Raw genomic sequence first — 119094 nt, 5'->3', positions numbered from 1 at the left:
TTGTGTGGAAATTGAGATCAGCATCGGGCTGTTGCGTAGTTTCTTCTTTTCCCTTTTTTTTTTTATGGTTTGGGTTCCGGGGTAGAGAGGGTAATAGTGTAATAATTATGAGTAGAGAATTGATATGCAATCATTGAAATTTTCTCTCTAAAAAAAATGACTTTTAATGACGTTTGATTTACCACAATTTGTGTTAGGCAGCAGCTTTACAGATTCAACTTGCAGCAGAAAAATAGGAGGGCAAGGCATGAAGCCAACACGAAGCGAGGAGAAGTGCTACTTAGCACGAAATGAAACATATGATACCCGAAATGCCTGTATCTATGAACTGCAACAGCCAGCAACACAAAAGGAGTGAAAAATTGTTAACTTCTCACAAGAGTTATAACTGATTTGCAATAAAACATGAAGCATTTTGGTCTGAACTGTTCATAGTTTTGTGGACGCAATATATTTCGGACAAAGTAGCTTTTTTTTTTTTTTTTTTTTTTTTTTTTTGGGTCTCTGAAACTAGAGGGTGTCACAGTCTGAGAGTTGGTAAGTGACCCCAGGACAAAACAAGCACTGTTGACAGACACGGAGTGGAGTTGATGGTTGCCTTTATGGATTCTTGACACGTAGGAGGAGTTTTTTAATTTTAATTTGCCTAGCTGAGACCTAAGGAGACTAGCATTTGACTGCTTTTGGAACATTCCTTGTGGTTAATTTGCTTTATTTAGCGTGCACTTGATTATGAAAGCACTTCCATAGAAAATGCTATTGGTTGGAGAAAGAAAAGGAGAAAAGCAAATTAGCTTGCTACTACTCTTCTCTCCCAGAAGCCAGCAAGGGAAAAGAGATTCACTTCACCAAGCCAAAATTAAGAGACCACCACTGCTCATTTGAATTTACTTCTTCAAGTCCTGAAAAAGGCAAAGCAGAGTAGACTAGAGAGAGAGAGAGAGAGAAAAAGCAAACTAAAATACTCGGCAGTAGCTTGAAAATGACATCTCTCTTGATTAATCCCCACAAGTGGTGGAGACAAAGCACACTAAACTATTACCAGTAGGCAGCAGCAAATAAAGACTCAGTGTGCCAATCATAACAAATTCTTACTCTTACATTACCCAAATTTCCTAATTACAATTGTAAAATTCTTTTAATTTTATACGTGCCATGGACATACATTTCAGCTTGCTTTCTATTGTTATTCTGACATTGACATATACTATTAGTGGAGATGGTTTTACGGTAAAAACTTGCTTGAGATATATATTCCATTCTATTAAAAGTGCTGGCTGCAGCAATTGGATCATTTGGACGCTGCTACCTGTTAATTGAGTACTGTAGAACTTGATTCTCTTCTCTAAAGAAACGAAACCCTTCAAAGTTTTCATCTTCCTTCTTTTTCTTTTTCTTTTTCCTTTTCCAATTTCCTTTTCTTATGATTCCTTTTGCCTTAACCAAAAGCTTCATCATGAGTGACATAGGGATCTTTCTTGTCTGCTTCAATGGAAATTATTTTTAAACATAAAGCTAGTCCACTTAACAATCATAAAAACCATTCGTGCGCATGCTTTTATTATCATATCTCGTTCAATAATTGAATGACAAAGCACCAAATATTTATAACTTGGAATTTTGACGTACCAACTTGAATATTTTACACGAAAGACAGTTGAGAGTCGACAAATTTTCTCATCATTCATTTTCCTTTCAACATCTTAGCAATTAATCCCGAGATTCTTATTATTTTTTCTTCTTTTTTTTTTCTGGGGTACCTATTCAATAAGCCTACGGATTAATTGTCTCATAATCTATAGCGGTACAATGATAGGATATATTGAAGCTGTTACTAATATTAATTCTTTTCTTTCGATATTGATGTGGTCAAAAGTGAGTCTTTGGAATCATTGTTGTTTGGGTGCTTATGATCAAATACTACTAGGATTATTATAAACATTCTTTTGCATACTGCTCTCCCCATTAACTTTACTTGCCGCAGTGCTTCCATTTTATTCACATTTCTTTCAAAACAGCGCAAGATGTCTTCTGCTAAGTGATAAAGAGATCTGCTCACAAAATGATAAATTTTGTGACCAAGAAAAATCAAATGGGAAACTGTGGATTGAAAAGATTCGGTCTTTGTTTTCCTTTTGCGACAGCTCTCAATAGATGCTAAATTGTTTCTTTATGGGGTTCACTCTGTATTTCTGATTGAATAGGTGACCTAATAATATAGGCTCTAAATCTAAACATGGCAAAGGCGGTCAATTATTGGTAATTATAAAGATTGAAGATGCCAAAGCTTGATCAAAGTTATGACTTTGTACATAGTACTACTACGCGGACTTGATAATGAAAGCATCACTTTATATATCAGAATAAGATACATCCATTGCACAAGCTGTCTCCTGCGATGATCTTTTGCGACCGGGTGCTTAATCTTGAAGAAGATTATCACGTCAATTTTTCAATTTGAAGGGATCGAATCCTGAAGATTTGGGTTCGTACCAGACTGGAACTTAAATATTTGTGTCCCTATGGAGAAAATGCTTATTGATGTAACATCCTGACAGTTGGGAACATCGTTATATTTTCGGTCAATTGATAATTGATGTACTTTCTAATTTATGTACAATACAAACAGTATCGGTAGAAGATAATGGTTTAGGCTTTACTTATTCAAATAAATAAATAAATATATATATACATATATATATAGAGAGAGAGAGAAATGTTTAAACCTGGATTTTTAAAGTGTAGGAACGTCTAAAAAAATACATAAACCGTACAGTTTAAACGCTTCAAATTGTAAATCTTTAAAATCCCATAGTTTTAAAACTTTCACAAATTTTTTCCGCACTTTAAGTTTAAGATTTCAGACCAAAAAACTACTATATATATATATTTACTTTAACTGCTGAAATGAAATTTTTTCTTTACAGCAATTGTGAATTAGAAAAACTACGGTATCACACTCGCAAACATAATCTAAGTACCTAAAAAAATTGCATAATTTTTTGCTCTTTCTGAAGATATAACAAAATCCTCTATTATAAAAGTATCCTCCTGGAGAGAAACTTGTTTTGAACATAAGAAAAGATTCTCTCCGCTAAAGCTGAAAATCGAGACTTCAAAATTCCTTGGGCCTTGTCATGATTAAGGCGACGGATTTGACAACACTAAAGAGTTGAAACATAAACTATATATTGGCTATCCACTGACGCTAGAAAATTCTTTTGACTGCTCTTTGATTGGAAAATTAAACAAAATTCTACTTCAACAGTCCGCATTATTAGAGAAATGTATCTCACTCGCATTTTTTTTAGTCAATTTAATATTTTTTTTCCCAAATTAGGGCATACCAAGGATGTCTTATGGGGAAAGCCAAAATCAAATGTTCTAGGCCGAGTAAGACAGACAAATAGACAATGATTTCTATGAAGAAAAGTTAAACAACACGATCATTCTCAAAGTCTCAACTAACCACCAATCATTTTCCCGGAAAATTGAACAAACTAGAAGCCAATTAGGCATTTGCGACATCATGGTAACTTCTTTTAGTCAATCAAAGCGTGGTCGGCTCTCCAATTAGCCTTGTAAATTTCTTCTATAATTCAATTAGCTTGCCATTAATTGCTGTCTGCAGAGTAAAATAACAAATATTTTATGGCTATATTGCCTTTTTCACCTTTAAACCAGTATACTACGGAGAAAAATAGCACAGTATTCTGAATATACTGAATTAAATTATTCCCAACAGAGATTTCAAATTTCTAGCCGCCAAATGCCAATAACATGGAAAAAAGAAAAATGCATTTCTTTTGGAAGTCAGAGCAACTTTCAATTGCAAGTTGCCCTGCTGCAAATACCATTGAGTTTGAATAAAAATGGTAAAATTGTCCAAGTTGTAAGATAGATGATTTTCATAAAGGACCGATACATTGGCCTGAAGAGCATAGATTATTTATTTTAATGGTAAATACCCAGCCAGCTCTAACACCAAATGGAATCTACAAGCTGATATTTAAAAACCATCTTACTGTGTTACTAAGAATCTGTGACAGGAGTTTTTGATTCTCCAGGACGCTAAAAAGAGAACTAACATTGAATGACCTCTCTTTTCCTTCCTTGGAAAAGAGCTTGGTTCATTTTCCATATAAATGTTTTTATATTGTAAATGTTTGCAGCTAAGAATGAAATACCAATCAAATTATAAATTGCAATAGTTTAACTAAAGTTGTTATTGAAAAATTTATCTATGTAACCAGTTTCGAAAATTCATTTACGATATATTTTTAATCATTTACATTTGGAGCTAATCACTCAACAATATCTTTTACATTTTTAATCATTTACACCCATTTGGGGGCCAAAATACCCTTAAAACAATACTAATCAACACCTAAGTCCTTATTCGCGCAAGTTTCTTTACCCATCACAGCATCTTCTTCGATCATCAGTCCCAGCCCCTTCTCTTAGAAACCCATTCGCCCAACCATCCCATTGCCAATTCCGACATCATAGACGGCAGCGTTTGACAACTTCTTCATTTCCTTATGCTATCTTTGATGTTTGACGGTTGGTTCGACTCTTGGCGGCATCGATTCTGCTATCTCAAGTTCGAATGCTCAATGTCTTATTGGTGAAGAAAGCATTAGATTTTCTTCATTCTCCATCACTTTTTTTTCCCCATTTTCTTTAGATTAAATTTAATGGCTTGTTGGAGAATTTTTCATAATAGATGAGCCATAGATTTGTATTGGACATGAGAATTGAGAGTTATTTTACGAAAAATGTTTGTTAAGTATTGTATAGCAAGTGTTGTTAAAATGACTTTAATATTATTTTTTGTTTTTTTTTGTTTTTGGTTCAATTTATGCCATTCTCTATGATATCCAACATAAAAGTGTTTACAAAATAAGTTGGCAGACATTGTTTTTGTTGAATTTGCTACCATGCTTGTTGCCATTGTCAGGGATTGGGCGATGGTGCCGTTGCCCAAGCGATGGTAGTGGTTGTACGTTAATGTGGCATTGTGGAGCCATCCTTTTCTCTTAAGGGCATGTTGGGCCAACATGAGTATAAATTAATGCTAAAAAAAACGTAAGAAATTTTTATTGAATGATTAGTTTTAATCAATTGTTTAAATTTTCAGTTATTCATGTTTAGAGTTGAGACCTCTATAACCAAATTAACAAAGCGAGTGTGGCTAATGGGCCTTTGGCCCAGTAGTTAATCTCTATTCTCATAGTTAAGAAGGATTGTGAGGGTAGAAGTTCGAGTCCTTATGAACTTAAAACTCTCTCAATTAAACATTATGCATAATTGTGTGGAGTTTATTTGTAAGTCTTTTTCTCTTGTGAAATGCGAGTGAGCAGAGACATCCCATTGCAAGTGTCATCTTATGTCATATATGTATATCTAATTGTAAATATTAGTATAATATATATTGTAATAGCAGTTATAAATATTTGTGTAATACGGATGTGTAATTAGTATTAAAAAAAAAAAAACAAAGCCAGTGTCACCTTATGTCATGTTGTAAAGTCATTTCTTTGTTGTAAAGTCATTATTACCATTCATTATCGTATATACAAATACAACTGAGAAAATATGAAAAAAAAAAAAAGGCTGCTATACCTAGTCTACAACTACCCACCTTGAAAAATAAATTCAGCAACACGCACTAACTTATTCGAAGTCCTTTTGAGTTTCTTAGCTCAAAAGGGCATTATAGGTGCATGCTGCAATTGCATGAACCTAAAATATTAGAGATGCTTCGGCTAGTTAATTATCTCAATAGTAGCCATAATACTGGCCAAAACTGCTGACAAAAGGCCCTCCTCCTCCTCCTCTGTTTGCCCCATCCTCTTCTTCTTCTTGCTGCAACCCATCAAGCTGCAAGGAGCCAAATTAATAACACATTTAATAAAGATTATCATTGCAATGATAACATTAAAGAAATTAAGAAAGTACCGGAATGGTTTACTAAAATAAATTTTTATTATTTTATTATAATTTAAAAAAAATAGTAAGAAGAATAAAAAGAAGAGAAAGAATATATGCATATAGAGAAAGAGAGAGAGAGAGAGTACCCAGAGCTCATCTTCGTCTTCATCTCTGGCAGAATATGCAGCTTTGGGAACATCACCAGCTTCGTCGTTGCGTGCGAATCTGCCACGTATGCGAGGTCGGTTGTCGGCTAGCGTTTTGCGGCAGGCATACTTTGTCCCAAAATAAAAACAATAATTAAATCAAAACACAAAATAAAACCATACTCTCAAGTGGTTGGTTATTCTATTTCTAATTTTCTATGAAGAAGATACAGTCATTGATTAATTAAACAAAATTAACATTAATTAAATACCTTAATTGTCTTGTTGAAATTCCTTTGATTTCTCTTGGCTCTGTACTTCAAGATCCTTTCTTTCCTCTCTTCGGCACTGTATCGACCAACTTTAAAGTTTGCTTCCTCCATAAACGAGCTCTCCGTTGCTAAAGGACTTGAAAAAGACCTTTGGCTTTTATGTGGAATTTTTGTATTCTTCAAGTCCCAAGTAGAAAAAGGTAAAAGTCAATTAAACATTAAGGTGGCCAAAAAATAAAAATAAAACGGACGAAGCAGAAACAGAACAGGGGATTGAATTCGAATTTGAACGTGAACTAACTTGTAAATCTCCGGTGCTGCAAACCCTCCTCATTTGTCCAGCGAAAAAACTGTTTTCCGGTGAGCTTAAGGCTTGATTATGGAAATTTGGAGACTCCAGGACAGAATCAAAGCGAGGCTGAAAGGAGAAACCAGGCTTGCCATCGAAACAATTGCTGCTGTAGCTTCTTTGCATGTACTTAGCTACATTTTCAACACCGCTATAGCTGTGAGGAAGCACCAGAGGTTCTTGTTGAATTTGGTTATAAGAAGAAGAAGAATCAAAGCCTACAAGAGAATCCTCGCTTTTGACCTCCATTGAGTCCAAACAAGAGAAATCTTGATACCCATTTGGTGCAAGAGTCTGCAAATGGTTGCTGTTGGTTTGGCAAATGCTTAGGTTTCCAAGAAGGTTGCTTGGTGGTGAACTAGAGAGTAGACTATGAGCAAATTGGTCAATTGAAGCGGATTCATCAACTGGGTTGTAGTTGTTTGCTTCAAGAATATCAACGGAGGGGTCACAAAATGGAGAGAAAGAATCAGTAAAGAAGTTGTCAAACGTGTAAAGATCAGAAGACATTTGAGCAATTTCCTTAATTGAAAACCAATAAAAAGAAAAAACAAACTCGAGAATTGAGAGAATCTGCTGTTTTTGCTTCTGGACAAATGACTAATATTTTTTCATGCTATTTTGTCAGTGTATTCTATTTGGTTCTGAAACGGGCCACAAAGCACAAGTGACACTTGGTTTCTGATTTATTTAGTCAGGGCTCACACATCTACCAGGACCAGGACCAAGAAGACAAAGACAAAGCTGTTTCTCTGCTTTCTCCCAACAAAAAAATACAATTTCAAACAAAAAGAATGGAGAGAGGCTACTCCAGTTGTGCTATTTATATAAAATGGAAAGCACTTCGCTCTTGTGCCCCTTGTCTTTACATTAACTCTTTTTTAATTCAAAGAGAATAATTCCTTACGTACGGGTCCTCTGCTTTACCACCTTACAAATTGCAACGAAAATACTCCCAAGTTTTAGTAGTTATTGTGATAATTGTAACTTGAAATTACGGATTATATGTTGTTTATAAGTTTTTTAAAATTGATGTCATAATATAATCGTGGCAGGCTCCCTTAAAATTTGAGGCCCTTTCTTTTGTTGTTGTTTTTTTTATATATATTTTAACTCTTTCTTTCCAATTTCTTAGTAATTTTTTCATATTTTTCATACTTTAAGATCAACAATCATATTCATTATTCGCCGCTTCATAAAATTTGAGGTCATATTCTTTTATTTTTCACAAAAAGTTGACGGTATGCTCGTCATCTACAAGCTATGCATGCATATAAGAAAATCGGTAATGTTTAATATATATATATATAAACTCCAATGATGCAGTGTCACAAGTTTTTTGTTGTAAGACAAAAACTTTTTTTCTTCTCAAACTTTTTTTTTTTTGGTCTAAAATCTTTCCGCATAAAACTTATAACGAAAATGTTAGAGCCAGAATAAATATACTTATGAAATATAATGAAAATTAATATTCATAAAAAGTGAATAAGTATTAATAATATCATAATGTGCCCATTATGTGGTCATCCCTTTGCTATAATTATAAAAACTCTCTAGTTTTTATTTCCCTTAATTTCCATCTATACTGTTTTTATAAGTTTTTCAAAATTTAAACATTGTATTTGTTACTCTCGTAAAATTTGAGACCCTCTCCACAATTTTTTTTTAATATTATCTTTTGGTTAGATTCCCATCAATTTATGAGCAATGAGGCATGTACATGCTCTTTTGTAAAAATAGTTTAATACAAATGAAAATTTCACTTGCACACATAATTTATTTATATCATTTTTTTATTTTTAATTATATTAATTATGACATGCCACATAAAATGTGCTAATTGTGATTTTTCTCTCTCGTCATTCATTTATTTTTTGTCGTTTTAAGATTCTTAATTTTATTTTATCATTATTGTCTCATACTATAATCTTATCTTAATCTTATATTTTTCTGCACTTAAAATATCATGCCCAGAAAATTTAGAAATCTATTAATGTCATGATTATTTAGTTAGTTAGTATACTTTGTTTATATCATAACTAATGTGAGAAATAATGTGTCACTATTTGATTGGTTTAAATGAGAGATAATTATTAAACCTTATAAGTATTAATTCAGATAATGAATTCATTTGAATGATTGGTTCAAGTGATAAATAATTATTAAATCTTATTATTTTTAATTCAAATAGTAGATTTCTATGAATGATGCATCAATTGGAATACATATTAAATAGGAAAATGATGTCCTTACAAGACTTTGCACAAAACGAACACTTTTTGCTGTAAAGTTTAACACCACATCCACACATGAGAGGGGAGCAACAAAACTCACATGCAGCAAGCCTCCTTTCTTTATGCTTTCTACCTTATGGGACAGCTCAAGTCTCTCTCTCCATTCTCTTTTTTTCCTCACAAGACAGCTCGGGTCTTTCTCTCCGGCCTCCTTTCTCCCTCACAAGATAGCTCGGGTCTCTCTCTTTTGTCTCCATGCCGCTAATAGTCTCAGCTCCATTCTCTCTCGCCGTGCAGTAACCATAAGATCTCTCTCTCACGTATCTCAATTTGTTGCTCTAAATGAAATCTTTAATTTATTTAGAAAATTGTGTTGAATTACTTGTGGATGGTGGTGGTCTTCTGCTTGAGTGTTGTGAATCAGAATTAAATCGTCACTTGAGTGTTGTAAATTGGAATCAAATTATGCAAACCTTGATGCCCTTTGGGAATCATGTTTATTTCAAGCTTTTCATGTTGTGATTTGATTGTTTGATGAAGTACTTGGAAAATGTAGTTTGCTCCCTCAAATTATTTTACTCTGTTGAATAAATTATATTGCCCATTATTTGAAAAGAATTTAAAAAAATTTACAGCCCCTAAACATTGAGCTTATGCCTTATGCTATAATTTACGCGTCTCCCTCCTTTATAGCACATTTTTTTTCATAATTTACACACAAAGGAGAACAGAGTTGTGACTGTTAGCAGCATGGGGACGAGAGAGAGAGAGACCTAAGCTGTCTCGTGAGGGAGAAAAGAGATGGGAGAGAGAGATGCTGAGTTTTATTACAAAGTATTGTGAGAATATCGGCACCGTATTAAAAATTTCAAGTAAGTGTAACATCACTCTTTACAAATTTAACACCATATCCTTTCTTTATTAAAAGAAAACAAAAAGAGGGGAATTTCGTTACAAATATCCGTTGGGCATTCTTCTAACCAAATTACAATAGCATTTAACTTCGAAGCCAACGGTGCCACATCGTGGACCGCAGCATTTCCAGACTTGGGAACGAAACTCATTTTAAACCTGACACTGCCAAAGCCAACTTTGCACCACTGCGGGCTGCAACATTTCCAAATCCGGGAAACAAAACTCATGTTAAACCTGCTGCTGTCACTAATTCTTCGTAGAATTTGTGAAAATTTCCAGTACATTTCCTTCTTTTTTATTATTATTAATTACAAAGATTATGGTAATTCTAATACTTGCTTCTTCTGCATCTTAAAATGAATGTAGTCATGTATTTCTCTATTACTGTGGTGACCTAAGACCATGAGTTGATAATTAATGATAAGTCCAAATACAAAATGAGACTTCATCGCTATTAATAAACTGCACTAGAGCATTAAAGTTTTACTATACACGGATCTTAAGACTCAACTTAGTGAGGTTTTTACATCTTTTACCAGTTACAGAGAAATCCAATTCACGGTCTCCGACAGTCTTATCTTCGTTATTTAATTTTATCTAATTCTTTATTTTTTTATTTTAAAAAAGGTAATAAACATAAAGATAAAATCTAATGATTATAAAATCCCAAAAGCTGACTCAAATAAAATTTTACTGCATGAAAAAAAAAAACTAAAATTTGAGATAGAGCAAATACACTAATAAATACTTTAAAAAAAGGCTTTCTACATATGTATAGTGCAAAAACGATTTTACCAAAAGCGGTAAATAAAAAATTAATCAAATTGCACTGTAATGCCTCAGAAATTGAAATAGAAAAGAAAAAAACAAAAAGGAGGTTTGTGATGATTTTTTAATCTGATCATTGAATCATTGTTTTCAAAAAATGTAATTGACGCGATATTAGCGGAGGATGTATGGCATAATCGGCACGGCGGTAGCACACAAGTAATTTCTGCGAAGAAAAGTAGCAAATACAGAAGTTTCCTGCGTGCAAAGGCAACCGTATACTAAAATATAAATCGTTGACTCAGTCATTGCCAGATCAGCAAAGTCATTAACACAGCCAATAAAACGCGGCTGTGTAAGACAAGTTAATTCGAGGATCTGATTAAGTTATATCAGCATCAGCTCTACAATAGAACACTGATTATGACCGTGTGATTACATAATTATATATTAAATCTAAATTTATCACTGATAACGATCATATAGATAAATATTAAATCTAAATTGTTATAAATTCACTGTACTCCATCATAAAACATATAACTGATCCAACTTATCCAACTTAGCAATTGCCTTAATTCGAAATTTAAAATCCCATTGGTTATTGCGTTTTGTCCAAGTCTTCTTGGAAGTCTTTGGATGGACTTGTAAATTGGAAGTCTCGCCAAAACGGGACGTCGTTTTGAGTTCTTCTATCCGTCGATCTGTCTATCCATCTGTTCCTTTAAATCCATTCAATTTTAAAATCAAAACCACTCCGGGAGCTTAATCGATCAACTAATCCCGGATCCTGTAACGATGGCGACATCGAACGATAAATTGCAGAAGATGGAGCTCCGTCAAAATTACCAGAATCTCTGGCACACCGATCTCATGCATACCGTGACTCAAGATCCTCCCTGTATGTAAACGCGGTCGCATTTAATATGTTTGTATTTTGTTATTTCTGTTGCTGATTCTTTGTTTTCTTCGTTGACTCTGCAGATTGCTGCTTTTCTTGTATCTGGTGAGTCTCTAGAACTATTTGATTTCTTTGTAATTAATTTAATCTATGGATCTGTTGATTTATCAATTAGATTTTATGATTTTTAGGTTTCCGTTTAGTTTGTCAGTTTAGGGTTAGAGCGAATGATGAGTTGACTTGCTGACAGGAAGCTAAAAGTTATGCCAATCAGCTCTGTTCAATTTTAAGTGCATTTAGAATGATTATTGCAATTTTTACTGATTCCGTATGCCATTTATTGTTGTAACTTCTCGCTTGAAATTTGGTGCTTTCCTTTTCTTTTCGTTTTTTCCTTTTCTCCTATTATATCAGAATTCGCAATGTATCCACTCTTGAGTTTTTCTCTCCTTTGTGTCGCTAAATAAACTTATTCACATTTGTTTCATTTACAGTGGACCATGTGTATCCTACTTGCTTCGGAAACGGGCGCTCTACAATGACATGTCCAGGTTAGTGATACTTCTGATTCCGTTTCAACTGTGATCTAAACTGGTATAATATGAAATCATTTGGTCTAAATGTGGTTCTTTCTTAATTGTTACAGGTATGTTTGTTGTGCTGGTTATATGCCCTGTAGCGGCAAGTGTGGAGAAAGTAAATGCCCTGAAATCTGCCTCGCCACTGAGGTATGGAATTTATTTTGGATATGTTAGTGTGTTACAGCTTCATTTTGTCTTTACTTGATCTGGAGGTTCTTAGTTTAACCGATACCCTAGAATTTTTATGAGGTGAAGAAAAGCAATAGCAAGAAATAAGGAGCAAGAACTACCATTGAAGACAAATTGGAATTTGGAAATTCTGATATTAGTTAAAGTGAATGTATTTGTGCTATGAATTATATTTGCTTTACTGCGAGAGTGTTTGCGCATGCCTCTGTGTGTTTGTCTGGCCCTAACTTGTGAGCGTTATATTTGATGACCTTGTATCGACATCTTATAATTGGAAGAGATTGGAAATTTTTGATAGATTCTCACTCTTTCTCCACATATGAGAGAATCAAATGACCTTTACTTGTATGGATTATCGCATTGTCAACAAAACAAACATAGCTCATACATCTTTTACCTTTATATAGCCAGTTAATCTTCAAGCTCTAAATCTTGTCTTCAAACTCTCAGTAAAACCTGCATGTAAATGTTTAATGCCAATTCCTCAATATATGCAGTTTCAAAATCCCAATTCATATATGTTGTACATGCTTTAATGTACAACTCTCTGCCTTTTCATGTGCAAGCTAGCCCTGTCAGTCTTTTGTCTCTGGACTATAGCAGCAAGTCTACCCACATTTTTATGTCACAAAGGAATGCGCTTGGGTATGTTAGAGACAGTTATCTACAGGAAGCAGAAATGGAAATGAATTCATTTGTCATGATCCTTTTGATATTAGTCTACACAGTTGATCTTTCTAGTTAATTTTTACCAAAAATCACATGTGATTTAGCTCTGCTGATGTCTAGGTTTATGGCCACTAGATATGCATTACCCCTTATTTTGGCTTCTAAGGATAAAGGTGTTTTTATTGGTTCCTTTGTTGCTTAACCCTCTCATCTTGTACCTCTTGGATAACTTATGAAGTATACAGCATGCTTTCTTGTGAGAAAATATTATAATCCCCATTTACTGGGTTTTCAGTTTATAAACCAATGTAGCAGTTGTAAATAGCTTCTGTTTTGTTAATTATTGAAACCATTTCTTTTTTAACATCCAGGTTTTTTGCTGCTTTGCCAATTCGGTGGCCTCTACGCGCTTTCTTTTGCAAGATGAATTTAACATCCAGACAACTGCCTGTGATAATTGCATCATTGTACGGTCACTTACATTATCTATTAACACTATTGCTATAGTTACACATCTTTGTTTATTTGTTATATGTGTTTCTTATTTGTATGCAGGGGTTTATGTTTTGCCTCAGCCAACTTGCATGCATATTTTCCTTAGTTGCATGCATCGTGGGAAGTGATGAACTTCAGGAGGCTTCACAGATACTGAATCTATTGGCTGATTTAGTTTATTGCACGTAAGTGTTTTCCTTCTTTCCACACTGAAAGCTCCTAGGCAAAATGGCTGCAAAATATCCTACTGATTCTGCTTTATGTTTTGGTTTGCAGGGTCTGTGCCTGCATGCAGGTATGCAATTGATTCAACCACATGCAAATGAAATTACATTATAACGAAATATTTCTTCACAGTTTATTTGAATTGTCTGCAGACACAGCACAAGGTTGAAATGGACAAAAGGGATGGTAAATTTGGTCCACAACCAATGGCGGTACCCCCTCATCAACAGATGTCTCGCATTGATCAGCCATATCCTGCGACGGTTGGATATCCACCTCAACAACAAGCATATGGTTATCCTCCTCAAGGCTATCCACCACCTCAGGGTCAGGGCTACCCACCACCCCAAGGTCAAGGCTATCCAGCTGGAGGTTATCCCCCGCCTGCATACAATCAAGGCCATTACCCACCTCCTACCCATTAAGGCCTAGTTCCGCTGTGGTGCATGTTTGATATTGGTTTGTGAAAATGAACTTCTGAGACATTTTTGAGGTATGGACTGGGGTTTTAATCGATCTCCAAACTTCCATATGACCTTTCACTTGCAAATAGACGACTGGTACAGCAGTATACTTGTGTGTTTTGAATCTTTTGATTCATAATTATTGAGTAAAAAAACATATTTACTTTCTTATATATTTTGTTTGCTTAGTTGTCTACTTTTTATCTGCAAATCTTGGTATTTCTAGTCACCTGCTGTGACTGAAACTATATAGGCTTAGATAAGTATTGAGATTGGATAGTTGTAGTTTAGAAGTTGTATCACAAATATGTTTGGTAAACACTAGCTGTCATGACTTGAAAGTTAAAAGTTGATTTGATTTTACACTTTATGATAAAAATTTGTATAATCTCTATTATTTTTCACAAAATTATTATTTAAAAATTATATTTATTACACACTATTACATTTTAATTCATAGTTTTTTTTTTCCACAACAATTGTGGCTTAGAAGTTATAGCATTTTGATACCAAGTAGGGTCATAGTTCAAGGGTGCTTTAGGTTTGGAATAATTATTGGCAGTAATCTCTTAATTGATAAATGTGCTATTTGGTGTAGCATAAAAGTCATATTTGTTGTGGGGAAAAAATATAGTTATGAAATGAAAGTAGATAGTGTGTTATATGGCTATTAAATAATTTATTTTAAAAAAATAATAAAGATAATGTAGTTTTTTCATCACTGAAGATGAAAAAAATAATTAACTTGATTTGTAGAAAGGGTTAATCAAACACTCTTTAAGGTGACCGAGCCTTTTTTATTACGGTTCACTATCACCAGTGGACGATGGAACTTGCATCACGCTGATAGCAAACAGCGACACCGCTGCTTGTCTACATGACGTAAGTTATCGTGGCCCGATTAAAAAGTAAAATTATATTCATTAAGCAATATGGTACTTTTATTAAAAAAGAATAATAATTGTTTATGTAATCTTACATAGCAATGAGCTTTGAACCGTTTTAAAGAGAAATCAGGAAGCAAGTTTGTTCCGGCAGTATTTGGAGATGAAAAGCTGTTTCATTTGAAGAAACTAAGGCCATGTTTGCTTTAAAGAAAAGGGAGGAGAAAAAAGAGTGGAATGGAGGGGAAGGGAAAAGAAAAGAGTAGAGAAGGATATTTGTTTGGTTTGACATAAAATTTGATAGGCAAATGAATTATAATTTTTTTTCTTTAGACAAATTAATTCTTTGCCTTAAATACTAAATTACCTATATTAATAATGAAATATAATTTAATATCAATACCAAACTTTTTTAATGTCAAAAAGTCCTAAAAAATCGTGATTTATATTGAATATGAAATATAAAATAATTTAATGTATTAAACTATTTAATATAATTTAATATAAATAAAAAGCGGCCAACGGTGGCAGTCAACGCTAGCCAGTGACTTTCCGACAAAATTTCGGCAGCTTCCAACGATGGTATGAGGGTCCAGCGCAATTAATTTATATTCTATATTTTCATATTAAATAAATAAGTTTATTTATTTAATTAAGTTTCTTAAATCATTCATTAAATTTAATTATTATAATTTTTTTATAATATTAAATTGATAAAATAAAATATTAAATTATTATTATTATTAATGGCATTAAATTAGTTAAAATGTTGAAGGATAATTTTAAAAGCTTTGGTTTCCAACATAAGAGGAATTTGAATTCTTCACCCCTTGGCGTAAAATTCAAATTCTATATTATAATGGTTATTAAATTCTAATAAGAATTAAATTCTTAAATATTTTATGCAACCAAACAATAAAAATAAAAATAAAATTTAAATTATTTTCTTCTCCTTCATCCTCCCCCCTCAACCAAACTGAAAAATGAAGGTGGGCTTCTCACAATTTAGGTGAGGCATGGACTTGGTTTATTTGCAAACAGATCCACAAATTTTTGAATTAGATAGAATGAAATGTCCAAACATTTCATATTTGGGTCGGTGGTCGTTTTTTATTATTCGCAGATTGGACTTTTAGACAACACCAACTGTGGTCACGGTGTGCGTGTGGGCTCATTTATCATAAGCTTGCCACCTGGCAGCACATAAATGTTCCACTGACACTCTTCCCGTTCATTAGCCGCTGCACCAAACCATCTCGCTTCTCTCATCTCATTGCGAATTATTCTTCAAAGGTTTTGGATGGGAATAAGACGCTTTACCTACAAAATACTAACTGTTACCGACTTACGGTCAAACTGAATCACGCTCAGGAGGCAAAGTCTTGCTCAGACGTTATATATATATATATATATATATATGATTTTACATTATTAAACGTTTTTTTTTATTAAATCTTAATTATTATCATTTGTTATTTGTGAATTCAACCTTAGGATTTGCACCCAACACACCTAATTTTGGATCATCATTCAACCTTAGAAGCACTTTCGGAATCCATCCATCCCACATAGATTATTTGTGTTAACAGTTGATCTCCCAAATTATTTATATTTATTTTTTTAACAGATCTCTTACCTCGTCGTTTAAGATTTGATTGAATTCAGTTGGTCAGCAAACAAAAAGGATTGTGTAATCAATCCTCCTTTGAAGGCAGGCACCCTGCAAGCCATACGAAAATATTAATTAATTAATCAACTAATTAATAGCATGCTTTAAATTAAGTATACCGAATAACATTGTTGCAACTTGCAAGTGATAAAATAAAAATCTTGAAGCGTCTAGTTCCATATTAGTTACCATTCAGATGGATGGGAATTGGGATTGATCCAACATATCTTAAGCTTTCAACAAGTGTTTCCAAATCTTGAAGTAAAATTTGTAGAGGCCGCAGATTATTTGACCGACGGGGGGAGGGACATGCAATCCAATTCCGTACATTTTCATTTTATAAGATGCAGAGTAATCAACTTTAATTTATATTGCAACAATGAAGATATTTTGCAAAATGAATCATTAAAAATATAGGGATTTTGATTACATTTATATATTCTTCATTCATATAAATGATAAATGAAGGAGAATGAGCCACGATTAACTATGGCTAATGCGCCGTGCCTACATTTTTTTCAGTTGAGCCCGGCACAGCCCACGGCACGAGCCCTCTCATGCCGTGCCATGGGCCGTGCCTAAAAAAAGCCCACCAACTTTTTTTTTTTTTAGCGTGCCTAAAAAAACTCACGTGCCTAGCTTGTTTTATTCAAGCCCACGTGCCTAGCGTGCTTTATTTAAGCCCACGTGTCTGACGTGCTTTTTTAAGCCCACCAACATAATAATAATATTCACAATCATAATCATATTAATTTTTATTAAGAGAGTAATTAATATTTTATTATTAGTTTATCACAATTTCACAACTATATATTTTATTTCACAATAATCAATCATAATTCATAACACAACAATACATAAATTTAATTAAATTTAATTCCATAGATCATAATAATAATTAATTAAAATTAAAAATACAATCCTCGAATAATCATTATAATAATTAATTTCTAGATGAACATCGGTCAAGATTGTCATCAGAGATATTAGACTCTTTGTTGTGTTTGAAAGATTGGGAAGATGCTGAACGCCGAGTGCAACAAGATTGACAAAATGCTTTAATTAAACAAATTGAGAGTTTGAATGTTGATCAAGATGAAGTGGATCCAGATTATGCAGAGTACTGAACATTGAAGCCACTTCCAAAGACTAGAGATTTTTTTTTCTTGTAACTTTTTGAAACAATTTTTATTAGTGAGAAAGTTGTAAATTTGCAAATGATAGATGGTTCAGTAGGTGCCAGCTTAGTTGGGATGTACTGTTAACTGTAGTGATGCAAATTACACCTAATTTTATTTGAATTACTAATATTATAATTGTACTTTAATTTCATTTAATGAAAATGTAATTTTTAATTTATCATAATTTTTCTTGTGTATTAAATGGAAAATATTTCATTCACAAATGAAACGTATCTCTATTAAATATTAACTAAGTTATGATTTAATATTAATATGAAAAATATTTCATATGAAAAATATTTTATTATTAATTTTGTAAAAAAATTATTTTTTATTTACAATTTATAAATTTATGATATTTATAACCTTATTTATTAAAATCATGATATTTAATTATTTACTTATTCATTTAATAAATTATAAACATAAATAAATAATTAAATAAATATCATAAATAAAATTAAATATCATAAATAACATTATTCATTTAATAAATATCATAAATAAAATTATGATATTTATAATTTTATTTATTAAAATCATGATATTTACTTATTCATTTAATAAATTATAAACATAAAAGATTAGAATATTTATTTAAACTAAGATTTAATGATTTAAATTAATTTTTAAAAGTGTATGCTAAAAAATATATTAAAACATTTAATTTCAAGATATTGTACTTTAATTTCATAACATTTTATATTTACTTTTTGTTAAAAAAATTTACTTAGATATATTTTGGCCCACGTGCTATTAATGGCTCACGGACCGCGTGCTAGCCCACTAATGAACCGTGCTTATTACGTGCTTTTTCGCGTGCCGTGCTTTGGCCCATCTCTAATCGTGACGTTCTTTAAAGCCCGCGTGCCGTGCCTCATGTCTCACCGAAACGTGCTCGTACCGTGCCGTACCGTACGAACACGTGTCGTGCCATGTGCCACCCGGCCCATTGGCCATCTTTAGCCACGATGAATGAATGAATGAAAATTTCATCATCTTTCTTTCGTGTGGAATAGTTGATGATGCGAACGTATGACATAACATAAGAGAGACAGAGGCCGAGAGAATAAAGGAATCTGCAATACCAAAAGTTGTAAAAGCTGAAAAGAGATGCCCGGAAATCCTGGATGGCGTCACATTATTTATTAATTTTGCTTTCACCAATTTCGTCGCCTTAGTCCTCAGTTTTATTTTTGTTACTCTACTTACTATTGACTCCACTCAAATTATGAGTTTTGTTTATGCAGCTTCTTAAAATTTAAATTTCGTAACTAAGAAATTAATGTGTGTGTGTGTGTATTAATATATAAAACAAAAACAAAAAAAAATTGGTGCGACATTTAGCATTGAGGATTTGTGAATCATTAGTGACAAAAATAAAAATAAAGGTCTTGGCAGCAGAGTTCTTAAAATTGTGAATTTATTTGGACAACCAACCAACCATCTGAAATTATATCTATATATGTAAAATCAAGTAGATCGAATATTATATTACCCCACAACAGAATTAATGGAAAGTTTTAAAACAAAATTGGGCGACCGGAGTTTTGTCAAGTACCGGCCAGCAGTCAAATTACGCCAACACTCGAATTACGTAATAAGAATAATAACAATATGTTGTGTTTGACAAACCATCCAATCCCATTCACTCATATTCAGGGTAGTAGTAGTACCCTGAACCTCACCAAAAAAACCAAAACTCCATAATTCACAAAGTGAAGTGTGAAACAAAAAAAAAAATATATATATATATATATAAAAAAAATCAAAACACGATTACAGAGAATTATTATTGAGATCCATTCCACAGATTTATTATCTCCTCTAAATTGACTCAAAATGTTAAACAGAAAATAAAAACAAAAATTAAAAAAAAAAAAACTGTACAAAAACATATAATTAATTCCTCAATTTTCTTTTTCTTTTTCTTTTTTTCCTTTCTCCCCGAATGATTAAAATTTTCATCTATGTACATATAGAGAGATACCACCGCCCTAAAAGAAAAAGAAAAGAAAAAAATTTATAAATCTGCAGTGACCTGAGAAAAATGGGGAGGATCGTCGTCGTAAAACTCAGGGATCCCAGAAGCAGCCCACAGCCTCTCATTGAAGGAATCCTGCATATCGTCGGGAATGAACGGCGTCCTACACAGAGGGCACGTCTTCTGGTCATAAGCCATCCAACGGTCAAGACAGCCCCGGTGGAAGATATGCCGACAGTTTGTGAGCCGTCTGATCTCGTCCTGTTCTTCAAATTCATAAAGACAAACGGCACAGCTGTCGGGCGGGTCAACGAGCTCCGAGAACTTGACGACCGGCAGGATTTCCCGTATTAGAAGCGCAGAGACCGACAGAGGACGAAGTGGAGCAGCAGCGCGTGCACTGTCCGGCGCGTCAATGTCCGGTTCCAGAAAATCTTGAAGACCCAGACACGTAAACAAGATTGTGATTAGTTTTCGGATGAAACCCAGAACGGAAAGCGTGTGGAGGAGAAGTTTCGGGATGATGAGCTCTGAGTAAACTACTGGAAAGCCCATGCTTAATATATATATATTTTTTTTGGTTGTTATTATTTTTCAAAATATTTGAGAGAACAGAGAGGATTTAGTTTTATAGAGAGGCCTTGATTGTTCAGACTTTGCGAGTGAAATGAAGCAGTAAAGAGTTTCGATTTTTATGGAGGATGACAGCAGAAACGACACGATGGCTTTAAAGTAATTACTATTTTTATTATTATTTTGCTTTGAAGGCATGCACCACAATTTCTTGTCATTTTGAATTATGTGCTTACTGCAATCACATCCTGCCATAAATTGAATGTACAATACTTATTAATTACTTCTATCATTTGAAAAAAAAAAAAAAGTGTTACTGCTACATTTAACTGCAAAAGCTTTCTATGCAATTTTGGCAATGGCAACATCACTTGACTATCCATTTTTAAAAGTCGTATTTTCAGATTAAAAATTGTAATTTTATGTATAATAATGATATGGGATCAGTATCGTGTATAATATAACGACGCTGTTATTTAAAAAAAAAAAAGTTAATCATATAATTCTTAGTACTATGAATAAAGCTTACGGTTTACTTTATGATGATTGTCTTTGCAATTTAGTTGCGGTCTCAAATTTATGTCATTAGTGTATGTGTGTGCGTGTGCGCGTATTCAACATATTTAGGACCCACGGAACCAAAAACTTTTTTTCTTTTTTCTTTTTAAATTAGCAGCCAAGAACTTTTTATTTCAAAACAGATTTGCTTTAGTAATTTCTTATTTGTAACATTGTTTCAACTCGGTAACAGTCCAAATATCTTTTTAACTATAATAAATGTGAAGTTTGTGAAAGGTTTTTATTGAGAAAGCAAAGTGCATCCGAATCATTAAGTGATGGACCAAAAGGGCAAAAAAAGAAAGAAAAAAGAAAAAGAAAAAGATGGATGGAGGCATTGTGTTGAGTGTTGTTTTGTGGGCTTCCTATTTCTTTTTAATGCTTCATGTCCTATGCACATTAGGAAGCCCACAAAACAAGTTCTTGATGGAGAATCAGTACCATAAGTCATTGCCCTAGTGGGGTTGAAATTTGATGAATTCGACACATCATGGCGTCGTTGTCCCATCTCAAATGGGGTTACCACCAAACATATCAGTTCAAATGCCCTTATTGCTTGACTTGGGACAGTTTAGGCCTCCATCACTCTCTTCTTTTGTCTTCTTTAGCTTGTGAGAAGATAATGTTGGTACAGTCTTCGTCGGTAGATTATTAATTCCCCACCAGTAAATAAATGCTAATAATAATAATCAACGTAGTCAATAGAGAGACCTGAGACTTTTTAGATAAGGTGATAGAAATCTATAGTTATGAAATTAAAGACACACAACAACATTAACTTGTGATAATATAATGACCTATTCTTTGAAAGTTATAACTTGTACATTTAAACTAATTAATTTGAGAAAATTTCTCCTTTGAAGAGATCAACTAACTAATATTGAAGCGTTGTTAGGTTAAGAAATCTCAAATGCTATACTAAGAATATTTTGTAACTAATATCATATGGTTAGATATATTTTTGCGGTGACTTAGCCGACCGTGAATGTACATTACATCGACAGTGACTTGAATTCAAGCAATAATATGAAAAAAAAATGTTAATATTTAGTAAGTGAGAAACTTTTATTTCAATCTAAACGAACTAAAAAAAAACACAAAAAGAATTGAAATTTCATATCTCTTGTAGTACTATAAGCAAATTTTACAAATCAAGCTAAGAACCCTAACAATATAACATTAACTTGCATCAAACTCCATTTAACTAACCATTAAAAGAATAGGGGGATGGCCAGTGACATATACTGTGAGTGATTATGGACAAGAATCAAGTGGCATAGTATAAATGGGGTTATGAAAGGGAACAAAGATTGTGATGAGCTCTATGGAACCAGCAAAGACAGATGGGTTTAAACGAATGAAATTAGGGGAAAAAGAAAGAAAGAAAGAAAAAAAAAAAGGAAAATACAGCCGACGGCGTTATGTGGGTGGGGAAGCTCATGTTCATATTATGCCTTCATGCTAATTGCTCAGCACAGCTCTACAATGTGGTGTTAGTGTAAGCCCACCAACTCTGACTGACATTTTGTTCAAATACTGCTCCGACAAATTTTGGCCCACCCAAATACACACCCTGGTTTCACTTGTCTCGTTCTCTGTCTCTGTTTCCTCAGCCCTCGAATCACTGTCAATTTTCTTCTCTGCTCTTTCTCCATAACTAATTTTATATGTCTCTTTGCTGTAAAATAACCCTTTTCAAATGAGTCTATGAGTACCCATTTAAGCAAAGCTCGCTGGCATTTTGGCCTTATTAGGAACATTTTAACAGGTAGGCCAGCTAAATCCAACCGAAGATCCATTTCCCCTTTTCCTTTTTTTTTTAAACCAAGTTAACAATATTTTACACATCTTCAAGCTAACGCTTTATTTTATTTGTGCTTGTGCAATCCTAAGTCTAGGGCAATAGCCATCCAAAAAGCAAGATTTGTACGCGATTAATTCCAACTCTTAAAACAATTGTTAATACATTTGCCTACCAGAACTTGCCTGCCATAAGGATGAAACTAAGAATCAAATTCTGTCCATTTTGGGAAGGTAAAAATTAAAAGTATATAGTCCAACTTAGCTACGTCAGAAACTGTCTAAGCTTCAAAAGAATAGCCAATAATTTAATAATTAAGCTGATGTTTTTAACTGAGACAATTAAGTAACTTAACAGCAATTTGCATTATCAATTTATCATTTATTAAGCTAATGCAATGCCAAGAGCCAAGAGGGTTTGATCAAATATCATTTATGGGCCACGCTTGAATCGACATGTGAGAGCATGTTTGTCATTGGCCATATGGACTGACAACGACCACGTGGCCGCCTCTCTCTGTGTGTCCTTTTTTTTTTCTTTTTTCCTTTTTCCTTATATTGGGAGTCCAATGAGTAATCATTGCTCTTATGCCCAGTTTTTATTAATTTTAGTTCTTACAAATTCAATGACTAAAATGTTTTTATTATCTAGAAGCTCACCTCTCCCTTTGTTGAAAATTTTCAAAATTTTGAAGTTATATATATTTTTGCCAATCGGTTCTCTAAAGTTATAATTTCCTATATATATACCATTGATTCTCTAAACATTTTTTTTTTTAATCCCTAACTGATAATAATCATTCTGAACGATAAGAAAGGAAAACGACTGTCGTTTTGTTCATCTCTCTTTCTCATTTGAAACATCAAAGCATGATTTTTGCATTTTCATTATTGCCTGTACTGTATTAGACTAACGTACTTAGGGGTGGGCATAAACCCACAACCCATGGGTTTATCCAAACTCAAACCAAATTAAATGGTTTGGGTTGGGTAAATCATTAAAATGGGTTAGATGTGGGTTTTATGTAGAAAACCATTTAATTATGGTTTGGGTATGGTTTACCCATGGGTTATGGATAAAACCCCAACACTTAAATTTTCAAATGAAATAAATGAAAACAAAATAAATTAACACAAATAAGTGAAAGACCACCATTAAATTTTTTACGGCGTGATCAATTGTCAACAGTTTGAAAATGAAAATAACAGTAAAAATAAATTAAAATTAAATAAATATTGTTGTAAATAACATAATTTTTTTTTCTTATTTACAAAAATAATTCCTCCCACATGGAAAGATCATCATAGAAAGAGCAGGAGACTCTATTAATGATCAATAATAACTCGGCTTGGACTGGGTCCGATATGCTAGATGTCGAGTAATTTTTGGTTAATAATTGAATGTAATGCCCATATTAAGTATTAAAACAAGAAATATATATTTTGATATGAGTAGAAAAATTAATAATAAAATTTTTTCTTGTAATTATTTATTTTGTGAACATTTTCTTATAATAAATATTTTGTAATATTTTAAAATTAAATGTAAAAAGTATAGGTAAAATATTTTATTATTTATCTTATAATAAATTTTTATTTGTCAATCAAGTTTTCTTATAATAATTTTTTTTATCATTTGACTAATAATTTTCTTATATATTTATTATAAGAAAATTTTCAAAAAATAAATAAGTATAAAAAAATTTTATTATTAATTTTTTTGTTCATATCAAAACAAATATTTCTTATTTTTAATGCTTTATTTTTTATTTAGTTTCTATTCATGTGATTTATTTAATTTAGAATAAATATAAATAAAAGAATAGTTGAAAATAAGGGTAATATTGTAAACTTATATTATTAGAGGAGTTTTTGGCCATTATAAAAGCAGAAGGGGGAAAAATAATATATGTTGATTACTGTAGGGGGGAAACTGGCAATCTCCCTAAAATTAAACATATAAGTAGACAACATAACGCAAAACTACCAAAACGATAAATAAAAACAAATATTGCATAATTAAATAAATAACAAAGTGGCAAAATTTATTATTAGATTGTTAATGTCATGTTTGTGAAAGTTTATTATTAAAGTGTACGTTCTTATTTATTGAGAAATAATAATTTTTGTGATTAAACTTTATTTTGATTTTCTAGTATTCTTTAATTTAAGGATTAAGTTATTGTAAAATTTATAATTTTTATCCACTATATTTTTTATATTTTAATATCAATTTAATAATTAATAACAATTAATAATTATTATAATTTTGATATAATTAAATTTTATTAAAATAAAAATTATTTTGATAATAAAATTCAAACCAAACCCAAACCAAACTCAAATGGTTTGATTTGGTTTGGGTTAAAAATATTTGGGTTGGTTTGGGTTGGATCCAAATTTTTATGGTTTGATTTGGATTGACTTAAAATCCAACCCAAACCAACCCATGCCCACCCCTAAACGTACTTGTGAAAAATGTCGTGGGTAAATTTTCTTTCAATAAGAAGAAAGAAATTAAATTTGACAATTCTATGATTGTGGAGCTGAAGGAAAAGCCGAATGACATGAACGAGAGAGAAAACGACCGAAATTTTAGGCACGAGTCAGAATGGTGGGCCATCGACGGCATGTGAGGGTGTCCGTGTTTCATGTATTTCTACCTAACCCCCGTGACCCATTTAGCAAAGTCTCAGGCCATTTTGAAGAAAATCAATCGGTGCTCGTAATTTCAAGCTTAAATCCATCAAGCCACATCGCGCGAGTCTTCGCTTTCCCATCAAAAAAATTTTCCTTGTGAATATTATTGTTGTTATTATTATAGCATTTAGTAATTTATCATTTTAAACAGTGACCATAGGGGGCGGTTCTTTGGCTTTTCTGTTGGGTTTCGTTTATTTGTAAATTCTCAAATCGAGAAAATTGATCAAATTTAAAACGTTCATAATTGAATTATCGAATCGTTTGTTTGGTTTGAATAAAAATGATTAATTGACTGTCTAATCCTAATCTCAAACAAATTAACCGTATTAAGTGTGTAAAAACAAAAAGGATGTTCCAAAGCAACACCTAACTACCCATGTAAGGAAAAAAAAAATGGTGGATTCAAACAAATTAAATATGTATTAATTAATTAATTAATTAATTAATTATGAAAGTCCGCTAATACTTAAAAGAGAATGTGCACACTCTGCATTGAATTATAAAATGTAGCATAACATTGCGCCGTCTTGATATAGAGTGTTTTTTCGGATACTTTTTTTTTTATGAGAATTAATATTGATAAATAATTAGTATTCGTTATCTTACGCAACTTTGATTAGTTTAACATGTCTGGAGAGAATTAGAATTCAGGTCCAAATTAAATTAATGCAAATGGTTTGTTGCAGCGGGTTTGTGGCCGCGACAGCGTCAAATCTTCCGTTTTTTCAACAATGATAAACGTATAACTTAAGATATCAAATCAATGGTCCACTAATCTATTATTTTATGTATACTTTGGGGTTGCTTAGCATGCTAAGCACGAAATTAAAGAAAGATGAGAAAGTGTGCAGGAAAAGTGTATGCCTGATTATTATTAAAAGCATACTATTTCTTTTTACTGCATATAATTAAATAAGGAGAGAGTTTTCTTTTCGTTTCTTCAGGCATGGGTCCCAAGTCTGCCGATCATTCATTGTGCAAATTCTTTGGCCATATCTACTCGCGCTGAATGTTTTTAACTTCGGCCTATGACCGATGTTTCCTAATAATAACAGGTGCCCCTTTTGAATTTTATTTCCTAAACTAACTGTGATTTAATTTATAAAATATTAATTAATCATTATTCTATAAAATTTTCACCTCAAAAGATATTTCTTTTAAGTTTTTTTTATTTATACAATACATGTGAATCTTAAAATCTTAAATTAATTTTTCTTTTACTATGTGTTGTTATCTCCATAATTCTAAGCTCTCCTAAGTTTCTCAAAAAAATTATTTGTTCAATTAAAATTTACAATATAAATCAAAATTATGACGATGTAAATTTTTTTTAAAATAACAATTTATTTTAAGTGTATGATTGAATTCTCATTCAAAATAAGAAATAAATTAATTTATCTTTAATTATTTAAGTAATTTCAATTAAAAAAAATGAGGAAGAAGTTTCAGTTGTGTCAAAAGCCTACTCCTAACAGCAATTAAAAGGTGATTCTGTCAGCTTTTGGACACTCTTAGGGTGTGTTTGGTATTATTTTTTATATAGTGTTTTTGATTTTATTTTATAGAACAAGAATGATAAGTTTTTGATAAAAATAAAAACATGTTTGGCAGCTTATTTTTAAACTAATGTCTGAAAATGAAAACTGTAAAAATGCGTTTGGTTGTTTATTTGGAAAAATTAAAATAATAAGGTCTTATTTGGTATATATTTTTTAAAAAATTATATTTCAATAATTACATTATAATATATATATATTTTTAATATGTTTTCAAAATAAAAATTTAGTCAAAATTTAAGAAGAATATCATCTGTTGATTTTGTAAATTTCTAAGATTTGAAAGAAATTAATTTTGTATTTAAATGATTTATGAGAATTTTAAAAATTATTTGTTGATTGTTACGTTTATTTATTTTAATTATGCTAAATTTATTTTTCATTAATGTATGCATAGTATTTTTTTTTATCACAGATATGTTATATTAAAATAAATTATTTATCTAATAAATATGTGGAACCCACAAGATTTTAGTAATAATTATTACATTGAAACTGTGGGGCCCATGATGGCAGAAAACAAAAAGCTAGAGAACGCCAATTTGGCGTTCTCCACACCTACAAAGAAAAAGCGGAAACCAAAAAGTTTTTTATTTTTATATTTTTTGTTTATGTTTTAAAAACGCATCCACCAAACAAGTTTTATATTTTTATGTTTTCATAAAACAAAAAATGACTAGACAAAAACGATACCAAACACACCCTTAATATACCCGATCGGAGATCCAGAAAATGGCCTTACGAAATCTGGGCCATAGGCCCAGTTAAGAGGCTTTCTGTATTAGCCCATTGAACACCATTTTGTGGGCCACCAGGCCCATTACATGTATTTCGATTTGCTACTCGGCAATTCATATTCAATTCCATCTTTCCATGAACAATAACGAAACGACAACCTTAAATTTTGTTAAAAAGGCCCAATTTTCGAATTTCGAAGCGGGATTAAGATAAGGGCAAGAGCTATTTGACTCTAATTTGTACTTCCAATCTTCCACACGGTAATTTGATAAAATTTTATATGCACTAAAATAATTTTAATTAAATTTACTATCAAGATCGTTAATATAATTAAAGAAATACTATTACTAGGGGACGAACAAATGTGTACAGAAAAAATTTCACACTCACCATTCACAGAGAACATCAAAGGAAATAGAAAGAATAAATAAAAATGAAATATGGAAAAAAAAACTCATTGAAAAAGTAAGGAAAATAAATTGAAACAGAGATGCATATTGGATATATGGGTATATGTGTTGCACATTCTCAAACCTGTTAATTTTTTAGGGAATATATACATCTATGATGCTGTGTAGCTAAGGCCTAGGATCAAATCTCAATTAAACAGTTTCAAGTCAAATCTTGAATCTCGATAATATGCTTAGGAACCATTAGAAATGAAATATGTTTATTACTTGCGTATTATGAATATTTTATGAGTGTAGAGAGAAAATGAGGACTTAATTAAAAATATTCAAAGTGAAAATTAATTTTTGAAATTTATTGAATGATTGCGTAGAGTAAATGAATGTCCGTAGTAAATTTTAAAGTACAAATAGTCTCACCCTTAAAATAGCTAGGCTGAATGGTTAAAGCTATTGAAGGCAGCAGTCTGAACCCCCACAAAAGTATTATGGGGTAATTCTTTTCTCAATTATACTGTATATTTAAGTGGAGGCAATCTTTTCCTTTATGAAACGTGAGTAAAGTAGACATCCTTTGAATATTAGTGAGGGTAAAAATCTGAACATACATCTTTCGAATATTAGAAATGGTAAAAATCTGAACAGCACTTCATAAAAAGTATGATTTTAAATATTAGTAGTAGTTTTATGTAATATGAGTTGCAATCTAAGTAATAGTCTCATGTAAAATAAAGTTGTAAATAAAATTTCAAAGTAGTTTAAAGAATAAAAAATTGAAAGATTTTTATGGAAATGTTATATAGACACCCTATTTATAATAGAGCAACGAGCAAACATACTAGAGGTCTATTTGGAATTGTAATGGCTGATTAATTAAGTTGTTTGTGTAGTACGGGTGAAATAAGCTACTAATTAAAAGTAGTCTAGTATTTGATAAACTATATTGTTGTAGTAGTTATGAGTTTGAAAGCTAGAATACATGCATTTGATAAGTTTTATTACGAAAGTATTATTTTAATATATAATGACTAAAATATACATAAGTTTTAAAAGATGTTGCCTTTTATTTATATTATTAGGATTTATAGAAAAATAATACATAATTGTCTTTTATTATCTAACTATTAAGTTTATAATAGATATTTTAAAAATGTGTAGTGGTTTTCTTATAAGCTGCTTATAAAAAGTACAATTTACCTTATTTTCTAAAAAAATTATCAAATATCAGCCCAATAAAAAAATCTTTAAAAATCAAGTTTTCTTTAAATTTTTTTTTTTCATGTCTTTACAAAATATATTTTTCTTTATTTTAGTTAACAAAATTAAAAGACTTCCTATAATAATAAACATGGTTATTTATGCCCTACCCCTAAATATATCGATAATTTCCATCGTCCACCAAATTGTTTCAATAATTTTCATTGTGCCCCCATTTCCATTAATTTGACAATTATTTTTAATAGAAGTGTTTGAAATTTGATTAAATGTAAAAAATGCCCCTTATTTTGAATTGAAAAAGAATTAAATGACACAAAAACCTATTCCAGCAATTGTTATCTATGTTAAAAATAGTTAATCAAAGGTAATTACACAATAATTCCATCAATTAGCTTATTAAATAAGTTTAATTTATCACATCAAATATTTTTTAGGGCGTGAATGATCCAATTAATGGACTTGGGGTTGTGGTGCAACGAGTCAAAACATTTGAAATACGTGTGAAAATTATCGGAACAATCTGGGGACAGGACGGAAATAACCCAATAATAAACCATTCAAATATCGTCCAACACCACATTTCCCCCTTCCCCGATTTCTAAGGAAGGTTTGTATGGTAAGGCATCAGTTTACCATCATCATTCAAGGATTTAAGATACCTTGGCGTTATCAGCAAGTCGATCTGTTGTGTGCTGATGGCATTTTCCTCCACGGGATCGCAAAAAGCATTAAATCAACTGATTCCACGAACGAGACTTGATGATCAAAGCTCATGATTTTCAGGTTAAATCATTACCACGTGAATTGTGGAGTATCATATTTCCTTCAGAACTATGCAAATGCTTTCACATGGTCGGACTCAAATTTATCAATTTTCTGCTAATGTAGGCCAGCGCCTATTTATGTGTTGGTCCACCATTATAATTCTAATTCTATGCTTAATTTGCACTACTTTTAGTTATAAGTATCATACTTTATTTATTTATTTATTTATTTTTTATTTGATAAGATCATACTTTACTTGCTTGAAGCAACAAAGACAAATGGTTTTTAATTGGTTTCGTCTCCTTCTTTTAGCCGCATGCCTACCATGAGATAGGCTTGATTTTATTTCACATGATGGTGCTCAAAAGGGCCAATGGCATTCTATTATTTTCTTTCAGAGAATGCCAAAGGTGCAATGATAAAATTTTATATAGTGAAGTGCCAAGTAAGACATGACTCACAAGCTATGATGAAAGAGTTGTAATTATAAAATCAAACATTGCTCTTGTCTTCCTTCGTTTATGTTCTAGTAAAGATCAAGACACTAAAGTATTGTGAAAAATATTTGTTCATATGTTTTAAAAATTAAATTGATTTTATCTCCACTCTTTTTATTAAAATTATTATTTAAAAATGATAATTGCCACACACTGTCAATTTTCATTTGACAGTTATAAAATAAATATATATGCACACTTCACAACACCTCAAATATTAAAACACTTTAATGTTAAACAAGACCTAACTATACATCACTTCCAGTCACTGCTTGTACTTTGTCCTCCACCTTTAATTAAGCCTTGAACAAATTTTCTCGAATGATTATTTATTCAAAGCAAATAACGATGATAACTTTACAATTTATAATATTACTACTATACTATATTGGCCCTTATTAATATAGAGTGCCCAACTTTTTATTTTTATTTTTATTTTTATTATAATAAAAAAAGCAATAAAAAGAAGTTGAGATTGAAAAACAAGAACAAATCTCCTGGCACAAAGCCACAAATACAATCCTGCCGAATGCCAATGGAAGCAAGCAATGAGCAAAAAATGACATAATGCTCCCATGCCACGCACCCGGACACCCCACGCACACGCACACGCACACGCTCACGCTCGATCTGTAATAATAATAGTTATTATTATTATTATTTTTTTGAAAAGATAATAATAGTTAATTAAGAAAACAATAAAACCCCCCAAAATTTTTTCTGTGGGGCTAACCTGCACCTTGCCTGCCGTGCTGTTTCTCGTCTCTCAGTCTCACATATCACACGACAACAACAAGAAGTCGCAACTTTGCATTGGTCTTTCTTTCTTTCTTTTCTTGTCTTTTATTTTTGAAAAATCAGTAGGCAAGGCGAGCATCCGAAGGCCAGACAAAGCTCATCATCATCAGCTGAGTAACCAAAAAAAGGCTCGCCTGCTGACTCACTAAACCACATATCATCGTCTTTCATTCATCGACAATACACATTAAATGCTCAGTTTCTGAGTCTCAGCAGCCGAGAGTCGCTATTTTTTCGCTCTTTCCTCTGTCTCGTAAGCACCGCCATTTATAACTCCCTGTACTCAAATCCAAGTAACAACAAAAACTACAAAATAAAATCACTTGTTAATCCCACCCGAACTAAAAGACAACACGCACGCAAACACAACAACAACAACATTTCATGGCAACAACCGCAACGACAACAACAAAAGCAACTCATTTCAAAGTCCAAACTCAGCCCATCTTAAAGCCCAAACGCCGCAGGTGTCGTGAAACCACCATTTTGTCCTCAGCTTCAGACACCACCACTGCCTCAGCGGCTTCAAACACCGACTCTTTCTCCCATTACCCGACCCGACATCTCGACCCACCAACTGTTGTCTCACCCGAAAACTCCTGGTGCTGCCCCGCTTCCAAACCCTTACAAGTCCCCTCCCCACCACCACCTACTCCTCCTCCACAGCCGCCACAGAGACACGTCCGCAGCCCCGTTAAAGATCCCGACCCGACTCTCACACCTGACTCGCCTTCATCGTTCAGGATTCGGTTCTCTCCTGGCAGTCTATCGCCGGTCATGGACTTCACGCACACCGCGACACCACCGCCAGCCAACCACGGCCACTCATCTGACTCGGCATTTCCGTCGAGTTTCACCAAATTCAACTCCGCTCTGACGGCGGGTCTTTTGAACCCGATGTCTCCTCCGCCGGACAAAACCCGATCCAGTCCGACCCTTTTCGAAATGATGGCTAGCGAACCCGACGTTCATCCCAAAACCCAGATCCCAGTTGCCCACAACACCAAAACAACCCAACAGCAACCTCAGCAGCAACAACCATTTGATACCCAGCAGCTTAAAATGCAGAGAATAACGGATCTCTTGTTCACCAGAAGCCCTGGTAACCAGTTCAATGAGTTAACATCGAGTGATATAAAGCTGACTTTGAGTTCTAAAGATGGGATTAGTTTGTCGTTGAACGTGCACAGGCAAATTCTTGTGGCGCACAGTAGGTTTTTCGCTGTTAAGTTGTCGGATCGCTGGACAAAACAGCAGCAGAAAACGACTCTTCCCTACATTGTGGAGATTGCTGATTGTGATGACGTGGAGGTCTATATTGAGACTTTGAGGTTGATGTATTGCAAGGATCTTAAGAAGAAGTTGATGAGGGAGGACGTTTCTAAAGTTCTTGATATTTTGAAGGTATGTGGAATGTCATTTTTCCAATTATATTACATAAAGTTATATCTTTAATTTATATTTTTGGTTGCTTACTGCTTAGAAACTGTTTTTAGGATTAGGAAGGAAATTAGGGATATTAAATTAACTTAAAAGAAAACTTTATTGAGAATTTAAAGGTAATCCCCATGTAATAGTTAATGCTTTGAGAAAGTTATAAACATGTTATGCAATTTAAATTGGTTGGTTTTCTGAGGGTGTTTCCTTTTCCTTTTAGGTTTCGGCTGCGATCGGGTTTGATGCGGGGGTTTTGTCTTGTTTGGAGTACCTAGAGGCTGCTCCGTGGGCTGAGGATGAAGAAGAGAAGGTGGCTTCATTGTTATCTGAGCTTCGACTTGAGGGCGTGGGAGCTGGTGAAGTTTTGAAGAGGGTTTCAGTTGAAGTTGCTAATGGAACAGAAGAGGGTAATGATAATGAGGAAGTACTTCTCAAGCTCTTACATGTAGTTCTCGAAGGCAAAGACGAGAAGGCAAGGCGTGAGATGAAAGGGTTGGTATCGAAAATGCTTCACGAAAATTCTTCTCAAAATGATCTTCGAAAGGAGTCATTGTATTCTGCTTGTGATGGGTGTTTGCAATTGCTTCGCCAGTATTTTCTCCAGGCAGCTTCAGGGGAGATGCAGGAAGTGGGTCAGATTGCACGTCAGGCGGATAATTTGCATTGGATTTTGGACATCTTGATTGATAGGCAAATTGCTGAGGACTTTCTAAAAATATGGGCTTCTCAATCTGAAATATCTGAGGCGCATCCCAAAGTTCCTGCAGTTCATAGGTATGAGGTTAGTAGAGTTACTGCTAGACTGTTTGTTGGCATTGGCAAAGCACAGTTATTGGCTACAAAGGATGTGCGATACTTGCTTTTGCGGACTTGGTTGGAGCCTTTTTATGATGACTTTGGGTGGATGAGGAGGGCATCTAATGGTCTTGATCGTCACTTAATTGAGGATGGTCTTAGTAACACGATTCTCACTTTGCCTCTAGCTTGGCAACAGGAAATTTTGCTTGCTTGGTTTAATCGTTTCTTGAATTCTGGTGAAGACTGTCCGAATATACAAAGAGGGTTTGAAGTCTGGTGGAGGAGAGCTTTCTGGAGACATAATGGTGAGCAGGAGCAACTGCAGCAATTACGAATTGCAGCTGCAACCATTGAGAACTCATAGAAGTGATCAAGTCCATGTTGGAGCCAAAAGATAATGCTCTAAGGGGTCTATTACCTTTTCATGATCACTAAAACCTAATTTCACATTAATTTTTAGTTTTCTATCTCCTTCCTTTCTAAACCAGGACTTGAAATTCTTCAGAGAAAATGGGTTTCACACAAGGGGATTGTGTGTTTGCTTGATGTCATTTAACCAGGTTTAGTCTGGAAGAAGATTACTTTGTCCAGTTGCAACTTCCATATTTTTATGAAGTCAAACTTGATAGAATTTCTTACTTTGTTTTTTTGGCCCTTTCATGGATCCCCTGACACTTCTCTATTGCTATGTTGGATTTAGTTTATAAATACATCTTGTATATTCTTTCTTAGTTGGGGTTGATCTCAAGGGAGAGGGAGCTTCTGGTTAGTTTGGATTATGTTGATTACAAACTTTGGAGCTGTGTTGATCAATGTTACGTGTGTTCTCTCAAGTCTCAGAAAATCAAGTTCAATTAAGACGATTACCACAATTGTCATTACTCATTACAGTACTGCCATATGGGTTTATTGTTTCACTTAAACTGTTGTTATTAGTTTGATGCACAGTCATTGGTTCTTCTTGAGTTTCTATTCTTAGTTCAGGTATAAAATATGAAGGTTATTCATATTTTTATGTTACTTTTTGTTAGCCATCATGGACTTGGCGGACATGTGAACATAAATTTAGATCTTGAGTTTTCTTTACAACTGCATTTTCACTTGTAGCTGGCTATACCTATATGAATTGATCCAGTGTTGTCTCAATTCGTGAGTATTGGAGTGAAGATCATCTCCTTCAAGTTTCATTATTCTTATGTTGTAACTGGTGAGAATAACTTGTGAATAAGTTCTCTTAGTCTGGTATGATGGGAATCACATTCTTTTTGTGGAGCAAGGGATGACATTCTTTTTGTGGAGCAAGGGAATAACTCCTTTCTTGTTTGTGGGAGTATGAATATGTTGTGATGTTCTTTCCTTGTTTCTTTCTGCAGAATTCTCATTAAATTATCTACAGCTTTCTAAATTTTTTACTTTTAGATCAGGCAGTGCATGTTGGGAAAGGAAGGAAATCACCATGATCACGCCACAATTCCCGAGATAAAATATGTTGTTGAATATACGAATAATTCTAGAATACATATGTTGTATTACAATCAATTAATGCATGCATGACATGTGTAATTGAGTTTAACATAACCATCACTTGCATGATAATTTACAAAATAAATGTACTCATGTCATGACATTTTTTACTTATTGTATGGGTAATATGGTACAACAGATATAATTTAGAATTTCTCTAAATATACAGATAAAATTCTTTTTACCCGCAACAAATGATTATTTTTAATTTAATTTACCTAAATGTAAATTAGTCATGTTAATAAATTATATTTTGTCTTAAGAAATTGATGTTTTCAAAATTTTGAAATAAATTGAAGACCGGCATTCTAATTATAATTGGGAGTAAATCGAAGTTTTTCGATTTGATAAATACACGCTTAATTGTGCTGTTTTGATATATTCAATGTGGGAGTCCCTATGTTACAATTAATGTAACATACACACTCAATAACAACCACACAAATAATGAGCCCACATAATTTATGTGGTTATTATTGAGTGTGTATATTATATTAATTGTAACATCGCATTTGACATTCAATGTATGTCTTTTCTTCCCTTTTTTTTTTTTCCTTCTAGTGGTTTTAAACTTATAAGAGAAGGAGATCATGATAATTATAATAAAAAGGATGAGAGCGTTTGGTAATCGGTACCATGGAGTGCCCCTAACTGCCAAGTTTACCAATCAAAGTAAGTGGGAGGGCGACATCGTGTCTGTGCTCAGCAAAAGGTTAGACGCTACGTTTTGGCTTAGTGGAGTCTTCTGAAAACGTTTTGATTCGCTTCACATTGAAGCCTCTCGCTTTCGGTCTTGTCAAGAGTGTGATTGAATTGAATGCAAAGTAGGAATTTTTACAGGCATCAGGAGGAACTGTTCGTTCCGTATGATTGATTTGATATTTGGTTATGTTATGCTACGAGTTGATGCGCCGCTGCTGATAGCATATGCACGTTTCCATCGGGGATTTGTGGGCTTGCTTGATGTATTCCATGATCAAGTTGGCCCATTAGATATTGTCTTGTGCTCTGATCAAGATGGAAAGGGTACTTCCTGGCTGGTGGCTGGGCCACATGTTAATAGGCCGTGCTTGTTTTTCATCTACTTGGGCTTTGGTTGTTGATTCTGGTTCCTCGTACTAAGAGATTTGAGATGGATTTGCCTGTGAAGCGATTTCATTATAACATTGGTGAAGACCCTTTTTCTTTGTCTCGCATTGGATGGAGGTAGACAGATAAATAAATATTTTGGGGCATTATAAAGTAGCTTCTGTTTATACAAGGCAAGTCCTGCATGATGAAGTAGATTTTCTTTCTAGAGCTTTTGTTGAGATCAAGTGGTCACTCCTTTCTCTAAGAGTTCTGCTATTTGAACTCCGCGACAACAAAGGGATGACAGAAAAATCGGCACGTCAATGTCTGTTGCTTCAACAGCACTCACCATCTTTTGTCTATTACTTTTTTCATTTAAAAAATAAAATAATCAAAAGAAGAAAGAAAAGTAACAAAAAGAGATTACTTTTTTACAGCCATCTTTAGTCTCTCTCCATCTCTCACCTCTCATTTACTCAACGTGAGCTATCTGCATTTAGAAAGGAAAAATCAGTTCTGTCTCTATATCTCGCTTATCACAAGTAAGAAGTTAGATCTAGATCTACAAACAGAGGCCTTGATAAATTATTTTTGTATAGATACATTGACAACAAAATGACACTGAAAAAGCTATAACTTTAGATCTGGTCTTTGGTTGTTACACTGAGATGTAGCATATTAATCACTTGTTACAAGATATTTGGGTTGGTAATTTATCATAATTAATTAAGTAATTTATAGATGCTGTAACATCTATATATTTTTCTTTTCAGTTTTCATTTATATTCTATCGTCTTTTTGTCTTCCCTGAATTCGTTTATCATTTTCCTTTAATGGCCAGCGCCAGTTGTTGACCCGCCGCTGACTCTTAAATATGTGATCAAATCAATTAAAAGTCAATTTATTCTTGTCCTAGCTCTGCCATGGTGAATTTAATGCATCTTGTTCGTGCAATATTGTCCCGTTTTTTAATAATTAGTTCCAGGTCTGGCAGGCAATGTGGCAGTGAAGTCCCCACATAATGATTAGTTATTCACACTGAGGTTCAACAGTTTGAGATAGAAAAAGTGAGAATTATGCTGCTTTCCCCTGAAACTTGTACTGCAATTTATGATGTAAATTTCACTATAAAATTTGATCGTTGAATATATCTACAGACAGCTGTGTGTCGTTTGACCTTTCTCTTGGAATCAGAATTGTGTAGTCTTTTACCTGGTAATATGATCTAGATCTACCTACTTCTTAAACTTGAGCCTGAATCTTCTGTTTGTTGGACGGTTCCTTTCTTTTTGCTTCTCTTCCTTTGCCGGCGAGTAATAGATTTTTTGTCTTTTTTTTTTTAAATTATACATTGCCCGTCGTCAAGATGTGTGAAGAAAGAATTCAGCAGTGGGCAATCATAATTTATGTCTTCGAGTCTTGCGTATTTTTGCCTTAAAATTATAAGAAAACAACCACCCAGGTTAGCTGGAACAGATAAAATCACATATCAACAACACCTATAAAATGTAAGAAACAATTTCAGTGTTTACCATTCTTGATCAATCAGCATTTCATATGTCAATCCAAACTCTCTTAGCTCTTCTTCGGTGTGATGTACAAGCAAGCTGTACCTGTTGAATACATAATATTAGACAAATTTGAACTTTTAGATTTTAAAAGAGAAAATTAAGGATGGATGAATATTGAATACCTTCCACCATAACCTTTCTCCATAACAATAATGCCGCCATTGCCCAAGTTGTTGAGTCCTTCAAATTGCTCGACGGTCCACTTGTACCACCTCATCAGAAACACACGTAATGTGAGACCGTGAGACACTATTACTATGTTCATGTTTTGGCTCCGGTGCCCTGGTGGTTGAAAACGCCCATGATCGATATCTGCTCTTAGTGTTTCTCTAAATCCTGTTGCATTTTCAATTTTTAGTGTCAACTTCGTCACAGTCTGATGTGAATAAGAATATAAGATCGAGCAGACTGAGATTTAATGATAATAATAATAGTAAAACAGGGAGAGGAAGGGGGGGGGGGGGGGGAGGAAGAGCATGCACCTGTGATTCTATCATAGACATCGGCAGCAGATTCACCGTTGGGGAAGCGGTAAAAGAAACGACCATAGAGCAAACGAACAGCTTTTTCAACTCGCATTCTCTCCCTGTCCTGGAAGTTCCCTTTTCATGACAACACAGCCTTAACTTAAAAATAATATTGTTAACAAATTAAAAATGAAATTTGGGTGACTGTAGATAATAATAATACGAAATCGTAGCTAGATGAGTAGAGGTACAATGGATGAATACCAAAATCTTGCTCCCGAAGACGAGGTTCTTTAGTCATGCCGGCAATTCTGGAGCGCTCAAAAGCGCGACCCAGGAACTGCAGAGTTTGAAGAGTCCTTGTATAAGGTGAGACATAGAAGTAAACTTGCCAGTCGTCATCAAGTTCAGCTCCATCGCCATCATTCTGCTCAATCATTTGCCTAATTCTTCTGCCGCATTCTTCAGATTGTGCCTTGCCTTTCTCAGTGAGTGCAATCTTTGGATCAGCGACTCTCGTATAAGCACTCTCGTCGACGTTACCTTCACTTTCCCCATGTCTGACTAATATTATCCGGCGGGGTCTAGGAGGAGGAGGGTCTCTGTGTATATCTTGATGACCTTTTTCTGAAAAACCTACCTTTCCATTACCTTGGTGTAAATGAATGGTCTCTGCTGTTTTATGGCAACATTTGAATTTAAATGCGTTATAACAGTTTGATTTTCGTCGGAGAAGTTGTCCGGAAAGTGTTGCCGTTGGTGCTGAATTCGAAGCTGGGGTGAGGAAAATGGTGGCCATTGCTTGGGAACCGAAAGGATAACGAAATCAACAAGCCGAAGGCCAATGGGAATTAAGTGATTGTTCAAAAGGTTATATTATGTGCCGTTGATGTTGAAGACTTCAGTCGGTCAGGCTCACTATGCACGCAAATATTGGCATGCCTCTAGCCCACACCTCAATGGCTCATTAGCAATATCTCCACCACATGTAATTAGAACAACTGTGAACAAATATTGTGCAAGTACAGGGGATAAATACCAAAGTACTGGAAAGACAGATCGTTCAGTAAAATTACACGGGCAAATATCTTTCAAGTCCACGAGGTACATGTCGTTCAAGACTTCAAGTCATCAAGGTGAATTCTAGGGATGCAAAAGAATTCGAGTCCGGCCCGAATTTGCAAAGATCCGGAAAATTTGGATATGAAAAAATCTAGATCCGCATATTAAAAAATATTGATATGGAGTCTAAGAATGAGAATCCGCACATATCTTAATCTGAATTTAGATACATATACATTTAGAAAATTGGATATCCCAATATGGATTAATTTTAATTATATTATTAATTAAATTAATTTTTTTATTAGAAAATAATTAAAATATATAAGCTAAAATTGCAAAAAATAAATCGTGAAATCCAGTAAGTCAGTAACCCTCAAAACACACACGGCTACTCCCTTGGCCCTACTCCCGCCTTGCCTCATTGCCTGCTCCCCTGCTCGCCCTCAGCCTCACGCCGACAGTGGACAGCTGACTGACGCCTCCATTGCTCGGCTGCTCCTAACCACCCACAGCCACAAGCGGCTAAAATCAGCCCCTGCTCCCCACCACTCACAAACGGCAAAAATCAATCCTTGCTCCCCACCACTCACCATCGGCCAAAATCAGAAACACAAAAGGCGAGCCAACTACCAAGCCCACGTTAATTACTTTCCAGCGAATCAATATTCGTATTTTCAGTGAACTAATATGTAAAAGCATAAATTTAGTGAAAAATCATGTCTAAACCTTTACAAATTAGTTTAATTTTAGATTCACTTGAATTACTTTAATTAGGTTTTTGATTTAATTACTTTAATTTTTAAATTATTGAATTTCTAAATTACATTTCAAATTATTGAATCTTAATTTTGTGCATCCAGATATCCAAAATGTCCACCTCATCCATTATGTATATTACCCGCATCCGGATCCGCATATTTTTTTTACGGGTCTAGATACAGATTCAGATATAATAATATAAATGTAAATCCAGATATAAATGCACCTTTATCCGGATCTGGATCTAGATTTTGCCATCCCTAATCAATTCTCTGCCTGAGCAACCTGTTTTGACCTAAATTTTTCTTTATCTAAGCAAATCCACCCATCGAATTTCACTGGTTTTTCTTTTGATGCGAACAAGTTTCCCATTGTTGGGCCACACTTCGCGCATGAATACCCACAAGGCTTGGCATGGACTAGGGACATCAAATTTTAAATGGGCTTCGCATAGCCCATCATCATAATTTCTTATACCATAAATAAAGCCAGAGAAAATCTCGAAGTTCAGAAACAGTTTTCATTTCATTTTCAAACTCATATGCTCCTAGCCTTTGGTGGACCAAGAGTGGGGTTCACTCTTTAATAAATTATTATCTCTTTACATTTTATTCATTCGTTTATTTATTCATTTATTCTTTTTTGAGAAAAGTTTAAGAAAGCCCTCCGAAGTCCAATCAGTGGCGAAGACACTTGTAGCTCGTCCTAGCCTTTAAACAAAATTATGTACATTTATTTTTAATTAGATTTATTTGAGATGTCATCACAAAATCTTTTTATTATCAGCAGTACGTTAATCTTTTGAAATTATCCATTTTAACCCCAATTCATTTCTCTCTATTTCAGACTCTCACACTCTCTACGCTCACACAATCATGACAAAAAAACTAAAAGGCGTTTTAGTATTAAATGTTAGAATTTTATAGTTTTTCTTCTTGAAATTGAAGGTTATATTCACATTAGCATTATATCATATTAAAATCAATTTTTAATACAATAATATGATTTAGTTTGATGTTGTCATTCGTGAGAATTTTCATATATTGTCTTGGAATCGATTGTTAACCAGTTACGAGTTGATTTTCAAAATACGTTTCATGTAATTTTTTTTTCTTATAAAGTAATGATTTCTTGTATGGTTGAGGATCAACATTTTCTTTTTAATTTCTACTAAATAATACCTTGATGACGAAAAGAAAATTTAATGCAGCCTAAAAGAGTACTATATCCACTTGGTTTATGGTTGAGGTTATGCATGGCCTTTTTTGGATCAAAAAGTATGGGAAGCCACCAACCATTAATCTTATTCAAGCCTAGTGAGCCATGTACATATACATACATATATTCTTTCTATAGGCCAGTGGGAAAGTTGTTTAATTAAAAGATCTTAGTTCAATAATTTTATGTTTCCGCGATTTGCGCATAGATATAGATCAGTGAATAAGTTTTTGTCACATGTAAACGTGGTCGTACAACTAGTTTCTTGGGAGTTGCTAATGAGTGGTGCATGCAAAATTTGTTCGTTGTCCTTGTATGGACACGAGAAATGCCCGAGCTTACAGGGAAATAGGGTTTCAGATCAAAATTGCTTACTTTTTTTGTATAAATTGATATTTAAAAAAAGTGAATAGAATAACCCCAAAAAAAAGGCACATAATAATAGCTGACTTGAAGGTCAACTGCAACTGGCGATAAATCATAGTAATAAAGCTCCAAGCTGGTTACCGAAAAACTTGGCCATTGACAAAGAGTTACATACACTTGCGATTAGTCATAGTGATTAGCGATTGACCCAGCATCTCTCTCTGTGTTAATTTCCAAGCAAATGCCCGTCTCCGTAACGCACAAAGTAAAATCTCATGATGTCTTCAATAATAAACTAACGCTGACCCTTTTTGATTTTTGAATCAAACCACCATTGACCTTATTAATTCCTTATTCGTTTATTATTATTATTATTATTATTATTTTTTTTTTTTCTGAAAGCAAAGCCGGTCTCTTTCGGCTGCCGATGCCATTAGCTCGGTCAACAAATTTATGTTTCGCTTCTCTGAAAGTGAATTAATGTTTAGAGACATGTGAGCACGCAGGGTTAACTAATTACTTGGTATTGTCTCGAATATCACTTTCAATTACTACGGTTAAAAAGAAAGCGAATCAACTAACAAAATGAAAAAGGAAAAGGCATCAATGAAAAGAATACGAGAAGCTACAAAACAAAGAAGCTCTTTACGAATTCATGCCGTGGGTGGGTGAGTGAATTTAGTTTTCTCTCTATATATAAAACCTTATCAATAATGCTGCCTATGAAAATCGACGGTAGTTTGTTTTTCTTACTATTTTTACATGCATCTTCTCTCTTTCAATTTACTATTTTTTTAACACCGAAGAAAGCGTAACCAATCAGCTCGCTTATTATAAAATTAGTAAAGAAAAAAAGAAAAAAAATACTTAATTAAATACACACAAAAGAGTAGCTTTCATTAGATTTTGTCTCTTCTTTCTAGTAAAGCTGTTTTTCCTTTTTCTCTTTAATCGTCCAATCATAAAGCTAGCAAAACTTATAAGAAACCTCTTGTGATTGACAAACTAAACACTATAATATGAAGCTAATTAATTTGCTTCAAATTCTAGTTAGCTCAGCAAGTGTGTGAGTCATGGGGGACTAGAGAAAAATTGTAAAGAAACCCAAGTACGGCCATAGGAAACAATGTTACATTTTAACGACAGATACCACTAAAGACCCCGAAGCAAAAAAAATAATTCAATATTAGTTCTTTTTTTTTTTTGCGTTTGTCATATGCATTGACTGTAGTCCTGTCGATGGCTGATCTTTCGTGTTGGCGAAGGAAATCAACAATATTTTAAAATTGGCTAACATTTCTTGAAAATTTACCCGAAATCTTTCTGTATGGATTATCTGATTTATTAAACTCCTAAATAAGATTTTTATGAAAATAATACATGTCTATTAGTTTGCTTTGCATTAGTAATTAAGTCGTCAAAGAAAATGGAACTAATTAATTATGGAAATAAATTGATGATAGTATTAGACTTTTGTCAACTCTTATATAAGCCCACAACTTTATGTTGTACAACTTGGATGATATGCCCTTTTCACTTTAATTTCTTCTTAATCTTGTATATTATTAATTAATTAATTGTATGCATTCTTGGAAATCTAACAACATAATTTTGTAAAAGACATGGCCGCAAATTCCATTATTTTCCCAATAGAAGTTTAGAATAAAGACAGCAAACAACAATTAAGGGATAATTAGTAACATAGTATATAAGATGAAAAGCATGACGAGTCTTAAAAGATAAGAGGGATTGCTCCATTTTTGTGGGTGACATTATTGTCATACAAATTCAAGTTGCAAATTGACTTTTATGTTCATTAAGTTGGACCCTCATTTTGATGATAAATTGATTATGATGATGAATGAGCCTTATATGGATTGAAGATTCCACTATCATATTGGTCCACAAGAGAGGAGATTACAAAAGTATGTTTCACAACTTCAAAAAAATTACGAGATAATCAATTAAGTAGCTTCGCACAAAAAAAAAGCAGCTAAATTTCAACAAAGACAGCCAGTAAAATTAATGTCATTTTCATTATTCAATTAATAATTAATATTAAAAAAATCTTACATCTGACTTTCTGTGGACCTTAATTGGAGAAAAGACTGAATGTAGTATTGGACTAGGTACACAAATTTACTTGTGTAAGTCATTACTGCTAGTTCATAGTGCATTGTTAAAATTGATATACATGGGCATGGCATCTGCACGAAACCCTAATTTAGTAGCTCGGCAGGTTTTATTACGGCTCCAAAACTGGTGGTACTTTAAATAATATCTCGTGTGTGTGTGTGTATAGTGATATACAAAAAAAAAAAAGTTAAATTAATGATGTAAATACAAAATTGAGATATGAATTTTACATCTCAAATGATTTGTAATAACTGATTTTCTATATTATCATTAACGAAATAATTCACAGCACCAATGGATGAATGACACATTAAATGCCATATCATATAGGGTACAAAATTTATTTCTCAACTACGTAAACATATCATTACTTAAAAATAGAAAAATCTAATCTAAAGTTGGGGTTGTTGTCATTATATATAGCTGCAATGTACGTATTTTTGTTCTTTTATTAAGTAATTGATACATTAATGAATAATCTTGCCATTATGTAACTGATTACAAACAATTTACATACGTAATCCAAAGTTAATGATGAATCAATGGAGTACTAAAAGGTTAATGGGTCAATGGACCACACAAATGGAAATGGTCATGTTTCGAAGGAGCCCCACGTGTCGAGGGCATGCACGGACTTGCTTTGTTGCTAGGGTTTTTAATGCCACTAACTTCTTTCTGAGGATTAAAATCTTTCAACATGCGCACTAGTAGTACTATGAGATCTTCTTTTCACATGTACACTGGCCTGGCCAGCACTTTAATTTTGTTGTTATCAATTTCTTCAGGTAGCTCCCTTCCTTTTTGTTTCTTGCTCAGTGCTGGCCCTACTTTTGTTCCTTGTATCGCTTTCCCTTCTTTTAGTCTCCAAAAAGCCAAAAGCTAGTTAGCAATTAAATTGGAGAATTTCTGCAACTTGGGTCACCCAGTAAATTGTATGATCATGGAGTTATTATGGAGACGAACTTACACGATCGGCCAAGAAAATGGAATTATCAATTATCAATTAGAAGTCGTTTGCGAGCTAGCTAGCGCAAAATTTGTTAAATGATTAATGCATGTGTGAATGAACATGCACATGGTGAGTTACAACAAAATAAAAACTTACCGAGGAATTGATCGTGTTTTTGAAAATGATAGTATAGGGATCATTGTGCCGTTTTTCCAGATAATGTTTCTATATAAATTACAAAAGTAATGACTCAGATGATCAAATCTCTTAGAACAAAATGACGCAAATGCATGCCACATCCTGAAACTTTTATGTTACCCATTTTTTTAATCAATTATTATTCTTAATTAAACCATTAAAACAAATTATATATAGAAGCCATCCAAAAGCTTGTAAACACATAATACGGGAATCATACACACAAACCGTACACGTATATTTGGCGAAATTAAGATGATGAAGATTATTATTACATTGTGATTTAAAATTCGTCGTATCATTGGTGTCAACGCTGCACTACTCATAAAGATTAGTGAATTTGTGCCAATATAAAAAGCAAACCTAGCCCGGGCTTGCAAGAGAGGATCACATTATAAGAAGTGATGTTGAATATTGTAAATGTCATTTTCATTTTGATTTCTATAATCACCCTAGTTTCTATGCTATTCAACCGGATAGCCCATGTTTATTTGACTCTCCATTTTAGCTCTGCGGCTTCACATACAATAATTATTTAGCATGTGCATTGTGGGATAAATATGAAGCATAAAGATCAATAAATTAAAATGCTGAAAATATTCAAAATCAAAAAATTGCAGAGCTAGCAAGCATATATTCTACGTATGCGGCCAATTATGTAATTTCTAACGATATCATACCCTATAGTTTGAGCATCATCAGATCATTAAAAAAATCTACAAAAAATTGATTATCTGATGGTCTCCAAGTTGTGAAGTATAATATCTTTGGTTACTGTCGTCATGACATATATATATATATGGAGCCAGCCTCGGTAAATGGGGCAACTGCCCGCACTTGTTTAGGAAAAACCATAAATTTTATTTACTATTCAAGACCCTAATCCTGTAAAATTAATTGAAATACCCCCATGAATTGAAAAATTTTAGGCCTGTACCTTCATGAAATTAATTAAAATGTCCCATGAATATAAAATATGATATTTTATACTGAATTCATTCTTAAATTGCCTCTGTAAATAAAATTTATAGCTCGGACTCTCTCTTTGTCTCCCCCCCTTCTCTCTCTATATATATACACGCGCGCACACACATACACACACCTGCATCCGTCATTTTTAAATGCAGACTTGTTATTAAATTATGTGATTTAATAAAGTTATTTTAATTAACTATTAAACCGTATGATTTAATAATGTGTCGAAAAAGAGAAAATGAGTGCGTCCGCACCTTGATACCATAATCGAATCTATTCTTTCACTTTCACTTAGCATTTCTAAAAAGAAGAAGCTTAAGTTCCTCTTTGTCTATTAACTTTCTGCCCCCAAGATATAAATTATATACTTGATGATAAACAAATTGATCAAGACCGTTGCTCTGATGAATGACTACTTTGATGAAATGCATCATTAGATCTTGACAGTCCATTCAAGAACAAAAAGCGGTGAATAATTAAACGGCCATGAAAACAAAAAAGCCTATATTTTAACTCATAACTGGACAATATAATATTAATTCATAGTTTCATACTGAAATAGCCCACCATGACAAAATTTTCCACGTGGGTTGTCTTTATGTTGTATAATGTTGCCAAATTGCAATTTTGTGTCCCCCAAAAGTTTGATTAAAGAAGAAAGTAATAATAAATAGTTAAATTATATATAGTCACTGATGAAAGCATGAGAAAAATATCGTACTTTTTTTTTAAAAAAAAAACCCTTATATTGGGAGTAAATTATGAAGACAAATGAAGTAACAAGTGGCATGGTATATTAATTTTACGTAGATTAATTAGCTGATTAGCTCCTCGTTAGACTTACACGCGCGTGCGTATATATTATCAATATATACAATGATGGAAATCGTGCTACTAATAAGAAGAAATCAAACAATCCCTCTATAATTTACTTGTTGTCCAGCTTTAATTTATTGTTTGATCAGTTCATGAAACTACTTTATCTATAACGTTATATACATAGTGCTAGCTAAGCAAACCCCAGAGGTCCCGCTGCTATATATAACTCTCCTACTTGAGGGAAACTGATCGTGTCGGCTTATGATTTGGATACCCTAAAATTAGAAACAAAATCAAACAACTGTGAAGACCCTCTTTGGCAATAATCCCTTATTAAAAGATGCAATATTATAACTCAACTTTTTTTTTTCTGTTAATTATGATCTTTGGTAGAAGTAGTCCAATTTAAGCTCAACTACGATGTTTTAGAATGATTCTTCTTGTTTTCATCTTTTGTCGAAGCTAAGTCGTCGTTCCTAGGGCTCTCTTTATTTATGCTTAAACAATTTGGCAGTTTTGCTTCGACTGTTCTACTCAAGAGTTAATGCTGTTTTTGTTTGTATTTATTTAACTTAATTAATGCACAATTTAACTTCTTCTCCGCCCATGTTAGCGACGATTAGTGTTGTTTACCAAACACTTTAAAATTGTGAAACTATAACCAAATGAACCCTAGCAACATAATTAAACAATTGTATAAAGACCCTCTTTAACAATAATCCCTTATAAAAAGATGCAATATATAATACCTCTATTACCTCTATTTTTCTATTAACTATGATTTTGTTTAAAGTAGCCTATTAGCGTAGCTTTAGGCTAAACTGATACTGTTTAGGATGATTTTTTGACCTTTTTTATCTTCTTTTTATCCTTACTAAATTGTATATGTTTGGGCTCTTTTTAGTTTGATGCCACAGACCGCCCAAATTTCAGCCGAAGACGCTAAGTACACAAGTCACGGTGTGCTAGCTTGACTTAATTCTAGAAAGTTCTATCTCTAACGCATTTTTTATTTGTACATAATTAGGAAATCTCTAGATATTGCTAGAGTGTTGCAGCACGTAGCTTGTACATAGTATAGTCTACGATCACTCTAAATCTTGCTAGAAATGAGAGCTCTCTCCAACTCATGAGAACTCTTTAGGGTTAGAAGATTCTAAAATTAGGCAAGTCTTATTATAAATAGGGCTTGCCACTTGCCATTTCAGTAAAAAGCAATAACGAAGCAAACTTATAAGCAACTCAATGCAAGCTCCCGAACTCTCTTGTACAGACACTCTGTGAATAATACACATACTCTCTTTACCCTAATTGCTCACTTTTCTCTCTAATTTTTACGTAAGTAGCTTAACTTAACTAGTTGAAAAGCTCAATGCTTACTTAGTAATTTTTAGGTGAGAATTATTTAAGTACCGCATAGGTATACTGCACAAAATATTCATCCCTGATATTAAGCTAGTTCAAACATGTTGGCAGCGCAATGGAAAAATAATCAATAACAATGATATTAATAACTTTTTCTTGACAGCAATGAGAGATTAAGCCACGTGAATACTAATTGAAGCGTCCTCACTCTAACAAAGACAAGCCCATAACACAATTAAAACCGGACAGTATCCGAAGTACATAATCCATTTTCAAGCGAACCTTAAGCCACAATGACAGGGCACAATTTAAATTGCCAACCAATGAGGCAAAACAATAACTGAAATTAATTACAACTCAGATCGATCTCCATATTATTAGTTACTTAGGGTTTGAATAAATCAAAGATCTCGAACCTGAAACCTAATCTTGTGAGAACTTGATCCCAAGTTCAATGATCCGCTGATGAAATGGACATCAAAAAGCTGCAAAAATAAATTGGTAGCTACGCTACCTAGGTTTACAGTAGCAGTGCCATTGATGCCCTAATAATATAGCTAAATAGATTGGTCCCCAGCAACTCAAAAAGGATCATGGACCACGCACGCTTGCAGACCCACAAAAGCTTCAAGTTTCAACGCCAATCTCAAAACTGGACGCTGCCATGAATCACTAAGAACCTCAACAGATCATCTTTTTTAGTTTTAGTTTTACTCCCCTCCCCCGCCTTTTGTGGGTGCTATTTTGCAAATAAACTGGCCCAAACACAAATCCATCATCAGTCATCACAATTCACAATAAAAAGCTGCTTCCGTACAAACTGCTTTGTGGCTCAAATAAATTTTAAAGTAAACGTATATATATACATATATTATGTAAAATCTATACATTGGCAGAGAAAATCTGATGAAAGTTACGTGAGGATACGAGCTTTAACTATGTAAGTCAGTGACTCTGTCTATTCGGAGACTGGTAGTTGTTTTATATTATATTATATATATATATATATGGTGCGCAAGGCAAAGGCAAAGGGTGCGTATTGTAGTTTGTACATTTTCCTAATATTATTATCATCTCCACCACAGGAAAATTACAAGTCGATAAAGCACAAATTTGACGACGTCATCGGGAGGGTTAAGTAAGAGCAAGAGAAATTTTGGCAAGCGGCGTAGAAAGCTTCGTTATAGGACCACCTGCTTTTAACGGACAAAAATTAAAAGCTGTATTATTCATTATTCAATTTGACGTTTGACTCGACCCCCACTCTCACGTTTCGTGCGTGTATTTTTGTTTTCACCTTGTTTTTTTCAAGGCTAAGAGCTGATGAGTACCCCTTTTTTCTCCTTTAATTTATTATGGAAAAAACGTGTGTGGATGGTGCTTTTTTGGATGATTACATTTACTTTATTTTTTAAAAGTAACTCATGTTTCCATATACAGTATACATTAAAAAAAAATGTAATTTTTTTTATTAAAAGCTTGAAAATGAGGATTTTTTCACGACTATATACATAAACGATAAATTAGTATGAGTTCATGAAAGTTCTTTATTTTTCTTGTTTTATAATTATTGTAGTTACCAAATTAAAGTCGGTCATAACTTCCAATTTTTTATTGGTATGGTGCAGCCGGAAGCCTTGAATATTTGACTTTATCACCACATCAACTTTGAAATGGTGTAACATAGATACTTAGACTCATAATATGCCATGTACATTTTTAATATATGAAAGAATACATATTGGTCCATTAATGTGCAAGAGAGACTTGAAACGCTTATCATGTACATTTCTAATATATGAAAGAGTATAAATTGCTCCATTAATGTACAAGAGAGACTTGAAACCCTTGTACATTTGCAGAAAAAACAAGTAATTTTCCATTTAGTTAGTGGGTGATTCGAATGAAAATTTTTGCTCCCAATTCAAATAAAAATATGTAGTATTCATATCAATGTAGCCAACCAATTCCGAATTTGAAGTGATGATACACGGAACTGAAATTTTCTGGATTAGGAATAAGTGAGGAAGCAGGCCTCAACGAAAAAGAGCCAGACTGCCCAGTTAAAAAAAAGATGTTCTCTTCTTATGGTGAAACATGGCGGGTGAATGGTGATAGCTAGCAAAGGTGCGCGTGGAGTGAGCATATTGTTATTTATATATATATATATATATATTAATATATATCATCTTGAAAAAATGAAGGAAGAGAAAAAAGAAGTGGTCCCAAAAAGAAAAGAAATTTAGAGAGAGAAGGAGAATGGGTGGAGTACTTTTAATACACCAATTAATTAGAATTAGATGGGGGAAGAATTGGACCACCTCATCTCATCACACACACAGTCCCTTATTTTGGGAACAAATTTTTTACACTACATCCACGTCCAGGCGCATCTATTCTCTCTCTCTCTCTCTCTCTCTCAAAATTCAGTCACACACCTCTCTCTCTCACTCAGTCTCAGACATTCAATTCAATATTATATGCCCTTGTATTGTATATATATTATTTTTCGTTTTGGGAAACAAGTACAATTTTTTTTTTAAAGGCCCACCCTCTAAGAGAAGCCACACTGAGAGTCTGAGACCCATCTGAAAAAGCCTGGTTACAACTCCAACTTAGGAAGTGATTTTTGGGATTCGTGTTCCAACCAAGATCTCTTATATCTTTTTATCTTCATTTATTTTATTTTTCTCTCAATTATATGATTATGATGATTAATTTATTATTATTATTATCAGTATGTGGAATGTCTTAATATATAACCAATTAATTAAACAACAAAGAACAGGTCATGTGACGGCTTGTAGTTTGTGTATCAGGCAAACGACGATCATAATAATAACTTTCTGTTGGTCCCTGGTCTCTGTGTATGGTCATTTTACAATACTTTCTCAAGCAGAGGATTCGGTCCTTTTTTTATGGTTTTGTTTATTACTTATCATATTATATTAATGATTGTGGTCATTTTTAATTGTTGGGTATGAAATAATTGAGGGGGGATTACTGAATTTTCTTACTAGGAAGTCTATTTTGGATGTATTAATATCATACAGCATTGACCCACTTGAGCTTATTGGTAGCTTGGCTACAGTCTATAGAGAGAGAAGAAAAAGAGAGGCATATAGAAACATGAAGTTATGATCACGGCTAGCTCTACGAAGTCATAATCCTCTCTATCTGATCTTCTATTTCTGATCTTTCTCTCTTTGTCCGTTCTTATGGCAACCCATGTTGGCTTACTTACAGAAAAACTCTGAGGAGCGCTTCTTCTTCTTCTTCTTCTTTTTCTTGTTCTTCTTCTGCTTCGTCTTCAACATCACTGATAAAATACATAGTTTACTCTTGCTCCGCAACTGGTAAGGCCTCGCGTTTTTCTCTCTTGTATTAAATTTGCACTTAAATAAAATAGCCAACAAGGTCCAAGATTTTTTTCTTATTTTGAATATCATTTAGTCTTAAAAGTTTTGTTAGGTGATCTTGTTTGGTTTTTTAATTCTTTGCAGAGTCAACAAAAAAATTTGGAACTTTTTATTTACATGGCTAGGGAACTTTGTGAAGATAAATCAAGGAACATAATTTCATCAGGTGGCTTTTGTTACTCAGACGTTTCATCTAGTAACCCAACACTTCATCAAACTCATATGATGAATCAGATCCAAGGTTTTGAAGGCAACCATGAGATCTTCAACTTGACAACAGGCATGGAGATGATAGGGTTTTCGAAGAATCTACAGCAACATACTTCAGACAATAACTCTGTTATGTGGAAAGAGTTCTTCAACAATAAACCTGCAGGAAACAATCCTGGCCCTTCATCTTCAAAGACAATCAACGAGTCCACAACAAGTGACCATCATTTCTATCAACATGATCACCAGTTCAACAAACAAGATTTCACAACTGGGATGTCTGAAACTAGTGGTGAGAATCTAATAGTTGGTCATGATCACTCAGATGTAGCAGGCGCTTGGCAAGAGAATAACAGCCGGTTGCTTGTTGATGATTCTTCTTTGAGGTGTGTTTTTCCTTGTGAAGGAAATGAGAGACCAAGTCAAGGCCTCTCACTCTCTCTTTCTTCAAGCAACCCTTCCAGTATTGGCTTACAGTCTTTTGAGCTAAGACAAACCAATCACAACGACCATGATCATCAACAAGATGACATGAGGTTTATCAGCTCATCAACTTCTAGAGAAGGGTTCTTTGGGAAACCTGCTGCAGGTATTCAACAGCAACAACAGATGATGCAAGATGGGTTTTTGGGAAAACCTGCTATACCACCCAATATTCATCATCAAACTGGGCATCAGTTTCAGCTGAGGAATTCGAAGTACTTGGCTCCTGCGCAAGAGATTTTAAAAGAATTTTGCAGTCTGGGGACTAAGCAAAATGATGCAACCAAGCTAAAATCCAACAAGGCCAAACAACAGTGGGATGATGAGAATGCCGGTAGCTCTTCAAGAAAGCAATCCCTTTGCTCCCTTGAATTCATGGAATTGCAGAAAAGAAAGACAAAGCTGCTTTCAATGCTTGAGGAGGTATTCATATATAAATATATATTTTCTTCAATTTTATTTTTGAAGTTCCAGAAAGATCCCTTTTTTTCTCCCATCTTTTCAATCAACAGAGGAAAATACAAAAACTTGTTTCTTAATCTAAATTAGTGAAAAAAAAAAAGATAAGAAAAGAAAAAGTTTCAACTTTTACTTCACCTTGAGCATTAGGTCCTCTCCAAACATAGTTCTTGAACTAATTTAGCGACTTGGGGCCTCCCAATAAATGCCCAGATCGTGACAATAGTTGCTTTTTCATTTTACGTTCAGAAACCTCTCTTCCTTTTTCTTTTCATGGCATCGTATCTTCATCTTATGTTACTTTTTTATTTTTATTTTATCTCATGTCATGCCCGTGTTTATATTAGGTGGATAGAAGATACAGGCACTACTGCGATCAAATGAAAGCCGTAGTATCTTCCTTTGAAGCTGTGGCGGGTAACGGGGCGGCAAGGGTGTATTCAGCTTTGGCTTCCAAGGCCATGTCAAGGCATTTTAGATGTTTAAGAGATGGGATTGTTGGTCAAATTCAGGCTACAAAGAAAGCCATGGGCGAGAAAGATCCCGTTGCACCGGGCACAAGCAGAGGCGAAACACCAAGACTGAAAATCATTGATCAAGCCTTGAGACAACAACGAGCTTTTCAGCAGATGAGCATGATGGAGAGTCACCCGTGGAGACCTCAAAGGGGCCTGCCTGAAAGATCCGTATCCGTGCTTCGTGCTTGGTTGTTCGAACATTTTCTTCATCCGTAAATCTCTCTCTATCTTTTCTCCTCCTTAATTTTATTTTTATTAATAATTTCTTTTAAGAGATTTATACGGATTGTAAGTCTTCTTCATACAAGTTAACCTATGAACTGATTTTAGTGAAGGAATCAATGTTTTTCTCTGTCAATTAAGAGAAAATAAAGAAACAACTGTTTGTGCCGTCTTTGTAGTTTGTACCTCAATTTTTCATACATTAGGAGTCTCAATCATTTTGTTAGCTTCCACCAACCACTACTCAGATTCCAAATTTCAATCATTTAATTTCTTCTCCTCTATATTGCTTGGCTATGGCTTGTCCCCTCTCTCTGTTATTTTTGTGTGGATTTAAATATTTTGCATAGGATAGGACCCATCTCTTTAAATTTGTACTGTACTGATTTACATGAGAAAAAAAACCCTCGCAGGTACCCAAGCGATGTTGATAAACATATCTTAGCCCGCCAAACTGGCCTTTCGAGAAGCCAGGTATGTCCAACTATATACGTTTTTTAATTAATTTATGCTTCGTGAATTTAATTTTATAGTATCAATGGGACATATCTTTTAATTAATTAATTAATTATTATATACATAGTTTAATCTGATATAATATCACCATATTCAATTATTATGTATACGACGGATAATTAAGATTAATATAAATGTTATGCGCTTTTTGTTTCTACGTGTGTTTCATCATATAGGTGTCCAATTGGTTCATTAATGCAAGAGTGAGGCTATGGAAGCCCATGGTGGAAGAAATGTACTTAGAAGAAACAAAGGAGCAAGACAACAACATGGCATCTTCCGACGGTGCTACTGATCTTGATGACAATAGTGGCCGGCCAAATCAGACTCAAAATCCTCCTGCTGATCAAAAACCCACACAGGATCAACTTGTTCGAATTGACTCGGAATGTCTGTCTTCCATTATCAATAATCATGATAAGAATGACGCTAACAAAAACCCTAACAAAGCCCTTCCAAGTCACCACATGCAACAAAATTTTGGGTCATTTGGAGCCATGGAGTTGGATTTTTCGTCTTACAATCAGCACACTGTGGGTGGGGTTTCTTATGCCAATGACAGTGCCAACCATCAGAATTTTAATGGCGGTAGTGGTGGCGTGTCATTGACTTTAGGGTTGCAACAGCATGGTGGTAGTGGGGTGAGCTTAGCATTTTCTCCAGCATCACAAAGTTCACTATTTTACCCCAGAGACCACATTGAAGATTGCCAACAGGTTCAGTACTCACTTTTAGATGGTGAAGGACAGAATTTGCCTTACAGAAATCTCATGGGGGCTCAATTGCTTCATGACTTGGCTGGTTAGATTTTCCATAGTTCTTCATTGATCCGGCGGTTTTCAATCGGAGTTCGTTGGAGCGCTTATCAAAAGGATGGTGATCATGGTATAGATGATTAGTTAATTAGTAGCTTAGGCATAGATTAATACTCCATACAATATATATATAGAAAGAGACATAAAACCTACAGTTAAATTAGCTGGTAGTTCCAATTTCTCTCCTTTTGAATTCCTAAGAACATGTCTATTAATTTACTGTTAGGGTAAATTGGAATGGCAAGTGATTGATGCAAGCTTATACAGATATTTCCTAATCCTCTCTTGGATGGCATCCATGTTCCAAAGAATTTAACTAATATAATATCAGACTGTCAGTTGGTAGGCTTTCTTGCCCAACCTAAACGATTGAATCGTTTGTGGCTCTTATTTTGGATTGAAGTTACAAAATTTCTTGGGTGTCATGTTTAGGTATTTATTTTTTCAATGAAGACAAAACTAATTTAGCAAGCAATTTGGTTGGGTCCTTAGTATTGGAGATTAAGACAATTCCTATGAAAATTACAGAATATCGTGATCATTTCAATGTTGTGGTCCCGAAATCGTCTCCATGAAGATGATTTTTCATGCTTGAGAGAGTTGCCCCCCTTTATGATTTGTCAACTTTGGCATGGTTTATGCTCTACTGCTTTTGCTGATGAAAAGGTACTTTTATTGGCTGCCTTTTTAGATAGCGTGAATTGCTTTGCGTTTCATTTTGTATGATTATTAATTTGTTCTTCCCCCCCCCCCCCCAATATTTTTCTCTTTCCGTTTTGGACCTTGTAGCTAGAGATGCAATTTTGCTCAAGTTAATTTTACGATGCGCATGGTCATTGTTGGACTTAATTAAACTTATTGTGAATTAATCTCATATCCATGGAGAATAATTTATAATTATCACCTACAACACTAAGTATATAAGTTTGAGATTTGAGACAACCTTCAATTCGCGAACTAATTTTTTAATATAGGTTAAGTCAATATATTTCTTTAGAGTACTAGATTAACCTTCTTATGCATTAGTTTGAACCAAATTATCTTTTCAAATAGTAAGGATCAAACATAAAAAAAAAAAAAAAAAAAATCCTAACATGTTAGAGGTGTGAGGAAAATAATCTAAATATGCTTAATTATAAAAGCCTAAGATAACCCTCAACTCCTTTTCATAAATGAGAAATTCTAAATTTATTGATTTTTTATTTTTTAGCTAAGTATTTAAGTTTTGGACCATCTCTCAACTTATAAGCTAAGTTTTAAGTATGAGTTAGGCGAACAAATTTCTATAACTTTAGTCATTCTATGGGGTTGAATGTATTCAGATATGACTTCATTTAAAAAAAAAAAAAAAGTTAACGCTCTCTGCAAATAATTTTAAACGTCTAAAAACAATATTAATAAGCAAAATTTGAAAGATCATGTCTTCGATACCGGGTACACATCACCAACAACCCACAGCATGATCAAATCAAGTAGTTGAAGGAATCCAAGGGAAGCGTGGAAGAAATAACCTGACAAGAGGCGCATTAAATGACAAGTGTTATCTAAATGTATACTTTTCTTTCTGTATATTGGAAAACTAATGAGCGAAACTTACAAAATAGGGATGAGAATTCTTAATTTCAATACTGTTGGAGCCTTTCAGAGATTATTACGATAGCATACAGTATCGATATGGCAATATGCTATATTGCACTAATCATTGTCTTCATAAGTTACGAAAATATTTGTGCCTAATTTAATTTGCCTATTCTTTGAATGTGACATCCTTAAAGGCAGCAATATTCTTCAAGGAACCAAAACCAAGTGCAGGACGTACGTTTCGTTAACTTGTTATTCCTGTAGTTTCTTTTCATCTAATTAGTTGCCGCTCCATCGGCAAGAAGAGAGCGACGATTCTGAGTATCTTCTGCTGCCGCAAAGGGGCTTGTCTGTCACAGGTTTTGGCACAATTAAGTCTTTTTAACTCTTCATTGCTATAACTGCACATGTAGCATATGTGAAAGATTTGAGTGATTAATTAGCGCAGTTGAGATACTACATATAAATCCTCAATATAGGATCATTTACACATTGATTGGTGCTCATTTATTGCCGAGCGTGAAAAAGAAACACGCATTATCTGCCAAAATTCAGCAAAAAGAGTGTTCGATCGAGTGATTTGATATGCATGAATAATGTTGCAAATAGGGAGCAGCGTGTGAATCAGCGAAGCTGGCTAAGACAAGACAAAAGCTAGCAGGCCTTTTTGCTTTCGTTTGAATTGATTGATTTTTAACTAATTCAATGGCAATATAATTTTATTATGATTCTTCAAATCAGCAAATTAAGTTGCACAAAACAGTTGTAACGCGTCGAATTGTGCATGAAAAGTTTAACTACTGTCGCTTTGCAACAGCTAAACGCAGTATGTTTATATACCAAGTGGTATGTTTATATACCAACTTGCACTTATATCATTATTATACATGATAATTATTTGACTTTTTAATTAATGTCGTCTTCGAAGCTGGTATTTTCCAATTGCCATTCTTTCTTTCAAGCTTCAAGCCGGTGTTTACACACAAGCAGCCGTCTTTTTCTTTTTCTTTTTGAGTTGCCTATAAATTATTTTTTTAAAGGCTAAAAGGGCACTTGGATCGCCTGTGATCATCCTTATTTATCTGTCATGAGCTGTGCAGTTTCTTTACATATTACGCTAATCCAGTAGATTCTATTATTTTATGTTTTCCGACCCAAAAAAAAAAAAAGAAGAAGACAATTAAATCGGGGGACGAAGTCCAGTTCTGCAACAAATCCTTCAACCAGGTAAAGGCACGCTTCATTTAGTTCGTAATATGTTTCCACGATTGATAAATTTGATGATAATTTTTATAAAAATCTATTTGTTGTTTTAGAAAAAGCTTATGATGCTTGGATACAAAACAGTCCTTCGTATAGAAACACTAGAACATGCTTTAAAAAATTGTAGAACGTGAACTAGAAAAGATTAGTTTAGAAAGCTCACTCTGTAAATAATTTAATATATAGAAGAAAAATTAGGAAATATATAGCTTCCAATAGATGAAGAACTTATAAAACATTTAGACTTTAAAAATCTAGAACAGGTGAAATTTATTATTTAGAACAAGAAAATGAAATATTATTTGGGAGAACATGATATAAAACCAGAGATAGGAGAAAGGAGTAATAGACCAATATTAGAACTAGTGGTAGAACCATCTAATGTAGAAACTTATTTAAATAAAATACACTAACACTAGTCATTCAGCAGCACAATAATTTTTTAAATTATTAACATCCCTTTGAAACCTCACCTCTTATATATTTATAGAGTTCTGTCCTAATGAACATTAAAAAAAAAATTAATAATAATAAATAGACAACCAATTCTAACTAAAATCACACAATTTATTTTTGTTTATACTAAAATCTAGCCACGTGTCAAAAATGGAGTTTTATAAGAATATTAGAGGATGTCAAAAGTATTACTCTTTTTCCAACCACACTGTTGTCTTCTTTAGCGGCAACGGACCGGACCGGGGGTACATTCCTGGCCATCATCTTATCGGATCACTCTGTGCTCTGCATGGGCTGGGCCTCCAACTCTGCCTCTCACCTCTGCTTCTGCACCAACTACCAGGCTGTGCTAGAAATTTGAACTATGTGGTTATAGACACAATTTAAACGGTAGTGGGCTCCTAGCCCATAGGTAACCCATTTGAAGGCATGGCTCTGAGTTCTGACATTTGTCTCTCTCAATTTTAAAATTTTGTAGGAACAGTTCTCTCTTTTAATAATGTATGATCGTTGATACAATAGAATTTCCTCTAATATTTGTAAAGAGTAAAATATAGATTGCATCATAATAAACTTAAATTTAATTTAAATTGTAATATACATATTAATCTTTAAAGAAAATTATAAGTTCAATATATAATATTTTGCATTTACATAAATCATAAATCTGATTATATTTCACACTACTGTTACATTTTATTTCTTATTGAAAGGAATTTCCTTTTTTTTTTTCACACACACACAAAGAATTGAGTTTCAAACTTGTACAACTACATAGCTTATCATTTTGATTTCCAAATTTTTAGTTTGTTTTTTCTTATGAGAAAATGACACCTACACCCTTAAGGTTTGAAAAAATGATTATAAAAACTCTTAAGTTTTCAGAAAGAGACACAAAAACCTTTTTTTTTTTACCATAATACTCTTTGAATATAGTAACTAGAAAATTGACTTTAAAGTTTTTTAATTAATGCAATTTTAATATAAAAAATATAATCTATCTAGTAAACCAATAATATTAAATTATTATTAACATTTAAATAATATTAAAATTTTAGATTATTAATATTTTGTGATAATATATTTGTATTTATTATAAAGATTTTTTTTTAAAAGCTTTAGGTTAAATAGATTTTACAATTAACAAAATACCTCCCTATTAATGATATTAAGATTATTTGTTACATAATATTCAGAATAATTTTAATTTTAATTTATTTATGTTAATATTATGTTTCTATTTATTATTAAAAAATTACTTTAATATAATAAAATAGGTCGAATAGATTTAAAATAAAAAATTAAATATTAAAGTTATTTTCAAATGTATATATTATTACATTTCTTTTAATATCATATTTCTATTTATTATAAAATTTTAAGGTCAACTTTTTTGGATTTATAGAGTTAAAGAGTATTATAATTAAAAGAGGGTTTTGGTATCCTTTATTGAAAACTCAAGGGTCTTTATAATTATTTCTCCAAATTTTGAGGCTATAAGTGTCGGGTGTCCTTTTCCCTCTTTTTATTGATATATGATACTTCACCATTTCATTTTTCTTCAAATCAAAGTGATTAACTAGTAACTATTATACCTATCATACATCAACACATGCGCTTTATCTCCAAAAAATTGCATTATGTCAAGTTTTCAACATCAGTCACCATTTCTTTAGATTGCAAGAAAGGTTATCTTTCCATGAACCCCAAAAATTTTTTACGTGGTGGCTGATGTTGAAATAATGCAATTTTTTTTTTCACCAGTCATGGTCATAAATGGCTCCAAAAGTTTAAGGGTTAAATTTTATTTTATTTTTTTTCATTTTGAGAATTAGTGCTAGTCGATGTGAGAGAGCATTGTTTGGGGATAAAATTATTTTTTCATTTTTGAGAATTATTTATTTTTTTGAAGAAAATTAGGGAAGTTAAAATAAAATGTCATGGGACTAAATGAACAAATTAATCTTGGCTATATAATGATATTATTGAAATGGTTACTACATGTCATTGGATTGGATATCTGGATCCTCCAATCTTAATAAGATTAGAAGAGGGCCCAAGATACTTATTTTTTGTAGTATGCGACCAATCACATGCTACCTCTCGTTAAACAGACAAGTCTATAGAGATTGAACCGTTGTTTGTCCCCCACCAAGGTAAAACTATTATCACCGCAAACTTAATTTTAAGAAGAATATTAGCGGAGAAATAAACACTCACTCGAATACCTTTTTTCCCGAAATCAAGTAAAGGATCAACGGAAATGCTCGTACAGCTAACTAACCGTAAAGAAGTTTAGTTTTACTCTAGATCGGGAGCCGAAGAGTATTCCAGAAACGGGTAATTTTTAAAAATCTCCCTTGAGGTTTGGGCTTGTTGCAAGTAGATGACGAGAATTTATTTATTTGTAAAAAATTTCTTACCATCAGTTAACTTTAACATTGACCGTTAATTAACTATGCAAATACAATATTACCCTTAATAATAATTTGTAGACGGAAATAACTAAAAAAAAATTAAAATTATTGGCTATTTTACCCTCTTTAAATTATTGATATTTTCTTAAAATTCCTACAAGAAAGATAAAATTTAAAATTTAAAAAATCATCTTTAAATTATTAATATTTTCTTAAAGTTTCTACAAAAAAGATAAAATTAAAAATTTGAAAATAAAATAGTTATAATCTTTACCTATGATATTGTAAATATTTAAAATTGACAAGGATAAAATTGTCAAAAAATAAGGTTTGTGCTTTTCGCGCCAACAATTTTAATTTTTTTTTAGTTATTTCCATCTATAAATTATTTTTAAGGATAATATTATCTTTGCACAATTAACTAACGGTCAATATTAAAATTAACTGATAATAAAAAATTTTTTATAAATAAATAAATACTCACCATCTACTTACAACAAGCCTAAACTTCAGGTGAGGATTTTAAAAATTACCCTCCGTAAACCGACCGTGAGAGGCAGATCTTTTGATCCAACCATGGCTTTTATTGCCCCGTACAAAACCCTGCTATATGGACCATTGATTAAGACAGCGGGACCCACGAAAATAGACCGTGGAGAAACGATGGCAACTTTTATCGAGATGTGAACGTACTCACACTCACTACTGGACCCCTGCCGGGCTTTTATCTCACCCACCTTCAGACATTGCCGCTCTCAAATCACGAAGGAAAGGCAGTGGAAAGGGTATGATTGCTATCATTGTCCTACGTCCATTGGAAAGTTATATTTTAAAAATCACCAAGAAGGTATTTTAGCACCCCCGTGAATTATGTCGTTTTTGTCACCCATATTTGGCACCGACACTCGGTGGGGTGGTGCGAGGGACTATTAAGAATAAAAATATGGAGATATCAATTAGGGATTATTATTATTATTATTATTATTATCATTGCTTAAAATCTCTTAAAAAAATATATGTTACGCAAGTTTAATATTGGACCGGGTCACACCCTAGTCAAACTATTAAGTTATTTAATTGCACACCTAAGAGAGCTGTATAATAAACTAGGATTAATAAATAAGACAGGGTCACGGTTAGTGATGCATATTTCAATTTGGTTGGAATCATTTTAAAATAAAAATTTCCAGCGGTGAAGACACGTTAATTTAATAAATCAAAAGTTCTTTTTCCGGATGCAACGAGACATATTGAAGAAATACGAAATGATTATGCCACTTTACCATTCGAGGTTTGTCTGGCCCGTGTCCACTTGATCCTAAATTAACCCTCCAACTCCAAGCACGATTAAAATATGTATGAGATTTTCATAATGATATCCATGATGATTCCCCCAGCTCAGCAAATGAAAACTACATAGTTTTTATATTTCTTTTCTAATTTCCTAATAGCCTAGCACCTCACATCATGTCTTTGACTTTGACTCTGACCCCCCGTTTTCTAATACATTTTACATCAAAAGTAGTGTGGGCGTTGTAAAGATTGACACGTTGGAAGGGCCTAAAAACTCAAGACCCGTTAAAATTAATTAACAACATTAATTACATAAATAGCATTTGCCAATTCGGAATGTATTGAGAAATTTGACAGTATACCTAAGATACTGTATCAATTATATAATAAATAAATAATATTATAATATATGTATATTTATATTATATTAAATTGATTGCAACACATCTAAGTTATTTTAAAATTTCTCATGTATCGGATGCAATTGCTCTCAATTTGGTAATGAATGCCACGTTACCGATGACGCATGAGTCGTCCAATAAAAAAATGGTCATTTTCAAATCTAAGCTAAGAGTAAAATATTCATAGTGCAGTACATGCGCCGTGTCGGGCTCATAGAATGATTAATCGCTGACGAGGGAATAAAATGAAGTGAAACAACACGGTACAGCGCCTCATTGCTCTTACATTAACAGGTTACATGTACGACATGGAACGTGTATAACTACAGATTACAAAAACATATTTCCTTTCTTCCCTTCTGGCGACTGTTCCTCAATTACACTTAACAAAATTTTGGAAATTTGATGAATAAATTAAGGAAATTATGAGCAACAAGAAGGAGAAGCTACCATCCTAAACAAAATAAAATAAAATAAACAAATTGGTGACTATACTTCGCTCACCTCACCCGGTCTACATACACCCACATCTATCTCCATAACTCCTTTCTTCTTCGACTTCAAGACCCTGCAACAATTCCTCCTTGGAGACTGCCCAAACACGCCGATTCAAAAAAAAAAAAAAAAAAAAAAGGCCACTATTAGCCCAAGTGCATTCAGGCAGGGCCAATGGCCAAACGAAAATATTGAAAAAGTAACGAGTAAATGAAGAAACTAACAGATGCACTTACTCTATCCCATAGATAGGGGTCAGGTTTTTTGTAAATCACTAATGTGTCAAGCTCAGCAGGATTGGCCATCTTCCATCTGCATTGGGGATGAGGGATCCGATGCCGAGCATACTCACTCACTGTTTGGTTCATTGTAGAATTGAATTCTGCTTTTGACATGTAAAATACAAAAGGTTTTTGACAATGGTTTCTGCTAACCGGACGAGTGTTGAATGCATAAGCTGTGTAATCTGCCCTTCTGTACCAGTTCAAGAATGTCCTTGAAGGCATTTCCATCTCCCGGGGTGAAAATATACCACGAAAAATTTGAACAGCAAAACCCCATGAAACGGATATGGTCCAAGTCCTGCGTTTGTCATAACAGATAGACTGCTGCATAAGTGCCGCTGAATCAAGCTTCTTGGGCACCATCAGATGCTGAAGGGCTTGAACTCTTGTCATATTTGGAAAGATAGGCTCAACTACGTCAAGATGATGAAGTGACACCAACGGTGTAACTGGGTGTGCAGCAAGGAGTCCAAACAGGTTTCCATACACATCATACTGATAGCCATCCACCAAGAAGAGACTGTTAGAATCAGTAAGAATCATTCATGATAACGTCACAATATAAAATTTCTTGATCACATAGATGAAACAAAACCAAAGATAGACTAGAATTAGACCATTGATTCTGAGGCGAACAATACACACATCTAATTTTACACATTTTCAACGGTATAAGCCTTCTCCGAACTGCACTTGCTCATATGCAGCAGTGCATCCACATGTGACATCGAAACAAATTAGCTACTAGAAAATATAAATGAAAAAGTCTAGTCTCTTATGGAGCTCACAAAACAAAAATATAACTACAACTGAAATGCAGCCACTTAGCTAAGACGGCAAGCAAAAACCTATTTCATCAACAAGGTTTATGCCAAATTTGTTCAATCGAAGCAAGCAATCATTAATCAGGGTCATGCTATATCAACCCAAGAGTGGTACCCAAAAGTTTACGTGTCAATTGATTGTTAATAGTGCAACTTTTTTGCTGGATACATCCCCATTAATCAACTTCATAGATGTTTTGTATAATATTCACGTCAAATCACCACATGTGGCCAAGTCCAAGTGAAGGTAAAAAACCCATTCATGATCCATTAAAGAATGGTGACAGCACGCGCTAAAGATGCTTGTGGGTATAAGAGAGATCAAGTGTGACGAAAAATGGTAAAAAGACAGCCCCACGTGGGCCCCATCCCGACACCAGGGAGGCCAGCCCAGACTACGGACAACATTGAACTAATCACACGCCTGTTGAGTGTAGACCGAAAGGAGCTTATGGACCAATCTTACAGTCTGGTAATAAGTAGTAACCATACACCATACATTATTATTATTACACAAACAAAAAGGCCGAAGCTAACGCCAATCAACAGCTCTGCTTGTGCTTGAATTCCGCGAAACGTATACTCGTCTTTCGGTAATCCACACTCATATTTTTACTTAATTAACTCCACTGTTATCTAACTTCAATTCTACGCAAATTAGTAATTACACAAACTACTGCCCAAAAAATTAATTTAACCCCAAAAAAATCGAAGCTTCTAGCGTTCATTTACGGACAAATGATCACCGATCATAACCCGACTGAAAAAGCCGAAACGACAAAAAATAAATAAACTAAAGGCGAGGCACTGAGTGACAAAAGCGAGTTAAGAAACTAGTGAGCGAACCTGGTGAAAGCCGAATTCTTTAGTGAGTGGAACACCGAGTTCGGCCATACAAGCTTGCATTCGATCATCAGAACCGTACAGTCCAGGGTATCTATGAATACACCTATCTTGCATCTTAACAAGCGCCTTAGCTAATGGATAGCTGATAGCAAAGCCGCCACCGCCGTAAGCCATTCCATAAGAGAAATATATATTTTGCAAATGACTCTCAGATAAGCTCCCGATATAATAATACTGATTGTGGTCGTATTTTCTCAAAACCCGAACTAAATTCTCAGTTATGAAAACGGTATCGTCGTCTCCCATCACAAACCACCTCACATTTCTAAGCCCAAGACGGAGCGTTTCGGAAACGATGCGCGAGATCCGTATGGCTGAACGATGTCCTTGTTTGTTCTTGTACGGAAACTGCGAAGTGTCGCTTGAGATCTTCACCGGTGGCAGGTTGTCGGTTTCGTTCGATTTCACAGAGTCATCGAGCCAAACCACGCCGCGCATGTCGTTTGGCTGGTACCATATCTTGATGTACTCTTTTCTTTGGTTCCAAAGCTTAGCTGACGCGGCGATGCCGAACACGATGTGGTGGATTTCAGTCGCTCTTTGCACTCGTAGTTCCTGAGATTCGTGTTTGTGGATGTGGCGATGGGCATCCGCTTGATTTTGTACCGACGGCTCAGATGTTATGTTGCTAGTGACCGATGTAGAGGTGGATGATAATCGATGAGTGGTGGAGAAAGGTTCGCGTTCGCCGTCGCAGGCTCGTGAGGTGGAGACGAGCTTGAGAGTGTAGACGACGTAAGTGACTGATACGAAGAGGATGAGCCAGACCATCAGCTTGGGTGCGGGTCGGATACTTGACCCGGTTCCTGGAATCGGATTACCTGACGGGCTCCTCATCTGATCCCAAATTGGTTTCTCCAAATCTTTCTGGCTTTTCATTATTCCTTTCTCTCTCTCTCTCTTTTTTTTTTTTTCCCTCTTTTTGCTTCGAGTAAATGCAAAAGAATTAGAGATTGTACATTGGCAAAATTACTGTAGATTGTAAAGAATTAAAATAGGTTGTTACTAGATTTGGACAGAACAGAGCTCAATTGTTGGGTACAAAAAAAAAAAAAAATCGATTAATGTTAAAAGAATGACCAGATTTGGTAAAGTAGCTTAAAATGTTGGAACTGTGAGATGAATGTGGTAAAGACTAAAAGGAGCTAAGAGGTGGAGAAGGTGAAATGAGAGTGAAGAGGGAGTTGCAGAGAGTTTACAAGTGACGAGAGCAAGAAGAGGCATAGCTGTCGGATTTCCTGACTCTATACGGGGTAAAGGCTATTAGGCTAAGGCTACACGCAGGGTAATATTTATGTTTATGTTTAAAGTTTTTTGTACTGTTATTGTGAGGAGCTGGCAGCTGGCTGAATTGGGTGTGGTCACTTAGAGGTGTGGGCCGACACATTGACATATAATGGCTGATGATGCGAAGGATGGCAAAATTACCACTAAATCTGTTTGTAGAAATTCGTTCCAATAATTTTACGGGTTACGGATAAATTTAGTATTTTAAATTTAAATTTACAGTAGATTATATAGTGTTGAGAAAATATTTTTCCCAAAGAAATCTGATCTGTTTTTTTTTTTATAGTAGTTATTAAAAATTCTGGTAAATATTATCGATAATACTTATGTATTAATTAAAAGGATGAAATAGGATATTAAAATTAAAATTTGAACATTAACATAAATCCAAAAAATATTGTGTACTGTTGAGAATGTTTATATATTGACTAAAAAATAAAGTGAGATATTGATCTTATTTATGATAATTTGTTTATAATAGAGATATTTTTGTTAGATTGGTATATTTTATTCATTTATTTAATATTAAATTTTTAATTTTTTTATTTACGTTGATAAAATTTATTTTTTAAATACAAGTTATAAATTTTATTTATTTATTTTAATTTTAAAATTTTAATTTTTTATTTACATTGATAAAATTTATTTTTTAAAATACAAGTTATAATTTATAACTTGTATTATATAATTTATATTTTTATGTATTGTTACAAATAATTTTTTAATATATGTAATTTCGAACGAGGGAATCTCTAAAATATAACAGGGACCGGGTAGATCTGATAATTATTAAAACTTACAGTAATTTTTCCTGTTTAAATAAAAATCTACAGTAGGTTGCCGTGGCGGGCGGCATCCATGGCCACCCTTGATTGGACTGATGGGCCCGATCGATTGACTTATGTTTGACATGTTTGGTTACGACTTACGCGTTGCAGGGCACCTGCTCTCAGTTGTTAAGAGAGCAGGGGGCTGAGGAGAGTACACGTATTAATTTGGTGGACTCAAAATATCAGATAATTGCACTTGCACTGTTGCACACCGACCTCCCCTCCTCTGTGAACCTGTTATTACCAACGGTAAGACGCGTTTACGGCTGCATCTTGTTCTTTTTTTTTTCCTGCAACTGCTTGCCGAAAAATGCGCGATATTTTTAATTAAGTCGATGCTTTTTTCTTTTTTTTTTTTTTTTTTTTTGGGAAAAGAAAATTTGTCATTTTTTTATCCATGATTTAGAATTCTGTTGACCTCAATTCCTTAATAGCTGGTTGGTTCATCGAGGACATTATATAGCCCATATAACAAATTTGTGAGAAAACACAATTTGATTCGACAGGAACCGTAATGTAAAAACATCAAACTTTAAGAGATCATAACCTAAAAACAATGAATATTGAGGGTATCCAACAATAAATTTTACTTTTAAATAAATATAACATCAGCGTAGACCCTTGTCCTTTTTTTCTTTTTTCCCCCTTCTTTTGCATTGATACATCGACATCTTTAGAGTTGGCCCATGAGATTCATATAATTATTGATATGGATTTTGACTTTGTATCTGTTCGATTAGTCACATTAAAATTGATCAATTGTTGAAGAACTGTATCTTCTTCACTCTTAACTACTCATAGAAACCGAGGCAGCAATCCTGCTGGCTAATGCCGATGGCTATGTTTATGTTTACTCAACAATTAAAGTGTTTAAATGATGCATTTCACACACTGTACTGTATTATATTATATTTTATTATTTTAATATAGTACATTATATTATGTTGCATTATATTAACATTGAATTATAATAATATTGTACGACGGTTGGTTCAATATTATATTGTATTAATTTTTAATTATACTATATTTGGTGTTTCATTGTATTGTATTAAATTTTTTATTAATTTAAATTATATAATTAAAAAATAATATTTTTATTTATTTATTTATTAAAAGAACATATATATTTTATTTATTTACTCCTTTTTTTATTTTCCTCTCTCTTTTTTTTTTCAAAATTTTCTTTTTTTGGATAATATTTTTGAATGCATCATTATCTGCTTCCTCTCTCTCCTACCTTCGTCTTCTCCAGATCTGTTTCTTCTTTTTTCATTTTTTTCTCTTTCTTCGTCTTCATCTCATTTTCTTTTTTTTTTTTCCCCTCCTTTCCTTCTTCTTTATCTTCTTCAGTTTGTTTTCCATTTTTCTTTTCCTCTTTTTCTCCTTCTTTCTTCTTCTTCTATGGGCTTCGTCTTCTCCACAGTGAAGGCGTCTTCATGGAGCAGTGGCTATGGTGTCGCGCAGCACTGTGAAGGCGTCAATGATAGCGTCGAGCGATGATTGTCAAATCGATTTGGTGTTGCTGGATTGGGTGATATGAAACCACGAAGGATTGGCGTGAAAACGTTGCAAAAGTTTCTTAATTTTAATTTTTTTTTTCATCTGTAATGCAATGCGGCTTAAACCCGACTCTCCTGTTTGATTTATGCGGATTTGGCCGCATTAAGTTTATAAATTAATGCAATACAGATTTAGAGCGCTAATATTAGGATAATGTAAATAGTATTTTTTTTTATCTGATTTTATTTTTTAAAAATTATCATATATCATATATGTGATTGTTACATTAAATTTAACTATACATATCACTTTTACATCAATTGGTTATATTATCATAATAATATTATAAAATTTTTCCTCCTGCAGGCGTCAATATTTTTATTTCTTATCATGTGTGTGGTGATATACCCCCTTTTGCCTTAGCTTTTTTAACAGCCATTTGAATTTAACAAACAAAATATTTGGCCCTGTTCAATTCAACGCAAAGCGGTTCACACTTTAATGGCACGAATTACGTGAGGGTAATCACTTTTCTTTTGCAAATAAAAAGCTGTTTATTAAAATAATTAATGTGAATATTGAACGGCATGAAAACTGCAAACCTCGTAAAGTTTTGCACGATGACAAAACGAAATTATTCACCTTTTCTGAGCTGACTTTTAACTATTGAAATCACGCTGACATTTTTTTTAAGTTTAATTTTTGTCAAATAAAATAAAATAAAGGGTTCAATTTTGTTAAAGTATCACTAATATAGAACAGCTTTTAAAATTATTGAATGCATATTATTATAATTATTTTAAATTTAATTTTATACATCCAACGGTTTTAGAGGTTGCTTTAAGTTAGAACTGCTTCAACGTAGTTGCTGCCTAAATAAAACATCTCTCTTGCAATTTAACGAAGTAGAATAAATCAAACATGCTTGTTCTGTCAAGAGCCAGCTACTCCAGGTATAATAAGGCATTAGCATTTATGTTTGACAAGAGCACAAAACATTAAGTGACCAAGCAAGACTGATTGATATTGGTAGTTTTGTGAAGCCAAAAGCTTCTTCTTATTTAAGGCAAAATTTTAAAAGATTATAATCGCCAAACAATCTTGTTCAGATAAATAACAAAGGAGGTGAGAGTAAAATGTAGTATCGTAAAGGAAAGTGAAAAGTATAATTTAATTTTAGCTTGTTGCCTCAGCTTGACAAATTTCGTCAATGCTACATTGAATGGACTCGGCACCTTACGCAGCAGTCGAGTTGTCTTTGGAAAGGGCGGCTTTTTTTTTTTTTTTTTAAAATTATTGCTCATGATATTTACACCATATAAATTATTGAGACCCGTTTATATTAATTTTGATATGACACCCTCAAATTTTTAACCATCTCAAAATATTCGAGGGACGTCCAACTTTCATTTTAAGAAAAAAAATTATTTTCACTAAAGTTTTGAAACTCTAAAACAGAACATTTAAATTATAACCCCACAATACATCTGCGGAAACTCGAACCATTTTCTAGCCATTTTGGCTGAGCCCAAGTGGTTTGGAAAGGGCTGCTTTGATTGTCCTTTTCATCAACCAAATGCCGCATAATTGCCCTTATTGGGCTCCGTAAATGCTGGCGTGAACCCACTTGCATTTTTTTTTTTTTTCACACTAATTTAAACAACCCACTCTTGTTTATCCACAACCACCAAACCCATGAGAATCTTCTTTAATTTGCGCCAACCATGCCCTTGTTTTATGCACATTGGCCACCATTCTTTTCCAAATCACCACAGTTCTGGCACAGCGAGAGTTACTAGCGAGGAAGTAAGAGATTTTTATGATGGATCTCACTTAAGTGGTTGACCTAATTAATAAATTTGCTCTTTTTTTTTTAAGAATAACGTACAATATGCCACACAGGCCATGAGTCGGGTGGAAAAATATAATATTATTACTTTCAATTTGAAGGGAAAGAGTCCCGAGTTTCTAATAGGAACTCATTTCTGTATTGTTTAGTACTGATTGCCAATTTATGTATGCTCAAAAAACCCTTAACTATGCTATGATTCTACGTGTGGATAAAACTCTAATAAACCCTTAATATGCTGCAATCATATGCACACACAGTCGACTTCGCATCTTTTTAATGTATATCTATTTAGACGGAGCTTAAATTGTATTTTCTTTTTAATCTTCCAAATTGATGAATGATCAGTCCCTTTATATCCTCTTAACGGCTAAAACGCACATGTTGAATCAGATTAGAATTTATTCGGATTCTCTTCCAATGTGAACTTGCAGAAACTCTGAATTTGTGATGTATATAATTCATTGTTAACTGCCCATCACAGGCATAAATCCAAAGTATCAAGTGGGTAAAGGCTACAATATCTGTTTCCGTAATTCATTGTTAGCTGCACTCGCACCTGATCAATATTCTTCTATAGGAAGCCAACAACGTTGTGCGTGAAAGGAGGAAAATTTTGCAGGGTGGCATGGCATGGCATGGGCTGCGACGGTAGCGGCCACGCTAATGAAAGAAAACACATTTCGTATGTGAAACAAAAGTACACGTGAAAGCGCAGAAGCACTGCAGCATACGTCCATCATTTCTATTCAATTACCTCTGTTTTATTTGTTGAACGCTTTTTAATAATTTTGGGTATGCAAATAGATTAACAAATAAATAAACTTTAGGTGGTACTGTAGAAAATATAATATTTTTGCTAACGTGGAGTGATGAAGATTGAAGAAAGCAATGTATTATCTATTATGTGGTGTCACTGGGCAAAGGATTGAAATGCTGACGCTGCTAATTTCAACAGATTAGTTACGTGGTGCATTATGGTTAGTCACTATTTTTTAAAGAGATTTTGTTGTGAAGGCAGTACCTTTAGTTGAGGGAAGATTGAGTCAATAGTATCGTTTGAGAAATGATGCTTGCCCCGCAAGTGAACCCCAGCTAAATCCCCGCCCAAGTTTAATGAGCGGTGTTGCTTGTAACTTGCAAGTAGCACCAGGCAATGGCCGGGATTGTGAAATTCATGTTTTACAAACCAACTTATGTTTAAGTGTGTATTTGGAGCAGTTGCGCTGTCATATTCTGCTAGAACATAGGGTGGAGAGTAGCTGCGCTATGGTAGTAAAGTTGCTCCAAACGCACGTTAAATTATAAACCAAAATGCTACAAAATATAATCATTGTATTTGACGTGGAATCTATATAGATGCAGTTTTTTTTTTTATTGGATAGGTATGTCTCAGGACTAAACTTCTAAATAGTAATAATAGATATTTGAAGTTTTTTTTTTTAAATTCTAAATTTTATTATTATCTATTAAGTGATTAATGATTCTTTATAATATTGGAGTAAATTAATCATATTTCCTCATCACTCTATTGATAAATATCACATCATTTAAAATGTATGGCACTACTTATTTTAAAAATATATTTCTATAAATTTAATAAATAAATAAATAAAAGAGTGAGTCAGTAGTTCTCAATTATATAAATAATAGCTATAATAACAATAATAATAATAAAATCGTGACTATGATGGACCTGCTTCACTATAGAGCATTGATAATGGTTGTCAATTAATAATAACAATAAGTAAAAATTTAATATTTATCGCTATAACCGTACAATCATTGTTATTGTTCCACAGTAAAAGAGTTTCAATATAACCGACCCTTATAAGAATCGTATTGGTAATTTATTTTAAATTTGTTATTTTTTCCTTCAATCAAAACGGCACACCTCACTATTACTTCCCGCGGGAAATCTCCCCAAATACCCAAGCGGTTACAACTCCAGTAGAAAACCGTTAAACGACATGCATGAAGAGACTCACTCGCTCAATCTCTATCCAAAAACCCTCCATCAAAACCTTATTAAACCAAAACAACCACTCACAAGCACTCAAATCATCTCTCGCTCAGCTCTCCCCACTGCTCACAGACCAAATCTACTCTCTTCTCATAAAGAATGGCCACCATCTTGACCCCATTTTGTCCACTACTCTCATCTCTCACTTCACCAAATTCGCTGACTTTCGTCGCGCTTTTCGATTCCTTTTTGACACCCAAAACCGCGACATCATCACCTACAATGCTCTCATTTCTGGATTGGCTCGTTTTTGCCAATCTGGACCCGCTTTAAAGCTTTTTGATAGGTTGAGGTATCAGGGTTTGAGGCCTGATGCCTTCACTTTTAGTTCTTTGGTTAAGGCTTGTGGGAGTCTGCAAGAAAACGAGATTGTTCATGGGGTTTGTTTGAAACTAGGATTCAGTTCAAGGGTTTATTTAGTAAGTGGGTTTATCGAAAATTATGCGAAAAGTGGAGAAATTGTGTCCGCTGAGATGTGTTTTAGGGACTGTTTAGATCTTGATAATGTGGCTTATACTGCTATGGTTTGTGGGTATGTGTGGAATGGGGAGTTTGATAAGAGTAAAGAGGTTTTTGTGGAGATGAGGAGTTTAGGTTTAGAATTGAATGAATTTAGTTTGACTGCTGTGCTTGGTGCATCGTTTGATGTTAAAGAAGGGGAGCAGATTCATGGGTTTGGTGTTAAAGTGGGTTTTTTGAGTGGAGTTTGTAATCATCTGAATAATGCCATAATGAACTTGTATGTAAGGTGTGGGCAAAAGTTGGACGCTGTTAAAATGTTCGATGAAATTACTGAGCCAGATGTTGTTTCTTGGAGCGAAAGGATTGCAGCCGCCTGTGATGGTGTGGAAGCCTTTGGACTGTTTAAAGATCTGCGGTTTAATGATTTTCAAATTAATGAGTATACGATGATCAATCTTTTGTCTTCAGTTGGAGGGGAGAGGATATTAAAAGCTGGGAAGCAAATTCAAGCATTTTGTTACAAGGTGGGATTCATGGAGGTTGTTTCTATTGGAAATGCGTTGATATCCATGTATGGGAAATGTGGGCAAGTTAATGATGCTAGGAGTATTTTTGATTATCTGATTTTTAAGGATTCTGTTTCATGGAATTCTATGATTGCTGGATATTCTGAAAATGGCTTTTTTAATCAGGCTCTGGATATGTTCTGTCATATGCTTGAATTTTCACTAATACCCAATGGTTACACTATGGCTAGTATTCTTGAAGCAGTGTCTAATTCAAAATCTCTAAAGCAGGCAATGCAAGTACATTCACATATTATTAAATCTGGATTCTTGCTGGATGATTCCATGATTTCATGCTTGATAACAACGTATGGGAAATGCAATGCCTTGAATGAATCAAAGAGAGTACTTTCTGAGATTGATAAAAAGAATGCTGTTCACATTAATGCTTTGGCTAGTGTTTTAGTATATGCTTCTTGTCATGCTGAAGCTCTGGAATTATACCGAACCATATGGGGCTCATGCCGTGAAGTGAATGGCTCAACTTTCAGCATTGTCCTTAAGGCTTGTGCTGCTATGACAGATCTGGAACAGGGAAAAGCAATTCATTGTCTGGCACTGAAAGCTAGATATGATCAGGATATCTTTGTTGAGAGTGCTGTTATTGACATGTATTGTAAGTGCGGAACCATAGAAGATGCAAAAAGAGCTTTCAGGAAAATATGCAGGGACAGTTTGGCTGGTTGGAATGCTATGATGATGGGATATGCTCAACATGGTTGTTATCACGAAGTATCCAATCTTTTTAACAAAATGTCCAAATTTGGAGTAAAACCGGATGAGATAACTTATCTTGCAGTGCTCACATCATGCTGCCATGCTGGGTTCGTGAGAGAAGCGCATACTTACTTGAGCTGTATGTCTGACCTTCATGGATTGATCCCACAATTAGAACATTATGCTTGCATTGTTGATTTACTTGGTCGAGTAGGACTACTAGAAGGTGCTAAGATGACCATTGATCAAATGCCTATTCCACCTGACGCTCATATATGGCAAAGTCTTTTATCAGCCTGCACCATATATGGAAATATTGATCTAGGCCTATTAGCAGGAAGTAAACTTCTTGAGCTTCAGCCTGATAATGAATCTACTTATGTTCTCCTTTCGAATCTCTATGCTTCGGCAGGAATGTGGAATGATGTTGGGAAATTGAGGAAAGAAATGAAAGAAAAATTTCTTTGCAAGGAACCTGGTTATAGTTGGATTCATGTCGGAGGATACACTCATCATTTCTACGCTGGTGATAGTTCACATTCTCAGAGTAAAGAAATATACAAGGAGCTAATTAAGTTGTATGAGCATATGGTAGCAACTGCGAAATTGTAAAAGTTCAATCTTTTCTTAACCATGTACAAATTATGATGCGTAGAAATTCATTGCGCTATTTGCAAGCAGAACATGTGTACCCTTGGCCTTGGATCTGCATTCCCGGGACTTTCAAGTTTCAAAGATTGCTTGATAATTCAAATCGTTTGGTTAAAGGCAATATGTCAGTCATGTGTACCTTTTATTCCATACTTTTCACGGGGGATAGTATGATACAACTCTGCAACTCAGAGTTTATATCCTAGATTTACACTTTTCGAGTAAGTGCTGACTCCAGCAAAAAGAAGCAAAAGAATTGAAATTAATGGAGAAACAGAGATAGCAGGAGAGACGGAGAGAGAGAAGAAGAAATATTTGCCATTTTCCTGTCCTTTTTTTATGACGTGTTCCCCTCTACATATATCTTTTACCCCTCAACATTACACGTGTAACTAACCAACAAATGAATGATTCAAAGAAAAAACAGTCACAACAAAATAACAAAATCACAGCTGCCATCTTTTCCATTCTCTTTGTGCCTTCTCGAATATTCCTTAGGTAATGTAATCTTTGAGGTATGTTGGTGCCCTGCGCATACGAGCTGGACCTTTTGTGTGCTCCTCAACCAGCTGGGCTTCTTTCTCTGTTTCCCATGCTGACTTGTCATTAATCTCGGGCAAGGTTGTATCATTCCCTATCCCTTGAAAATTTACCTTGTCCTCAAGGTGAAGCTCGGGATATAACTTGTAAAACTCATCATAAGCCTCCCCCAGGACACACTCCTCATCATCAGTACCCATCAACAACAAGAAGTTGCTGCGGCAGCGATGGTTTGCACTATATTTCTGATCACAATTATAACATAACCCTTTTTCTCTTTTATCCCGTAACTCAGCCGGAGTAAGTCGACGGATTGGTAAATTTGGGGTTGGTAATAATGGAGGTTGAGATGGTGGTTTTGGTGTAGTAATAACAGGGGCAGCAAGAGTATTGGTATTTTTAAAAGTGGAAGAGTTCGATAAAACATGGGAAAAATTTTGTGGAGCTTGCGGTGTAGTAGGAGACCACTTTGACCAAGAACGACTGGTTGTTTTAGCTTCATCAGATCTAGCCTCATAAGCTCTAGCAAGAGCAAAGGCTTCCATGAGCGAAGTAGGTCGAGTAAACAACAACTCACGACGGATATCGGGTTTTAAACCCGTGATAAAGAAACTAATTAACAAAGGCTCAGATATACCAGTAACTTTGTTCATTAAGTCTTCAAAAGCAGACTGAAATTCCGCAACTGTGGTGGTCTGTGTTAACTTTGAAAGATTCCCTTGATGGTCTTCATACATGGAAGCTCCAAAGCGACTCTTAAGACTGACCAAAAAACTTCGCCATGTGGTTAAGAGATTGTTAGCTTTCATCCATTGATACCAAGCAGCGGCTCTCCCTTCCATGTGAAACGATGCAATGCGAAGACGCAAATTATCTGGGGTCCCATGGAGGTCAAAAAACTCGTTGATGCGAAAATCCCACCCGGTCGGATCAGAGCCGTCAAACTTGGGAATGTCCATTTTCATGGAATGTAAAAGCGGGGAAAATTCTGTGCCCCCAGCCGAACCCTCTGTAAACGCTGACATCCGCTCCGATGGTCGTGAAGGGCCACTTAAAACGCCGACAGACCCACGGATTTGAGATTGTAATTCCTCAAAACGGGAATCTACAGTGGACATGTATTGTTGTAAGGTTTGATGCACAGAGAGTGTTTGCTTCTCAAGGAGCTCCTTCATGGCGGAAAGAACTTCAGAATCAAGCGTCTTTGTTGTCTCGGTCATGGTCGAATATATATATATATATATATATTTTTAAGAAGGAGAAGAAGACAATGAAAGCACCAATTGATACAACTCTGCAACTCAGAGTTTATATCCTAGATTTACACTTTTCGAGTAAGTGCTGACTCCAGCAAAAAGAAGCAAAAGAATTGAAATTAATGGAGAAACAGAGATAGCAGGAGAGACGGAGAGAGAGAAGAAGAAATATTTGCCATTTTCCTGTCCTTTTTTTATGACGTGTTCCCCTCTACATATATCTTTTACCCCTCAACATTACACGTGTAACTAACCAACAAATGAATGATTCAAAGAAAAAACAGTCACAACAAAATAACAAAATCACAGCTGCCATCTTTTCCATTCTCTTTGTGCCTTCTCGAATATTCCTTAGGTAATGTAATCTTTGAGGTATGTTGGTGCCCTGCGCATACGAGCTGGACCTTTTGTGTGCTCCTCAACCAGCTGGGCTTCTTTCTCTGTTTCCCATGCTGACTTGTCATTAATCTCGGGCAAGGTTGTATCATTCCCTATCCCTTGAAAATTTACCTTGTCCTCAAGGTGAAGCTCGGGATATAACTTGTAAAACTCATCATAAGCCTCCCCCAGGACACACTCCTCATCATCAGTACCCATCAACAACAAGAAGTTGCTGCGGCAGCGATGGTTTGCACTATATTTCTGATCACAATTATAACATAACCCTTTTTCTCTTTTATCCCGTAACTCAGCCGGAGTAAGTCGACGGATTGGTAAATTTGGGGTTGGTAATAATGGAGGTTGAGATGGTGGTTTTGGTGTAGTAATAACAGGGGCAGCAAGAGTATTGGTATTTTTAAAAGTGGAAGAGTTCGATAAAACATGGGAAAAATTTTGTGGAGCTTGCGGTGTAGTAGGAGACCACTTTGACCAAGAACGACTGGTTGTTTTAGCTTCATCAGATCTAGCCTCATAAGCTCTAGCAAGAGCAAAGGCTTCCATGAGCGAAGTAGGTCGAGTAAACAACAACTCACGACGGATATCGGGTTTTAAACCCGTGATAAAGAAACTAATTAACAAAGGCTCAGATATACCAGTAACTTTGTTCATTAAGTCTTCAAAAGCAGACTGAAATTCCGCAACTGTGGTGGTCTGTGTTAACTTTGAAAGATTCCCTTGATGGTCTTCATACATGGAAGCTCCAAAGCGACTCTTAAGACTGACCAAAAAACTTCGCCATGTGGTTAAGAGATTGTTAGCTTTCATCCATTGATACCAAGCAGCGGCTCTCCCTTCCATGTGAAACGATGCAATGCGAAGACGCAAATTATCTGGGGTCCCATGGAGGTCAAAAAACTCGTTGATGCGAAAATCCCACCCGGTCGGATCAGAGCCGTCAAACTTGGGAATGTCCATTTTCATGGAATGTAAAAGCGGGGAAAATTCTGTGCCCCCAGCCGAACCCTCTGTAAACGCTGACATCCGCTCCGATGGTCGTGAAGGGCCACTTAAAACGCCGACAGACCCACGGATTTGAGATTGTAATTCCTCAAAACGGGAATCTACAGTGGACATGTATTGTTGTAAGGTTTGATGCACAGAGAGTGTTTGCTTCTCAAGGAGCTCCTTCATGGCGGAAAGAACTTCAGAATCAAGCGTCTTTGTTGTCTCGGTCATGGTCGAATATATATATATATATATATATTTTTAAGAAGGAGAAGAAGACAATGAAAGCACCAATTGATACAACTCTGCAACTCAGAGTTTATATCCTAGATTTACACTTTTCGAGTAAGTGCTGACTCCAGCAAAAAGAAGCAAAAGAATTGAAATTAATGGAGAAACAGAGATAGCAGGAGAGACGGAGAGAGAGAAGAAGAAATATTTGCCATTTTCCTGTCCTTTTTTTATGACGTGTTCCCCTCTACATATATCTTTTACCCCTCAACATTACACGTGTAACTAACCAACAAATGAATGATTCAAAGAAAAAACAGTCACAACAAAATAACAAAATCACAGCTGCCATCTTTTCCATTCTCTTTGTGCCTTCTCGAATATTCCTTAGGTAATGTAATCTTTGAGGTATGTTGGTGCCCTGCGCATACGAGCTGGACCTTTTGTGTGCTCCTCAACCAGCTGGGCTTCTTTCTCTGTTTCCCATGCTGACTTGTCATTAATCTCGGGCAAGGTTGTATCATAGTATGAGGCATTATTTACTTGCTTCCAGTGCTATAAATTAACAAATCAATGATTCTAATCATCGGTCATTTTCATATTTGATTGTTTTTTTCCCTGTGAGGTTGAGGGCTTAGAGTTTGAAGCATACGTATAAATTGAAGTACAACGCGGACAGACGGGAGGCATGCGAGCAAATTTCGGATTCTTTTCCAACCAACATAAGACAAATGAAATCCATTAGGTGATTTTGCAGTTGACTAATTATGGATTCGTACTTAGAAAACATAATGTTTGTGTGGCTATCTGATTATTAACACGTGTGGTTAAGTATTACATGTGCAAATATATTGTCAGATTCCCAATGACCTCTGGTTTCATTCATGTTATTGAAAATGTCAAGGGTGGGAAATATTATATAATTGTTGACTTGGGAACTTATTTCTCATTACTGGAGACAGGTTTTTCAAAGCTTGTGTCCATTGAGCCAGTTAACGTCAGATTAACAGCTGTGAAGATATATCTTTGGTGTGCTACAGACATTGTGCTTCAATTTCAACGTTTGTTAAACTAAATCACTGTAGAAAGTTAGAAGTTTTCTTGCTTTTATTATATCCCTTGATTTCTCTATGACTTTCAGATGGATCTCTGATAAAATGTTTATTCATTCCCTTCTGCAATTATGATAAACTTGTTAAAACTCGTGTTCAAGTAATATGTGTATTGTATGCAAAATTGGCCGTTCATGTTCTCTGATACAGGGGTTTATTGGAACTATGAATTAATGCCGATTTCACATTTTTGCTACAACATAACAAAATGCCCTCAGGTTCTGTCATTATGAATATAGTAAAATTTTAGCTGTTGGCAGCTGAAAACTATCCAAGATGAATTTTCGTTTTTTTTTTGGGGGGGAAAAAAAGAACAACATACAAAGCAGAGAAGATAAAAGCAGTAATCAAGAAGAAGAAATAATAGAAAAATAAATTTTTACATTATATAATACCATCGTATTCATTCATTAATCTCTAATGTTCCATCAAATAGGTTTTCCTGAGGGCATGCTGCTCACGATTTGGAGAAGCTTTGGATATCACTGAAACAATGGATTGAAAAGCATTTACTGCAATTCTGCACTTTATTTGCCCTCTTTTCGGGAGAGGCCTAGCGCTCCTGAGACTTTTGCTGATTGCACCAGCTGCTGGAGTATCTATAACCTTGCTATTCATGATGTAAAGAGTATGTATTAATTGCTCTTTTGATTTGGGATAATATTGCTTTGACAAATGTGGATAGATATGTGACCTATTGCTTCTGCCCGGAACTTATATATAGCAGTGGCTACATGTTATTGACAATACCAGGAGCTAATGTGATTGGCCTGGCACAAGGATGAAATACCAGAAACCGGCTATTCAGAGTGGCAGGAGTTGGGGTGCATGCCAGCTAATTTGTCTTGCTGTACAAGATTCTTTTCATCTCAACTTGGGACAAGTTAGCTTGATTTGGTGACCAAGTGGAAATTATATAAACCATCATTGAGCTTGTCTGATTGAGAGCACGTGCGTGTAGGATCTATAGGTATCTAGCTAGGTTCTAAATATTGATCTATGATTTGTTTATGTTACTATCGCCAGACCGATTTTTGTGAGTTCAAATATAGTTTGGGCAGGTCTCAGGGAGCAGAGGGTCATACACCTTGTTTCCATGGAAACCTCCTCGGTACTTAGTAATGTCAAATTGCTGCTTTAGGGCCAACAGGATTACCCATCTTGCTCTATTTTATTACAATATTCTGCTGAATCACATGCTGAAGTAGATTCTTCTCCGGGGATGCAAAAGATAGGAAGAGAAGATGACGACCATGATGATGCATCAATTTGATCATTATTTTTTGTTACTCATTTAGTCATATAACCCTCCTAATAGAGCTTTCCGTTGTGCGTGCAAGATCTAATAGAATGACTTGGATGAACTGATGAAGGGCTGAAAGGGCTCCCGTGAATGTAAGTTCTAGCTGTCAGGAGAAAGTTGATGGGTGTTCTACTTGAAAGGGCTTTTTGACTTATTTGTAACTGCTGCTGTAGAACTAATGAATCTGCTACAGGATTCATGATACTGGCATTTCTTCTTTGACTTTTCTTGACACTAATGCAAGATAAATGATCCTGTTTCAAATTCATGACACCAACATTTTTTTTGTAACACCACCTTTCTCTATTTCATGTATTGCAGCATTAATATGCATAATATTTATGAGTAAGTCTGTTTCAATCTATCCGTATTATTGCAACCATTTGAAAATCCAATGTTTGTCAATGTGTGCATGGACAGCCATTCCTAGAAAGGCATTATTTAACAGGGGGCTATGTTCCTCGAAATCAATCTGCCAGCTATCCTCCTATTTTTATTTTTATTTTTGAATGGCGCCGGAAGAGCTTAGAAATATAATAATGATGCACACGCAATACTGGTATTGTATATTCAGTACACTGGTTCCGACATATTTCTCATACGGCTGAATAATCTCGCTGGCTTGTCCCTCAACGCAACGTCCTTCTATGTCACCTGTTTTTGTTTTTATAATCAGGTCAAAATTTGAGGCTGCTAAACTATTCTGCTTATAATTTCCATCGAAAAGTTTGCATATAATCTAAGATTGCTCGAATAAGAAACTTCAACAGAACTGATCATTTATTGACCTCCAAAATAAATCCCGCAGGCCGGACTTAAGTTGCTTACAGACCCATACGCTCAAAATTAGTGACCTTGTGGCATAAAGGCAAATCCAGCCCGCAACAAGTAACAGCTCTCAAAGTTTCAATTAGATAATAGATATTACTGCAAACGCTTTTTACTGCTAGTATTTTACTTCAGATTCCAGAAAGTTTGGCTTGTACTCTGATGGCCGCGTGCGTGTGTACTGTGCCGTAAGTTTTGTATGCCGTTGTGCTCTTCGGCAACTTCTTATAAACTATAATGATGCGGATTCCCTTGTCTGTTTTTCAGCAACTGGCTGTAAAAGGCCTACAGGCGAGCATAACTTCTTTGATTTCATGCCAAGGCATGACACATTGGACTGTAATGAAAATGTAGCGACTGATTATTCCTCTTCTAATGTTTCAAGGAACAAAAAGACACGTTAACCAACTTTATTCTTTGCCACATTCTGTCTCCAATCGTTCTATGAAAACAATAATTTATTACCCTTATCTTCCAAAACCAAAATCATCCCCTTCCCATTTCAATCATTGTGAGAAAGGACATGTCTGCTTCCATCAATTTCTCAGGGCAAGCCCAAACGCAAAGATTGTGCTTCAGAGCACTGGGGGGAAATGGAATTGTCCTCAATTCTTTGCCCTCCAAAATATCGTGTCAACTTATGCAGAATACAAGCAAGATAGAACACCATGGGATTTCCATCAGAAGTCTGGCTAAATGCAAACCTTCAACTCTTGTCCCATCAGCAAGCGATGACAGTATTGAAATTGTTCCATTTTCGGCATCCAACACAATTAGAGAGTTCTATGCATGCATCAATGAGAAGAACCTGGAGCGATTAGAGACTTACATTTCAGACGACTGTTGCTTCGAGGATTGTTCCTTTCCTAAACCATTTCAAGGGAAGAAGGTATATCTATAATTTTCTATAGGTTTCTTTAATTAAGCAAAATAGGCCTCGTTGGTTCTTTACTGCAAAAGGATCTAAAAATGGGATACCACAGGAGGTTATGCAATTCCTTGAACAACTTATGACAAGCATGGGTCAGAATGTAAAGTTCAGTGTTGAACAAGTTTGTGAAGGGGATGAGTTCACTGCAGGAATAAATTGGCACTTAGGTAAGTATCATCTGCCATTCCCTATAATATTTATCTGTGTCTCTCTTCAATAATACATTATCCATGAACAATGTAACAAATTCAAGATATCTTCTATTCCGTGGCAGAATGGAAAGGAAAGCAAGTTCCTTTTACCAGAGGATGCAGCTTCTACGAATGCTCATTAGAGGGGGAAACACTACTAATAAAGTAGTATCAAACACACTACCAAATGACAATTTCATAAGTAAACAAGAGCATACCACTAATATAATAATTAATGTGCAGGAAAGCTCGAGTTGTGATCGAGTCACCAATCAAACCAGGAGGCATAGTGCTGGTAATCAACAGAATAAATACTCTTAAAGCATTCATATATATTACAATATAACATAAACAAGAGCTTCCATATCGAAATGCCCCGTAACAAGAACATTTATTCTATAATAATTTTTTTTTTAATTATATTTCTGGGTCACTCTGTTTGATGGATTCAGACCTTGTTGAAGAATCTGACTTCATTGTCTGATGATTTCCCAAAGGCCACTGAATGTAAGTTCTAAGACATGATCGATATTTCAAAACCAAGAATGAACTCTTATCATTATTCTAAAGAATCTGACTCCACTGTACACTGCTCACACACTCTCTTTGGCAGGGCTCCTAAATAGTCCTCATGTGATATCGACATTCCTGCTAAAAGCTTACACTATATTTTTGGCGCCTTTCGTCAGGCCAATTCTAGCAGGCTACATCAATATGTGGAATTTCATCGCTCGATTACTTGGCTTAGCATTCAACATTCTCATTTACATTCTAAAGATCTTTTCCAAGTAAAAGAAACAACAGTTCGCAAAAGTAGTCTATATATTATACACTTATACATGCATGTCACTGCAAAAGTACAGCAAATAACATAGCTTCACATTACACATCAGTCATCATCCCCATCACGACTCGACCATGTTTCTAGCCATGAAAGAGCAACCAGTGGCCCAAGAACAGGCGGAAGGGGTGGCGGCTTGCCGAAAGCTACCGTAGGCTCGGCCTCCTCCTTTGTAATTAGTCCTCTTTCTGGAGAATCCTCATTGATTTTCTTCTTTGGAGTTGTAGTGGCCACTCTACCTGGTTTCCAGTTTCCACAAACACATTGTTGTCATGTACAATGTTCTTACACAATTATAATTATAATAAAGCCATCAAAATTCAAAGGTGAGAGCAGGGAACATATACCTCTTGATCCTGTGACAAGGTAGATTGGTTTCAATTTGGATTTTGCAGACAACAGTGCACTAGTTCCACGCATGTACGCCGATCAAATAGCAACCCTGTCAGGTTAAAATCCATATCTTAAAATTAAACCTGCGACGAACTGCGACGAAGAGACCAAAAAAAAAAAAAAAAAGCGAGAGAAGCTGTAACTGAACCTGCGACTGCGAATGTCGTGCTTGAATCAAAGCGAAAGCGAACGACACCGTCGTTTGTTTCCAACTTAAAGACGAGAGCAGTAAAGTTCGGGAATTTTCAAGTCAAGTTCTAGAAACCGACCTGTTCGTTGATACGAATGTAAACGTGGCTTTTGGATTGGATTTGACGACATTCATTTTCAAGGCCAGGTGCATTATTTTTGGGCCCAAATTCACTCATTTCTGTCCCATTAATATCTTTTGGGTTGGCCCAGTTCGAAAATTTTCAAATTTCGAGTCCTGTGTTCGGACAGAGATGCTTAGGCTTGTTGCCGGCAGGACCCACGTACTCCATTAGTCCCGCTGGCAATAAACTTTGTGTCGCCGTCATCGTTGCTTTGCACGTCTCATGCATTTTGTCACACTCATTGATATTCTTTGCAAGGCTTTTGTCCCTTGCACGTTTTCAATTCCCAAGCTTTGAAGACACTTCTTCAATTTAAGAGAGAAAACGAAATTACTTGAAAATCTAAATTGTTATTACAAAATTTACAAATTATTTTCAACTTTCCGTTTCTAATTAAGCTGATCACAAGATACAAGAGTCGCCATTTAAGGCAAATTGTTGCAACAACTGTGAGGGTTTTGTGGGCAAATGACAGAAGCAATTACGCATGTGCCACTTCATTTAGGTGATACACAAAGACACCCGTGAAGTGAATCATCCAACGAGCACTGATGTTGCATTACTTATGGTCCACGTGTTTTGCGTTGCGCATTCGTGTTACCGACCGAAGTCGTCCACACACTTATACTACTTTTTCAAAAGTTCGGGGATCACTGACTTTCGACACGTATGCTACGTCGTTGACATCTTTTATCAATTAATTAAAAACACGATATCATAATGTTACGTACACAGATTTACACTTTCGTCTTTTATATAGTTCTACGAACGAACAAACATATACTTGAGACAATAATTCGATGCCGCGCACACCAAGTTTCTTTTTGGTCACAAATTGGGTCGCTTCATATTTCGTAGTGCGGTTGCTGTGACAATGGATTGTCAATGACTTCCATTTTTAGCGTTTTTTGTTTTGGATTATGGTATGATTCTGTTGTTTTGATTGGTTTCGTTTGTTATGAAAGTTAACATATAGTAGTATTACATTATTTATTAACCGCCATTCCTTTTCTACTTCAAGTCAACTGCGAGGTCTTACACTTTCAGGTCTTCATTTTATTATTACGAGAAAATAATATAGGAAAAATGACTCTTATTATACGTATAAGTGGAACACAATATGATCAATTGCGAAAAAAAAATAAAATACAAACGGACATCATCGCTTCACACTACTTAAAATATGAGAAATTCTAGATTACATTATTAAATATAATTAATTAATATATATATATGTTACGTGTAGTTAAAATTTTATATAATCATCAATTATATGTTGATTCTTCAAAATAAATACAGATATATCATAAGATTATTTACTTGTTATATAATTAATATAATACATCAAAATATTTTAAAATTCTTTTAAAAATACAGTTGAGCCTTAATTTAGCTACGTTTCTTTATCTAATCCTTCCGTGCCTTCCACCTCTTCTAGCTCCTGAATACAAGGCCACATGCATTCAATATAACCTCATGCCATCCTTCCAATATTGGAGAGTGAATAAAAAAAAAAAAACCAACTAACGTCTTACCTGAGGTCCCAAGAACAACCCGTACGGCAACCCATTAAATTTCTCCGAATGGTGAAGCTATAATTACGTGGAAAAAGAGAAATACATGAGTGTAAATGTTGTGATATTAAGATATTTACAGGACGTACATGGAAATGGGTAATCGAAGTACTTGATGTGCTGCAGCGACTTTACGTAAATAAGGGACATGAGCGATTGGTCCCACAGGAAATCGACGGTGGACAAGTCCATCGTGAACGAACATGTAGGCCATTCCGAAAACTGTAATTCCCAGACCCTGGATTAAAATCTTAATCGCGTGAAACTCGCTTAAAGAAACGTGTCAAACAAAAAATGATAATAATGGCGCCAAATTAGAGATCAGTTCAGGGGATATTAGATCCACCGATGACTTGGAAAAATTTTACGATGTTAATCTAAAGTGGGAAAAGAAAAATCTAAGTCAGAGAGAAAAGGACGAGGCAAGTACAGCGCCGAAACAGAGTCCTGGAACGATGCCTTTGTGGAAGAAGCCGTAAGAAAGCAGAGCAATTGCAGGAACCGCGTTAATTACTGCAAAAATATCGTTCAACTCGAAAGGACCATCCCTCGGCTGGTGATGAGACTGCAAAATTCCAAGATGCAAACTTTAGGGAGCGGGAAAAAAAGAAAAAGAAAAAAAAGCGGCTTCACTTCTGAGAGTCACCAATTGATAATTACTATTAATTAGTCCATAAGTAACCGACCTTATGCATGTGCCACAATGAAGCGTGCCATAGAGCTCTATGAGCCCACCTTGCCCAAAACTCCATGCCTACCTGCAAATTTAATTGCAACAGAGAAAGATTCAGCATCAACAACAGAAATTTCGATGCAATCATTGGAAGTACAATATTAACTTACAGCTGCCCCAATAGACAGTGCAAATGTACCGAACATTTCTAGAAGCTGCAACTCACAACCCTGGAAGGCGAAGGGACAAAATTATTAATTGAATTTTCTTCAAATAAAAAGAAAAGGAAAGAGAAGAAAAAATTAATAAAGGTGAATCAGTGCCTCTGTTTGCCATGAAAATCTGTGATGTATGGCCAAAACAGCCATTGAAGAGATGCCAAGACTGGACACGATTGCTGCAACAAGGTAGGTTTGTCTCTCTGATCTTTTTCTTGCTTGTCTCTCTTCTGCTGGCGAGAAAAATTTGATCTCATTCTGTGCTTGTACAAAAGTTTTCTTCTCAACTTTAGTAGTACCTTCATTTTTATCCTCTGTGACAAAGCACATACTCAAGCTCTTCGGTTTCCTCTTCTGGGTTCCCTGCCTTAAAGATGATCGAGGAATTATCGCTTTGGATATTGCTTTTCCAGTAAAGAAAGTATTACGACCAAGAAGATATGTCACAACACTTGAATTGGCTGATGACATTCCACTTGCCATAGATTCTCAAATCAAAAGGCTTTATTTTAGGAGACAAATTCAAAATCTTGACTCTTGAATTTAAGCGAATATATGCGCGCAAGTTTAAATGTGTACACACACAGAGAAAATTTGAGAGATTCAACTTTTAAACTGCGAGCTATTTTAAGGAGAAGAAATTAAATTACTGGGAAAGTAACTAGAAGCTGGCTTGAACCTGAAACCAAGATGGTGGGTCGTACAGAGCGCAAATCTTTCAAATTTTTTTGTTAACTACTCAGCCCTTGCTTTTGATTTGACGGGAGGTTTTGCCATCCAACGGTTGGTTTGATGTTTCTATTTACCTCAATGCCCTATACTTTTGGATTACCGTGGTGTGTATATATTTTTATGTTCTATTTTTTGCTGGGATTACGTGATTTTAAAGTATATTAATTAATTAATTTATAATACATATATTTTTTTAATAAAATATTTGGGATATTTTTTCTGATATTTTAATTGTATAAATTTTTTAAACAATATCGGTTTAATCATATTATATGTATTTATGTGACCATTATATGGATTCACAAACAAAATAAATATAAGTTATCTTATGAATTGAGTTTGTAATTGATAAATGAAGTTGGGCAATTTATTTATGTTTAAACTGTAATAAATTTATTAAATAATTTATCTTATGAATTGAGTTTGTAATTGATAAATGAAGTTGGGCAATTTATTTATGTTTAAACTGTAATAAATTTATTAAATAATTTATCTTAATCATGTATGAATTTAATGATATAGTTTGACTCCATTGAACTCGATCACATATGAAATTTAATTAATCTTTATATGACTATCATACTTATTAAATCTCACATGCATTGATTTTATTGCAATGTTAATCTTGAGTTAATTATAGTTTTTATATTATGATTGTTATTTCATTTGAATTACCAATGAGCATAACATATATTTGTAGTTAAGATTAGCGAGTATCTTGATATAAGCAATTATAAGTAGTGACATTATAGATTAATCATATAGAATTTGTACAACACATCTTTTGACAAGTTTTAGGTACTTGATCATAGAATTCTTTAGTCAAAGTATGTCAACATAATTAATATGTTCAAAATGATCATTAAAGAAAATTAGTGAGTGTCAAGAAATAAGATATTATTAAATTGATTGGACAATTGAAATATCAATTTAATTAGTGATGGTCAACACAAATGATTAGTCAATAAATAAAGTCAATGTGACATAAGTCGAATTATTATTCCAGAACACCATCCTATATAGGATACAATTATGCACCTCGATTCCAATATTTTAATGGAGTAAATTCATAATTAAATAATTGGACTAATTTAATTACAGACCTAATTATTTTAACCACTATTGTATGTATCCATATGATCTCTGGGTTAGCTCATTTAGTTGAATGAACCACTACTGGAATAATAAGTAAGATAACTACCTATTTGGATTAAAAGTATAAATATATTATTTAGTGGAATGCTTTATTTAATATGCTTGCATGAAAAAAGATTTTGTGTTACTCTACAATGTGGGTCCCTGTAATAAGAACAAGTGCAACGTCACTTTTTGGGCTTTTTCTTATCTTTTAATTTAAATATTTTTTTATTTATAGGATAAAAATAAATAAGGAGCTTAGGATTTCTACCAAAATAATGTAAAAATGCTTGTATCCAGAAAAGGAAATAGAGGAGCCATAATATACAGAAAGGAGAAAATAATTTTTCTCTCTAACTTTGAAAGAAAAAATTTTCAACAGCTAGTTGCTTACAATAGTGATAAAGACGTCCACATGTTAAATATAGATCAAACTTAATTCATAACCTGAAAGATTATGATTGATAGATCATGATTCAATAAGATCATTGATGACAATTTGTGATCTAATAAGATTAGTAATGATGGATCGTGACTTAGGAAACTAAATTACTTCTACGGAAAAGTAAATGTAGGATTTCTACATTATGTTAATTCTATATGTTATATGAGAATGCAAATATTTCCGCTACAAAATTATTTTTAACCAGTATTCTTATAGCTAGTTATCGGAATCACACAAATGGAATGAAATCAATAAGTTGTTATGAAGGTTGTGTAAGACAATATGTCTTTCAGGGAAAAAAAAAGGGTCAAAATAATATCGGAAAGTTACATTAATTATGAATTATAAGCTTTATAACTTTGTAGCTGTCTAGTTTATGCTGTATTCAATCAATTCTGCCTGTAGTTATTGAAGTGGAAATTAGAGGAAATCCAAAAATAAGTTTCCTTTCATATATTGAAGGCATTAGTGCCGAATCTGTATAAACGGACTTTGCAGCCTAACTTGATAGTTGTTTATGAATGGTGAGGCAAGCCATGTGCTAGTTTCGTGGGATTATCTACTTGACCTGTAGATCTCAGTTTATGTCGAATTAGTTGCTTGATACCTCCACTTGTAAATTGGTCACATCTTGTCCTTGGCACGTGGGGAAATAATCTGAGATCTACTCATATTTTTTTTAATCACGTATTAATACAGCGCGAGCTTCTACTCTTAAGTTAGCTTACACATCATAAGCCTAATTCGTATTAAAAGTTTAACTTATGAGTTGACAGTTGTTTCAAATTTATATTCTTAGCCAATTCCCAACTCATATGAGATTATTTCATTGACATTGATAAACATGCTTGTCGATAAAAAGTGACAAGAAATTTGGGTATATGCTTCAACCCCTTTTTTTTAATTAAAAAAAAACCCCATCATTCTCACACATGCATATAAGAGAACTTAAGAGGACTTAAATTTGTTGGAATGGCATCCTTCAATCCCTACCAAACTCTATTATTTGTCATTAATGATGTGTTTATTTGTGAGATTGGAGAATTGAAATCTAAAATAGAAATGATTTATGGTGTTTACTTGTTAAAATAGAAGTAAGAATGAAAATGAAACATATGAGACTTACACGGTTTTGGAATTAAGGATCATGTTCATATTCCTTGAACTCCCAATTTTACCCTAAGCTAAATTTCATAATTTCATTTGTATTCTCAATTAAAATATTATTGTATTATTGTTATTGTTATTATTCTTATTCTTGTAATAGTTTTCAATAATAATAAATTTATCAGTAATAATAATATAATTATTTTTATTGTTAAATTATTATTATTATTAGGGCAAATATCCATCGTCCACCCATTTTTTCTAATTTGTAAAAAAATACACAATTTTTTTTTGGCTGAAATCCACCTAAAGTTATATTTTGTTTCACTTTTCCACTTCCGTTTGGAATCCGTTAAGAAAACTAACAGAAACTTAAAAAATGACCATTTTACCCCCCAAAACGAAAATAACAATTTCACCCTAAAAATTGTAATAAATAATCAAATTAAATCTAAATATTTTCCCCATCAGTTAATAAAGAAAGTAAAATTATCATTAAATCTGATTATTTTTAGCATTTTAAGGTGAAATTATAATTTTCGTTTTGGGGGTAAAATGGTCATTTTTTTAAGTTTCCGTTAGTTTTCTTAACGGATTCCAAATAGAAGTGGAAAAACGAAACAAAATGTAACTTTAGGTGAATTCCAGCCAAAAAAAAAAAGAATTGTATATTTTTTAAAAAGTTGAAAAAAACGGGTGGACGATGGATATTTCCCCTTATTATTATTATTATTATTATTATTATTATTATTATTATTTGAATAATAATAGTAATCACAATTGAAAATAATCAATTAAAATCATTTTAGTAACTTATAACAACGCATTTAAATTCGAAGACAAAGTGGTATAAGCTCATTTTGATTTCGATTATCATTAGTTACCCTATTTGAATTCCAACATATTTTAATTATCGATTGATAAACGCACCGTAAGTAATAATGATCGAATTTTCGAAAGTGTACATCTAAAACCAAGTGTTACTGTATTATTTAATAAAGCATTTTTTTAGTCGAACTATTAGCACCCCTCCAGAATCCTATTAAAACTCTTTTTCAATTATATTTCATTTAATACTAAAAATATCTTTTTTTAATGAACACCCTTTTTATTTATGAATTTTTCAGTTTCTAATAATTTTCTTACTCTTTCAGTCTTAATATCTATATTCTTCTCTTCAAACTTTCTTTATTATTTAATTTCTAAAGAAAAGAAATCTAAAAAAAAAAAGTAAAAAAAAAACATTATACTTAGAAAATAATGAATATTTTATGGGTTTAATATAATTTTATCCTACCTATAAATTTTGGGTTCATTAGGTTCAGCTATTAGTTTGAGAATCCTTAAAAAATTAGTTGCAATGTGATAAAATTTTATTTAATTTATTTTTCCTTTATGTTGTATCTTAATTAAGTTATTACGTTTATTACAATAATTTTGTTTTGGCTTAGATGATTACTTCTTAAATTCAAATTATTTTAATGATAATAAAAAAGTTTATATTGGGTAAGCAAAATAAAAATGAGGAGAGAAAGAAAATATAAATGGTTTAACTCTAGTTAAATTTGTCCTTAAAACTAATTGTAATATAATAATAGGGGATTTATGAGATTAATCAAGGGGTGCCAATAGTCCAACTCTTTTTTTTTAATATGCTATATTAACAAAGAAGAAAGTGTCCGATAGTAACTTCTATAATACAATGTTTTATGATAGAATGAAAGGCTTTGGAAAACCACAGCAATAGCACCTGGTGACCAAGCCCCTGATCTTGTTACTAGTTACTGCAACCAGTATAGCACATTTATTTTCAAGGCTTATCTTGAATAATATCTTACCATTGACATTTGGAAAAGGGTGGGGACTATTTGAACCCACCAACTTCCTCTCTACACCTATTTTTCAAAATAAATTCATTATTAAATATTAAAAATTAAAAATATCAAAATTACTCTTCACTAATCTCTTTCTCTCTATCTTGTAATTGTATGTTCTCTCTCTTCTTTAACATTTTACAAAGTTAATACTCAATTTCACTCTCTTTTGAATTATTTTTTTGGCTTTTCTTAGTATATCATGATTTTCATGCTTTTATATATAATAATAATTCTTTTTCTTGATATTCATTAGTTTTTGTATTTGGTAAAAATTAATTTATTCATATTAATTAACTTTCATGGCTAATAAAAATTTGTTCATGTTCATTTTTAAATGATAGGTTTTGTTCATCTTAGAGCATCACCAAAATGCTATTCAAATAAGATTTTATTACTTATTTGAAGAGCCACATCAATACTTAAAGCTCCAAAAGACACTCCAATTAAAATTCTTCAAATAAGAACTTATTCTATCTCTTCAAATTTTGAGAGTTAATTTCTCTCTCTTTAATTTATATTTTATTACTTTTCATTGAAGAAAGAGAGATAAGTGTTTTAATTGCTATTGACTTTTCTTTTAAAAAAATAATTATTTGATTAAAATAATATTAACTTATTTATATTTGAAGAGTCTTTTGGAGAATATTATATTTTTTCACCTTTCTATTTGCCACATAGGTAAGCAAATATATATTTGAAGAGTAAATTTTATATAGGCTTTTAGAGATGCTCTTAGAGTATCACCAAAAAACTCTTCAAATAGGATTTTATGACTTATTGGAAGAGTCATGTCAGCATTTAAGGTTCCAAACGACATTCCAATTAAAATTCTTCAAATAAGAAATGATCATATTTCTTTAAATTTGGAGAGTTGCTTTCTCCCTCTTCAATTTATATTTTATTATTTTTGCTGGAGAAAGAGAGAGATGTATTTTAATTACTATTGACTTTTTCTTTTAAAAAAATAGTTATTTAATTAAAATAATATTAACTCATTTATATTTAAAGAGTCTTTTGGAGAATAATATATTTTTTCACTTTTCCATAATTCTATTTGCCACATAGGTAAGCAAATAAATATTTGAAGAGTAAAATTCATAGAGCCTTTTGAAGATGCTCTTAGTTAGTGATACCAATTATTTGTAGGTAAAAGAATATATATGAATGTATTAATGAGAATTCTTGAAATTGAGAAAAGATAGAGAAAAAAAGGTTAATTAAATATTTTTTCTCAAAAATTATTGAGGTAATAACATTTTTAAATAAAATAGGGCATAGACAAGAAATTGATAGATAATAAAATAGGGTATTTGCCATATTGCCCTACTCGTTTTACAAGTCTAAGATTTTTTTTTTTTAGCCTCTTGCTTTTAAAATTTTTATCTTTTCTTTTTTATTGGATTTAAGTGTTGTTTATTTTGGTTTTCTTACGTTAGTTAGGAGAATTTTATTATAAAAAAATATTTTAGGTTTGCCTACTTTGATAAATTCGTGATATTTAAGGTTAATGTAAAATGGGTCCAAAACCCCTATTTTTATTTTTTATTCAGATTTTCATTAATAAAGTTTCAAACTTTTTAGAAAATTATGTTTATTTTATCTTTTCAATCTCAACGTTTTCAGTTTTTCAAGCTAGTGATGGAAAGAGGAGAAATATAAAATATAACATGCTTTCCCTTCCAATGATTCCACTTCCCAACATTGAATATGTTGTGGATTTGTAAGATGATCTTAGGTCTTATTTGATATTGAAGTACAACTTTTAAATTATATGTGCTAAGGAAAAAATTGTGATAGCGAAATAAAAGTTAATAGTGTGTACTAAACAAAGCTTCGTACCTTTATTTGATCGGATTTTAGTTACGTAATTAACAAATGACTTATGCAGCAGGCCAGCAGCGCGGGGAGCACAAAATGCGCAATCATCATGATTCAAGGCCGATTTGCCGCTCTTCGCGCTGACCAAAGATGAAAGGAAGTGATGAGCCTTTGATAGCAGTGAATTAATGATGGGCAAGGATATTTTTTTGGGCCGGTTAATGGCGAAACTACAGATTCCAAAAAGCCCAACATTTCTTGAAGTGGATAAAAAGACAACACAGCAGAGCTTTCTATTGGTTCTAGAACTTGGTCAACCTTTTTTGTTTCCTCGACCTTGGTTCTTGATTTTGAACATTCTGTAAAATCTCTGAATAAAGCTACGCCACCCGCTAAGGCGTTAATCTTGTTTAAACATCAAAAGTATTTGAGACGTCGCAATAATCAAAAGTCAAATTCAATAGAACTCGAAGATTGTATTTGACATTTATAATTGTAGATAGTGAAATTTGTAAGCGTCACACCATTTGCAATGAAATGAGGCATCGTGCATATATATTGCACCTACCTCAAAACAACAAAAGTAGCACGTCCGAAAAAGAGGGAAGACACGGAGGTCTCCACAGATCGCTTTTGTTCAATTGGGTGTGATCCATATCATCCTCAACTCACTTCCTTTTTTATTATAGGGACCTAGAGACCTAATGGAATATCTCTATAGTTGTTCCCATCTTAGCCTTATCCAATTATGATAATTTATTATTATCACACTTTGTTGAGTTTCTTCCTGCAGGGAAATAGAAAGGTTATTTTCATTTCCTTTTTTGATAAAGGGTGGAAAAAGTTTACATCATATAGGCCCTATAATGGAAATGTTTGTAGGGGCATCACTGGAGGTATCTGAGCTGTAAATTAACAACTGATGCAACAATCTTAATTCAATAGGGTTTCCATCTCTGGTCTGAAAGAATGTGAAAAATTCTTTACGAGATAAGACCTGCTGCTTTTCGCAAATCAAATGGAGATGCAGCCCCACTGCTGAGCTTTTCAATGTCTTTAAGATACACTTGTTGACATTTATATGTCATTTGAGGGCCATAGACATCATTGTTATGTTAGCTCCAATATCAACTTGTGTAAAAAGGGCTCTAACATGTGGGGCTCTTAATATCTGACTAGACCCTCGACAATTTCCTTGCTAGCTAGTTAAATCGTTGCCAACTCTACTGGACCTCATATAAAAGATTCCTCATTTAATCATGTGAACTTAGAAGTTATTATTAATTAATTTTCAATTTGTCACAACATATCTTTTCTTGGCTAATCAATGTCATCAACGATTTTAAGAGTCTCTAATGGTATAAGATCACACATTTTGAGGATCATATGTATTTTGAACTTTTCATTTTAGGAAAGTTGCCACATAAACCATTAGTTGAAAGTATTTCCTTTGGCCTACTAGCTCCCTTCCAACCCAACCATATCTATCTGATCATTTTCATAGAAGGAATACAATTCATTGATGGGTCTAGTGGCCACAGTACATTGGCCAATTATAATATATATAAAATAATTAATCCTCCTTTATATCTTTAATGTTAAAGTTTCCCATATATTATTTCTTTGAAAGTAAACGAGTATACTTTGAAATCTTCTATCTTTTCTCTGAACCAAATTTTTTTTCCTTAATTAGCTGCCAACATTCTTCTTCATTATCCTCCCTATAAGAGACTGGAAACCAATTAACCTTTTCTTCTATTCTTGTTATTAACTAGATGATTTTTGTCTCTCTTTCTTTTGTGAGAGCTTTATCCCTAGTTCATTAGGATTGTTTGTGGGAAATTTATCTCATTTTCTAATCCTTACTTTGTTAGAATTATTTACGAAAGTTTTATTTCTCTTTTTTATGTCTATTTGCTAGGGTTAGTTGTGAGAGATTTTTCTTCTTTTTTAGTATTTTGGGTGTAGATAAGAGGTGTTGCATTTGTCATTTAGATTTGAGCGTGATCTCATTATAAGTATATGTAAGTCATTCATCACCTCGATTTAACCCCAATTAATCTATCTCTTTAGTTGCTAATTAATTAAATAATTGTGAGGGCATAAATTCGAGCCCCCACAATTGTGAGGGCACAAGTTTGAACCCCCACAATTTAATTTTCCTTTTCAATTTGAATGAAGACAATCTTCTCCCTTTCGAAACGTGAGTAGAGTAGACGTCCCTCAATTGCAACAGGCCCGTGTGGCGTGGGCCTAGCTAAATTAGTTATTTTTTTTTGAATTATATGAGACTATTGCTCAAATCATAATTCATATTTCATATAATTATTATATTAATATTTACAATTAAATAATTACTTGAACTAAATTCACAAATTTTATAGCACTGTCTAGATTTTGTCCTTTCTAATATTTGAGGGACGTCTACTCTACTCACGTTTCGAAAGGGAGAAGATTGTCTTCATTCAACTTGAAAAGGAAAATTAAATTGTGGGGGTTCAAACTCGTGCCCTCACAATTGTGGGGGCTCGAATTTATGCCCTCGCAATTATTTAATTAATTAGCAACTAAAGAGATAGATTAACTGGGGTTAAATCAAGGTGATGAATGACTTACATATACTTATAATGAGATCATGCTCAAATCTAAATGACAAATGCAACACCTCTTATCTACACCTAAAATACTAAAAAAGAAGAAAAATCTCTCACAACTAACCCTAGCAAATAGACATAAAAAAGAGAAATAAAACTTTCGTAAATAATTCTAACAAAGTAAGGATTAGAAAATGAGATAAAATTCCCACAAACTATCCTAATGAAATAGGGATAAAGATATCTACAGTATACCAAAAATTTAAATATTTTCTTTGTACTTTTTGTAGTGAGGTATAGTCAGCTTTACATTGACGTACTAGATTGCTTGATTTGATATTTGTAAGGTGCAAGATCATTAAGTCCTGTCGAGACGGATGCCTCGGCGCTTGCTCCAGCAAAATGGGGCCAACGTTAACCATGTATTAAGTAAAAGTCTGAGTGCTAATTAAAATAAGTTAGTTAATAGACACCTTGTCAACAGTATAATTTTCGATACCACTAATTCAAAATTTATGGTTAATATTGCTTTTAATTGCTGAATTAAGTGAGCTTGAATTTGATATTTTACCAAATCAGATTGGCGTACAATGCCAAGCGACAGTTGAAGAGTCATTTGAACTCTCCTTGCATGTTTTTTTTTTCTCAGTACGACTGATATAATTACCGAGGAGCTCTTAAATAGATATTTTCTAAGCTAGTTGGAGATCATTAGTCAAGGAGGAATTATCATCATTTTGGATTTTGGGCTGTGTGTTATTTTAATCTCTAATTATTTTCATGTATGTCCTAGAACAACGACACGACATACATTGAGTTTCTGTTTAACACTTGTTATGTAATGAATATAAACCATGAATGACTGAATGGTTAATGTGATTTCTGAAAGAAGCAGCTGAGACCAACCTGCTTAATTAATTAAAGGGTCGTTTTCTTACATCTTCTTGAGAGGAATTCGATCAAGGTTTCAAATTAAACTACACCAAATCATTATATTATATTCATTGTATGCCTTTAGATTACATCTCAAACAAGCATTCCCATGAGCTAAAAAGATCGTTTTCAAGTTACTTCCAGACCAGTCCATAATACTCAGTATATAACATACATATATTTAATCATTCATATATGCTACTGTTAGTGAGAGACCAAAAATTCAATTCCATGATAATACATGGACTGGGATATTTGGTTACTAATTAGAAACTGTAATTTTCATGCGCATTACAAAGCGTTGCATGAGTTTCAGTAATCAGATGAAAGGAACTAAAAAATCATCCTTACATCGAAACATAACCAACGGACTTGTGCACAAGAGCTAACAAATTAGTTCATAGGATGCCCCTTTTTAGCATCGAAATCGTAAGTTACTATAGGCAAGTAATATTATTGGGTCTAACAGCTCAATAATGAGCATAAATGACAACTAGGTACATAATGCATTATATCAACCAAAAAAAATGGGCACACACACACACGTACATATATAAATATGGTTGCGCAACCTCACATACATAAAATCGACGAGCACATCATACAATTAGGGCTCTTACCTTTCCTCTTTCTTACCTATCATTATTCGCTGATTAATTAAACAGATCTAAAGGAACCATGAGTAGAGGTGGGAGCTATGGCGGCGGGCAGAGCTCATTAGGCTATCTTTTTGGGTCTGAAGAGAAACCAGCTGCACCTCCGGCTCCACAGACAGTTAGCTTGCCGCCATATGGGATCGATACCACCACGGAGAAACCTCAGGATAATCAGGCTCCTAACAAACCAAATGTCTCAAACAACTATCACAGAGCTCAAGGCCAGAACACTGGGAACTTCATAACTGTGAGTACTGAGAATATCCACTGATCCATACATTTATGCAGTATTTACTTGTATGTGGTATCACTTTTTCACTTACCACATAATAAATCTCGTTTCTTCAGGATCGTCCCTCAACAAAAGTTAAATCAGTTCCCGGTGGAGACTCCTCACTCGGCTATCTGTTTGGAGATAAGTGATGTATGTGTTTTATATTTCTTCCTACTTGCTTGCCTTAAATAAGAGATTTAGTATAGCTGCAGTTTGGTGTGATTTGAATGGAATGTGAAAATATAAAAAATAAGGGATTCAGTTCTCATCAGTATGTGATCATACTCGAGGAGATAGCCTTTCTAGTAATTTATATATGATGTTTAGTGATTTCCATGTACTAATGAACATGGATTTGCAGGACTCGTGATGCAAATAGTTCATTTTATTTACGTATGGTTTGCTATATGTATGTCTTAATAATGTTCATTAATAAGAAGCATTTTGTATCAGTTTGTGTGAAATTTCTATGGTGGATCTTGTGTATGTTTTTCATGACCAGCTATGGAAACAAAGCTAACAAAAAGTGAGGGACTTTACATTTTAGTTCATTCCATAATCCATATATATGCCTCGAATCACTTCCCAAACAACTTATTAATAAAAGTTAATAATCAAACCCAGTTTTGAATTATTATAATTATATTTCTTTTCCTGTTATAGAGAGACTAAATAATGATGTGAACGTGATTTGAATATATAATCTTTTAGAATTGGTTTGCTCGAGATGCCAATTATGATTATTTGTGTTATAATCTAGAATAAGAAAAAAGTTCGTCCACCGGGCGTGCGGGTTAGTGCTGAAATTGTTTGTATATTAATTGTATTTTTGATTCGATGGCTATGAAGGTGGAATCAAGTTAACAGACGCCTCCTGTTAGAGGTTCTTGTTTACCATCTCTTTCCATGATAAATTATCACTTCTTATTTTGGGTAAAACTATAAAACTTTAATCCATCGATTGCTGATTTGTCTTCCTTCTACTTTAATCATTTATGAGAGCAATTAGAAAACAACAAGATAATACTTTAATTAGCATGCATTTTTTTTAAAGCTCTTCTTTAATTCCATTCTTTATCGTTTATTATTATTAGCTAGTGAACCCTAGTTCACGAAGGGACTCACTTTCCTTTGTAATATTATTTATGCCGATCATATATTTATTGTAACCTCTTACAAACTTGTGCATGCATAAATATGTAGCGTATCTATTGACCTTTTATTTTTATTTTTTTTCCCGAGGGCAAAGATTGAGCAGTTATCCATTTTTTGGATGATTTGTCATTGGTTGCCTATTTTAGTTATCACTATAATCATATTTTTTTTATTCATTTTGTATTATGAAGTTCAAATATTTGTGCAATTCCACTGAGTAGAGTTACACTATATTTGGTACTGTGGTTGGCAGTTGCTGCTCTACTATTTTTGTCAATATTAATATTTAAAAATTATATTTACCAAATAATATTAACTTTTATTTTATAGTTACATTTTTTTTTTACAGCAACTGTGATTTAAATGTTACACCACCTTAATATCAAATAGAGCCTTAAGTACTATAAACTTATATACCTAATTTTGTTCATACACTATCAATTGAATGATGTCAATACGTAGTTAATATTAAGAAAATGAAGTAATAATTATAAACTACAACTTGATGTCTAGACTCCACTTTAACATGCGTTGCACCACTTCTTATTATATATTGCAAGTCTCTAAGTTACTTCTTCCCTCAGGAGAACTCTCAAAGAGTTCAGCGTTGGGATAACACCCATAATATTTGAATCCCTGCTTACTGCATATGATTCGCGATCAATTCTTTGTTTCTGACCTCTTCCATGTATGCTAAATATATATGATCTGGCCTATACATTTTACTTGGTTCAAAGAGTAACATTAACTTAGTAACCTGAAATCCTGCTTAATTCATTGTCCATATTTTGCTTCGTGCATGCATTCTGAAATTGGCAGTATATTGCGAGTGCATGGTATGATTAAATGAAAGAAACTTAGTGAGATGACTGATGCCTTGATGTAAGATGATTCTCAACTTGGAACAGAGACCAAACTATAATATGCTTGCCCTCTTGTTTTCTTCTCCTTTTGGTGTGTGTTTTTATCTTTTGATGATGAAGGCAAATTTATAAACGCCTTCACTGCTAATTAAATAGAACGAAAGAGTTTGGTTTTCACTTGGAGACCTTTTGTAGTTAGCTAGTGCAGGATTAGGGTCCATACATACATATCGAGTCACACACTGTTATCGTTGACGCACTAAGTCTGCGTGTCTGTGTGTATACACACACACCCTTTTAAATCTTTCCTTTGTTCGTGGACGAATCACTTAAAGACCTAACTAGTTAAGTTAAACTTGAATGCACATATTGAATGAAATTAAAGGAACTGCAGTCTGCAGTCCCAGAAAACAATGTCAGAATCAAAATGATGATAATGGTACACAATTTGGCATAACATTTTGTGGGCGTCTGAATTTTAACTTTATAGAGGTTATGAATGAATTAAGGAAGCTCGATCAGTTTATTCAGTTGCTATTGCTGAGTGTAGGGAATTAACTAACAAATAGCAGTGACATAAAGTTTAATTTGCTTGCAGGATATATTTAAAATTAATTATCTAATTAAGAGTAAAGTTTCTCTCAGAGTTTCCTAATTGAGAACGTTAATATGTTAATCAGCTTTGACGCCAGTGGAGTTATCAAAAACCTAACATCTAGGGCAGTTGAAGAATTTTGAACTCTGGGGGACCCACCCCCAGAAGATATCTTAGGTTCCCGCAATTGAGGCCGAAAAATCTACTCCTAATAGAGGGCCAAACACAACTACAGGCAAATTCTATGGGCCAAACCTAACTCTAGCCCTAACTTTTTTGTTTTTTCAACGGGATATTTGTACGCCGCCTGTGACTACCAAACAAATTGAATCTCATGCGAGCGTGAGCACAAAACAAATCAAATTGAGCAAGTTGCACATGCCCATCCACCACACATCTTAATGTAATTGTCTCTTCCATTGTCTATTGAATATGTATACACTAATTGAACAACAATAAAGGTTAAACAAATGTATGCCACAGAAAAGATTGATTTTAGTTCAAAGTAGTAGAGAGTGAAATAGTATTTACGGAAAATTGATAGATATATATATATATATATCGCAGAGCTGTGAGTTGATATACTTTATATAATTATTTGAATTGATCTTCATCCTAGGAGTTTTTATCTATCCAAAGCAACAAAACCGAATGTTATAGTTTGTATTTTTATATTTAGTATTAGAATCTTAACTTTACAACAAAACTTGGCAATTTATGTCTTTACTCAGTACTTCAATTTTTTTTTTTCTAAGAAAAGAAAACCTTTATTTTTACGCCAAAATTTTTGAGTGCCTTTTATGTGTACTCCTCCATCTCGCGAAAGCGTGTATATACAAGAAGCACCGAAAACTTAGGTAGCACTCATGCTATTGCCATCCACTTACCCACCAAGAAATTACGAATGCCTTTTAGAGAGATAAACAATACAGCACATGGATGATGGATCTAGGCTCGGTGGCCTCATCGGCCATGCCACTACCACTACCACACCATATTATTTGTATACCCATGCGCCAATTATAGAATGAGATGGACGTTAATGCCCCATCCCAAACCACAAAGTCATAAACATCATTATCAGTAAGCAAAAATAGAAGAGGATTATTAAAACATTCTGTTGGTGATTGATTACCTAAAACTAAAAGTCGTCCCGTGAATGCTGCTTCTGAATTTAGTGCAAATTTGGTGATAGTGAGACCCACATGGATGCCGCGGTAAGTGCCGTACTCATTGCTTGCTAACTGCTCATTTTGATTAATTGCTAGTGCTGTACTGCCAGGAAAATGAACTTAAAATGAATTAGTTGAAGAAAAGGTACATGAGATTTGTGTTACTTTCTGGTGGCCCTAATGGTTCTCAAATAGCAATCTTCTGTATCTTTACATGAAGAGAAAGAAAAAAAATGTAACAACTTTACGATAACTTAACCCGTGAAGCCGAATGGAACTTTGGTCACGGGATGTCATGCCCACAAGCCTCGAATCCTGACAAAAGTATCGTGATGCGGGGCCCCGGCGGTTGCTTTCGACTTCTCATAAGCCTAAGAAATGGCAGTATCGGACAAGCTTTGTCTGCTGTAGCACCGAAGGTCACAAATGCATGTATTCGTTTTAAAACCTATTGCTAATAAAAACAAATGCGATATTGTTATTGGGTAATCCTGACATCAGAAGAACAACAACACATGCAGTTTCTTTTTCCATTTGCACAAAACAGAGTAAGTGGAGTAGATGGAGAAAAAAAAAAAAAAGGACTAGTGGGTAGGCATGTTGATTCATTGTGCCATGTTTTTAAAAATTTTAGATAGAACCTAATTCAGAAATCCCAACTCAAATTATTAAAATTGCGTATAACTCAAATGGGACAATGATCACAATCTGGGGTTGTCTCCACTTCCACTCTCACCTTCACCATCCAATAAAAATCTCCCTAAAATTTTCATTTTGACTCTCATGTTATACAATGTACTCTGTTTAAAAATAATAATAATAATAAATATAAAATTTCAAAAAAGACGCACGCATTCCACGTTTACCCCTCAGTTTGCTTGTGGTACACACAATTATCTTTGTCACATTTTAAAATGATATTTTGGTCTCTGTTTTTCTTTAATCTTTTTACTTTAATCAGTTTTCTTTTTCTTCCACTTTTCTCGCATTTTCTTCTCATAAGATTAAACATCAACGTAAACTGGGGGATTGTCGATATTGTGCTAAAAGTCCGGAGTTCTTCCCCTATATAAATCGTAAACAAGCATCAAAGTCCCTGGACTCTTTGAACAAGCCAAGCCAGAGCAACCCATCTTTTATTCAATGGAGTCGTTAAAAACTGCCAAAAGAACTCAGGTAAAGCTTCTTCTTCTATCGTACATATCTTTCCGTGATCTCCGGAAACAAACATAACGCAATCTCTTCTAATTCGCGCAGGTTATTTGTATCATATTGCTAGTTGGTATTATCATCTCGTTAAATACAAATGGAGTTGAGAGTAGAAAAGCCCGAAATTCAGACTGGTTTGAGTACTCAGCAATAAGTTGCAGAGCTCACAGCGCATCACTGGAGGAATTCGGAGGCGTTGGCGATGGAATCACATCAAACACAAAGGCTTTTAAGGCCGCAATTGATCATTTGAGTCGGTTCCAGTCAGAAGGAGGGTCCCAACTGTTTGTTCCTCCTGGAAAATGGCTGACTGGAAGCTTCAATCTCACCAGCCATTTCACTTTGTTTCTTCACAAGGATGCTGTTCTTCTTGCTTCCCAGGTTAGCAGCTCTGTACTATCGATTGTTCCTTCAACTGATCATACACATTAGTTTATTCATTTTACTGGGAGATTGAAAAGACTGCCTGCAAGGCAATGTATATTTTCCTTAAATCACGGCCGTTAGGTTTCGGATAAGGGAAAATTTTTCCGAGAGAAAAACGAGAAGAATAACAAACGTAACAATAGAAACGCACTCTATAACAGTTTTCCAGCCATTAAAACGTATAATATCATTCATGCGAACTGCCTCATAATAAATGTGTTCCTTTTGTTTCAGCCGTTAATGTGTGTCTTGAATACTAGAACTAGTCTTTTTATTGTTGATAAATATTGACTTTAGACCTGCATTTCCTAGGAAACACTTATTTCAGGCTAACAGGTTGACTTTGGCAGCACATCTGATTATTTCCTACAGCTACTAAATCAAAAATAAGCTCTAAAGTCTACCAATGACATTTATCAAACATCTATTAACTTTTCCTTGACAGCTTGAGCTTTCATTCCCAACAATTGCGGCTTAAAGAGCTATATCACTAGAATACCAAAAACGGAGTCTAAAGCATGTTTCTCTACTAATAACAAGATGCATCATGCTGACTATTAGCATCATAGTTTCTATTTTGAGAACTTTCATTTATAATGCTTAAATAATCTGATGATTAGATGATGAAATGATTTGTATCACGATCTAATCCGAATTGATTATTCTTTTTCTATTTTTTATCAATTGGGCTAGGATGAGAAAGAATGGCCTGTGATCGAGCCTTTGCCATCCTACGGTAGAGGAAGGGACACAGAAGGTGGAAGGTATAGCAGTCTTATTTTTGGAACCAACCTCACTGATGTTGTCATAACAGGTACCAGTGAATCAAGCGTAACTTCTGAAACTAGACGGAGATTTATATGTGTGATTAGTTAGCATTACAGAAGATTTCATTGAATTTCAGGGGACAATGGAACTATTGATGGTCAGGGTGAGCTCTGGTGGCGAAAATTTCGTGCGGGAGAGCTAAAGTATACCCGCCCATACCTTATTGAAATCATGTACTCACAGAATATTCAAATATCCAACCTCACATTGATCAATTCCCCATCCTGGAATGTTCATCCTGTTTATAGCAGGTTGCTTTCTGCTTCTCTAGTACCTAATTACATATACTTATACTTGTCTAAATACATTGATAGTTTAATCCCTAAAATTTGTTCCTTTTTGTTCTAACAATCGATGTTATGGAATGCAGTAGTGTCATAGTTCAAGGCATAACGATCTTAGCGCCGGTGACATCTCCAAACACTGATGGTATTAATCCTGGTGAGTATGCAGCAATGTTTTTAAACCACTTAGAAGAACATGCACCAACATTTTCTTGCCATATTCTTGAAAATATTTAACTTCCTGAGAGAGGAACCTAAGTCTAACACACCTAAAATGTTCCGGCAACAGATTAAAGATTTAGGAACAAACTGTTACTTCCACTAGGCTATGCTTCAACAAATACTAAGCAAATAGCAACCGTTTGATTCTGATTTCAGATTCTTGCACAAACACCAGAATAGAGGACTGCTACATTGTATCAGGGGATGACTGTGTAGCAGTTAAAAGTGGCTGGGATCAGTATGGTATTGCTTACGGGATGCCAACAAAGCAGCTTATTATCAGACGCCTAACGTGCATTTCTCCATTCAGTGCAGTGATTGCACTGGGAAGTGAGATGTCCGGTGGGATTCAGGACGTACGGGCAGAAGATATCACAGCCATTGATTCTGAATCAGGTGTCAGGATCAAAACTGCTGTTGGAAGAGGAGGTTTTGTGAAGGACGTATATGTGAGAAGAATGACAATGAAAACCATGAAATGGGCATTTTGGATTACAGGCAGTTATGGTTCTCATCCTGACAATAACTATGATCCGCATGCACTTCCCGTGATTCAGAATATCAATTATCGTGACATGGTTGCTGAGAATGTAACAATGGCAGCTAGATTGGAAGGAATTGCTGGGGATCCTTTTACTGGAATTTGCATATCAAATGTGACCATTGAGCTAACCAACAAGCCTAAGAAACTTCAGTGGAACTGCACTGATATTACCGGGATTTCGAGTGGTGTGACTCCCAAACCATGTGAATTGTTGCCAGATCACGAACCGGCGAAGACCACGGAATGTAATTTTCCTGACAACAGATTGCCCGTTGAGAACATGGAAGTTCAAATGTGCTCCTACAAAGCAAATTACTTGTAACGCGAATTGTTACGTATGTATAAGGGATTTCAGTCCCTATTTGCAGTGATATGATAAGTCACCAAACCTATACTTACAGTTGGTTGCAAATAAAGTAATGCGACTAAATTATCGCTCTAACCCACAAAATCGATTTAATTCAAAAAAGGCGATAAGGATTAGAATTTTTATTTTTATTTTTTCTCGTATTGGGTTTGTTAGTTTGAACTTCTAGTTCCATCGTAATCTAATTTCTTTTTTTTTTCTTCCTACCAACAACTCAGATTTCTCGCATCATCATCGTAGACTCAAATTTTCGCTTTTCCTTTTTGTAAAGAAAAATAAACCGGTTGTAACTAGGAATTTAGACCAGGATGTAGCATCAAGATTTCACAAATTTTTAACACTTTACAACCATTTTGTCTTACTACGAATTTCTATAAGCATCAACCCCAGCACATAATAGCCCACATCGGAAGGACAGAGAGATACAGGAAACAACTCATTATATGTAATTATATTGATTTAACTCCAAAGGTTTTCAGAAAAACTGGAAGTAAGCATGAACAACATAGTATTCCTAATTTGCTTTAACCTCCAAAATTCCCAACTTATTCTATCCTTTTACCAGTCTCTTTCAAGGTCCAATGCAGCTGCATTCACTGATTTTGTAAGCATGGAAACTAACAAGCAATCGGGCCTTCATGCATATTTTTGGGTCCCAATAGTCAGAGAAGTTATTGTTAAGCTGCTTGAACATTACCGAACTCCAGCTTTAAGGTACACGAAAATGAACTTTAGTGTTTTTCCTACTCACCATTCTACAGAAGGATTATGAAAATACATTGTATTAGGGGCAAACGAGGGTTTGTTCCATATGAATTTCTACAGCACAAGCAAAGCATACTCCTAACATGTTGGGTCTGGATTGAACTTCACCGACTCCCTCCAGATCAGCTCCCTAATGTGATCTTCAGTGCATGATGAATGCTCAAAATCAAAGTGGAAAGGCCTGGGGCAGACAGGTTCATCATTGAGATCATGAAGAGATTGTAAATAGGGGTGACGAAGTGCCTCCTCAACTGCAAACAGAAGCAAATGAGATAAAACTTTAGGAGATTAGATACAGTAAGAGAGAGAACTGTTGAGCTAGGAGGTCTGAAATCTTTTTTCGTACCTGTAATACGTTTATTGGGATCAAACACAAGCATTTTCTCTAACAGATCAACAGCCCCAGACGACTTATTGGGAAATCTAGTTGCAAATTGCTGCTTTCGACACCGTGGAAGCTGTCTAACATATCTTCTAGCATTATCACTCCGAAGAAATCCAAGGCTTGCATCATCGGGAGAACCTATTAACTTTTAAACAAAAAGACAGAAAACACATGGGTAATGTCATAAGCATCAGTTTATTGGAAATGATAGACAAGTTTACTCTATTCTTAATTCGAGAATCACTGCAATCTAGAAGGATATAAATAAGAAGAGCTGAAGAAGAATGAAAAGTGATTTCCGGAGTAATTTGATCCCTTTCCGATTTAGGTACTAACCTATTAGTAACAATAATATTATTTTTATAGCTGCTTCAGTATTAATAAACCTTATCTAACAGCCCCATAAATCATACCTCAGTGATGAGTCTCAGCTGATGGACATAGTCTTTCCCAGGAAACAAAGGTTCTCTGGTCATGATTTCACCAAGTATGCAACCAACAGACCAAATATCAATTGCAGCAGTGTATTCCGTACAATTAAGGAGCAACTCTGGTGCCCGGTACCAACGAGTGACAACATACTCGGTCATGAAATCTGTTTCAGATGTCGTCCTTGCCAATCCGAAGTCTCCAATTTTAAGGTCACAACTGGCATTGAGAAGCAAGTTACTGGGCTTGAGATCACGGTGCAAGACACTGGCTGAATGTACATATTTCAATCCTCGTAACAACTGATATAAAAAGTACTGCAAAATTTTTATCAAATATCAGTTTCACAGTAAGTTCAAACTCTGGAAAGTCTTAAAACAAGTCATTTTTTTTTTCACATGTAAACCCTTTACAGGTTGAGTATATGCCCAGTGAAAAAGTACAAAATTTTGATTAAAACATTTTCAATATTCAGTGCATGAAAAGCATCACTTTTCTCCTCATCCATCCATTCATATTGGGTAGTCACTACAGACAATAATTTGATATAGCATCACTGAGCCAAAATTGAGGAGCTTGCAGCTGTACCTAAGAGGTGATAGGTAAAGTTTTTATTTGTTATCATTAGCAATAATCTTAGAACATCTATCTTTCTCAATCAATATTTGCGGGCAAATCAATGGCAGAATCACGTAAAAAGGTAAAAACAAGTTGTTCAGTTCACAACAGCAGGTTAATCAGTTCTATCATAACTCATAACCACCAAATTACTGAAAAGTTAGTTTTTCATAACCTGTTCACTTTTAGAAGTTAAATTTCATCTTCATCAGAGAAAAGGGCAAAGCTGAAAGTATTCAACTATTATATGAAGTCAGTCTTATGTGATCAAAGAAATTCAAAAGGAAACTAGAAGCAATCCTTTGTAAGCTACAGAGAATTATAAAAACTCATTCCAAGAAAAGGTTTGAAGCCCTAAAATCACTGCTAGTGCCAAACCTGACAATGATCATCCGTTAGTTGTTGGTCAGAGCGAATTATCTGGTGAAGATCAGTGTCCATCAATTCATAAACAATGTATACATCATTAAAGGTGTCCTTTTTGGGAGGCCGAATGATATCCTTAATGGCGATGACCTGTCGGAATACAAAAACTGAGCTGTAATAACAAGGGTCAACACAGAAAGAGTGACAGATACAAAACCACATCCATGGTAACAGAATGTAAATCCAGATAATGTTTGTATTGGTTAAAGATATTTGAAAATCTGATTTTCATAAAAGGAGTCTGCACCATAGTTAACATGTTGCATGTTATAAGAATAAAAAATTACAGACATGAATCATTAATAATCACTGAGGTGCCACATTAGATTCTGACATTGATAATGCATGTCAAATAGCTTTGTGGCACAGTGACTACACGTCCTTTTTTTGAAAACTTGATGCAGAGAAACTACTAATTTCGAGGCTGTGAACATCATATATAATATGGGAGTCTTATAAGCTCCCTTTTAAGCTTTTACCCACATTTGATGCCATAAATACACTCCAGTTAAGCTACAATAATTCTTTGCTGTATTAAGATAGTTCGGTAGATGTGATGCACCATATAAATTCAAAAAACTGGGAATTAACATTTTTCATGTCATGAGCCAGACAGTGCTAATGATTACAAAATAAATCGTAGAAAAACAAAATGTAAACATAAAATAAAGATTAGCATCCCAAAAGATAGTAAACCAATAAACAAAATTTTAGTGTGAAACCCTTGGTTCAGGGTATCTCTACAGTCACCAGAGGCTAAGCTTACATTTTCATGCTCCATGTGGCGAAGAAGCTTAATTTCTCTCAAGGTCCTTCTGGCATCTATTATGTTGTCAAATGCATTACCGATCTTCTTAATGGCAACCTCCTCGCGTGTCTCTGAATTTACAGCAGCGCTGAAAATAAAAAAAATTATGTCATCATATTCTCCTCTCAACTTAACAGACATGGTAACATAATCAATAAAGCATCATCAAGATACAGATTTTAAAATTTTTATCTCATGAGAGATACTCAACATTTACTAAGGTAGTTAGCAGAAAGTACACAAATTAAACCAGATAGCCATAGTTTTTTTATTAGCCCACGTCTTGTCCTAGAGGTTTAGCTCATATCTGGTGAAGAAGAGGTCCTTGATGGCAAATTTCTAACCCAGATGATATCATTTATATTGCTAAATCAGCCTCAAACTAAATAAATCGAATATTTCATCCATCAGTAAGCTTTTTCTCCATAAAATCGACCAAATACACCGATCATGCATCCCATGAAAAATCAGCCTATAAAATCTCTTTGAAAGTTTTATTTCAGAATATACATAAATCTTGAATAACATAATCAATGATAAAAATGAAACCAAATAAAACATCAAATTAACGTCATATATATTATTACTTAAAACCCCGCAAAAACCATCTAGCCGTATAAGCAAACACCAACCAAACGATCGAACTACATAAATCTCCAGAAAAAGAAACCAAGCCAACTCCAAAAATAACTAGTAAATAGAGAGAAGAGACGGGTAGATAATAAGAATAAAAAGAAAAAAAGGGGGAAAAAACTCACCAAACAATGCCATAAGCACCCCTACCAATGGGTCGAATGGGTGGGACATACTTGCTTGAAACCTCAAAAAGGTTACCGTAAACATTGTACTGTACGTATTTACCCCCATGTGTGAGCACCCCTTTGACACTGCTAGTCGCACCACCTGAACTCGAATCCTTCGCCGCTGCGGCCATTTTCAGTCAAAACCCAGAACTGGGTTCTCTTTTTCTCTGCTTCTGGCCGTTTACTGTTTTATCAGAGTTGAGCTTGAGCATTTGGGTCTTGCCAGAGCGTGTTGTGAATGTGAAAATATGAATGCAGCAACAACTTTTTGCGCCTCCTAACCACACCTTTTGATCTGAAATTTGTTTGAAAATCCGTGAAATGAAGGCGACTTTTCTTATGTTTTATAAGTAATAAATAACATCGACCTGCATTTGCTATTTTTGCATCCACGTATTTTATCTTTTCCCCGCCAAACCAATGCCATCCTGCCTCGTGTTTTTTGGTTGCATAGGTAAAATGTAAATTACTCCTAACATTTGTGAACTTAAAATTGTTTTTTTTTTTAATCGAACCTACTACCTAGACCTAGTCAAGTTTATTGAAAGCCCTTAAATTTAATATTATCTCAAAATATCGTTAAAAATTTGCATGCACGCATTGTCAAGATGAATAATGTCTTGTCTCACCACTCTTTCTTGGTCAAACTGGGGATTATTGTAACGCTAATACTAAGTTATATGTATGTAACTTATAACACTCTTATATAAATAGTGAATAATACAGGTCTACTCACTATTTATATGAGACAATTGTAAGTTACGTGCATGTAACTTAAGAAAGATCCTTATTATAATTGTGCATACGTACAATCTCGGATAATCATGTTGAATTTGTTTTTAAAGAATTCTAATAATAACTCTGCCACACAAAATTTCTTTTAATTTTAATATCAATCGTTTTTCAAAAAAAAAAAAATCTTAATAGGTGAGACCGTGAGAGGAGCATAAGCTGACAAAAAAGAGAGAGAGATTATTAATTATCTAAAAGGGCTTTTAGGACCCGGGCGGTTGTGGTCACGGGATGTTTGCAACGCTCTTTTAACTTTCCCACGTCATAGTCATAAATCATATGCATTAGATTTTACGAGAAGCCCTTTTGGGTGAGCGGACAAAGATAGAACGACGGCGAGTGGGCTTCTAGTCCATTACACTTGGCCAGCAAGATTTAACTCGGTGACGAAGAAACTGCACATATTATTTTGCGTTTTTCTTTTTAATTTATTTTCGTGATGAAGAAACTTTACATCCTAAACGCAGATTACTTCAGCTAGTGAATGTAAAGGTGCATTTAAACAGTATAATAAGATCAATGATCTGCTGCAGGAGGTTTAGGTTGCAACTATTTTTCACAGAAACTTTTATCTTTCGGACCCAGCTGTAACTGAGAATGCGGTCCGGTCCATTCAAATGAAATAGGCCTGAGTAGTTTTGGGTTCTTACGGACTATGGCTTGAACGATGGACATGGACCTCAGGCCACAAACCCAAGGCCTATTAGAGGCAAAAGTGAGCCTTTGACACCCTCAAAATTTCTCACCGAACTCCTTTTTCCATTGAAAATTATTTAAGTAATCAATGAGAAATTGATTTTATTTTATTTTATTTTAAATAAAATTTCAGTTAAATAATTAATTAAAATTATTATTATAAAAATTATTTAAATCAACCCAATTTCCTAATTTATATTTATATTTCAAATTTAATTGAAAATTTTTTAAGGGTTAGATTTATGGAGATATAAATTATATAATAAAAAAAAGTAATTGAAGATTCTAAGATTTTATGTATTTTACTTTAAAATATTATGGGAAGATGATTAATTTAATATATGAGTTTGTATTTTGTAAATTAAATAGAGGGCATTTAAGAAAATAAAATTCAAAAGGAGTGTCATAAAGATTGCAAAGTAGTTAAAAGCTGCACTCTAGAGGCAAATGTTTGAATGTTTGATAGTTAACAAATCCAAATAAAGGTATAAACAAAGTAGACCATCAGCAACTCATGCACCCAATGTGCATGAGTTCAAGTCCCAGCAATGGTTGAGACTCGGCTCCCTTTTTAAATAGAGATTTTTTTGGCTTCTCGTTTTAGGAGTAGAGTAGATTTTTTTTCAGTATTAAGTGAGGGTCGTTGTTCGAGCTATGTCATACTATAATCATATAAAAAAAACTCGTTTTCTTTATTTACCCGTTAAAATTATATAAAGGTCATAAAATCTCCAATGAAACCCTTTAATTCAAAAAATAACCTTGATCTCCTCTTCGGTAAACCGGTTGAGCGTTAACCCCTCTCTCATCATCTTGCTTTGCTCGCCCTTTTTGGATTGTCCTTCTATCTTATTCTCTTCCTTTTCTCCTCCATGGCCATTTTGGCTTTGTGCGTCACTTTCAAAGGTTCCAAGTGTCCTTGATTTAGACAAGTGATTATTTTGTGCATTGACTTGGAACTTTTGAATTTGATCTGGACAATGATGATCCTGGTATTCTTGTTTGCTTTCGCCTTGCTGAAGCTTTTAGCGGCCGGGTGTTTGTGTGTGTGTATAAATGGCACTTGGGTGCATTTGGTAACGCTTTTTTGTTAGGTGTTTTCAGTTTCTCATAAATGAAAAATATAAAAAATGTTTAGTTAAGTCATTTTTTGATATATAGTAAAAAAAAAAAAAACAACAAAAAATTTTCATTTTTTAACTTCTGTAAAGAAATCTCAAAAACGCTAAATTGGCATTCTTGCGTCTTTGGAGAGCAAGTTAAAACAAAGTAAGGCAAAAAGTCATTTCGAGCCCACCATTGGTATTTGTTAAATTATTATTTTATTCATTTTTTAGTCAATTTTACTTCCACCTTATCTTTTTTTTTTTTTTAAAAAAAAAAAAACCACTTTTACGATTATACTATTTTTACAATTACACATTATCTTCTTCTTCGTCTTCTTCTCCACTATACCGCTAAACATGGCCTTCTTTTTCTTCTTCATTGTACCAAGCAACAAGATCCAAGTACCTTTTTTTTTTTTTGGAATTTTGTGGTTTTATTTATTGTGCATTAAAATTTTTATTATTTTCTATTATATCAAATATAAGATGAAGAACCCTCTTTTTTGTTGTAATTTTTACATAATAAGAATGAATAATGGTGGCTTTATTTAAATTATTTTATTTAAGTTCATATATGCTTGTGTATTTTTTGCATTTTAAGCATATACGACTTCTTGTCTTTTAGTCTTAACTGGATCTACTAGTCGTGATTTTATCTTATACTTATCTGATGTTAAGTAGTCTTCTTGAATTACCCAAATCTTTTTGGTAATATGACAGATTGTTCAAAGAATTTTAAGTAGAAAATATAATATTCGAAGAAAAGAATGAAGGTAGAGCATTGGTGGATTTCACCCAATCCATATCAAATCCATCATTTTACAAATTGGTTTGCAAATTAAAAAATTTTTAATTATGCTCATTCTATGAAGTAATTAGATAAAAAAATCTAATATTAAAATAATTTTGCTACCAATCAAATTAAAAATTGAATAAGATTTAAACAAATTAAGTGTTTAAATAAAGTTAGAATAATACATCCAAAGTCTCAAAATATAACACATTGAAAAGAAAAAAAAATCTCATTTATTCAAATTAATACATGAAAATTAACAAAAATTATAAAAATTAACTAAAATCAACTGTTTGGAGAGCTATATTTGTTTATTTAATTATTCAATTGTTTAATTATGTTTATTATATATTATTATTGGATAAGATATGTATAGTGTTAATATAACTACATTTTAACTTATTTATTTATTATTAAGTAGTAATGCCACTTTTACAAATTTTATTTTTTAATAAATAAATAATTTTTTTTTTTTTGTGGAATTCGCCTATTTTTGCGGATTTACAAAAGTAAATTCATATCCAATCCACCGATTGTAGATTTTTAAATTTTCAATCCAATCCACCAATCCACAAATCGAATTTTTACAGATAAATTGTTTGCAGATTAAACGGATTGATCGAGTCGGATTAGATTTTGAACACCCTTATTTAATTAGACACACTTAATTTCATTGAAGGTTAAAATAAAACAAATACTTAAAAAGAGCTTTTAAGAGGAATTTGAAGGGCGCCAACAGTCCAATGATTTTGTTTAATTAGTTGAAATTACAAAACAAGACAATGGGAAGTCTTTTTCAACACTCCATTTGAGAGCCAAATAATTGTTTTGTCTTAGAGAACATGGAAAAAGTAATATAGCATAAGTTTCTAGTAGCAACCGTGAAACGAAACTGTCAACTATTTCATAAAAATTTGCGATTAATTAAACAATTGTAATAGTTTACATTTGAGAGAAACAAATTTGAGAAAGAGAATACTCACACTAATTTAAGAATTTTTGTTTCTTGAACTTGCAGCAATCAATTTCTTTGAATAAATTTCATAATTTGGTAAGTTATGCACCTTCTCTAAGTTAATCTTTTAGTTCTAGTCCCTCGAGATCCATCTGTTTGCAAAATTTCCAAACGGGAAATTGCGGCAGCTCCTGCAGGACCTGTACGGACAATTAGGCACAAAGAGTTTTATTGGAAAAGGAGAAAGAGTGAAGGCTATTTATGTAATTATATGGGTATTTATAGAAGTATTTTAAATTGTGCATTTTTTTTACGCGGTTAGGTTAGTGGTGTGATTTTTTCAAAATTTTAGAGGGATGTTAGAAGTTCCGCTCTTAAGAAAAAAAAAAATCAAAATAACTTAAGAGTATAGCTTTTAAGGCTCTTTAGAATTGTTACAACGCCCTTTTAAATTTATTTCCTAAAATACTTTATTCTAATTTATAAAATATAGACTTATATATTAAAATCAACAATCTTCTTATAAAATTATACTCTTAAAAATTATTTTTTTAATAATTTTTACTTAAAAAATACATGCATATCTTAAAACTTTTTTAAAATTTTTCTTTCTATCGTATAATTTCTCTCTCTAAAAATTTAAACTCTTATAATTTTTTTTTAAAAAAATATTTTTTTTAATTTAATTAAAAATAAATAAGAATTATGAACTCATATGGATTTAAAAATTTTGTTGAAATAATAATTTACTCAAGTATTCAATTAAAATTTTATTTAAAAATAAATAAATAAATTTATTTTTTGATTATTTGAGTAATTTGAAAAAAAAAAAAAGGTTATTTGAGGTGTAAAAGGCGAACTCTTAACCTAACGTCCCGTTCGATAATTGATAGTGTCGTATGCTTACAAAAAAATAATATTATGCCGGGTGTGAAAAATAACGCAGACAATTTCACCAAAAACTTATACGGGAAATACGACATCTTAAAACGAAGAGTCGCGAGTGTCAAAAGGGAATTTCAAAAGGAAAATCAAAAGATGAAGAAGAGTCTAGACCCCGCGAAAACGGACTCCAAAACATTCCAGGCACTGATGACTAAGAATCCTGATTCGTTGAGAAAAGAAGCTCCCAGAACCTCTCAGCTCCCCTATAAAAATGCCAGCTCGTACCGTCCTTTCCCATCGTCAAGTAGAAGCACTGTCTTGAGTTTTCCAATAGAAATCATCAAATCAGTTCGTACTCCTACTTCTTCAGCAAACAGCAAACGGCATTTGTATTCGCTCGTTTTCGTTTTGCTCTGTTTCTTTTTGAACGTTTGGAGTTTTTGAGTCTGGTCGGGAAACAATGGCTGACGTGCACATGGGAGAAACCGAGACCTTCGCTTTTCAGGCTGAGATTAATCAGCTTTTAAGCTTGATCATCAATACTTTTTACAGCAACAAAGAGATTTTCCTTCGTGAACTCATCAGCAACTCCTCTGATGTACGTATTTTATACACGGCGCCTTCATTTCTTGATTGAAGTTTGATTTGTTTTGTTTAAATTTTTATTTAATGATCTTTGGAGCCCTCGGTTCACTGAGATTGAATTGTGTTGTTAATTTTTTAGGCGCTTGATAAGATCAGATTTGAGAGCTTAACCGACAAGAGCAAGCTCGATGCTCAGCCAGAGCTTTTCATCAGAATTGTTCCTGACAAAGCCAACAAGGCACTATCAATCATCGATAGCGGCGTTGGCATGACCAAAGCAGGTACCTTCATTAGCTAACAAGCCGACTCTGTTAGAATATTTCTTTTTAAAACAAAAAAGAAAAAAAAAAGTTTCTGATGAATAATAAATAATCTGTATTTTGTCTGCTATTAGATTTGGTGAATAACTTGGGAACAATTGCGAGGTCCGGAACAAAGGAGTTTATGGAGGCATTACAGGCGGGTGCTGACGTAAGCATGATTGGGCAGTTTGGTGTCGGGTTCTACTCTGCTTATTTGGTGGCGGAGAAGGTTATTGTGACGACTAAACACAATGATGATGAACAATACGTTTGGGAGTCGCAGGCCGGTGGATCTTTCACTGTTACTAGAGATGTTAGCGGTGAGCCTCTGGGCAGAGGAACCAAAATCACGCTCTTCCTCAAGGAGGACCAGGTAAGAATCTTACCAAAATGCCTTCAATTGGAATTGGTTGTTAATCGTCAATGCTTACTCTATTATGATTTATGATGATCATATGGAACATATGTTTCGACGCAGTTATGTTTCGTGATCTTCGGCTTTTATCTGAAACCAAGTTGCTTGTTGATTACTGAAATTTTAATTGTGGGATTAATATTATTTTGCTGATTTCATGCTGGAATTATATATGAAATATTTTTTGTACATTGGAACATAGGATTAGAGTTCTATGATAGCAGCTGAGTATTGACATTCAGAAATTGCGATGCTACTTGAGGTTTCATTATGCAAAAAACGTCAATGTCATTTTATGTTACGTTTTGCGGTTGTACTTGATTTAATATAGTTATGTGAAAATGTTGTTGATTTAAAACTTCAATGTAATTTTAATATAGGTTTTGTAGCTCTATTTGTTGATTTAATATTGGTATGTAGAAAATGCGCAAAAAAGTGGAATTGTTATTTTAATTGTTTTGTCCTATCCATGCCTGATTTACTTGGTGATTGGGTACTCTTCCTTATTTTTCTCTTTTCTTTTTTCTTTTTCTTTTTTAATGGGTGGCTACTGTAGTGCGAGTACCTGGAGGAAAGGAGAATTAAAGACCTTGTGAAGAAGCACTCTGAGTTTATCAGCTACCCCATCTATCTCTGGACCGAGAAAACTACTGAGAAAGAAGTGAGTGACGATGAGGAGGAGGAAACCAAGGAGGAGGAGGAAGGTGATGTGGAGGATGTTGATGAGGACAAAGAGAAGAAGGGCAAGAAGAAGAAGGTTAAGGAGGTGACCCATGAATGGCAACTCATCAACAAACAGAAACCCATCTGGCTGAGGAAACCAGAGGAGGTCACCAAGGAGGAATATGCCTCATTCTATAAGAGCCTCACTAATGACTGGGAGGACCACCTTGCTGTGAAGCACTTCTCAGTGGAAGGGCAGCTTGAGTTTAAGGCCATTCTCTTTGTTCCAAGGAGAGCTCCGTTTGACCTCTTTGACACAAGGAAGAAGTTGAACAACATCAAGCTCTATGTAAGGAGGGTGTTTATAATGGACAATTGTGAAGAGCTTATTCCCGAGTATCTTGGTTTTGTCAAGGGTGTTGTGGATTCTGATGATCTTCCACTTAACATTTCCCGTGAGACGCTGCAGCAAAACAAGATTCTCAAGGTCATCAGAAAGAACTTGGTGAAGAAGTGCATTGAGATGTTTAATGAGATAGCTGAGAATAAAGAAGACTACGCCAAATTTTACGATGCCTTCTCCAAGAACATCAAATTGGGGATTCATGAAGATAGTCAGAACAGGGCCAAACTTGCTGACTTGCTCAGATTTCACTCAACCAAGAGTGGTGATGAGATGACTAGCCTGAAGGACTATGTTACAAGGATGAAGGAGGGCCAAAAGGATATCTACTATATCACTGGTGAGAGTCGGAAGGCTGTCGAGAACTCTCCATTCCTCGAGAGACTCAAGAAGAAGGGCTACGAAGTGCTTTTCATGGTGGATGCCATTGATGAGTATGCTGTTGGTCAGTTGAAAGAGTATGATGGAAAGAAGCTTGTCTCAGCCACCAAAGAGGGGCTAAAACTGGAAGAAGATGATGAAGAGAAGAAGAAAAGGGAGGAAAAAAAGAAGTCTTTCGAGAACTTGTGCAAGACAATCAAGGAAATTCTTGGAGACAACGTGGAGAAAGTTGTTGTGTCTGACAGAATTGTAGACTCTCCTTGCTGTTTGGTCACCGGTGAGTATGGCTGGTCGGCGAACATGGAGAGGATAATGAAAGCTCAGGCTTTGAGAGATAGCAGCATGAGCTCATACATGTCAAGCAAAAAGACTATGGAAATAAATCCTGACAATGGCATAATGGAGGAGCTCAGAAAGAGAGCTGAGGTTGACAAGAATGACAAGTCAGTGAAGGATCTTGTCCTGCTGCTCTATGAGACTGCTCTGTTGACCTCTGGTTTCAGTCTGGATGATCCGAACACATTTGCTGCAAGGATTCACAGGATGCTCAAGTTGGGTCTGAGCATTGAAGAGGATGAGACTGCTGATGATGATGCTGAGATGCCACCATTGGAGGAGGAAGGAAATGAGGAGAGCAAGATGGAGGAAGTCGACTAAGGAGGGAGAGAGGGAACGCTTAGTGCGCAATGGAGTGATGGTATATAAAGTCTCATGGAAGTGGATTGACTTTTGGCTTTCTGCTTAGTTATTGGCTGTGGTTAGCTGAGTCTTGTTGAGTCTTGTGTATTTTCTTATGCCGTGTAAGATGATTACTCTTTAGTATAATAAAAAAAATAATAAATATTTAATGTTCTATTTTCTCGTCCCGTGTGTAGTTAATTGTTGTGCGCTCTGCATTTATTTGAATGGGGTTCTGTCAGCCATGTTATTTTTACCGTGAACGCCTTTTTTTTGGGTTCTATAGAACGCCTTGGACCGAAATTCCCAAATGATTCTGTCAGCTGTCGGTTAGATCTCTGATGTTTCCCATGGGCACCACTTTTGCTTGTATGCTAGTTTCATTTAAGGATTCTTGGAGCGGTATTTCCTAAGATGAGGTATATGGCCCAGAACAATATATAGCCGGTAGCCGGGGAGTAAGTTGTTACCGTGAACGCCTCAGCTTTATGCGTCGCATCAAAAAACCTAAGCTTTGGTTCTTGCATTCATGGCCT

The 119094-nt window shown here is 34.1% G+C and overlaps 14 protein-coding genes and 1 long non-coding RNA gene across 19 annotated transcripts; 8 read left to right on the top strand and 7 right to left on the bottom strand.

Annotated features, from left to right (window-relative positions):
- Positions 1-5508: 5508 nt before the first annotated feature.
- Positions 5509-7470, bottom strand: LOC102621384 (zinc finger protein CONSTANS). Its single transcript, XM_006476458.4, has 4 exons — positions 6654-7470; positions 6353-6529; positions 6081-6209; positions 5509-5883 (listed from the first exon to the last, which is right to left on the bottom strand). The coding sequence occupies exons 1-4, from the start codon at positions 7209-7211 to the stop codon at positions 5782-5784; spliced, it is 966 nt and encodes a 321-aa protein (XP_006476521.2). The 5' UTR covers positions 7212-7470; the 3' UTR covers positions 5509-5781.
- Positions 7471-11140: 3670 nt separating this feature from the next.
- Positions 11141-14315, top strand: LOC102621112 (uncharacterized). Its single transcript, XM_006476457.4, has 8 exons — positions 11141-11519; positions 11603-11624; positions 12014-12070; positions 12166-12247; positions 13330-13425; positions 13514-13638; positions 13730-13748; positions 13831-14315. The coding sequence occupies exons 1-8, from the start codon at positions 11417-11419 to the stop codon at positions 14101-14103; spliced, it is 777 nt and encodes a 258-aa protein (XP_006476520.2). The 5' UTR covers positions 11141-11416; the 3' UTR covers positions 14104-14315.
- A 5007-nt stretch (positions 14316-19322) lies between these two features.
- On the bottom strand, positions 19323-20578 carry LOC102620818 (brassinosteroid-responsive RING protein 1). The gene has a single exon (XM_006476456.4). The coding sequence runs from the start codon at positions 20413-20415 to the stop codon at positions 19900-19902; it is 516 nt and encodes a 171-aa protein (XP_006476519.1). The 5' UTR covers positions 20416-20578; the 3' UTR covers positions 19323-19899.
- A 10409-nt stretch (positions 20579-30987) lies between these two features.
- LOC127901055 (uncharacterized) lies at positions 30988-31535 on the bottom strand. Its single transcript, XR_008053036.1, has 2 exons — positions 31415-31535; positions 30988-31305 (listed from the first exon to the last, which is right to left on the bottom strand). It is a non-coding gene; the product is annotated as an uncharacterized LOC127901055 (long non-coding RNA).
- Positions 31473-34802, top strand: LOC102620558 (BTB/POZ domain-containing protein At1g63850). Its single transcript, XM_006476455.4, has 2 exons — positions 31473-32877; positions 33131-34802. Exons 1-2 carry the CDS (start codon positions 31858-31860, stop codon positions 34070-34072), a joined length of 1962 nt encoding a protein of 653 aa, XP_006476518.2. The 5' UTR covers positions 31473-31857; the 3' UTR covers positions 34073-34802.
- A 2583-nt stretch (positions 34803-37385) lies between these two features.
- Positions 37386-39319, bottom strand: LOC102620270 (phosphoglycerate mutase-like protein AT74H). Its single transcript, XM_006476454.4, has 5 exons — positions 38606-39319; positions 38357-38476; positions 37997-38210; positions 37836-37916; positions 37386-37736 (listed from the first exon to the last, which is right to left on the bottom strand). The coding sequence occupies exons 1-5, from the start codon at positions 39138-39140 to the stop codon at positions 37643-37645; spliced, it is 1044 nt and encodes a 347-aa protein (XP_006476517.2). The 5' UTR covers positions 39141-39319; the 3' UTR covers positions 37386-37642.
- Positions 39320-51239: 11920 nt separating this feature from the next.
- Positions 51240-55199, top strand: LOC102619980 (homeobox protein BEL1 homolog). Its single transcript, XM_006476453.4, has 5 exons — positions 51240-51547; positions 51695-52726; positions 53110-53492; positions 53916-53976; positions 54195-55199. Exons 2-5 carry the CDS (start codon positions 51728-51730, stop codon positions 54822-54824), a joined length of 2073 nt encoding a protein of 690 aa, XP_006476516.2. The 5' UTR covers positions 51240-51547; positions 51695-51727; the 3' UTR covers positions 54825-55199.
- Positions 55200-62490: 7291 nt separating this feature from the next.
- On the bottom strand, positions 62491-66074 carry LOC102619699 (uncharacterized). Its single transcript, XM_006476452.4, has 3 exons — positions 64694-66074; positions 62976-63518; positions 62491-62835 (listed from the first exon to the last, which is right to left on the bottom strand). The coding sequence occupies exons 1-3, from the start codon at positions 65630-65632 to the stop codon at positions 62734-62736; spliced, it is 1584 nt and encodes a 527-aa protein (XP_006476515.1). The 5' UTR covers positions 65633-66074; the 3' UTR covers positions 62491-62733.
- A 6122-nt stretch (positions 66075-72196) lies between these two features.
- LOC102619208 (pentatricopeptide repeat-containing protein At4g13650-like) lies at positions 72197-74602 on the top strand. Its single transcript, XM_052438175.1, has one exon. It carries the CDS (start codon positions 72197-72199, stop codon positions 74600-74602), a length of 2406 nt encoding a protein of 801 aa, XP_052294135.1.
- A 7060-nt stretch (positions 74603-81662) lies between these two features.
- On the top strand, positions 81663-83277 carry LOC102618613 (uncharacterized). Its single transcript, XM_006476449.4, has 6 exons — positions 81663-82186; positions 82281-82395; positions 82503-82584; positions 82663-82714; positions 82872-82926; positions 83033-83277. The coding sequence occupies exons 1-6, from the start codon at positions 81821-81823 to the stop codon at positions 83209-83211; spliced, it is 849 nt and encodes a 282-aa protein (XP_006476512.2). The 5' UTR covers positions 81663-81820; the 3' UTR covers positions 83212-83277.
- A 1992-nt stretch (positions 83278-85269) lies between these two features.
- On the bottom strand, positions 85270-87193 carry LOC102617763 (beta-carotene 3-hydroxylase 1, chloroplastic-like). 4 transcript variants are annotated; one of them, XM_052436962.1, is made up of 7 exons: positions 86538-87193; positions 86385-86444; positions 86228-86299; positions 85972-86106; positions 85631-85763; positions 85503-85559; positions 85270-85408 (listed from the first exon to the last, which is right to left on the bottom strand). In XM_052436962.1, exons 1-6 carry the CDS (start codon positions 86913-86915, stop codon positions 85537-85539), a joined length of 801 nt encoding a protein of 266 aa, XP_052292922.1. In that variant the 5' UTR covers positions 86916-87193; the 3' UTR covers positions 85270-85408; positions 85503-85536. The 4 variants fall into 4 exon arrangements, with proteins under 4 accessions (XP_052292922.1, XP_052292921.1, XP_006476510.2 ...); XM_052436961.1 differs by having other exon boundaries at positions 85631-85779; positions 86538-87192; XM_006476447.4 differs by having other exon boundaries at positions 85654-85763; positions 86538-87190.
- Positions 87194-97631: 10438 nt separating this feature from the next.
- On the top strand, positions 97632-98469 carry LOC102617482 (protein SPIRAL1-like 5). Its single transcript, XM_006476444.4, has 2 exons — positions 97632-97978; positions 98080-98469. Exons 1-2 carry the CDS (start codon positions 97754-97756, stop codon positions 98152-98154), a joined length of 300 nt encoding a protein of 99 aa, XP_006476507.1. The 5' UTR covers positions 97632-97753; the 3' UTR covers positions 98155-98469.
- Positions 98470-102743: 4274 nt separating this feature from the next.
- On the top strand, positions 102744-105703 carry LOC102617191 (probable polygalacturonase). Its single transcript, XM_006476443.3, has 6 exons — positions 102744-102966; positions 103048-103380; positions 104119-104239; positions 104330-104504; positions 104624-104694; positions 104916-105703. Exons 1-6 carry the CDS (start codon positions 102934-102936, stop codon positions 105623-105625), a joined length of 1443 nt encoding a protein of 480 aa, XP_006476506.2. The 5' UTR covers positions 102744-102933; the 3' UTR covers positions 105626-105703.
- A 390-nt stretch (positions 105704-106093) lies between these two features.
- LOC102616880 (mitogen-activated protein kinase 4-like) lies at positions 106094-110249 on the bottom strand. Of its 2 annotated transcripts, none has more exons than XM_052438555.1 (6): positions 109860-110249; positions 109060-109189; positions 108246-108383; positions 107234-107566; positions 106782-106965; positions 106094-106686 (listed from the first exon to the last, which is right to left on the bottom strand). In XM_052438555.1, exons 1-6 carry the CDS (start codon positions 110033-110035, stop codon positions 106514-106516), a joined length of 1134 nt encoding a protein of 377 aa, XP_052294515.1. In that variant the 5' UTR covers positions 110036-110249; the 3' UTR covers positions 106094-106513. The 2 variants fall into 2 exon arrangements, with proteins under 2 accessions (XP_052294515.1, XP_052294516.1); XM_052438556.1 differs by lacking the exon at positions 109860-110249 and adding an exon at positions 109689-109838.
- Positions 110250-115340: 5091 nt separating this feature from the next.
- On the top strand, positions 115341-118735 carry LOC102616579 (heat shock protein 83-like). Its single transcript, XM_006476441.4, has 4 exons — positions 115341-115729; positions 115856-115997; positions 116111-116391; positions 116990-118735. The coding sequence occupies exons 1-4, from the start codon at positions 115592-115594 to the stop codon at positions 118535-118537; spliced, it is 2109 nt and encodes a 702-aa protein (XP_006476504.2). The 5' UTR covers positions 115341-115591; the 3' UTR covers positions 118538-118735.
- The last annotated feature ends 359 nt before the right edge of the window (positions 118736-119094 follow it).

Source organism: Citrus sinensis, chromosome 3 (assembly GCF_022201045.2).
Source record: "Citrus sinensis cultivar Valencia sweet orange chromosome 3, DVS_A1.0, whole genome shotgun sequence".
Taxonomy (NCBI): Eukaryota; Viridiplantae; Streptophyta; class Magnoliopsida; order Sapindales; family Rutaceae; genus Citrus; species Citrus sinensis.
This window is presented reverse-complemented; position numbering and strand designations above follow the sequence as displayed.

Coding starts and splice junctions, on each gene's coding strand:
- LOC102621384 (XM_006476458.4), bottom strand. CDS start 7,211: ATGTCTTCTGATCTTTACACGTTTGACAACTTCTTTACTGATTCTTTC. Junction 6,530..6,653: donor GCAGCACCGGAGATTTACAA/GTTAGTTCACGT, acceptor TGGGACTTGAAG/AATACAAAAATTCCACATAA. Junction 6,210..6,352: donor ATTTCAACAAGACAATTAAG/GTATTTAATTAA, acceptor TTTGGGACAAAG/TATGCCTGCCGCAAAACGCT.
- LOC102621112 (XM_006476457.4), top strand. CDS start 11,417: ATGGCGACATCGAACGATAAATTGCAGAAGATGGAGCTCCGTCAAAAT. Junction 11,520..11,602: donor CGTGACTCAAGATCCTCCCT/GTATGTAAACGC, acceptor TTGACTCTGCAG/ATTGCTGCTTTTCTTGTATC. Junction 13,426..13,513: donor CCTGTGATAATTGCATCATT/GTACGGTCACTT, acceptor ATTTGTATGCAG/GGGTTTATGTTTTGCCTCAG.
- LOC102620818 (XM_006476456.4), bottom strand. CDS start 20,415: ATGGGCTTTCCAGTAGTTTACTCAGAGCTCATCATCCCGAAACTTCTC.
- LOC102620558 (XM_006476455.4), top strand. CDS start 31,858: ATGGCAACAACCGCAACGACAACAACAAAAGCAACTCATTTCAAAGTC. Junction 32,878..33,130: donor AAGTTCTTGATATTTTGAAG/GTATGTGGAATG, acceptor TTTTCCTTTTAG/GTTTCGGCTGCGATCGGGTT.
- LOC102620270 (XM_006476454.4), bottom strand. CDS start 39,140: ATGGCCACCATTTTCCTCACCCCAGCTTCGAATTCAGCACCAACGGCA. Junction 38,211..38,356: donor TGTCTATGATAGAATCACAG/GTGCATGCTCTT, acceptor AAAATGCAACAG/GATTTAGAGAAACACTAAGA. Junction 37,917..37,996: donor GAGAAAGGTTATGGTGGAAG/GTATTCAATATT, acceptor TGTATTCAACAG/GTACAGCTTGCTTGTACATC.
- LOC102619980 (XM_006476453.4), top strand. CDS start 51,728: ATGGCTAGGGAACTTTGTGAAGATAAATCAAGGAACATAATTTCATCA. Junction 52,727..53,109: donor TGCTTTCAATGCTTGAGGAG/GTATTCATATAT, acceptor TGTTTATATTAG/GTGGATAGAAGATACAGGCA. Junction 53,977..54,194: donor CTGGCCTTTCGAGAAGCCAG/GTATGTCCAACT, acceptor TTCATCATATAG/GTGTCCAATTGGTTCATTAA.
- LOC102619699 (XM_006476452.4), bottom strand. CDS start 65,632: ATGAAAAGCCAGAAAGATTTGGAGAAACCAATTTGGGATCAGATGAGG. Junction 63,519..64,693: donor AAGAATTCGGCTTTCACCAG/GTTCGCTCACTA, acceptor GATGGCTATCAG/TATGATGTGTATGGAAACCT. Junction 62,836..62,975: donor ACCCCTATCTATGGGATAGA/GTAAGTGCATCT, acceptor GTGTTTGGGCAG/TCTCCAAGGAGGAATTGTTG.
- LOC102619208 (XM_052438175.1), top strand. CDS start 72,197: ATGAAGAGACTCACTCGCTCAATCTCTATCCAAAAACCCTCCATCAAA.
- LOC102618613 (XM_006476449.4), top strand. CDS start 81,821: ATGTCTGCTTCCATCAATTTCTCAGGGCAAGCCCAAACGCAAAGATTG. Junction 82,187..82,280: donor AACCATTTCAAGGGAAGAAG/GTATATCTATAA, acceptor GGGATACCACAG/GAGGTTATGCAATTCCTTGA. Junction 82,927..83,032: donor TTTCCCAAAGGCCACTGAAT/GTAAGTTCTAAG, acceptor TCTCTTTGGCAG/GGCTCCTAAATAGTCCTCAT.
- LOC102617763 (XM_006476445.4), bottom strand. CDS start 86,915: ATGGCAAGTGGAATGTCATCAGCCAATTCAAGTGTTGTGACATATCTT. Junction 86,300..86,384: donor CACTGTCTATTGGGGCAGCT/GTAAGTTAATAT, acceptor TTAAATTTGCAG/GTAGGCATGGAGTTTTGGGC. Junction 85,780..85,971: donor CAGGACTCTGTTTCGGCGCT/GTACTTGCCTCG, acceptor ATTTTAATCCAG/GGTCTGGGAATTACAGTTTT.
- LOC102617482 (XM_006476444.4), top strand. CDS start 97,754: ATGAGTAGAGGTGGGAGCTATGGCGGCGGGCAGAGCTCATTAGGCTAT. Junction 97,979..98,079: donor ACACTGGGAACTTCATAACT/GTGAGTACTGAG, acceptor TCGTTTCTTCAG/GATCGTCCCTCAACAAAAGT.
- LOC102617191 (XM_006476443.3), top strand. CDS start 102,934: ATGGAGTCGTTAAAAACTGCCAAAAGAACTCAG. Junction 104,505..104,623: donor GTTCATCCTGTTTATAGCAG/GTTGCTTTCTGC, acceptor TATGGAATGCAG/TAGTGTCATAGTTCAAGGCA. Junction 104,695..104,915: donor CACTGATGGTATTAATCCTG/GTGAGTATGCAG, acceptor TTCTGATTTCAG/ATTCTTGCACAAACACCAGA.
- LOC102616880 (XM_052438555.1), bottom strand. CDS start 110,035: ATGGCCGCAGCGGCGAAGGATTCGAGTTCAGGTGGTGCGACTAGCAGT. Junction 108,384..109,059: donor GCCACATGGAGCATGAAAAT/GTAAGCTTAGCC, acceptor GTATTCCGACAG/GTCATCGCCATTAAGGATAT. Junction 106,687..106,781: donor TCCCAATAAACGTATTACAG/GTACGAAAAAAG, acceptor TTCTGTTTGCAG/TTGAGGAGGCACTTCGTCAC.
- LOC102616579 (XM_006476441.4), top strand. CDS start 115,592: ATGGCTGACGTGCACATGGGAGAAACCGAGACCTTCGCTTTTCAGGCT. Junction 115,730..115,855: donor TCATCAGCAACTCCTCTGAT/GTACGTATTTTA, acceptor TTAATTTTTTAG/GCGCTTGATAAGATCAGATT. Junction 115,998..116,110: donor CGTTGGCATGACCAAAGCAG/GTACCTTCATTA, acceptor GTCTGCTATTAG/ATTTGGTGAATAACTTGGGA.